Genomic DNA, 121,896 nt, shown 5'->3' with positions numbered 1-121,896 from the left:
ATCTCACCTTTAACTAGTACCACTCTTATGAAGGGGAGGATAATGAGGCTGCCACCATGGGCTTTCCTCTTCTCAGTTATTGCCGTACACCCCGCATAATGCTAAAAGCAGTTGTAAGAACGACCTCCAAACAAATGCAATCTCCATTTAGTTTTTTAGAACCAGGCTTTCCCATATTTCTCTCTCCTTGTCTTTTCAAACAGACACCTGTTCCCTGCACTCTACAGAGAAACCCCAGCCTAGTTGACAAGGTTTGAGTCACCAGTACCTCATGTCCTCATTGGTGCACCGCAACTCAGCAGGATTTTCTGATGCATCTTGAAGAGGAGCCAACTAGAAGAAAACATGAGAACCAGTTAGGAAGCAAATTTTTCATACTGTGTTAGTATGAAAACCCAGTATCTGATGTGGGCAGATTTCCATCTTTTCCCTCTCTCTCTCTCTCTCTCTCTCTCTCCCTCTCTCTCTCTCTCTCTCTCTCTCTCTCTCACACACACACACACACACACACACACAGTACCCTTAATCCCAAGTTGCCACTTGAGCAAAAAAACTTTCATCTTTAGCTGATCCAATGAATGTAAGCTGTTGGGCATGGATTTCTTAAAACCTTCATTTAAGACTAGCAGAGTGCCAGCGCTTCCATATAGCATGTAATCTGAGCAGCCATCCTGGTCCTCGAAGGGCCCAGCTTTCCACAAAGAGGCCAGTAAATGTGGGAGGAGTAAGGCTGAACTGGCAATGCTAAAGGGCAAGTTTGTAAATATGCCTTCAAATGTTATTTCGGATTTCAACCTTCGCATACACCCACTCAAGCTTGGGCTGCTTGGCGTCACAGTGAATTCATGGGATACCCAAAACTGCTTTTTTTCAGAGAAATGTATATTTGGGCTACAAGAGGACAAAAACTAGCAACACATGAAAAACTGATGGAGCAATTTAACTTAATAGTTTGTATTAACTAAATCCAAAAGAAGCTTGAATAACTTAAGTCCTTGAATAATCTAAAATTTTCATTTTACCTATAAAATTAATACAATTTTCCATGAAGTCTTTGAGAAGAAAATATTGTAAATGCTTTCTAAGTTCAAAAGTGTCCAATAGAAAGGAGAAAGGAAAATGTTAATTCCTTAGAAAACATACACTCTTGAAAATCTGCTTTTGGACAACTGCATACTGGATCCATGTTCAGGAAAGCAAAGTAAAAATATCAACTAATCCACTTTGGGTTACTAAGCCTAAAGTTTTTCCAAACAGCAACACACAGCCCTTGCCTTTCTCTCAGTGCCCCACATTCAGTTTAGAGGAAGACCAACATACTCTGCTTGGGGAAAGTTCTTGGCATGCCACACAACCCTCGTTCCAATCTCCCTCTGCGGAAAAGGCATCACCAACTGAAGAGACCCCTGTCATTACCTCACCCTGAAGGACAGGTGGTCTCCTAATCACAGCCTGCTGACCCCCAGGGTTTGGTCTAGTCAATGCCTCAGTTATTTGTGTCCATCAAAGATGAGAAGATATTCAGGAGAAGGCATTTGGGAAATCAGAAGGCATTCAAGATGTGAGACATAGCAGATGACTCAAGACATCGAAATGCCAAGGAAACAAGGCCAGGTATAAACCAGGTCAAAGGAGAGATTTGGTTTTCAGTTACCTAATGAGAAATGACTATGTAAAATGAACTAAAGAGGGAGGATTCTCAAATCACATATACATTATGTTTATCTACCAGGGAGATAAATTGCCATTAAGGCTTAGCAGACACTGATTAACAGCTAAGAGGTGTGCTTACTCAGAAGCAGAAATACACTGAAATGTCCATTCCAGTCTTGTCGAAGCAAAGGTGAAAAATAACTCATTGCTCCTGTTTCTAGAGCTACATCCAAAATCTCGTCCTCAGGGGGCTGGGGAGTATGAATATTCTGGGTTTTAGCAAAAGCCTAATTTATGGATTTTCTTTCTCTCCTTGGATCTACAAAGCTTCGGCTGGCCAGCCTTTAAAGCACAAGAAAACTATACCTTTTATAACATGTTTGTATCAGTTTAAATATGCTCAGGGAAATAACACTAATTTATCATCTTGGCAGGAAAGCTTCTTTGAATTAATATAATACCCAAATTAAATTTTTTAGAAGTAGGGTTTTATCCCTTGTCTATGTTTGAAATAGCTGGGGTCAGGCCAACAATATGCTGCTGGCTAAAGTGACACTCGGTGGGGGGGCCCACTTAGTGAATGCAGAAAACGGTTTTAATTATGCATATTTATATTTAGTTTGCAGCTGTAACTTGGAAAAGTTTTTTCACTTAAATTACTTTAAAATTCTATTGACAATCTTTTTAAAAGCCATCCATGTATTTAACCAGCTCTTTCTCCTCTCCCTGCATGCAGTACGTGAACCATGCAGGCTCCCATCCAATGAATCACCAATTATAAGTTAAGTCATTGTAAATGGTTTTGGAACGGTAACTATGATTACGCTCCATGTACTTCAGTGAAATCTGAGCCTTGACTGTAAAAATCTTCAACCCCCCCAGTCCCTGTGTCACTTTTCTCTTTAACACGCAGCATCATCTAACACACTATATAGTTTACTTTTTTCCTCTTTTTAGTTTTGTCTCCCACCCTTGACTATAAACTTCATGAGGAAAGGATTCTTTGCTTGTTCACTGCTATATCCTATCACCTGGAACAGTGCCGGGAACACAGTAGTTTCTCAATAAGTAACTGAGTAAATGAATGAGTCAGCTGTGCCTGAGTTTTGACATCCTTTCATATAAAACATACACATTTATTTGAGGAATTAAAGGTGTGCCTGGTTTACTACCCACCATGTTCCACTGAGCTGGGAGAGAGGCTTAGACAAGGAGGGTATTGCCCATGTGGGTAAACAAAAATTGATGATCATCACAGAAGAGGAAAGTGACTGACTACACCCGAAGATGAGAGACTGATGATGAACTTTTCCATGGAAACCTTAATGTGAGTTGAATCTTGAAGAAAGAGTATGACAACATTCCATGAACAGGCAGATCCGAGTTAAAACACATCTTACTCTCAGGGGACACTACCAGAAATAGTTGGGGGTTATGTAACTTCTCAAATTTTATTCAATTAACTGCCCCAATACAAGCATGAAATTTGATTAACCCCACCCTTAATTTAATCTCGTAATCCAGTGAACTTTGTGATTCTTTCCCGAACCAATGCCCCTAACACGGTCACCTTCTCTGGTTAATTTGAGCTCTAACAGCACATGCATGTGCACACATATGCACATACAATCAAAAGGTTTTGTCTTAAATTCTTTGAAAATTTTATCAAATAAACAAAAATATCATAAAGGCTTCTCTCTCCAAATCTGAAATTCTGGTTTTTAAAAAAGCTTTTTAAATTACTTTAGTGAAGATGCTCATCTTCCCCAACCTCCTTGGTTTCCAATGTGATAAAATTTCAGTACACTAAAAAGCTACTGCACTGTGTGAACTTTCTAAGAAGAAGAAGCCAGAAAGACAACAGGCAGATTCCCCTCCTCTAATCTGAACTGTCCAGGAAAGACAAAGGTGCTACAGGCAGCCTCAGAATTGACCTCTGCAAACTGGTGGTGAAGCCCAATTTCACTGGTCACAGTAACAGGTCTCAAGTTATGATGAGGAGCTTTGTCCAGTCTATAAAAATCAGAGCCATGGATCATGTGTGCCTTATGCAAGATTTAAGCAAAGTGACCACACTTCACAAGGATGTCTCAAAGGGAATTTCCCAGGTATCCAGAAAGCAACCATTTATTTGCCAAAAATAAGAACAGGGTGTAATGTCCAGACCACTTTTCACTGGCTCAGAGCCTCTCCATAGATATCTGAAGACGAACTTAAGATGTATGCAGGATTGGAAGGACTACACTTCTATCTTTTTTATTGACCATGGGGACTCTGAGAAGCTCTTTTGCCACGTGTCACACAATTTTTAGAACAGAGAGGAAAATATATGAGGTTTAACTCTTATACTTTATAAGAATTAAAACTTCCTTCAGTGTTTGCTTATTGTGGAACTGATTAAATGATGTTATTTACCATGTCCCACCCCAAACCAAACCAACCAACCAAATAAACAAAAAACCTGTGAGGGCTAAGATTTTGGATCAATAATCTAGGACTCTTACAAGTATATATCATCCTAATTAAAAGAATGAAAGAATTGATCCTCACCAAAGATAACACAGACTCCAAAATGGACTGTCTCAGGCAAATCTGCGTTCTGTATAATTTCCTGAAGTCACAGGGAGATTCCCAGGGACCCACTGAGTGGCCAATCAATGCCTATTCCACACCCTCTGAGCTTCCTAAAGAAAGGGTGCAGTAATGCTCCAAATCAACTTGTGTACCCTGGGTCTGGAGACATTTGGACCTAACAGAGAACAATCTTCATGGATCTAATGTCTCTCAAAGGTGTAAGCTGCTCTCTGGTTTTGTTTGTTCTCTTTTGTTTTGTTTATTTAACTCTGTGTATGCACAGCACACGCACACACACACACAAACCTAAAAAGGTTCTCATCTCCTTGCTATTTTCCCCTCAACCCCAGGATGAACTGCTGATGGCTTACATGCAGAGGTGGGTGTTACGGGAGTTATGGTACAAATGTCTGTATGTTTCTTCAAACCACACAGCTTGACTAACACACACCAAGAAGCTGTACAGCACATGATGAGATGCTTTGAGAAGGCCATATAAGTTGGATTATTTCCAGCTACGCTAGTGGATGTAAAAGAGTGAAGTTTCAGGGTAGCCCCATGGAAAGAACCAATTTACTGTTGCCTGAAACCACAGTATGACAGTATGACAGTCTGGTGACAGTATGGTCCACCAGATAGCTCACGCGTACCATCCATTTGACCTGCTGTGTTCACAGAGTTCTCCCATCCAACAAGTCTTTTGCTAGGACTTGAAAAAAAAAGAGGGGGAGAGAAAAAGAAAGGCTCTACTTTCTTGGACATAAACCTGGGGCCAAATGGGCTTGGAGCTGCTTGCCATTTTACCATCTAATGGAACATAAGAATGAAGCCATCACTTAAAAAATGTAGAATTCAAATGTGCAGACCAATTAATGTCTATTGACATTTGTTAAGTCCCTGATTGGTCCTACCCCTACCTCTTTTGGTTAGGAGAGCCAACAAATGAGCTTTCACTTCCCTCACCCTTTCTTTTTTGTTGCTGTTAAAGCCAGATTTAGTTACATTTTCCATCATTGCACAAGAAGCTGATACAGATGGAGAATTACTGAATTGTCAAGATCCATTCCAAAATTAAAGTTCTCAATGTTCTGAGGATAATTACATTATAAATTGGGTGTGGTGTGTTTCATAGCAAAACTGAAATCTGAAAAAAAATAACACAAAACATCAATCAAGTGTGAGAAGAAAAAATTTTAAAGCTTCAGTGTTCCATCATTGAAGTATTTTGTCAGAGAAATGGAGGGATAGATAGGTAGATTGAGGCTTACTTAGAGGTGTTGGTGATGCTGACATTGCTGAGATATTCGTGGCCTGTGGAGAGATGGCTTATGAGATATAAACTCTCCCTGCCTGCACATAACATGGACTGTTGTCTTGAAGTCACTAGAATGGAGGGTATTGTGAATGTCCTCACTCATGTCTAACTCACATGCTTTTCCTTTCTAGATGGTAAGGCATATTCTAAGAGTACCCTCTTTTACCAACAGGTGCTAAGTATCACTCTGGCTGATAAATTGTTTTTAACATTTATAGGTGCCGTGAAATTTAAAACGACACAGAGAAAAATCTGTGGTGGGTGGTGACCTTTCAGGGATGGTGTTGAAATCTGGTTCATGATTAAAGCAGGGTGTGGTTAAGAGGGGCAGGGATGGAAAATTCTCTTTTGGCAACTGGGTAGAGATGTGGGGTTAAACTGTCAAAACAGCCACAAAAATCTGTTGCCAGAAGAGAATAATAAAAACGCTAGCAGCAGCTTTAAGCTGTGCCAGGCACTGTGCTCCGTGCTTTATGCGTGATCTCATTCAATCCCAAAAGCAACGTAGATTTCACATTGCTGTGCACTATTACAGAGGAGGGAGTTAAAGCAGAGAGGTTAAATAATCTGTCTGAAGTGTCACGGAGAGCCAGAGGTGAAGGCTAGGCTTGAAACCAGGTCTGTCCAGTGCCTTGCCTTGTGTTCTCACTATCTCAGTGTTAGCGCATCACTGGTACGGATCCTCTCATCTAGAGCAGACTCATAAACACCTCTCCACTCCCCTCATGCACAGGACTTTCCCCCGCCCCCGACCCCTGAGGCCTCTCAGGTCAAAATCCTTTGTTTGAAAGTCAACATGCATGAAACATTGACTCACAACCATGAAAATGTATTTTATTTTTCTCGGAAATTTCCTTCTTCTCTGTCCCTTAATCTGGACTATCACAACAAAATTTTCTCCCCTGTCTTTATAGTAAAGAAAAAAACCCAATGCTATCTAATTTTTTAAAGCATAAAAATGTCCATATTCACCCTCCCCAGGTGGCTCAGTTGGGTGAACATCGTCCCATACACCAGAAGGTCATGGGTTTAATTTCTGATCGGGGGGCATACTTAGGTTGTGGGTTCAATCCCCAGTCAGGGAATGTACAGAAGGCAACCCATCTATCTCTCTCTCAGTGATGTTTCTCCTTCTCTCTTCTCTCTCTAAAATCAATAAACACATCCTCAGGTTAGGGTTAAAAAAAAAAATCTCAATGTTCTTTCTTAACTCTGTCAAGCAAGGGTTTTCACAGCAGTAAAAATTCTCAAAGCCTCCAAAACTTACAGAAGATAAAAATAGGACCTGTCCTGGTTTGGCCCGCATCTCAGATGGGTTTGAAAATCGCTGGTCTGTTGCTCAAACAGACCAGCGATTGTTGAAGAGGCATAGCTTTCTAGAAGAGACCCACCTCGAAGCTGCTGTGGGATGGGTTAAGTGCAGCTTGACCCTGGCTGAAGAATGACAAATGCACATGTTTGGGAGGGTCTCATAGGATACTCAGGGGTCTATTTTTACCTCTGACAGGAACACAGTCTTACTCTAAGCAAATAATGATTAATATTGAGGTGTCAAGAGAGAAGTGAGCATCTTGGCCAAATGGACTCAATTTCATTAAGATTCGTTTCCTGTTAATTGTTAATTTTTTAAAGCATCTTTAAACACTATGGGGTTTTTTACATTAAAATTTGAGGGCATAGAAGGTTACTATTTCTCAGAATTAAAAATGTATACCTCTTTCAAACATATTGAGTTACTTGTCTTTCCATTCATATATCTTGTCACTTTAGGCCAAGAAGTAAGTATTTTCTCAAAACTAGTAAGTGCTATGAATATAAGACTCTTTGGAAAGAAGCTTCATTCAAACATCCAAATCGCCTACAAGGAAAGTAAGAGGTAGCTTTTAAAAACTTGAACATGAAGGTGGTCAGAGGGAGCTTTGAGGAAGGGAAGCACGGAAGCTGGGGAAAGTAGAACACAGTTTCACTTGGGCCAGTAGAAGCCCCGTGAAGAGAGAAGACAGAGGCCGTGAACAGGGCCCGCAGGCCAGCCAGGTGTCTGGGGAGAGACCATATTTCCGGTGGTTTCCCATCAGGTGGAGAGCATGCAGCCTGCCTCCAAGAACTATGACCAGAGAACATCCCTTCTCCCAGTTGGCCGCCCTCTCTGCTGTCGTGTTGGTAAACAAGAGGACTGAATTTGTCATTCACCTTTGGTCCCATTATGTGAAGCAATAACCACCCAGAGAGCTGTCACTGTGCCCTAAATGGAGGCAGTGAAGACTCTGGCACTGCTGCCACGGTAACCCTCCAGGCAGACAGTGGGGACGCTGTCACTACTGTTAAATAGTGCTGGGCTCTGGGTGGTCACTACTCTCAGGAGTTATTTTCGTGTTTCCTTATAAAGGCTCCATCAAAACTTGTCTTAAAAAATGTGGGATTTAAGAAGAGAAATAGGTAATATTTGTACTTTGATACTTGTATTTTGATATACTCTCACAAAATTCTGTCTTCAGGGGGAAGACATAGCTGGGAGTGTACGGCATAGAGGAGTCACACCCAACCTGAAAATGTTCATAAGTGCAGACAAAATGGAGGGTGAAGGTTTTTAGTTTCATTACTCCATTTGTCTTAAAAATTGAAGGAGGGAGGAAAGGGGACATGCCAGGAAATGACCGGCCTCACAGTGATACCTTATTGTATCCTAAACAGCCTTTCAGACACTGAGAACGAGAGTATTTACCCAGGGCAAACACACAAGTGATTGACCATCTATCTGAAGCGACTCCTCAGCATTCACCCAACAAGCAGGTGTTTCAGTATTCTTTGCTGGTGGATCATTAATTACACCTCAAATAGGATTTTCAAGTGAAAAATCTGGACATCAGTCATGAATTGAGGTCCCCTTTAGGGAAAGGAATGATGAAAAAAAGAAAAATTGTAAGTCCCATCGTATGGCCTTAACCATATGGATGCATGTTCCAGTCCACGCATTTAAGAGAGGAGCAAGAGAAAAATCTGCTCTAGAATTCTGTTCTGTGCATTCTGGAACCTTTCAGGAGCTTTACCTTATCCAGGCTGGGTACAAACAGGCATCAGTTGGTGCACTGAATGGCTCCCCTTCAGTATGGACAGTTCTCGAGGGCTTGCAGAAGGAACCTGAGCAAGAGGGTCTGTGATGTGCAAAGGGGCAGTTAGCTGGGCTGAACCCTTTGCAAATACGTATTTTGCTATGCTGAGTTTCTGATGGACACACGGGGCTATCTGGAGTAGAGAAGAAGTAGGTGGGCCTCCACTTCAAACTCAAAACGAGACCTCTTTCAAACTCCAGAATTATTTGGTTAAGCATGCTAATAATGATTCTGGATTTTGAGATTTGGGTCTGCCAGACCATCACCAACAGCGAGTGAGTGCCCACTGGGTGCTGTGTTCTAGTGAGTTCAGGGTCCCACAGGGATTTACGAAGATGGTCTGGTCCACATCCCCTGAGAGCTCATGGCCCGATAGAAAAAGGACCACTACCTAACTGCTTACAAGAATGCTGAATTAGGGGAGGCTTGCAGCCAAACCGCCAAAACACATTCCCAAAGCTGTGTGATCAGCATGCTTGTTGGCTCTCCTTTCCAGGATCCCTCCCTGCCTGCTTTGTGTCTTACACCAAGCCTCATGTGGCAAATCTCAGGAGCCATGGACTCCAGGACACCGCCCACGGAATGCACTCCTGGAGCGGGGCCCAAAGCCGATGTGTTCTTTACTAGGTCCTTATGGCATCTCCCAGGCTGGTAGAAAAGTCATTGTCACATCACCATGGTTCTGGCCCAGGAAGGTCAAGTGAGTTGCTCTTGGCTCCTCACAGAGCCTAGAAACTAGGGCAGCAGCAGGGATGACTGTTCTTCCTCATCATTTGCAGGTGGCCACAGCCCTGCCAGTGTCAGATGGAATGGCAGAATTTCAGCACTGGGTTTGTTTTTTTTCTTCTTCTTCTTTTTCAGCATCCAATTTGTTTACTGGTTACTTTAGTCAAGTTATCTTGGACTAAGAAAAGTAGAGATGACAGTGACTGTACAAAAAGGAAACTTGTGACTCACAGAATAAGTATCAGAATCTTAAATTTGGGAGGGACACAGCAATCATTTGAACCACCCTCATACCTTCAAGTGAGGCCATCCTTAGACTATTGACTTCCTCCTTCTGTCTGTCTGTCTGTCTATCTATTACCTACCTACCTACACATACATATATCTTTACATACTCTATATGTGTATATCTCTGCACATGTGTATTCCATGGATATACAATGGCAGTACAGTTACACTGCTGGCTCCCAATAAGGCACGCCCCCCATATGCTTTTCATGGCCTTGTGTAGGCCCACCCACATTGATCTGGGGCTCATTGAGACATAATCAAGCATGATACAAACATGCTTCATAAACTTGCACACCAGCGCTTATCATCTCGGAATGTTTGCTGTTGGAGCCCCGAGCCACAGCATAAAGCAGTGCACCCAGCCAGAGAGACCCCGAGAGAGGGAGGTGCCTAGTCAGCTCTAACAGGCATCCCTCTGGAGCGCCTAGCTCTGAGAGAAGGAGCAATCTTCAACAGTTCCGCCCCTGTCCAGCCAAGACTGGTCAACTCACAAAACCATAATAACAACAACAAAATATTATTGTTTTAAGCTGCTAAGTTTGGATAAGTAGTGTGTTACATAGTAATAGATAAAAAACATCCATGTGTGTGTCCGTGTGTATGACATCCAGAGAAATTCCCCCACTTCCCTCTTAAATTTTTGTTTTCATTTTTTAAACTGTCGCATGCTTAGCAAGTAAAACAAAGTGACCTTTACAGTGCACTTTAAGATAATTAACAAATAAACGTACAGCAGGCACCTATGTAACCACTACCCACATTGAGAAACGGAACACTGGCAGCACCCAAACCATCCTGCAGGCTCTCTCCTCACTGCGACCGCACCGTCAGTAACTGCTTCTTGATTTTTGTGCCATTCACTGCTCAGGTTTTCCCTGTACTTCTGCCACTAATGTGTACATTCTTAAAAGTACAGTTTGTTTTACCTGTTTTGAGTTTTCTATGAATGGGGTCATTCTGACTGTATTCTTTTATAACTCACTTCATTTGCTGAACTTGCGTTTGTGATAACCATCCATGTTGGTGTATGTAGCTGTAGTTAATTCCCTTCCACTGCTGCATAGCGCTCCACTAGTGAGCGAACCACAGCTTACCCATTTCTCTCTAAATGGATGTTTGGGTTGTTTCCTCTCTTGATGAGAGGGGCTCTCAAAGCTGACCTTGTCCTATGTACTATAGTGTTCTCATGAAAACATGCCTCCTTCCTACGGGCCACTGAAAAACCCAGATATCGACAAAGCTATTGGCCTGCAGTCCTTGACATGGTGGAGAGGTTACATTCTGAATCTTAGGGATTTCATTTGTAATCCACTAAGAATTAGTGGCTTAAGGTCATAGTAAAAAATTAAAGTATTATTCTTAGGTTGATACTAAGAATAACCATAGGGTCCAAACATGGTATTAAGCAATGTTGAGATTGTTTAAGATAAGAAATCATGGAATAGTGGAGTGACATTCCCGGGTGTACTGAGTGTGACTATGTACTAATGTGTCCAGAGGGGTCTGTGTGGAAAATGTCCTGGTGATCATGTGTGTAGAATCCCTTGGGAGAGCTTGTTAATTGAAATGCAGGCTCCTGAGTCCTACTGCAGGCCCACGGGATTATTGGAGACTTGGATCCTCAGGCTTCTATGCATGGAGTCACTCTGCGAATTTATTATAACGTTCCTAAATCACTCTATGCACATTGACATATGAGAACTGCTCTGAATGTATAAACTTTGGCACATTCAAAGGAAATACTTCTCACTTCACACTTTGAGAGAGCAGTTGCCTTAGGAAACAATGTATTTGTTCCAATGACATTGCTGTTCCACAGCATAAACATTTTCTGTGACTACGCCTTTTGTTGCTCTGGCAGCCTCTAAAACATTCTTTGGTATCTACTCAGTGCTGCAAATCTGCGCTTTTCAAGAGTGGGTTTGAATGTTAGCAAGAGTTACAGCCATTTAAAAGCATGTCTGGTGTATGAGGTAAATGAGCAGGCAGGGTCACTTGGTTTGAGGTCCTAAACAGGGTGTGACTATGAAACAAATTAAACTAGTTTTCCTTGGGTGGCTTCATAAAACATGAAGATGAGTAAGTCTGAAAAAAAGTACACACATTTTCACAATCACTGTATTTCTTTGTAATGAAAATTGTTAAAGCAAATATTCAAAGTGGCCTGTTTCTAGATAGCCCTGAAAATACATTTATGCATTGCTAGTATACCAGGAACGTGCACACAAGGACTTTAATTTAACATGACACCTCAAATTTCATCCGTGTCAGTGACTGTTCAGCACAGATGTTTCCAGATCAAGTTTTAAGAGTATGAAATCAAGAAAGCAGGAAGCCAGACTGGAAGAGGCCCGTGAGAACTGCGTTCTCGATTTTTGAATACTGTCACTTTGCTCTTGTTGCTCAATCACATGTAAGTCCATATCTGAACTGTCTATTTTGTTGTCGTGATTTCTGTTTTAGCCCCAGGTTCTGCCCTAGATTCTGGTTTCTGAGTCTTGCTGCCTCCAGTAAGTTCTGTTACTTGAGCAATACACCACTGGCTCATATTCTCCTAGCACCAAGGAGAGAACAGCAATGGCTGGCCACCAGCAAAGCAGCGTATGTTTCTTAGATTTATGGGTTAAATGCCATTGCAACTTCTAGGACTTTGAGTTATAAACAAGTTCATAAAAACAATCTAAATGCTATAAAAACAATCAAACATTTCAAAACAGTTTTTCCCCAGCTAAATTTTCTTTTAAATTCTTACTGAATGTCAAATTTCCGAAGGCATAGTTTTGTCACCTGTAAGATGTATATAATCATGAGACTTCAGGGGGGTTTTGAAAGAAACGAATGAAATAATTCCAGTGAAAACTTAGTGTGTAGCATGCTAAATGCTCAAAGATGTTAGAGAGTATTACTATTATCATATAAAGCCACCAGCATAGTACTTGGCTTATGTGGTTGAAAAAATGGTAGCTATTGATACTGCCATTTAAAAAATTTACTGATCAAATAGAAAGATAATCAAAAATTTAATTGACTCGGTGACCATATACACCCAGGGTAGATAGCCACAATGCCAAATTCTTAGTTTTCGGGTGCTGCTTAATGTATATGTTATTCTAAATAAACGTTAAAGCAAACAAAATATAACCAGAGACATTGAAATTAAGAACAATGTAACAATAGCCAGAGGGAGTGGGGAGGGGATAGTGGGGAGAGGGGTCTATAGGAGCTACTATAAAGGACACAAGGACAAAATCAAGGGGGAGGGTAGAGGTGAGGTGGGACTGGCTGGGGTGGGGTGGAGGGATGGGGAGAAAATGCATACAATTGTAACTGAATTAAAAAAAAAAAAGCATGGATTCCTATGTTGAGTTGGACTTTCAGGTTGCAATTTGTCCATATGAAAAATTGTCACTAGATGCTGAGATTTGCTAAGACTTTAATCAAGTATTTTCCCATCAAGGGGGAAAAATCAAGGAACAAAACTGAGGCCTTATGCATTTAAGTAAATGTTCGCAAGAGATAAAGAAGGCTTAGCTTATTCACAACTAGTGAAAGTTACCTCAGGTGCAGAAAGATGACCCAGGCATCCTATATTCTTACCCAGACCCGCCTTTTCACTGTAACTTGAAGGTCAAAAATAGTTTAGTAAACTTCTCATTTCTATTTTTTTCCTAAAATGCTATGCCCTACTGTACTTCTTGGCTCTTAGTGGAGCAAGGAAAAAAACTGCCAAAATGTCATGAGATAGGTGGCTCTTGGGGGTGCTTCTTGTCAAGCAGGAAGTACCAGAACCCTTGTAGAACGTCCAACACAAATTTTCTTTTGTAGATCTAGAGGTTTGCATCTGGATACACATCTGCATTTTCTGGGTGCTGGGCCAAACTGAAACGTTCAGTTTATCCATTGCTAATAAACATGTCAGCAGTTTCTTTGCTCTCACATCTGTTGTGAAAAATGTTATCTTTCCTGAAGTGTATTTATTTTGTCTTTAATACCGGCTTTCATGGATTACAAAATAGAGATATGCCTCCACTTAGCAAATTCAAGAGCACATGCGGGAAAGTGCCCCACAAGAGTGATGAGATAAATTAAAGATGTATATTATATCCTGGATCCTGAAAAGGAAATCAATCTAAAGAATAATGACGACTCTCAGGAAGGCCATATCAACGTAAACAACTTGCCTCTGAGTCAAATTCATCTGAAAATCTATTCAAGACGCTCTATGCATCACAGGAATTCAAAAAAAGGTTTTAAAAATCTATCAGTTGTTTCATTATAAAGTCTGTCTTCAGTCAAGCTGATGACTTTCTTTCCCAAGGAAACAAGCCCCACACACTTGCTTCTCATTAAATATTGTCCAGAATACCTGCCCCGCCCACTTTACTGACACTGGGGTTGTTAGAAGACCAAATAAAGCTTTGTTTATTAAGGTGCTTTAGAAAGAAAACTGTAAACTGTCATATAAATGGTAAGTTATGGCCAATATGTCTTCCCTTGTCTATTCTTTTAGTTTATTTCATAGTCAAGTTCATTTTTCAAGGGTCCATTCCATACTCGGCAACCCTATCTCCTTGCCAGCCCTCCCCAATACTCACCCTCTCAAAATGTTTAACCAGTGGGAAAGGTTCTCTCTCTCACACAGGTAAGGATCAGCATATTTGGAAATTCACTAGCATGTAGCTTTCATATTAAGGATCAATGTCTGACAAGATGAATCCTTTGGACAAAATTCTTTAAGAATGTCCTAGGTACAACTCAAGTGTGTGGTCAGTGGGATTAGGGCTGTCAGAGATGAATATGAACGTGTGTCCTTTGCAGACTCTTCCTCTGAGGTTACATATTCCTAATGCCACATACCAACTTCTGAAATCCAAAGCCATCCTCTGCCCAATTGGAAAATGGCCAATTCCTGCTAAACTCAAAGAGGGGGAGGGGCAGAATTCCCCAACTCTGCCATTCTCTCCCTTCAGTGTTGTAAGCGGTGTATTCACACATGAAGTTCTTTGATAAAGGGTTAGGTCAATATTGGGGAAAAAGTGTAACAATGAATGGACAGTGATTAGTTAATAAAAGAAAAAGATGGAAATAGAGAGGATCAAAAAAAAGCCACTTGTCTTGTAAAAGTTTAACAAAATCAACTCACTTTGGGCAATACTTGTGAAGGAAAAAAATAGAAGGCACAAATAAATAATATTAAGAATAGAAAAGGGGACATATCTAGAGAAGCATCTCAGTTTAAAAAGAGAACATCATTAAAACATAAATGCCAACAAATTTGAGGAACTAGTTGAAAGGTACACATTATCAGAAAAATATAACAAAAGTCACTTAGAAGAAATAAAAATTCTGAATAGTATTCTAGTAATAAAGAAATTAAATCCATGGTTAAATTCTTCCTTTAAATAAGGCACCAGGTAAAGACACTTTACAAATAAGTCTATGAAACATTCAAGAAAAAGATCATTTCAATCCCACACAAAACTTTTCAGAGAGATAAAAAGGAAAAATGCCCAACTCATTGCTTGAGGTGAGTTGTATCCAAGCATTCTTGAAGAATTTTGTCAAAAAGATTCATCTTGCCAGATATTGATCCTTAATATAAAAGCTCTAATAATTAAGAAAGTATGTTGGTGCAAGAATAAACACATAGCCCTGTGGAATGAAGTAGAGACCAAAATAAATTCATCTAAATATGGAAACAGAGATGTCGTTGCAGACTAGGAAAGGTCAGACTTTTCAGTAAGATATTGACCTGTTTAGTTATTCATAAGGAAAAAAGAAAGATTTGGTTTCATACTACACACACAATCCATGTAGATTAAGAGAAAAGTTTTATATTTTCAGGAAAAAATAGAACATGTTTATAAATTCAGGAAAAAGAAGGATTGCTTTAAAAAATACAAAATGTGGAAATTATAGGAAAAAAGAAGAATTTGACTAATTTAAAATTAGGACTCAACAACAAAAAAAAAGATCATCAAAAGAAAATACATCCCAGGAGAGGTAAGAGGACAGCTCACGCAGCAGCAGAGGTTATTTATAATACACTACAGACAAACGCTTGAAATCTGGAATATGTGAAGAACTCCTACAAATAAGTCAGAAAAGGACAGACAACCCAATTTTTTAAAGTGGTGAAATACATCAACAGGTATATATCAGAGGAGAAAATAGGGATGGGCCGTAAGCATATTTTTAAGTGATCAATGTCATTAGTACCTAGGGAGATGTATGGGAACACCATAAATGAGAATATTTCACACATGCACATACAAACTAGGAAAAAATGTTGAACAAGTCCAAGTGTTGGTGAGAATGTGGAACAAATGGAAATATAACTTGGTACAACCATCTTAGGAAAGAACTCTACACCATCTAGTTCTGTTGAAGGCTCTCATAGCCTGTGACCTAGCAATTCTTCTCTTAAATCTATATCCTACAGAAACTCTTTAATAGATAAACTAGGAGATAGGCATAAATGTGTTCCGAACAGCAATTTTTTAAAAGCGGTAACTGGAAATCACCCAAATATCAGTCAACCAAAAGTAGAAAGGATGAGTACCTGATGACATGGTTATAAAATGGAATTCCTTACAGCAATGAAAATCGATTAAGCAATGTGTTGATAAGCATTAATTAAAAATAATAGTGAGCCAGAAAAGCAAGTCACAGAGGCTATATACATGATGCCATGTTTGTAAACCTCAACAAAAGCAAAACTGAACATACGTTCAAGGTATGAGCATAAGCGATAAAATTATAAAGAAAAACAATGGAATAACAAACATTTTGAAGTAGGAGGAAGGCAGATGCAATCAGGAGGAGCCTATGGGGGCTTTAATGACATTGACAATATTCTACTGCTTAAGCTTGATGGCGTATACCCTAGTGTTCATGTCGTTACTATTTTTTAAGCCTGCACAAAGTCCATAAATTCAACAGAGGAATGAAGACAGTTACCCGGCAGGTATCATTTTTCATAACCATTTACTTCAAACATCATAAATACAGATAGTTAAAGAGAGAAAAAGCATCAAGAATTGAGGATGTATTAATAGCAAGAGAACCCCATAAACAAGATGACATTCATCTCAGTTCAAGGGAACTTAGTACAGTATCGTGCTCAGAGACTAAATAAACAGAAACATTCCACTCGGAGACCACGGGTGGTGGAGAGGTGACAATCAAAGTGTCACGATTACTTAGACTTCTTGGAGAGCAATTCTGATGCAAAGCCAGGAAGGTATTAGATATGAAGCCAAGACATAAATATCTAAAGAGAGAGCTAAAGAGGACAACTGGACCCAGGAGGTAGAGTGAATGGGCAATGAGTCAGGGTGAAGTAAACAAAGCCTTAATTCCAGGAGAAGCAGACAGGATAAAAGGGAGTTTGGGGGCTCTTCCAGTGGGAAAGCGGCATGGAACGCTGCTGCCCTTTAAGAGTCCACCACAAACATTTCTACTCATAAGGGATCAGATTTTATGTTTATGTGGACCAGGAGTGTATAAAATATGTTCTCAAGATGGCCTTTTATAGGGATGAAGTAAATGGACTAACGAGTGATATGTGAGCTTCCTCCTCCAGAAGGAGTAAGATGATCCTTTGTAAAGTTTTAAAGGACAGCAGAGAGGCACTTGTTAAATGACCAAAGAAGAAAAAAACGCCCGAGTCGCAGTCAGAATGCCTACATTTAATGTTTATTTTCAAACAACTATATAACTGGGTGTGAAGCCTGGTGGAGACACTGAACAGACACGTGACCTTGAGAAGTCACGGCTTTTTTCTGGGCTCAGATTTTCTCATCTGTAAAAGAGAGAGGTGGGCCTCCTCGGCTTTCTTCATTTTCGAAGACTCATAAATTCAGTAATTTCATTCTAATTGAGGTTTCTCTGTTCGGATCATTCTTGAGAAGCTAAAAGAGAAAAATGTTCACCAAGACTTTTACTTCCCCAAATTTTCCGCCCCCTGGTTTGGCTTGGAGGAACCTGCTCTCTGCAGGGGAGCTGTGTTCTGGCGGCTCGCCTGGCAATCACCTTCTCTCTCTGAAGTCCTGTCTACCTCCACACCACCGCTGGGCACTGGGCACTGTGTTTCTAACATATATTTGTAGGACTGGCGCACTGTGGACTGGCCCTTCGTTTAGAGAGCCCCTTGCAAAGTTATGGGTAGTAGAGGCCTTTTGGTTTCAGTAAAGAATGCCTTTAAGTGAGAATACCACTTTTTTTTTTTTTTACTTTTTCAACACATGGAAGTTTTGTTTTTATGGCCTTCAAAAATGAAACAATTTTTTGTCTTAAAAGCAAATATTTCTCCTGCTCTTAAAAGACTAGCATTTGCAAACCAATATATACTGGCAAATAATGTGGGAAATCGACATGCAGAACACTTAGTAATGATTGAATACATAAAGCATTTTTCTTCTGTTCTTATGTGACAGCTGGATGAGTTTCAACTTCCTGCTCACTGCACAGGCTCCACGCTTCCAATTCTGGGATTTTTCCTTTTTTTCCTTCTCCCTGCCTCCCCATCCCCTTCTTGCCTCCTCCTTCCTCTTTGGGAAAACACAAATGGTTTTGATTACATAATAGCTGCAAACTTTATATCTCCCACTTCAGTTCTTACACATCATAAACAGAAGAGTGAACTTCAGACTCCATTAAGGCAAAGGTTGGTCTGGATTGTTGGGAGGCCTTTCACGTTGGTATGGTTAAAAAAAAAAAAAGTTTCTGTAGGAAAAGGGAATGCATTGGGGTTTGGCTAGAAACCATGCTTTGACGACCAAGCGTTCATCCTAAAGAGCAGCAAGAGCCCAGTTCCAGTCAAGGCAAGAGTGAAGGCTGGAGCCCAGGGCCAGCACAGGCCCTGCAGGATTCACGCAGCCCAACAGGAGTTTTAGCACGTGAGCACCAACGCACAGCACCGCGTTAAGCAAGAAGAGTCACAGCCTGCACGAAGACACTGTGCAGTGTGCACGCCCTGATCTGGAGGAGAGAGAACTCCTACAAATGGAGCTCTGCTATTGTCATTGCACTCAGGCAGACCGATTCGAGATGAAAAGAGCAAGGCAGCACTTTCTATTCCACGATGTACAGGTATCTATGGAGCACAAACTACGTAACGAGGTGCTGTTCTTCACTCTTGGGCTACCTCAATGAACCAAACAGACGAGTTTCTCTCCTGGAAGTGAGAGAGGGACTTTTAAGAAGCAATATGCATTAGATTCCACATGCAAGTGATATCGTATGGCATTTGTCTTTCACTGACTGGCTCATTTCACTCAGCATAATATTCTCCAGGTTCATCCATACTGTTACGAAAGGTAAGAGTTCCTTCTTTATGACTGCCATGTAGTATTCCACTGTATAAATGTGCCACAGCACTTTTATCCACTCATTTACTGATGGGCACTTAGGCTGTTTCTAGATCTTGGCTATTGTAAATAACTCAAAATAAACTAACGAACAAAATAAAAATAGAAGCACAGCTACATGGAACAGACTGATAGCTACTGGAGAGATGGGGGTAGAACTGAATCAAAGAAGGTGGGGGGAGTAGCCAAAGAGCATATATGCATGACCCATGGACACAGATGTGATATGGGGGTTGCCTGAGGGTCGGTGAGGGGAGGGGCTGGGTAAAACGGGCAAAGGGAGGAAAAAGCAGGGACAGCTGTAACAGCATAAACAATAAAAGAAAATGTAAAAAAGGAAATATGAAGCAGTGTGAATAGGTGTGTCAGATAGTCTTTTAGAAGATGAGTATTGGGGAACGAGAGAACAGGAGGAACTGTATGGGGATGCTGGCTGGGGTAGAAAGTGGTGATTGTAAATAGCCTGGCCAGTGAGGCTCTGTTTAACAAAAGGACATGTCATCAAAGACCATTTTGAGTCTTGGGAGAAGGAAGCTAGTGATGTTTCCATATTTGAAAAAATAGTATTCTGAGTAATGACCTGTTCTGCCAATTTCCTTGCTAAATTTTTATTCTGTTGGTGTTGTTACTTTTTTCCCTTAACTTGTTTATTTATTTTTTATTGGTTTGTCACCTTTATTTTTTTTATTATTGTTCAATTACTGTTGTCCCCATTTCCCCCCATTCCTCTTCCCTGCCTTACTCACCCCCAAACTTTCACTTTCAATCCTCCCCCCCAACCCTGTTGTCTTTGTCCATGGGTCCTTTATACATATTCCTTGACTTGACCCTTCCCCTTCTTCCTGGTGATGTGACTCTAAATGATTATCTTTATACCTTCTGAGTACATTTAATTCAGTATAATATAATAATTTTATTGAGCCCCTACTATGCAACAGGAAGGGCTTTAGGAGCTGGGGACACATCGCCAAGGAGGCAGGGAGGATCTCTGTGCTCATGTGAGACAGGAAAGGCAAACACACAAGAACAAGATTCCGGATATGGTCAGGGGTTTACAGGCATAAATCAGCCAACAGCAGATGGGTGAAGAGGGGGTCCTCAGATAGTGGACAGGAGAAGGGCTTCCTCAGCACAAAGAACTGAAAAGTGCAAAATCTCTGCAGAGAAGATGCCACTGACCTGTTACGAGAACAGCAGGAAGGCCAGTGTGGCTATGCCAAGAAGAAGAGAGGCAAGAGATGACATCAGAAAAGTAGACACTGTTATTATGGGTTGAACCGTGTCCCCCAGGGGACGCTGCAGTCCTCACCTCCAGTGCATGTGAAAGTGTGATTTGGACATAAGATTTTTTGCAGATGATCGAGTTAGCATGAGGTCGTTAGTATGGGCTCTAAGCCAATATACCTGTGTCTTTACAGAAAGGGGAACTGCGGACGTTGAGACAGACACAAACAGGGAGAACCCCGCCTGAAGATGAAGGCAGTGTTGGGATAATGCCTCTCCAAGCCAGAACACCCACGATCACCAGCAAACCACCAGAAGCGGGGAGAGGGGCATAGACTCTCCCTCCCAGCCATCCACAGTAATCAACCCTGCTGACGTCTTGATTTTAGACTTAAGTCTCCAGAGCCAAGAGGCAATAAATTTCTGTTGGTTCAGACTGGTTGGTTAAGCCGCCAGTCTGCGGTACTTCAGTATAGTTGCCCTAGAAAACTAATACAGGCACAGGCAGATGCCCTAGATACTTAGATTTTAGTCTCATGCACGGAGAAGATTCTGAAAGGCTGTGGGCATGATCTGCCGAACATCTTTAAAAAGGTCATACTGACGTTGCCAAATGGTCATGGCACTACAACCAAGGAGAGCTGGAGGTCTTCCCCCAAAGAAGCTCAATAGAACTTTGCACCATTACAGAAGCAACCATCATAGATAGAATATTTTTCTCAATTTTTGAGTGTTAACATTTAGCATTCTTGATTTTTAAAAACAAGTCTTTGGATCCATTTTTTAAAAAACTACAAACATATATTTTAGGGTAAAAAGAAATCCCTTTTGCAGGAAAAGACGTTTGGAATGTGTGGGTTTGCTTATGTTTCTATGTTGTTTACTAGCAGAAATGTAGGCTGAGTCAAAGCTTTCATTTATTGGCTGAGTAAACTTCATTAAAAAATAAAAACAAGACTTTAATTCACATATTTAAACATGTTTATAAATGCATCTAGATGTATACATATGACATATAAATATAGGTATATATGCCTGTGCATATACATATCCATAAAGAGTATATTATTTTCATACTCAATGCCTTTTCCTGGATACAGTCCTAAATTTTGGATCTATAAACAATGTTAACCATTTAAGTCTTATAAGTAAGCACCAATTTTGATGATCATTGAAATAGATAAACCATCTGCTCTGGACAAAAGTGAGTTCTTAGTTTTGATAAAGACTAGGGGAAAAATACTGTGGTCCTAAGTCAGCTAGTTTCTTAAAATGTTCTGCTAGACTTTTTCTTCTAAAGGTTTGACTACTTTATACATTTTTTGAACAAAACACAGTTTATGGGCAATTCTACAGAACAAATCACCAAGTTTCTACAAGAAATAAATGGCAAGAAAAATAAGAAAGAGAATCAGAAGGAACCCAAAGTTTCAAAGAGCTATAGGAGACATGGCCACTAAAAATGTGTGAACCTTGTTTGAATTTTGATTCAGACAAACCAACTGTAAGAAAAGAAAAAAAAAAGGCTAAACTGTTTTTAAGTCATTTAACTATATTCCAGAAGAAAGCTCAGGAATATTTACAGGAATACAAAAATATCCAGTACCCCTTAACATAAAATTCAAGATGCCTGGCCCCAATCAAAAATTACCCTGCATGTAAAGAAGCAGGAAAATACAATCTATAATGAGGAGAGAAAGCAATCTAATGACATTGACACAGAACTGACACAGATGTTTGAATTAGCAGACAAGGATATAAAAATGGTTATTGTAACTGTATCCCATATGTTCAAAAGTTATGTAGAAACATAAAAGAAATTTTTAAAAATGAATCAAACTTCTTGTGATCAGAACAAAAAAGTCTGAGATGAAAAAAAGTGCATGGGATTAAGAGCAGAGAGGATCTTGCAGAAAGAAAGATAAGTGAACTTGAAAATAAAGCAATAGAAACTACCCAAGATAAAGCACAGTTAGAAAACAGGACATAAAAAATAAATAAAAAGCATCAGTGGGTTGTGGGACACTTTCAATCAGCCTAAAGAGATGTTCAGGAGACAGAAAACGTACTTGAAGAAATAATGGCCATTTTAAAATTTTGATGAAAACTATAAACCCAAAGATCCAAGAAACTCAATTCCAAGCACAAGATATATAAAGAAAACTACACCCACAAATTCCAATCACAATCTTTATGGAAATATTTTAAACTATGAATTCAATATCTTTATTAGATTTGGGGCTATTCAGATTATCTATTTCTTCTTGAGCAACCTTTGGTAGTTTCTGTCTTTCAAGGAATTGGTCTACTTCATTTAAGTTGTTCATCTGGTGAATTCTACCAAGCATTAAAGGAAGAAATGATACCAATTCTGCACAAGCTCTTTCAGAAAACTGAAGAGGAGAGAATACTTCCCAAATTATTATTTGGTGCCAGTGTTACTCAAATACCAAACCAGAAAAAGACCAATTATATATGAGCAAAGATGCAAAAATTCTAAAGAGGTTTTATCCAAGCAAATGAAACACCACACACACACACACACAAAATAAAATATCATTAAGAAGCAGAGCTTGTTCCATGAATGCAAAATGGTTTAACATATAAAATCAATTAGTGTAATTCACCATATTAAACTATTTTAAAAAAACATATGATCATCTCAATAGATGCAGGAAAAGCATTTGACAAAATCCATACCTATTCCTGATCAAAACTCTCAGTAAACTAGTAATAGAAGGGAAATCCCTCAACTTGATGAAGGGCCTCTATGAAAGAACTGTGCCTAACATCATCCTTAGTGGTAAAAGACTAAGTGTTTTACTCCGATGTTTATGAAAAAAAATTCTTGTTCTACCACTCCTATTCATCATTATATTGGAGGTTCTAGCCAGTAAAACATGGTAAGAAACATAAACAAATGGTAGCCAAATTAGAGGAACTGGAATTGCTGGTGGATATGCAAAATTTGGAAATATTTTAGTAGGCAGTTTGGCAGCTTGTTAAAAAGTTAAACATATACCTACCATTGTTCAGCCATTCCACTCATACATACAAGATCAATAAAAAAAATTCTATTTTTATGTACTAGAAACAATTAGAAATTAATATTTTAAAAAATATATCTCATAATAGCATAAGAAAATATAAATTCCTTAGAAATAAAACTGATAAAAGATTTACAAAACCTATATACTAAAAACTATAAAACACTGCTGAGAGAAATGAAACATGATCCAAATGAATGAACAGATTTGGTGTGTTTGTGGGTAGAGATATTCAATATAGGTAAGAGTAAATTCCCCCCAAATTGGTCTATAGATTCAACTGATTCAGAATCCTATCAGACTTCTCTTAAGGAAACTAGCAAGTTAATTGTAAAATTCATATGGAATTGCAAAGAACATAAAATAATCAATATATCTTTAGAAGATAAGAATAGTCTTTAAACCAAAAACATTTTATAGCTAATTAATCATGACAATGTGGTCATGATTGGCATAAGATAGAAACACAGATTAATGGAAAAGAATGGAGTCCAGAAATAGACCCATGCATATATAGACAACTGATTTTCTACAAAGATGCCAAGGCAGATCTGGGGAGAAAAGGTACTATTCAACAATTGGTGCAGAACAATCGGATACCCAAACACAAAGCATGCATGTGGTCCACAGCTTTTACCATATGTACAAACTCAAAAAGAATCATAGATCTAAATGTAAATCCTAAAACCATAGAACTCTGAAGAAAAAAATTTCTGAGATAGGACATCAAAAGCATAATCCATCAAACAAACAAAAAAATTGATAAATTATACTTCATTAGAATGAAATAGTTCTGCTCTTTGAAGGACACTATTAAGAACTTAAAAGGACAAGCCATGGCCTAGGAGAAAATATTTGCAAATCATAAATCTCAGAAAGAACTTGTATCCAGAATCTGTAAAGTACACTTAAAACTCAATAATAAGAAAACAAACAACTCAATAAAAAATTAGCAAAAGATTCAAACACTTCACTAATATACATGTATACATGTATATACATATATACATATGTGCACATATATACATATATGCATGTATATACATATATGCACATATATACGGCAAATAAGCATATGAAAAGATCAACATCCTTAGTTATCAGGGAAATGCAAATGAACACCATATCACTACACATTTTAGAATGACTAAAACTGAACAAATGACCATGCCAAGGATAGGTGAAGACGTGGAGGAACTGGAATTGCTGGTGGATATGCAAAATTTGGGAACATTTTAGTAGACAGTTTGGCCATGTGTTAAAAAGTTAAACACACATCTACCATTATTCAGCCACTCCATTCCTAGGTAGAAATTAAAGTGTATAGAATAGGGCAAAAGGTAGGTTTACAGTTGGGAGTATGTGAAACACAGAGATTATTCTTGTATTATTATTTGTTGTATATTTCCCATAGGAACAACTGTAAACCTACTTTTGCCCCACCCTGAATAGACAGAGAGACTTGTCCGCAAATATGCATAGAAGTTTTATTTGTAATAATCAAAACTAGGAAACAACCCAAATGCCCATCGACAGGCAAATGGACAAACAACGTACGTTATAGCCAGACAATGGAATACTGCTCAGAAATATAAAGGAATGAATTACTGATAAATGCAAGAATGAAAAATGAATCTCAGAATGACTATGCTGAGTGAAAGAAGCCAGATAATAAGAAGAGCATGTGTTGTATAATTCCATTGTTTAAAACTTAAAAAAATCCAAACCAATCTATAGTAATAGGGAAAAAAAACCACTGGGGGAAGGGGAAAAAGGGAGGAGGAAGGACTTCCAAGGGTGAGTGGACATTTTTGTGGCTGATTGATAAGGTTGATTAATGTCAAAACCCATCAAATTTTACACTTTAAATACATGCAATTGATTGATTGTCAATTATATCAGAGTAAAACTATTAACACTATCACCTAATTCTTTCAATTCTGTTACCTGCACTTTTCCCTGTCTCAATTGATCCTTAATTAAACCTTTGTGTCATTTCCTAATTTCTCTCAGAGAATTACTTTTTCTTTGAAATTCTAGAAAAGAATGACCCTAGCTCACAAAGGCCTGAGGAATGTTACCAGTACTCCTTAGCTGTTAAGACTATTTCTATCATTTAGCTTTTATGTTTCATTATTTTCATATCAGGCTAAACAATGAATATAAATCAATCACTATAAAAATTATGGTGGGAATATAACTTTCTAGGAGCATAAGAGTCACCAAATTATACCAACTATGTGCCTGGAAGACGAGAAAGATGCTTTCTACATATTATTTTCACTCACTCATTTATTTTTTCAAAGAAGGGATAATTGTTGAGTCTCTACTATATTCCAAACCCTGTGATGATTATTTGAGTGCCTACTACATAATATTTAGTCTTTAATAAAAATTCTTGCCCTGGCTGGTGTAGCTCAGTGGACTGAGTGCTGGACTGTGAACCAAAGAATTGCTGGTTCGATTCCCAGTCAGGGAACATGTCTGGATTGCAGGCCAGGTCCCCAGTGGGGGGCACTTGAGAGGCAACCACACATTGATGTTTCTCTCCCTTTCTTTCTTCCTCATTTCCCCTCTCTCTAAAAAATTAATAAATTACAAAAATTCTTTCATATAGCTATTTATTATCATCAATTAGCAGATTAGCAAAGTGAGGGTCAGGATGTTAAATACTTGCCCAATTTTACTTATCTAGGACACACAAAAAAATTGGAAAAGTGATTTTTTTCCCTGTACAAATATAAAATTAAAAAATTTCTTCCTACTAGTCATGGACATGTCTTTCTCTGGTTTTGGAGAAATGAGCATGTGCCAATTACATATTCAGGCACACATACACAGTTTTTGAAAGACCTTTGCAATATTCTTTTTAGTTCTGACTCCTCATTCCCAGGTACATTTTCATTCGTGTCATACAGTAGTTTCAAAGTTTTTCTAGCTTCAAACCCTCTCCTGTGAGGTGAGGAGCCCAAGAATATAGAGGAGATTGGTTAGCAAATGTCAATAATGTACTTCAAAGGGGCTGGGATATATGAATTGAAAGTTGTTATTCTTCCTGTAATAGAAGAATTGGTCGAAATGTTAAATTTCCTTTAGTGAAAAGTTTTAATACCTTTCCTTGGTAAAATGGGTGACTGCCAAAGAAATCTAAACAACCAGTGGCTCGGTGGACGGTAAGGGTTTCTGCAATAACACCTGAACAGCAGGGGGTGCAGGTAGTTTTCAAAGTAAAATAGGGTTGAAAGCAAAGGGTCATGCACCTTGCAGTAAGGTGAAACATCAGTTATGCCCCATGGGTTGTTCAAAGAGGCACAGCAGATGTAAAGAAGGGGAAGCTGGAAGGAAGCCACAGAACACATGCCTTCGTTTCATTCATGGAGCACAGAGCAGATGGCCCCTTACTTTGATGAATGATCAGAAGGGAAGCCCATGGATGCATAGAGAATAGGAGCATACAAAAGGCTTTTAGGGACCATGTGTCAAGGAGAGCTCCAGATGGGGTGGTTAGCTCCCTCTTCTCACCCTCAGATCAAAATTCAGCAAGAAATTGTAGCTGGGAAGGAGGGTCAGTAAAGACACAGATGGGAAAATGGTAGATGGTAAGGGATGAACGTCCTCCTCTTCATCAAGCTTCCGGTGCTGGCACACAGATCTAATTCTTCCTGTTCTCTCTGTCCCTGCCATTTCTTTTCTCTGAAAATCCCTGCTTTCTGTACATGCTGAAACTAGCTGTCCTGCAGGACTCTGCTCAAATTCCATCTCTTCAGTTTTCCTAGTCCACAGTAAGTTTTTCTTAATTCCCAAATTACTCAGTTTATATTAGCCATTGTTTCTTTAATTAATCATACATGCAGTATATGATATTGTTTTTTATAAATAAAGAAACATCTGGTTTTAAGTAACTTGAGGTCTAAGGTCATTTTTAAATTCATTAAACTTCTGCCTTGAATACAGCAGATGTTATTATATTCTTTGTGCCAATCAAGGTCATGATGTAGATATCGTTGCATTTGGTATAAAAAAAATCTGATCTTTAGCTCCTGAAATCATGTTGAAATTTGAGAAACACTGCCCTTTGAGAGAAGCCATATGGAGAGCTAGGACTATTTGGAAATTATCACAATATCTATAGCAAGTATATTTCATGTCCAATTGGCAAGGACCCATACAAATAAGAGAGCATCTTTGAATAGGATGCTGAAAACAAAGAGCTCCAAACTGGGGGCCATTGGCAGTTCTTGGCCCTCATATTACTCTTGATGATGTCCTTCTGCTCATTAAGAATTTGGGGGTTGCTAGTGACAGAAATCAACTCTAACTGGCTTGTGTAATAGGAGAATTCCTTCATTCACAAAGCTCTGGAGCAAACTTGAGCAAGTCAGAGAACTGGCCAAATGCCTCAGGGTCTATAACCAGAAATCAAAGCCACAGATTCTCCTGTCTGACAGTTGCCTCTGCTTGGCTTCATTCACCAAGTGCATTCTCTCCACGCATCTGCTAGCAACCCCAGGTACACACCCTCCAGTCCTGGAAACCTCAGAGAACAGACTAGGCCTAGGGAAGGACTAAGACTGACGTTTCTTAGATCATGCACCTTCCCTTCATCCAATCACTGCAACCAATGAGATGTAGACCTGGACTAACCACCTGTTCACCCTGTGGCGAGGGGACAAGGTTTGTTACAGGAGAGGAGAAACAGAAAGCTTATTGTTCCAACAAAAATAGTATCTTTCACAGGCTAGTATGAGTGTGGAGTTTGTTTACCAAAATGTCTTTATCAAAATGCCCTCTTTTGAGCTAGGCTGGGGACATTGTATTGTTCACTTCTAGATGTTCATTTCTATTTTGATGGCTAGCAAATATCCATCCCAAGATTCTGTGAGCTAAGTGAGTCTCTAGGTTGTCTGGGAACCTCTAGAATGCAAGTCTATTAAGGAAGAAGAGGTGATTCTATTAGTGATTCCTGACCACAGTGGTTATCAGGATGGCTCCAGGAAGAAATATATTTCCTTACCTTGAAGCTGCCGAAAGTTCTATAGAACCAACACGCAGGTCCCAGGAAGAGCATTATGGGAACAAGTATCATGGGGGCTTCATTCCTCTCGAACTGTCACGCCAATGTCATGTCTGCTAGAGAAAATGTGAAGGGAAATGAAAAGCGGTCTTACTTCTTTGTTCTCATTCTCTGAAAAAAAATAAATGTTTTTGTCAGCATCACATTAAAAGATAGCCAAAATTCTGGAGAAAGTATAAATTGCTTCAAACATATTAAGATAGTTCTGTTCATAAAATTTATTTTTGCAAAGATTAAAAAACCATGCCAAACTGATTGAAGACCCTTGTTGAGAACATTAAAACATTTATGGTGCAGCACTGTAATTTTGTATCTGAAAAAATAAGCATTTGACCATGTTAGTTTCTAGGCATATACAAATGTCACTGGAGACACAATGAAGAAGTTCTGTTTTGCATTCCGTCGGAGGCTCATTTTCTGCTTTGGAGAAGCACCCTAGCTATACTGTACAGCCCGTCCACTGGCTGTTACTTGGCTTCTTGGATAGGAACCTCCAGCTCGAACTAAAGCATTCCATCTTTAAGCATGCTGTAAGCAAACTCTGTCAGCTGAGATAGTTTCCTCACTGTTAAACACATGTTCAAAGCAAAAAAAAGAAAAAAGAGAAAATGAATTGTTACGGACTCTTATCTCAATGGGTTTCCTAAGAACAGATTACTTTGAGCTTCTGCCTTCCTGCTTTGGGGTCCCCTTTTAGGCTTATCTCCCTGACCCTCTTTATTCTCACAGTAACCCAGAGCTTTCCAAGATTTCTATTTAGAGTTTTCAACTTTGTTAGTTTCTAAGAAAGTTTAAAAGTCTACCCACCACCTGCATCTTTTCCCTCTGGGTCTGTGCATCAGGAGGCAGATGTAGTGTTAAATAACTACCCCATTTATCAAATTATGATCCATCCCTGGGCCTCTCTGGCACTCTAAATCACAGTCTACAATAGGCCACATATAAATGGCCACATTTTTATTCATTAGTCAAGATTAATGAAAGAAATGTCTCATTTAAGAAAAGTAGTCATACCTAACAGCCTCAAGAAGCAGAAGTCATGACTGAATACTAATTATAGAAAGATTGAAAGGGGTTATTATCCTTAGGCATTGATTTTTTTCTTAAATCCCAAAATTCCATGGAGTGTTCTCTAAATTATTCAAAATCCCTTTTAAGGAAGCAAATCTCAAATGAGCTATTTCTGTACTCTTTTCTCATTCCTTCACTGGAAAAAAAAAAACAAAAACATGTATTTTTCTCATTATGTGAATAAAACTCCCTCAGGAGTATATTCTCCCTCCTTTTATTGAAATATACATAAATCATCATGTACAACTTTATCAATATTCTCAAAGTAAACACGCTCCTAGTGGGGAACCAGATCCAAAACAAGAAAGCATCGCAACCCGTAAAAATGTCTTGTGCTTCTTTCCAGTTACCATACTCCCTGCCATGGGGAACAACGCTCTGAGTTCTCACATCATATGTATTTTGGCCTTTTTTGGAAATGTATATCCCTGTCCAATATATACTCTTTGTGTCTTGCTTCTTTCACTCAACATAATGTTGAGATTCACCCATGTTGATTCATGTAACTGTGGTTTGATTAGTGTCGTTGCTACTTAGTACTTCTCACATACATAGAACATAATTTATTTATCCATTCTGTTATTGATGGACATTTGGCTTTCGTTTTCAGTTTTGGCTTGAATAGTTCTATGGTATTTCTTCCTGCATTCCCATGCTTCCATCTAGGATCATTTCTCTTCTGCATGAAGAACTCCCATTAAAATTACTGTTAGTGAAGTTCTGCTGCTGATGAAGAATCTTGGTATTTAAATGTCTTTATTTTACCTGAACTTTGAAAGAATTTTACCAGGTACAGAATTTAAGGTAGGAAACTCTTTTCTTTCAGCTATTTGAATATGATTTCCATTATTTTCCAGCTTCCATCATTTTGATTGTGAAGTTAGTTGCTTTCTTACAGTTTCTTTGAAATCAAAGTCCATTTTTTTCTTGCAGCATGAAGATTTTTCTCCTTCTCTTTGGTTTTCAATGGCTTTATTATGATTTTTCCATGGTGTCATTTTCTTTATATTTTCCTACTTCATATCCATAATACTTCTTGAATTTATGGCTGAATGTTTTTCAGTAGTTTTAAAAAATTATCAGCATTATCTATTCAAATACTGCTTCTGTCTCATTCTCTCTTTCTTCTTCTAGGACCACACTTACAGATTTGTTATTATTTTTTTTGGTCTAATTTTATTTTTTTTAACTTTTTTTATTATCATTCAAGTACAGTTGTCTCCTTTCTCCCCATACCCCACTACTCCCCCCACCTCAGCCATCCCCACTTCCCACCCTTGATCCCACCCCACTTTGGCTTTGTCCATGTGTCCCCTAATTCTTTATATGTCCTATGTCCGATATCCTCTGTACTCTCCTTTGTCTCTATTTTATTCTGGATACTTTTTACTGTCTTATCTTTCAAATCACTAATTATATCTTGGCTATGTCTAATCTGCTCTTAAACCTATCCACTGATTTTTAGAAATTAGTTATCAGAGTTTTTATTTTAAAATTCCAATTCATTTATTTTTACAGATTCCAGTTCTATGCTGATACTTTTCACCTGGTCCTATGTTTTCTTGAAACTATTAACCATAATTTTAAATTTGGAAATACCTCATGGGAAAGGCAGCTCCAAATGCCCGGCTCATATCTTTGTTCTATTATTTTGAAGTTATTGGTGCCTTACACCTCTCCAATGCCATCAAATTTCTTAAAATTTAGAGTTTTAAGTTATAGTTGGAGTGTTAGTCAGATAGAATCTAATCTATCACAGCTGGAAGTGAAAGTTAACACTCCTCTATAGTTTATTGTTTTAATATCTATCTTATCTAGATTGAATTGAGCAGTTTTAATAATATTAACTCATTAACAGTAAGGAATGACAAGATTCAAATTAATACTTAGAAATATACTTAAGGAAAAAAATATTTTAAAAGCAACACTAAACATATGTGAATTCTTATTCAGACTGCTAATGGGCTTTCTTCCCACACCTCACTCTTTTAAGTGATGCGATGATGAACATCTATGGATATATACTTTTGTGTCATGATTTCCTGAGTAAACGTCTAAAAACATAATCTCTTGGTCAAAGTTATAGACATTTTTAAAGCTCTGCCACATTTTTACCCTATTGTCTCTAGAAAGATCTGGCTATTACATGCTCATAATTAGACTTAATTCTATGTGCAAATCTAAAACTTTGTATTTTTTTTAATTTAAGAAGAGATAGGAAAATATTTTTATACTGGAAAATACTTTTCCCTACCCATCCAGCTATAAAATTTTATAAAGGAAATTTTTATTTTATTCTTCACACACAGCAAAAGATCTCTTTGAGCATGATTCAAAATATATTAAATTTCATCCATAAAGACCTTTTATTCCTGGCAACATGTTTGAGTTTATTATATCAAAGAGGGGGTTCCCATGAAATTCATGTTACAATCTTAAATGCTCCAATAATTGCTGGAGTAGAGACCTGGTGAGCAAAGACGAATAACTAGAGAAGTACTCAGAATTTTGAACATAGTGTGACATTTCCAACACATTTGGGGGGCATGACAGTGCTCACGCACCTCCTGTTGCCACCCCCTGGAAAGCTCCACCCGATCGAGTGTTTAATAAGAGTCAGGATGGGGCTTGGATCAGTTCATGTGCAGGGTCTGCACTTTGGAATGACAGGACCAAACACTGTGTGGCTACCCCTTTAAAAACCTACAAGAATTGGGGGTGGCCTAAGGCACCTCAACCAGGGAGGCTGACTTCAAATTACCAGACACGTCTATTATGAAGTGTTGAAAGGAGAAAGAAAAACAAATAATAAAGTTACAAAATAAAGTTTATTTTATCAAAATTAAAACTGCTTCCTTCTCTCCACTTCAGAGCAGCCTTGAGATGGAGCAGTCCGAGGGCTACATTGCTACAATCCCTTAGCAGTTAGTTCCACAGCAGGAGGTGCCTGCTACAGACAAAATTATAGGGTTGGGAATGTTCGCAATTCAGGGACCCGATTGGCGGACTATTCCTCAGGGCTCTTGAATCAAATATTTATACATCCAAATGGGAGCAAAGAAAGGAAAATGGTTCATAAAGAGAGTCCCAGAGCATGTATTATTGAAATAACAGATGGAATATTATATTTTTGAAACATTCTTTCTATAAAGAAGTCTTTTGAAGTGTGTTTTGGTAGGATAAGCTGAGCCAAAAGTGTTGGAGAGAGAGAAAAAAAAAAGGTTTTATTTTCAAATGTTTGGTGTCAGCAGTGTACAAAGTTAGCACTTCCCCCAAAAAGGCACGTCTCAAAGTGCACTGTGGGACAATATGTTTGCAAAGGCTCTACTTTACATAAACATCCCAGGGAAAGTCATTCAGAAAACACTTGCTCATTGCTGCTCAGTTTAGGCCAAGTCTCCCAAACCTTGACCTCTGAAATCTTTGCAGAGGGGGTATGGCCTCTCCCCACTGACTTTTCATGTTTCCTAAACTGATTGAAACCTAAGCTAACACTCAGGGTATTGCCTCACAAAAGCTACTGGCCACCTCCTACATGCTGAGATTTGGGTAACAAGCAGATCGAGACTGTAGATTTTATGCCACATGGGCAATATTGCTGGGTCATCTAGTCCGGGTTTGAAAAATAAAAATGGAAGCATGCAATATAAGACAAAAAGCAGGAAAGCAGGCAGAAGGCCAAATGAAAAATATATCACACTTGCTTTATTTTCCTTTACATGGGAGCCTGAACCCATGACAGGATCAATAGTTCAGAATGATTCTGTTGTTTTTCCAGGCAAAAGACACCATTACTAGGCAATCAGTTAAAGTGCTCCAGAGTCAGTCCAATTTCTCCATCATTTAGCTCTCAGGACCTGGTTCTGCGTCTGCTATACGATGATGTGATTTATTGTATGGCAACTGTCAGTTGCTCTGGCCAAGGAAAGAGAATTCACAGGAACACAATGATTTTGACCTTGTATCCAAACGTGATCTCGATCCATGACGGGGATCTGAATATAATTCCTGGTTGATCTGTTCTTATGAGGAACAGAAGGAAGAGCATCTCGGGAGAAGGGGTAATGCTCATGATGCAATAAAATAAAGGAAGTTCATTCCTGTTGAAGTCCAGGCTGTTGATATTTGTTGATCGGGTGATGTAAGTACGGGTAAGAATTTTAGGGCTTGATTTTTTGTACAGGCCCTGGGAATCAAACAATAGCCTGCTGGCAAAGGGTTAAAAGCCAGTAACCTATGGCTTCTGAAAAATCAGAGTGCGTAACCTGATAGTAATCTCTGCCCAAAAAAGAAAAATGAGAAAAAAAAAAGAGATGGCAACTTATTTCCACCCACCTGTGGGGCCACCTCAGAGCAAAGCAAGAGAATGCTTGAGTAATGGCTCCTTGGGCGACAGCATCTGCTCGGGGAGTTGACTCAGAGAGCCTCAGAAGCTCAGGGCTCCAGCCAGCAGCAGAAAGGACTCTTGGCAGCGCTGCTTCCTGCACCTCTTTTGATCATAGAGCTCAAGCTTGGAAAGGTTTTCACCAGTCTTGTGGTTTCCTGGTCGTGCGTCAGTACATTCTGGCTGAAACACTTCACTTCCTTTGGGCCAGCCCCTCCACCAATGGCTCCCGGCTCCATGGTTCGGTCTCTCCAGCTTTGAACTAGACTCCAAGGACACTGCTGGCTGCAGCAAGAACCTTGAACAGAGGCCCGCAGCTGGGATGCTAGCCCTCCACTCCTTGCAACGGGAATCCTAAGTGGGGAAAAAAAAATAGGTTTAATAGAATCACACCAAAAGTCCACTGAAGCATCGAAGCGTAGAATATTATGTGTGGTTCCCACACAATCTCTCTTAAATGACAGTTGGCAATAGCATCACCAGGGCAACTGGTTAAAATACAGAGGTTCCCAGTCCAGTCTCAGTCCTTCTAAGCCAGAATATCTGAGTGGAGACTGAGAGTCTGTGTTTTTAAGAATAGCTCTCACAATTCTGACATACAGTCACTGTCTAGTATAACATACCCAATTTCATAAATTAGGAAACTCGGGCCTGGAAAAACTGAGGAACTTTGCTAAGGCAACCAACAGGTCCTAACCATGAGATGTTCTTGTGTGCTCTGACCCCATACGTCTCTCCAAACAGGACTCATTCTGCGTACACAGGGCCCCTTTGAAATCCCACTACCCTCAGCTCAGATAGTATTAGAAAAATGTGTAAACTCAGAAGAGCTATCAGAAAAGACAGCACGTTTGCTCATCCATTTTTGACGAGCAGGTTTACATCGCTGGCCCTGAGACACTGGCAGTTTGGATAGCTCCCGTATACGCAAAAAGGAATTCCTTAGACACTTTAGTGAGTGATAATTACATACAGTCATTCCCAGATTTCAGGGTTATTTACACAACAAGGCATCTGACAGGTGATGTGGGAGGAGTGGAGCAGCGTGGTGTAGGAAGGGCTGAGCAGAAGACCAAAGAACTTCCCAATGAAAATGGATGACTGTCCTCTTGAAACCGAAGAGTATTAGAAACATTAAGTCCTATAATGGGTCAGAACCATCCTAAGCTGGAAATCGCACCAGGAATAATATATGCTTTTATCATTCACATGTCTTTACAGACCAGAGTTTACAGTGTGCCAGGAGTCCTAGACTATCTCAGAGAAGTCATAATCCCATATGATTAAGTACCTAGTGGTAAATGAACGGAAGAAATTTTTTACAGAGCGCAAGAATAAAATTGTGGTTGCTAATGCAACTTTTGGAGTCAGATATATATGAATCAAAATCCCGGCTCTACCATGACTAGCTGTGTGGCCTTGAGGAAGTTATTTAACTTCTTTGAGTTTTAATTTCCTCATCTACAAAGTGAAGCCTGACAGGGCTCTTTGGAATATTAAAGCACGGCAGGGAGGAGGGAGTTGGCGAGGGGGTGCTGAAGTTATTGAAGAAAACAAAAGGCAAAGGGAAGATGCAGGTACCAAGGTGATCCAAGGAGAACACACCTAGACTAATAACAGAGCAGCATGCGAAAAATATTTGCATGATAATTAACCCAAAATCTCAAGCTAGTTTTTGTTGCCATTCTGCAGAGTCCTGTGCCCATAGGCAAACTCCACCCAACCCTAGAAGCGTGCACAGATTGTTAAACATAGCTAGAATGCATGCACTGGCTCAGCTTCACGAAATTCAGGATTGATTTTTACCTGTGGGTTTACTCTTGTGCCCAGTGTTTAGTTGTGAAATGAACTAATGCATTGGTGGGATCTAATAAGGGCCCAGAGCCTTGCTATTCCAACACGGGAGGAGGCCAGTGAACATGTGATGAATATATAAGTACCTCTGTGTCTTCTGGGTGATGTCTATACTATGTGCAGTGTGCTGATTCTGTGAGCCATGACAGCCACGGGATGAGGAAAGTTGCCCTGTTATGTTACCAAAATGCCTTCAACTCTGTATTGATACCAATGAAAATGGGGAACAATTGCCTAGAGAGAAGTTCTGATATTAGTGACCCTGTGCCCAGAGTAGAAGGTATTACTGTCTCAAAGATGATATGTCAAGAAAGCCAAAAGTTTGCCCTGAATGTTTTTAAAAATATGGCTACAATGTAATAGAGACATACCGGGTAGGTATTAAAAGTAGAGAGCAACTTAATCAACCATCCTTGTATTAGATTTGAAGTTCAAAGCCATTACATTTTAGAAAGAAAGGAAGGAGGGCTGTAGGGAAGGAAGGAGGGAGGAAGGGAGGAAAGAAGAGAGAAGGAAAGAAGGGGGTAGAGGGGAAGGAAGAAGGAAGAAAAGAAGGGAGGGAAGTAAAATCAACAAAGAGAGCATAGGATCATATTCTTAAACAAAATTGTAAGTAAGCTGAAACCTGAAGTTATTTTCTAGCTTATTTTGTCTTAAAAGACCCTTAGCATAACAAGTCTAGGAAGTGACTATAAAGCGAGTCAAACTGTCACGAAGAACAAGAGCAGCTCCCACTTCCCTGCTCTCTTCAGTGTGCCCAGAGCCTTGGTCGCTGGGAGGGACATGCATGCTGGTGTTATGGGCTCAAGCCTGGGGTCAGAGTGGTGACATTCGCACCTTACTAGTTCTGTGATTTCAAGCAAGCCAGTTATCCAGACAGAGCCTATCATTTTTGCTTTTCTGCAAAAAGGAATTAAGAATACACACCCCGCAGGAGTTCTGTAAAGTTTGATCCAGAATCCCGTACACTCTCAAGGCTCAACAAATGATGACTACCTACCATTTTCATCATCATCACAGTTCATATTACTGAGATGTTGAAATATCTCAGATTTATTATTTTAAAATGTGTTGTATGATTCGGTCTGAAAAATGGAGCTGGGTAATGCATTCATTGCTGGGCCGCCTGGGAGCCATATCGGAACACTCTGGTCCCCTGCAGCAGTAGGGATGGTTATACTTAGCTTTTGTGTAGCCTAATGCTCACAAACAGCATGCAACTTTTGCTATCCTTTGCAATCGACCTTTTGGCTACACAGAATAAATTTTACCTTTTGCTGATGGAGCAATGAGAGCAAAGAAAAATAAAATACTTGGCCTTGGATCATAAGATGAGCCATAATTATCATAATTCCCTAAATCCCAATCCCGGGTTCAGCCAAACAAACTAGGGTTTCCATGAGGTTTAACATTGAGTCAACCCTGGAGACATCTGGGACAATTTTAAAACAATCCAAGTATACTTTGTGTTTCTTATTTTGTACAAAAGAGTGAACCGAAACTGAGGAATGGGGAATGCAAAGCAGTGTCGTGAAGGAAGTAAGGAGTTTTTTAGGTTCTGCTGTAAAAACAAAGTTGATTTGATTCATGAGCTATAGGAAGATTATTCTGCCAACAGAGAACTACAGAGTGAGGTCAGTTTCAGAGAAAAATGATTAACGTAGTCTGTGTGGTTACTAAGGAGGTTGCGTGGAAACCTAAAAATTTTAAATAAAATGAGAAATACTGAGTCAGATTCTGAGAGGTCATCAAATAGAAGAGAAAGAACATATAAGTAGGAATAAAGAACCCTGGCTCTGTCCATCAGTAATTAAACTGCTTTATGGAAATCACATAAATTATTCAAATGAAGATCTCTAATTTACCCCTATAGAATGGTTACCAGGACACAATAAAAGTGTCTATTTAAAGAGTGTTTTAAAAACCTCTTCCACTCAAAAAAAAAAAAAAAAAAAAAAAAAGCCTGTTGAAAATGTAGCCCTAAGTCCCATTCTTTTTACTCACAAATAGATGTTTCTTAACCAGGTATCAGATATTATAAAGGCTTCAAAGACCTGCCAACAAAACATGGATTCCCTTGTAGGAAAATTTAGTAAGAGGGTAGAACATAAAATGATATAATTATATAAAGATAAATCAAAACATAATTTGATAAAATACTAAAAGATTTCTATAAAAGACTGCTATAGAAATTCATTCATGTTGATGAGAAACTGCTGAAAGCTGGCATAGTCAAGGAAAACAAAATAAAAGGAGGTTAAATTTGAGATCAGACGTGAAGGATATAAGTTGTTAAAATGGAAGTGTGGGGTTTTTATACTATGTTAAAGAGTCAGAAATTTACTTTATGGATACGGAGGAGTATCTAAAAATATTTACATAGAAAAAATCTTTAGGAAGACTTATTTTGCGAAGTTAGTTTGGAAGTAAAGTATAATCAAAGAGACTCATAATACATTTGTAATAGTTCAAAAATCAAATACAATGATGGTCATGAGAATTAAAATGAAACAAAATTTGTAAGAGATAATTTGGGAAATTTCTTGAAAAAATCTATAAAATCTGACAATTGATTAGACAGAGAAACTAAAGGTCTGATAAAAATTAGGCAAGCGTGACTGTGGTTTTAAGCCTAAATTTAGAAAAACGTGCTACCATACACTGATCTAGGAAATCAAAAGGAGAATGGTTTGGTAACTTTTGAGGAAAAAAAAATTCAGTATAGTGATTAGGGAGTGGTAACAGCTCTAGAAATTAGTACTGGCAGGTGTGCTCAGAGATGTCACAAAAATCAAGGGTTCACTAGAGAAAATCAGAAACCAGGAACCAAAAAATTGGGGGACATATGTGGCAAATCCCAATTGTCCATAAATATGTTATCTACCTTGCAGATAAGGCAACATTCATGATCACATCAACAGCGGGTCTTCACATGACTTTAGGAAAATAAATAGCAATTTGCTATATATTACTAAAACCCAGGTGCCCTAATGTTGTTCAGCATGTATGTGGGATATGTCAACAGAATACCTTTTGTTATAGTACATTCCAAGAATGATGACTTATTATCCTAATAGCTGATAATGGTCTCCCAAAGATGTCTGTATCCTAATCCTTGGAACCTATGAATATGTTACCCTGTATGGCAAAAGGGACTATGCAGAGGTAATAAATTTAAGAATCTTGAGATGGGGAGATTATCCTGGATTATCGGTTGGTTCCAATATAATCACAAGGTCCTTTTTTGGGTCGGGTTTGGGCTTAGGGGTGGGAAGGAGAATCAGAGTTAGAAATAGATTTGAAGATGTTATGCTTCTGGCTTTGAAGATGGAGAAAGTGGCCATGAGCCAAGGAATGCAGGCAACTTCTAAAAGCTGGGAAGGGCAAAGAAACACATTCTCCCCTAGAGCTTTTAAAAGGAATGCAGGCCTGTCAACACATTGATATTAGCCCAGTCAGACTCTGCTGAACTTCTGAACTGCAAAACTGTAAGACAATGAATTAGTGCCTTTAAAGCCACTAGGTTAGTGGGAACTTGTTACAGAAGCAATAGGAAACTCATACAATAATATTACATATATTTTCTGCATAATACATGCTCATTGTAGAAAATTTAGGAACTATTAAAAGATTTTGTTAATACTAACAAGCAAAATAGAGACAGACTCATAGATAGAGCAGTATGACAGCTAAGAGTGGGGAGGTGGTGAGGTTAGAGGTTGGAGGGATTGACCAAAAAGGAAAAAGGACTCATGGACATGTACAACAGTGTGGTGATTGCGGGTGAAGGGAGGTATAAGGGGATTAAATGGTAATGGAAAAAAATGCAATAATTTTTTTTAAAGTTTAAAAAAATAAAAATTTTATTAAAAGATAAAGAACAAAGTATTTTTCTGACCATGACAGAACACCTGGTACCTGACTTGCCTTCCTGTCATAAACAACTAGAAAACTGGACAAAATATAAGAAATATATGAAGAAAAAAAAAAACCTTTCAAACACAGTAGTATATTCTCTATAAGATGTGAAGAAAATTAGATGATCTCTACAACCCATCAGTTTTCTTCCTGAAAACACTTTTGAGGCTACATTTGAATTCCAATCATCCAGAATGGAGAGACTTTTTTGAAAGCATGGAGTAGAGACTCAAAAAAGACACCTTAGGTGTAGGACTAAACAAACTCTAAAGGAGAGGCAACTTTAGACTGACACTAAGAAAGCATTTGTTTTCTGGTCAAATGGCAATGTAGGTAAACATGGTACTCAAATCCTTCCACAGCCACATCAAAATTACAACTAAACTACAGAACAACCACCACTCAGAACTTCCTGAAAAATAACTGAACAGAAGTCCTATAACTAAGGATATAAAGAAGAAGGCACATCGAAATAGGTGGGAGGGGTGGAGACACAGAATGGGCTGGCCCCACACCCATATGTGGCAGATAAAAATCAGGAGAAATATCTCAGTTACTCAGTTACCCTTGCTCCTACTCAGGAGCAAGGGAGCCCAGCCCAACACCAGAGACCCCAGCCCAGGGTCACAGTGCCTGGAAGAGAAGTCCTCATAACTTCTGGCTATAAAAACCAGCAGGGATTGTGGCTGAGGGAGATGCAGGGCTGTTGAAACCCTAGGTGGTTCCTTATTCAGACTCACTAGCACTGAGTTCTAGTGCTGGGGCAGCAGCTCAAAAGGCACCAGGGACCTAAAGGGAGAAACTGAATTGGCTGGCATCAGAGAAAGCTGGAGGGGCAGCTTTCTCCCAGACAGAAGTGCTAGCAGAGGCCATTGTTCCTTTTCTGAGTCCTCCCGTCACAGAGTCAGCAGATGAGAGTCATATCTGAATTTCCCTCAGCCTAGTTATCACTGTTAGCCCTGCCCTGGTGATTCCCTGAGAACCCTCCTACCCAACTTATCTGCCCAGCCCAAGCTACTTCTAGTGGCTTTTCCTTGCAAATAGCCTGTCTTGGCTTATGCTTCAAATTTCCCTAAAATATCTCAAATAAGCAGGATTTTACTAAAATCTCTCAAACAAGCAGCATCTGGCTTCAGGGTGCCCCATACTTCCCACTAAGGAGCCCCAGGCCCAGCACTAGCAGCAGCCAGCCTCCATTCACAGCTAGGCCTCTCCTGGGTGCCTCCAGCCCACACAAGGAGCAGTCATTGCAAATGACTCTATTTCATGCCATGTGGCCTTGCACAGGGCACAGGTGGTTGCTGACCTTGATCTGCATCTCCTGAAAGGCCCCAGAGCCAGAGCACCTGGTGGACAGCTTCAGACCATGTTGAAGCACCACCCAACCTCCTCCACAAGGGACACACTCTAAGGGTGGTCTCAGCAGGCACCAGAGCCCCACTGAAGTAAGTCCTGTTCTGTGGGGTCGGCCCCTGCAGAGCTGATCCTCCACAGTGTGGTTGCTGCCACTCCTGGAAGCTGATGGGTCCAGGGATTAATCCCTTCTATTGAGGCACCAACAGCAATCAAGTCTCAACTACAACAGGAGGGTGTACACAACCCCCAAAGGGGTTGTACCTGGAGTGCCCAACTTGGGTGATCAGGGAAGCTGCGCCACTGGAGCCTATGGACACCTACTACGTAAGGCCACTCTATCAAGTCTGAGAGAGGTAGCAGCTCTACCTAATACATAGAAACAAACACAGGGAGTCAGTCAAAATGAGGAGACAAGGAAACTAGTCCTAAATTAAAGAAGAGAACAAAACTCCAGAAAAAGAACTAAACAAAATGGAGACAAGCAATCTATCTGATGCAGAGTTCAAAACACTGGTTATAAGGATGCTCAATAAACTTAGGGGAAGAGTAAATTAACTTAATGAGAACAATAAAAAGATAAGAAACATAAAAGTGGGGATAAAAAACATAAAAAAGAACCAGTAAGAAGTGTAGAATACATGAACTGAAATAAAGACTACACTACAGGGAATCAACAGTGGAGTAGGTGAAGTAAAGGATCAAATCTGAGATTTGAAAGGTAAGGAAGCAGAAAACACCCAATCAGAACAGCAAAAAGAAAAAAGAATCCAAAAAATGAAGATAGCCTAAGGAGCCTCTCAGTCAACTCCAAGCACATCAACATTCACATCATGGGGCGCCAGGAGAACAGAGAAAGGGATCAGGAAATTGACAATCTATGTGAAAAACTAATGATGGAAAACTTCCCTAACCTGGTGATGGAAACAGACATACAAGTCCAGGAAGCACAGTCCCAAACAAGATGAACCCAAAGAGACCCACACCAAGACACATCATAATCAAAATACCAAAGGTTAAAGTCAGTGATAATCTTAAAGGCAGCAAGAGAAAAGCAGCTAGTTATCTACAAGGGAGCTCCCATAAGACTATCAGCTGATTTCTCAACAGAAACTTTGCAGGCAAAACTTTGTATGCATTCTTTGATACCATTTTCTCTAATTGTACCACTTATAATCAATTTATCGTGTCATCAGTAATTATTTATAGACATCAAATAGCTTAATGAACCCATCTTTATTATTTTACAAAAATTATCTTAGAGATTAATTTTCAAGTTTTAATTTTTATCAATAATATCCCAACAATATTCTCTGCACTTAAAGTTTTGTCCATATTTGTATCATTTCTTTAGGAAATATTTCTAGAAAAACAGTATTAGGTTAGGTTAAAGGATAGAAAAAGAAGATATTTGTATGTCATTCCTATTTTTCTGGAAATTGCCTTGTAAGAATTCTACTAAAAACTTAGCCACGTTGACAAACCTGGCCTGTGATACATTTTTTTTATTAATTTGCTTCTTAGGAATTGGGGAAGACCTCAAGGAACAGTTAACAAAAAATGGTTGCAAAATGCCCACGAAAGGTCAGTGCTGCTGCTGGCAGAGTCTTTGCTTGCGGAGTCCTATAAGGATTCATCTGTGGACATGAGTGGTAGGGGCTCAAGTGGTGCTGAATTTACCACTGGTTCCTTATGATCACTCCCCTTATTTTTCCAGGTGTCTCTCAGATGTCTCCTTATCAAAGAGCCCTTCCCTAGCCTCCCTTTGTAATTTAAAGATCCTCAGCCTCCCCAAAACAAACATACATACACACATGCCCCAATTACTCCTTATTTCCCTTAGCCTGGTATATATTATTCTTCACTGCACTTATCATAATCTGCCTTCTGCTACACACACTATCTTCACCCCCTGGGAGAAAGTGAGCTCCATGAGAGCAGGGCTTTTGTTTTGTTCACTGTTGTATCCCTATTACCTGGGATACGGCAAGCAGTAGGTGAGTGACTGCCTCCGAGGAGGCCCTCAACTATTTGTTAAATGCAAGCTTGAGTGATTGGGGATTGAGGAACTTTAAGTTCCTGACAGAAAATCCTGGAGGAAAGAAAAAATAATGCAAGGTTGGGTACTGTGTTTGTGAAGAGAAAACCAAACCAAAACAAAGCAAACAACTCTTGGGGAAGAATGAAAATATCTGCTGGGATGGTTAAGTCGTTAGCTCAAAGTTATGTTTAAACTGTTTGCTCTGACTTCCAGCCAGGAAGCGTAGGTAAACACACTGTGTCTCCTTGCACAACCAAAAGGACAACAACAATTGAAAAACAAAAAGCAACCAGAACTGACAGAAAATCGAACTGTATGGAAGTCCAACAACCAAGGAGATAAAGAAGAAACATTCATCCAGACCGGTAGGAGGGGCAGAGACGGGCAGCCCAGACAGAGAGGACTGGTGGCAAGACGGTGGCTGGCGGACCCAGCAAGGTGGTGGATTGTGGAGCTGGGTGGGCAAAGCTGCAGTTGGCCAGCAAGGCAGCAGCTGGTGGACCAGGTGAAAGACCACACAACACAGAGTTCCAGCCGAGGGGAAACAAAGCCTCAAACCTCTGATTGAAAACACCTGTGGAGGCTGAGGTGGCAGTGGGAGAAACTCCCAGCCTCACATGAGAGTTCGTTGGAGAGACCCACAGGGGCCTAGAACGTACATGAACCTACCCACCTGGGGAAGTAGCGGTCCAGTTTGATTGTGGGTAAAGGAGGGAGTGGCTGAAATCCATCAGAGTGGAGCAAGTGCCATTGCTCCTTCTCAGACCCCTCCCCCACATACAGCATCACAGTGCAGCAACCAGCGTTACCCCGCCCTGGTGAACACATAAGGCTCCGCCCATTTATGTAACAGCCTTGCCAAGACCAAAAAAAAAAAAAAAAAAGGCCCAAATGACAGAACACTTCAAAGCTCCAGAAAAAATACAACTAAGCCACGAAGAGATAGCTAACCTATCAGATGCACAGTTCAAAACACTGGTAATCAGGAAGCTCACAGAATTGGTTGAATTTGGTTGCAAATTAGATGAAAAAATGAAGGCTATGCTAAGAGAAACAGAGGAAAATGTACAGGGAACCAATAGTGATGCGAAGGAAACTGGGACTCAGATCAACAGTGTGGACCAGAAGGAAGAAAGAAACATCCAACCAGAAAAGAATGAAGAAACAAGGATTCAAAAAAACGAGGAGAGGCTTAGGAACCTCCAGGACATCTTTAAATGTTCCAACATCCGAATCATAGGGGTGCCAGAAGGAGAAGAGGAAGAACAAAAAATTGAAAACTTATTTGAGCAAATAATGAAGGAGAACTTCCCCAATCTGGCAAAGGAAATAGACTTTCAGGAAGTCCAGGAAGCTCAGAGAGTCCCAAAGAAGCTGGACCCAAGGAGGAACACACCAAGGCACATCATAATTACATTACCCAAGATAAAACAGAAGGAGAGAATCTTAGAAGCAGCAAGAGAAAAGGACACAGTTACTTACAAAGGAGTTCCCATAAGACCGTCAGCTGATTTCTCAAAAGAGACCTTACAGGCAAGAAGGGGCTGGAAAGAAGTATTCCAAGTCATGAAAGGCAAGGACCTACATTCAAGATTGTTCTATCCAGCAAAGCTTTCATTTAGAATGGAAGAGCAGATAAAGTGCTTCTCAGATAAAGTCAAGTTAAAGGAGTTCATCATCACCAAGCCCTTATTACGTGAAATGTTAAAGGGATTTATCTAAGAAAAAGAAGATAAAAAATATGAACAGTAAAAATGACAGCAAACTCACAGTTATTAACAACCATACCAAAAATAAAAACAAAAGCAAACTAAACAAACAACTAGAACAGGAACAGAACCACAGAAATGGAGATCACATGGAGGGTTATCAACAGGGAGTGGGAGGGGGAGAGAGGGAGGAAAGGTGCAGAGAATAAGTAACATAAATGGTAGGTGGAAAATAGACAGGGGGAGGGTAAGAATAGAAGCCAAAGAACTTACATGTATGACCAATGGACATGAACTATAGGAGGGGAATGTGGGAGGGAGGGTGTGTGCAGGATGGAGTGGAGTGGGGGGGGGGGAAATGGGACAAATGCAATAGCATAATGAATAAAATATGTATAAAAATAAATAAATAAATAAATAAACTGTTTGCTCTAAGTTTATGATGAAAACTCAACACCTACCTCCCATTCCCCTATACAACCTTTAGTTAAGTCTACAATGCATGAGTGGATTTGGGGGGAAATGTAAAATGGGTCAGTTGTATAGCAAGTGTGACAAGGAAATTCAGAGTGAAACAGTAAAGCACTGATAAATACATTTAAAAAAAGGTACTTCCTGATTCTTTAGTTCTTAGCCATAAAGTTGGAAACCACTTAGCATTATGAGTACACTATTTGTAACTTACACACATTTAGGTATATTTATTATATTCCTCAAAGTCACACAAAAGACAGTAGAACAGAATAAAAATGTCACTGAAGATAAAGGACTTAAGGTCTTAAAATTCATGAACCATTCAGATAGTAAGTCCATATACTCTTGAAAAACTAAACTCATTATTAATAAAGAGTATTCAACATGATAATATTTTTTATTTAAAGTTTTATATGAAGACAATTTAGTTCCTCCTTTATTCTGACTATGGAAAGCTGAGAACACCATAAAATGAGTATTTCCATGGGAAGGCATTTTCTCATCAGCATAATAATACATTTTACAGATTCCTACAGTATGGTAGTAGTAAAATGCCAGATAATAGCTTATTAATTCAAGATTTCTGTCTGATAAAAATAGTTACCATAGTTCCTTGATTCTAAGATGCCATTGGCTGTCACATGCACCATTAACTTAATAACTATGAACACAAAAATAAACAAACTTACTACATTTTAATTTTGCATATGAGATGCATTCCAACTACAGAAAAGTCAGTTATGGATGTAGTTAATGTTATCATTGAGGAAATACTGTACTTTGAAAATGGAAGATTGAATTCAGCAAGTTCATTGTTTACTGGTTTTGACATCTGTATCAAAACATGGGCTCTTTATAACTCTGTTTTCTGACCCTAAATAGAGACCATTCTCTTCTTCCCTATAAGGTGGAGGAAGGAAAGCAATGGGGAAGGGCAGATCAAATGATCTTTGAAGGATCATTCTAGCTCTAAGACTGTGGTTCTATGTTTCTTGATAATACAGTTATTGAAAGGGAGAAGATTCTAATTTGATTAATTCATGCAAACTCTTGTGTTGGTTTTCATTCTCACCTAAATCTTTACCATCGTTCTTAAAGGATTACTACCTTTGCAAACTCTGACTTTGAGGGGGCCCTTGAAGTTGTTGATTTTAGGAGCTGGTAAGTCATTCTTTCTTCATAAAATCTTCAACGACAAGCTCCAATAGCTAAAGTAGACACAGCTTCCAATGAACAGGACGGCAGCTCCACTTCTAATAAGTTAATCCAATGGTTTTTGTCATGAGCAAAACAAGAAATCATGTTTTTAATCATACTAAAAGGTCTCTGCATTTTGTTAACATCTGGAGTTCAATCACTTCTGTGCTAAAAACCGGGGAATGCTTCAGCAGGGCATAAATCTTGCCCCTCATTGTACATGCGATCCAGATGCTGGAGGAGAATTAACGTTCGTTTGTAACACATCTGGTGGCGGCAGCTTTGAGTACTCTAATAGAAAGAGTGCGGAACTAACGTGGCATTACACCTTTCCTCAGGCCAGGGGTTCTAGACTGAAGGTAAAACCCTGCAGGCGTCCCTTGGGGCTTAGCAATAAACTTCACTAATCAGCTCTGGCATTGTGTTAAGTGCAGGGTGTTTTGAATTTTCCACAGAAATTTCACAGCCCAGTAACTCTACATTCCAACTGTCTGCTTTTGACAACTCTTTAGATTTGCCACCATCTTGAAACACCAAACAAAGGAAAGGCCCAGAGTCACTGTGAGGGTTGGGCTATCCCAAAAGACGGGAGGGGGCAGATCAGGGCCAGTGTAGTACGTGACCGAGAGTGTCCTAATTGTAGAAATAAGAAGTGGCTTGGAATCTGCCATAAAGGCAGTCTGGGGGAGTTGAAAGAGCATTGAGTTTGAACTGGGACATTTGAATTTAAGTCTCACCTCTAGTCTGTGTGCAGAAGCCCAAAATTACCTGGGTTCCAGCTTCCAAATAAGATGATGGCTTCTTCTAAGGAAAGGATGAAGTCCAATTTTTTAGAATAGCATTTTAATTCACTGTGTAATATAGCCTACCTTTTCAACTTTCTTTATCCTGAACATATGTGTGGGCTTCAAACTACCACAAATATATCTCTTTTTAAAAACCCATTGCATACTTTTGTGCTTTGGAGGCTTTGTCCATGCTCTTGCTACTGGTTTTCATGCTTTGCTTCATTTCATTTGCTGACCGAGTATTTCCCACATAGCTCTAAGTCTTCTTCTCCATAAAGCATTGGTGCATGACTCCACAATAGCACTTTCCATAGAACATCATATATTGCTGATTGTTCTTGGTATACATCTCTTTGGCTAGACTGTGATCCTCCTTCATGAGAATCTGTGAGAGAAAAGGTGGTGTCTACTGGAAGCATTCAATAGTCTGAGGGATCCATTTCATGCTGTTGCAGATGGCCTCCAATTCAGTCACAGTCCTATGAGAAAATTATTTGTGATAGCCAAATGATAGGACAAGCAAATGCTACTGGACAATTGGAGGGTTTATATTAGGATGTAAAAGAACACTTAAGTAACTATGAATGTGTTTTATGAGGGCATTGTGCTTTCTTGGGGGTCAGGGTCTGAGGTCAGGGCATAAGATGCTCACGCCATGAGAGTATCTAAACAGATTAGAATCACATCTCCCCATTCACATTGTGCCTGGCTCTTGTACACATAGAGGGAAATTGTGGGTGAAGTCTTCCACCTTATTCAAAGTGTTCTTCTTTATTTTAAGTTGGTACAGATTGTAGGATGGAATTTTTATGAGTTAAATGTGCATATAACATGACTCCATGAATCATATGTTTTGAATTTGATATTTCTAACTATAAACTAGAATGCCAGAAGAAGCTACTCTCCAGTTTAGACTTGAAAATTGCCACACCACCAAATGAATCATATAGAATAAGAGAAATAAGACATGAACACTGAACAATGTTTATAATCTCATAAAAGAAAAAATGTGAACTAAAAAAGTAAGATTGACCAGGGTATTGATGTCTTAAAGAGAACGATCTCTAGCAGTGATAAGATCCTGATAACTTCACTTGGCTTTTGGACAGCATTTATGCTTTTCCTAGTACTTTTATATATTTGTCTTCCCTGCCCACCTGTAAAGTAATGCATAACATCAAGCCTAGGGAAAAAGGAAAAAATCAAAGAATGCCTATATTAATCTAAAAATAGACAGGATTCATCAGTTGTTAAATAGAAAAATTTTCTAAGTAAGCATACAAACGCTTATTGTAGAAATCAGCTTAGATTGAACAAGACATATTTAATGCAGGTTTGGTATATAAATAACTAATAGAAGACATCTTTTTATCTGTTTAAAAGAGAGGATGCGGAGAAAAGGGAACCCTTGTGCACTGTTGGTGGGAATGCAGACTGGTGAGGCCACTGTGGAAAACAATATGGAATTTCCTCAGAAAACTAAAAATGGAACTGCCCTTTGACCCAGTAATTCCGCTGCTGGGATTATACCCTAAGAACACTGAAACACCAATCCAAAAGAATCTGTGCACCCCAATGTTCATAGCAGCACAATTTACAATAGCCAAGTACTGGAAGCAACCGAAGTGCCCATCAGCAAACGAGTGGATCCAAAAACTATGGTATATTTACACAATGGAATTCTACGCAGCAGAGAGAAAGAAGGAGCTTATACCCTTTGCAACAGCATGGATGAAACTGGAGAGCATTATGCTAAGTGAAATAAGCCAGGAAGTGAGGGACAAGTACCATATGATCTCACCTTTAACTGGAACATAAGCAATAGAAGAAAAAAGCAAACACAATATAACCAGAGACATTGAAGTTAAGAACAATCTAACAATAGCCAGGGCGGGGGTGGGGGGTGGGGGCGGGGATAGTGGGAAGAGGGTATTACAGGAACTACTATAAAGGACACATGGACAAAACCAAGGGGGAGGGTGGAGAGGGGGGAGGGAGGTGGGTTCACCTGGGGTGGGGTAGAGGGATGGGGAGAAAAGGCATACAACTGTAACTGCATAACAATAAAAAAAAAAAAAAAAAAAAAAAAAAAGAGATCTGAACACCATCTTCACAGATAAAAAGAATTAACACCATTATAATGTCCATACTACCCAAAGCAACCTATAGAGTCAATGCAATTCCTATCAAGACACCAATGGCATATTTCACAGAACTAGAACAAATACTCCAAAAATTTATATGGAGCCACAAAAGTCAGAAGAATCATGATACCTGATATTAAACTATACTACAAAGCCATAGTAATTCAAACACAGCCAAATGATGGGGCAAGCTGTGTTTGGATTACTATGTGTGTTTTTATGCCAGTACCATTTTATGCCACAGTACTAGCAACAAACACACATACAGATCAATGGAACAGAACAGAGAGCCCAGAAATAAACCCACACCTTTCTAGTCACTTAATATTTGACAAGGGAGGCCAAAACATACAATGGGATAAAGGTAGTCAGTTCAATAAATGGTGTTGGGAATATTGGGCAAATACTTGCAAAAAATGAAAGTAGACCACCTTCTTACAGCACACACAAGAATAAACTCAAAATGGATTAAAGACTTAAATGTTAGACTCAAAACCAAAAAAATCCTAGAACAAAATACAGGCAGTAAAATCTCAGATGTTTCTTATGCCAATATTCTTTCTGATATATCTCCTTGGGCAAGGGAAACAAAAGAAAAAACAAACAAATGGGATGATATTAAACTAAAATGTTTTTGCAAAGCAAAAGAAATCATCAATGTTATATGCGAGATCGAGGGTTCTCGCTCTAGGAACCGAAAGACTCTGACTCTTAAGAGATTTATAGATGGTTTATTGGCCAAACAAAGTTTTTACCTGCGCAGGGGCGAACTCTCCGATGAGAGCCGCGCCAAACGCTCACAGGCTAGCTCTTTTATACAGTGAGAAGCAAGCAAGCAAGTTACAAAAGCGGGAGTTGCTGTTATCTCTGCATAGCTCTGAGCTCTGGAGGAGTTTTGCTCTGGGTTCAGGAGGAACTATCTGTCTGTCTCCTATTGATAAGCTTATTTCGGATGACAACTTGTCTCTCTTCCTTATCCATTCTAGTGACCTTCAAGAGGTTTTCTGCTTAGCAATGCTTATAATTGTCTAGCCCTTTTTCCTAGCTCTCAACAATCAACAAAATAAAAAGGAAACCCACTGAATGGGAGAAACCCACTGAATGGGAGAACATTTTCGCTGATACATCAGATAAGGGGTTAATATCCAAAACTGAAAAAGAACTTATAAAACTCAACATCAAAAAAAATCCTATTTAAAAATGGAAAAAGGACCTGAATAAACACTTCTCCAAAGAGGAGATACAGATGGCCAATAGGCATATGAAAAATGCTCAACATCACTAATCATCAAAGAAGTACAAATTAAACCACAATGAGATTATCACCTCAGATCTGTTAGAATAGCTATCATTAATAAATCAACAAACAAGTGCTGGCGAGGATGTGGAGAAAAGGAATCCTTTATGCACTGTTGGTGGGAATGCAAATTGGTGCCGCCACTGTGGAAAGCAGTATGGAGATACTAAAAAAATTAAAAATGAAACCACCTTCTGACCCAGTGATTCCACTTCTGGGAATTTATCCAAAGAAACCCAAAACACTAACTCAAAAAAATATAAGCACCCCCTATGTTCACTGCAGTGTTATTTACAATTGCCAAGATAAAGAAGCAGCCCAAGTATCCACTGGTAGATGAGTGGATTAAAAAGCTGTGGTACATTTACACAATGGAATACCACTTGACCATAAAAAAGAATGAAACCTTACCTTTGCGACAGCATGGATGGGCCCACAGAGAATTACACTAAGTGAAATAAGCCAGTCAGAGAAAGACAAGTACCAGATGATTTCACTCATATGTAAAATCTAATGAACAAAACGAACTAACAAGCAAAGTACTGACAGACTCATACAGCAGGCTGACTGATGTTGGGGACAAGTCATATTGGTGGGGGTGTGAAGGGTTTGAGCAAAAAATTAAAAAAGAAAGAAAAAATGCACGGACATGGACCACAATGTGTTTGGTGATTGCCAGGGGAGGGGAACTGGAGAGAGGTGGAGGAGGATATAGGAGGAATTAAATAAATAAACACATACATACATACATATATAAATTGGAGGATTTTTTTAAAAAATAAACCATTCATTTCAACTCTTCCAAGACATATATTTTAGGCATAACTCATATAAAACATACAGTTGGGTTTTTTGTTATTATTAAGCATAATTTTTTAAGCAGGTGAGTTGCCCACTTACATTTATGAAAGCCTATCTTTTTTGGTCTTAATTCATGACATGCTGTTTTTTATTTTTTCTATTAAAAAATTTATACTATATGATCTATTTTCTTCCCTTCTTTATTTATATGTTCTTGATTTTAAAATCTCTTAATAAAATGAGAATAATAGTAATATTTTATAATGCAAAGAAGTATACATCTCAATCATCATCTGACTTCATGAGGTACTTCTGCCAACTTTAAAAATTGATAATTCCAATGATATTTAAACTGCTCCAGGGAAAAATTTCTACTAAGGTAATGGATGAGACAAAAATGTTTATTAACACTATTTCCATTTAATCTGTCCTAAAGATATCAGCCAATACAATTCAATAAGAAAATTAAACTAGGGTATAAAAAAGGAAAGAAGGTAACATTATCATCATTTGCAGATGAAATGATTGTATATATGGAAAAAGAACAAGGAAATAATTTTTTTAAGTATTCTATTAATAAGTGAACTCTGTAAGGTGCTTGGGTAAAAAAGTAACATACAATGCCAGTTCTTATACATACAAACATACCAAATTGGATGACCTATAGGAGAAAAGGACCCATTTACAAAAGCAATAACAAGAACAAAACCTAAGAATACACTTAACCAGAAATAAGTAAGATCAATATGAAGAAAAACTTTAAATTGTCTTAAGAATCACAAAATACACACAAATCCACATACATGTACATCACACACATGCACACATACACACTTGCACATAAAGTTACAGAATATGCCTGAAAATGAATATACAAAAACTATTTAAGAACTCAGTGTTACCTCAGTTTATTTATAAATTTGGTATATTTGTTTTAGAGGGTAGGCTAATTGGCTCTAAAGATCATCCAGGAAAAGAAAGCAAGGAAAAATAGCCAGAAAAGTTTTGCAAAACTAAAGCAAGACAAGGAAACTCTTTCTATCAGGTTTTGATTTGTGCTATAAATCTAATCAGAATTAAATTTTGCTACTTGCACATGAATAAACTGGTAAGTCCATGAAAAAGAAAAGAAAATCCAGAAATAGATCTAAATACATAGGGTAATATAGTAAAAATACAGGAAAATTTCAAAATGGCATTGACAGTCTGGATTTTATAATAATTTGTGATATAAAATGTGAGTAAACACCTGAAAAAAATTGGATTCATGTCACTCACCAGAATACATTTTAAGTTAATCAAAATTTTAAGTGTAAAAAATGAAATAAAAAGGTAGAAGAAACCATGAAAACACTATTCTCTCAAGTGAGAAGTTTTTCTTAGTATAAACAAAATCCAGAAGCCCTAAAAAATTTATAAACTTGACTATATAAAAATTTTTTTAATTTATATGTGCCAAGAATCACAATAATTAAAGTCCAACGAATTGAGAGAAAATGTTTGCATAAGAAATGAAAAGCTACCACTAGACATCAGAGAGATGCAAATTAAAACCACAATGAGATACCACCTCACACTGTCAGAATGGCCATCATTAATAAATCAACAAACAAGTGCTGGCAAAGAAGTGGAGAAAAGAGAACCCTAGTGCACTGTTGGTGGGGATGCAACCACTGTGGATAATAGTATGCAATTTCCTCAAAAAACTAAGAATGAAACTGCCTTTTGAACTGGCAATTCCACTGCGGGGATTATACCCTAAGAACCCTGAAACACCAATTCAAAAGAACCTATGCACCCCAATGTTCATAGCAGCATTATTTATAATAGCCAAGTGCTGGAAACAGCCTAAGTGCCCATCAGTAACTGAGCGGATCAAAAAACTGTGGTATAGATTTCCAGTCAAGATGGAGGTGTATGTAGACAAGCTTTGCCTCCTCACGCAACCACAAAAAGAATTACAACTAAATCTCAAACAAATTAATGCTCAGAACTTTAAGAAAATCAAACTGTATGGAAGTCCGGCAATGAAGGATTTAACGAAGCCACAATCATCCAGACGCGTAAGAGGGGCGCAGACAAGAAGAGGCTGGTAGACATGGTGTGGCGAGAAGCGGTGGCGGCGACAAATGGTCACGGGCAGTCCCATTCATGTGCGGCGGATGAAATTCAGGAGGTATGCTTTGGGAATGAGCGACTCCAACCCCAGGCCAGACCACACAGCCCAGGGCTCCAGCACCAGGCAGATATATGCCCATAACTTCTGGCTGTAAAAACTAGTGGGGGTTAGGGCAGCAGAAGAAACTGCTGGATTTTCAGGAAACTTTACTGAAAAGGCCCACACAGTCTTAAAATGTATGCAAACCCACCCACTCTGGAACTCAATACCAGGGCAACAGCTGGAAGGGCATGTCACATACAGGGAGTGGGTGAAGTGACTGGAAACAGGGCAAATGCTAGACAAACCCCTAGAATCCAGGCAGCAGCACAGTCCCCTCTGAGACCTCCCCCCAGCACAGAGTCACAAAGCAGGTTAAGTGGGTTGCCTATTAATTACCTAAGCAGTTATATAGGGCTCCACCCACACAATGTACAGGTGTCTTTTACAGGGAGTCAAAACAGCTCTACCTAATAAACAGAAACAAACACAGGGAGGTTGTCAAGTTGAGGAGACAAAGAAATCTGGTCCAAATGAAAGGACAGAAGAAAACCCCAGAAAAAGGCCCTGGCTGGTGTAGCTCAGTGGATTAAGCACTGGCCTGCAAACCAAAAGGTTGCCAGTTTGATTCCCAGTCAGGGCACATGCCTGCATTGAGGGCCAGGCCCCTGGTGGGGGGCCATGCAAGAAGTAACCACACATTGGTGTTTCTCTTCCTCTCTTTCTCTCTCCCTTCCCCTCTGTCTAAAAATAAATAAAATCATTTTTAAAAAAAAAAAAAAAAAAAAAAAAAAAGAAAACCCCAGAAAAAGAAATACACGAGATGGAGATGAGCAACCTATCAGATGCAGAGTTCAAAACACTGGTGATCAGGATGCTCAAAGAACTCATTGAGTATGGTAACAACATAAAGGAATAAATGAAGGTTACACTAAGTAAAATAAAGAAAAATCTACAGGAAACCAATAGTGAAGGGAAGGAAGCCAGGATTCAAATCAATGATTTGGAACATAGGGAGGAAATAAACATTCAACCAGAACACAAAGAACAAAAAAGAATTTTTTAAAAATGAGGACAGTATAAGAAAACTCTGGGACATCTCCAAACATGCCAACATCCAGATCATAGGGATGCCAGAAGGAGAAGTGAAAGCAAGAAGTTGAAAACTTATTTGAAAAAATAATGAAAGAAAACGTCCCTAATTTGGGTGAAGGAAATAGACATACAAGTCCAGGAAGCACAGAGTCCCAAACAAGTTGGTCCCAAAGTGGCCCCCAGCAAGACACAACATAATTAAAATGCTAAAGGTTAAAGATAAAGACAGAATCTTAAAAGCAGCAAGAGAAAAGCAGAGAGTTACCTACAAAGGAGTTCCCATAAGACTATCAGCTGATGTCTCAAAAGAAACTTTGCAGGCAAGAAGGGCCTGCCAAGAAGTATTCAAAGTGATGAAAAGCAAGGAGCTACAACCTAGATTACTCTACCCAACAAAACTATCATTCAGAATTGAAGAGCAGATAAAGTGTTTCCCAGATAAGGTAAAGCTAAAGGAGTTCATCATCACCAAACCATTATTACATGAAATGTTAAAGGGATTTACTTAAGAAAAAGAAGATCAGAACTATGAACATTAAAAAGGCAACAAATTCAAAAGTATCAACAGCTGAATCTTAAAAAACAAACAAACAAAAACCTAAGCAAACAACCAGAACGGGAAAGTAATCATAGGTACGGAGATCATTCGTAGGGTGAGCAGCTGGGATGGGGAAGGGGGAGAATGAGGGAAAAGGTACAGGAATTAAGAAACATAATTGGTAGGTACAAAATAGATAGGGGGATGTTAAGAAAATGGAGAAGCCAAAGAACTTATATGCACAACACATGGACATGAACTAAGGAGAGGATTGCTGGACGCAAGGGGGTTACTGGGCAAGGGGGGCAAAGAGGGAAAAATTGGGACAACTGTAATAACATAATGAGTAAAATATACTTTAAAAAATTGTGGTACATTTACACAATATAATACTATGCAGTAGAAAGAAAAAAAGAGCTCCTACCCTTCACGACAGCATGGATGGAACTGGAGAATATTATGCTAAGTGAAATAAGCCAGGCAATGAAAGACAAATACCATATGATCTCAACTATAGGAGGAACCTAATGAAAAAAATGAACAAACAAGTAAAATAGAACCAGAAGCATGGAAACACGGAACAGACTGACACCAACCAAAGGGGAGTGGGGAGGGGAATAGGGGTGGGAAGAAGGGGAAGGGACTAGTCAAGGGAGATGTATGAATGACCCATGGACATAGACAACTGGGTGGGGATTGACTGTGGGAGTGCGGGGGGCGGGGGGGGTTGGGTGAAGGAGGGCAAAGGGGGAAAATTGGGACAACTGTAATAGAACACTAATAACATATTTAATTAAAAAATTAATGAAAAGCTAACTTCTCTAATATATAAAGAATTTCTACTAGTCAATTAGGAAAAAATAATCAACAACCCAGTAGCCTAGTAAGCAGAGACTGTAAACAGAGCACAGAAAAGGAACTACAGACAGCTCTTAAATACATAAAAAGATGATCAAGAAATGCTAAAGTACATTAAAATGGCATTTTTAAATCTAGAAGATTGGGGACATTCAGCAAGTGTGGTGACGCTGTACTAGCTGAAGTGCAGGGAAAGCAGCACTGCCGTACACAGACCGCGGCCACTGCAACCAACAAAGCCTGTCTGCAGGGCATTCCGACCACACCCTTTAAGCAGCAATTGCACATTAGGACTATATCCTACAGATTTACTTGCACAGGTGGTGAAACGACATATATACAAGGTTATTCACTGCAACCTTGTTTATTAAAGCAAAATATGGTAACCACCTAAATATCCATCACTAGAGTGCTGCTTATATAAACTGTAGTGCACAGATAGTAAATGCAGATATATGATGATCTCTGATATGATCATAAATGGAAAAAAGGATAGAGAATGTGATGCATAATACATAGACATCTGTGGAAAAATTGGGAGAGATAGAAACATAAAATATGTATCTTAATCCTGGCCACCACAGCTTACATTTCAATGGCATCAGATCAGTTAACCATTCTCCACATCCAACTTCTGTGAGACCACCATGCTTTTGATTACTACTTCTCCTCTGTGTAGAATGTCCTCCGTCCTTACTTTGGCTTGTAAACATTCAACCCATCTTTAGATAGATCCTCATGTAAATTAAACTTTCTTTTCTTTTCTTTCAGCATTACCACCTGGATTTTTTTTTTCTAATAAAAGCTAGTAAAACCTATTAAGTCTACATAATGCTAGGGGGAAAGGGGGGAGGGGGAAAAGGAACAGCTATGAAAAACAGGCTTGTCAGACACTTTCTATATCATTTAACTGTGTAACAAACATGTAACTCAAACAATATTCCAGCTACAGATACTGAAACTAGCTGGAGGAGACTAGAGAACATTCCCAAGGTCCAACATCTAATGACTGGATGCGCAGAGTTTTGGGCTCAGGTGTCCAGGATCCCAAGGATTTCCTTGCTCCTCCATACAGCCTTGTACTTACGGGGCCTCTGCCACTGTTCTTCAGAGCCCAAATCTTTAGGATCATCTAATTCAACACTCTGGATTTACAAACGAGAAGAAGAAAGCTGGGGAGGTTAAGTGCTTTGCAAACTAGTTTGTTAGTGTCACTGGGACTGGATGCAAGGTCTGCAAAAGCATATGCATGCAATTAGGACTAGGGATGTAAGGTCAACTTGGCACTTTGCACTTTTATAGTAGAATTTAGAATTAACAAGATAATTGATAGTCTTTAAAATTAAAATGTTGTCACATACCACAGACTGAAGAGGTTCAGAAATGAAAAGTATAAACATCTGAGAATAGATATTCATCTGTGAACGTTAATGTCCATCCATGACATTTATAAGAATTCTTTAGTGTAATTAATTCTTTGCCAAGCATCTTTCTGTGCTAAACACAAAATGAGTTCTTGACATCTGATACAAAGTCCATGTGCCCGATGATAAAATCCGGAGGTCTCCAGCGTGTATGTGCCTCCTCCCTCCATATCTGGCTCCCATCCCACAGCCCCTACCACTCTGGCTCAGGAAGTAGGCAATTTCCTGCCCTGGCTGAGCCGGATATTAAGACCTCTTTGTTCCTTATCTCTGAGAAATAACACCTCTCTGTAATACTCCAAGTGGCCCACTGACTCGTGGTCATACCTACTACATACAGGACCCTCTGCTGTTCTTTAAATCAGTGTTGAAGGAGGCAGAGTGAGTTGAACACATTCTAATTGTAAGTGTTGTGGGTGGGGTGCTATGTAGCACACTGGGTTATTACGATTGGTAGTTTGTCTGACATGAGGATAAAGGAGATTTTTTAAAGAACTATAAAGCTAGGGGATCGTCCTTTCTGCACCTCCCCTCCCCCCCCAGTCATCTACAAACACACCATTTTCTGTCAATTTTCATCTTTGCAAGCATCCTCTCTCATATGAGACATCTTAAATAGTTTCATTCATATTAGTGCAGGCGAAACTGAAACTCGAGGCTGTGTAACATGAGCAATTTGACTATTCTCGTTGGAGGCAATACATACAGAGATAACAACTGCTGACAACTTCTTGGTACATCCCAATGTATAAAGACACATGACGTATCGATCTGTACGCATAGGCTGTGTTCTCTACTTAACTGATGGTTAGTAACACCATCTGCACATCCACAGCTTGTCCAGTTCCCAGGCTTCTTCCATTTGGTGGAATGTTCTTAATACAATATTCCTATTCAACACTTCAAAGCCCTTTCGAAACATTTCACTTTTCATGTAATGCATGCCCTACATTCCAACTTCTTCTGTTTGGAGGTCTGATACCAGGAAAAGCTAAAAACAGTTCATCATGATAACCAAGCACTGAAAATAAAATTTAGAAGTAATGACGTAGGGAGCATGATTTGCCCTCCTTCTCTAGCAGCATTAAAAGAATCCAAATATTTTAGAGCTAAGGAATCTTAAAGCTTATTTATTCTCACCAGTTCCTTTTATAATTGTGGAAACTCAGCAGGACCATTAACAGCATTTTAAGTAGCGGGACGGAAAAGGTTCCAAGGAAAAGGGAGTTAATTACACAAACAGGCTAACTGGGCCACCAGGAGAAGACCCAGGCTAGATGTGCAGATAGAGAAGAAACAGAACCCAAGATTAAATAAGTAGGGTCGAACAAATTTACAAAGAACCTTGAAATTTCCACCTGTAATTTGTGGATCAATTTTCTACTTTCCTGGAAATTTAGACATTAAGTCATGTAGTTTAGGTTTGGAAAGGAACTCAGGATCTCAGGTTTTATTTCTTTGCTTCATAACACTTACTTGATTTAGTTGTAATTTTTTATGTATTTAATTTAAAAATCTTTGCCATCCACCAGATTATAATTTTTACAGCATCTGGCACAGTTGAATGAACGAGGTCATCTGAATTAACTTCTATGCAGAGATAGCATTATTTTTATAGCTTCCTAAAACAGGTGACTCTAACTAACCATGGTCTCTATGAATATTCTCAGTAATGAGGCCCGGCCATCAGCAAGATATCTCTTGTCCTTGTCAGGCTGCCGTTACTGAGAAGGAGCCAACTTATTTTACTTTATCATTTTTTTAGTATTGAAATTTCATTTTAATAGCGTCTCTGAGTGTTTTTATTTCTAAAAACAGACAAAAATAAAAAGCTGGGTGAATAAATTGTGAACTTTGTAGTCTTAGTCATTTAACCACCTGAACCCTGCTGATATACAGTAGTGACAACCAGTCTAATGCAACTGCAGATGACGAGATTAAAGCAAGTTGGGTAGACGTCTCTCTGCAAAATCCAGAGTAGCCCTGAAAGGGACTCAGCTCTAACTAAAATTGTTTCTCATTTTTTTGTTGTTGTCATTTTAATGTTTTATGGCTTATTTTTTATTGCATTTAAAATTGAAATGCCAGCTTCTTCATCACACAGAAAATTATCCAACACTAATGGGCTAACAGCAAATCAAGCTTGCTGGTATTACAGTATCCAAACAAAACAATAGGGTTTGAGATGTTCAGTAAGTAGTTGATTTGTGATTATTTGCTCAGCTGTTAATAGGTATTGTGAGAATAATGACCTTTCAAAGAAAGCATTGCTACTCCTAACAATGCCCCTCTCACTTAATAGACTTGTAGTTTTTGGCAGCAAACATTAAATTTTAAGTTTCTTCCACCCAACCCAAATCTACGCAGCAGCCAATGGAGCAGAGAGTGACTGCGTGTTCAAGATGAACTGGATAGGACATCCACTTCGTGGCCCATCAGTGATGCTGAGGCTGAGGGTGACGTGTATCAGGGATTTGGGCATGACTCTACTACCAGGTTAAGAAAAATACTGGAAAATGATGGTAGGAAGTGATATTAACAGCATGTGGAAAGAAATCTAATTTGAGAGTGGACCTGATTTCCCTAGCTCTGAACTTGATAAGACTCAACTTCCCAATGCTCCATGGTTTATACAACTGGGTAGTCTTAATGAGGTCATGGAAGATGACGTGGAATCTTTAGAGAGCAAACGTTGCTGCTGCTGAAGAGGATTCAGAGGATTTCTCAGTGCAAAGGGCTTTAATTTGCTCAACGAGCCCTATATCCTTCTTGGAAGGCGCCCCTAGAAACGGGAACCACGGCAGTGCAGTGTTAAAGAAGATGCCCAAAGCACTGGCCTATAAGAAGTGAATTAGGAAGAAAGAGGAAAAGAGACATCCTTAGAAAAACTCAGCTTTGTGTGAATTCACAGAAAGAGGCAGAGGAGTATTAACCCAGGGACAGAAAGCTAAGTAAACTATGCCTCTAAACAGCCTGGTCTTTCTTCCAGGTGGTGGCGTGAACTTTCTTAGGGAAAATAATCTTGGAACTTTGGAACTAGAAGGGATATTAGCGATCATCTACCTCAACCGCATTATCATACAACTGGGGAAACTGAGGTCTCAGAGGTGGTGAATGACCCGAGGCTGCACAGCTAGTAACTGGCCAACCAGTAGCAGAGCTCATCTTTCCGAATCTGGTATACTCTGGGTTAGGATCAGAACACTTTGGGTCTTGAACCTGTTCCCATACCAACTAGCTATTGTATACTGAAGAGACTCTGAAAGCTTTGTGCCCAGTTTTCTCTTCTGCCCTGTTTCATAGACTTATTTGGATAAAGATGTGGCATTAAACATTTAAAAAATAAAGGATTCCTACCAGATGGTATTTCCTAGGTTAGAAATAGGGATTAACTTTGCATCCTTCCCAGGTTCCAGCATAGATATTACGTAAATAACAATGAAACAAAATACTTCCACTTTAATAAACTCAAAAATAACCTCAGATGGTGTACAACAGGAAAGCCATCTGGCAGGGCTACTTCCAAGAAGGCTACATTATGTTTCCAAAGACAATAAACGAACTCTGAGATGAAGCAACGTCCCTCTGCAACACAGCCTTAGACTTCATAAGAACTTAGAGGTATAGAGCTTGTTGGAATAAAATTTTTTATTACATTTCCAAACTTGGGAGCTTGACAGATAATTCTGTAATTACTATGCAACTTATTTCTCTTATTTCCCTATTTTAGTAGGAGAAAACCCTGCTGAAATTAATCTTTCCTACATTAGCAAACTAAATAAATTTTAAATGATATACAAGACCTCAGACATTTAGTTAATAATTCAATGCAACTGACATCTGCTTAAAAATATTATCAGCATTTATGAACCAACTCATTCATTAAGTATTTGTTCAAGTTATAATTCAGTTTAAGGTCAGCATTTGAATTTTCTAAAAATAGAAGTACTCCACTGATACAATCTGACATTGTTTCATTTCCTACCTACTTTTTTTATATAGAATACACATACCAGATATCTGAATTCATAAAATGCTGATCTTTAAAAATTTACCATTTTTATTATTCTCTGTATTTTCTTAAATATCTTTGCTAACAAATTCTTTTATATCTTCTCCAGAGATGTCCATCACTCAGCACAAAGAAAGGCCACCCTCTCTCATTTCAGAAGTGGCTGAATTTCAATGGGTATATTTTGTAAAATTCAACTAGCTTTCTGCCGGTACTGCTAGGAAAAAAAATTGACTCACGTCGGCACACTTGATTTTGCCTCCAGCTCTATAGTGTAGCAATGTTATCGTCATCATCAGGACCTAATTCTACCAAGTGAAATAGCATTGTTGCTAAGGAAATAAGATACCTAACAGAAATTAGGTTGACCCACAAATTTGGTTTCCCTCACTGCTGAAATTTCAGGTAGTATATTTTAACATATGGAGACTTCACTGCCATCAAGACCTTCTTGGGTCCTTAATTCCTTTCGACTAACATCTTTCAATCCGAGGGACATGGTCACCATCCTCACATCTTGACAGCACCACCATGAAAAGTTCTCACAGAAGTTTGATCGTCAAAATGGAGTCATGGGTGGACTTTGCTATCTCAGGACAGAGAGCAATATTTTAATGTCCATTCGTAGCTTCCTGCATTTTTAAGTTTAGGAAAAAGTTATTCCTATTTCATTCACAGAAAAGTTCTACAAGGAAGAAATGGACCCTACAGGACAGAAGAAATCCACATACTTTGGCCTGAGCAAACCGTAAGAGGGACTTGCTTAGTGGTCTTTCTAGCTCAGGGGGATGAGACCACCAGAAGAATGGGAACATCAATATATGATCTGCGTATTGCCCAAGGTGGTATGAGACCTTTCTTTATCCAAAGTCCAGACAAAACAGATGAAGTAGATTGGCTGCAGTAGTTTAGGAAGGACCCACGGGAGGCTTTAAGAAGGGTCACGTACTGCTTTGGACAGCTCTGTGAGGTCACAGTGCAGAAAGTGGGGGCAACACTGCTTCAGTGGGCTGCGTGGGGTTAGGTGGGCTCCGAGTGTGAATGCTTACCACAGTGCCTAGCACCCAGCAAGAGATGAAAAAAAAAAGGCTTAAAAAAGGTTACGAGGACTAAACAGAGAAACAGTGTGCTGTCGTTACCAGTGAGAGGGCGTAGCAAGTCCAGAAATCCCACTGACGTCTTCTGGTTTTCCATGTAAAATGATTATTAGTAACCATTCAAACCAAATTCAGGATTAGAATAAAAAGTAATTTCAAATAATTAGGGACTGTTTGAAAAACTATATGGGTACAGGATATCTAGATACATTCAAACGGTGGAAAAGTTTAACAACTAAACAGGACAAAAAGAGTTGAAAGCACAGTAGCCTTCAGAATAGTACTTGCTAATGATCACCCATAGTTTCAAAACACCCCTTAGGGTTCCTTCCTGTGGCTGGCTGGTAAGTGGAAAATGATACAGTAGCCTCCGCACTGTCCTCTGAAGTCAGTTGGTGCTCATCTTGTGCCAAATCCATTTGTTCAATAGTTTAAAAACTAGGTTATAATTTTGAGGTATTCATAAGCCAAATCCATATTTTTATTCCCAAAGGGGCTAAAAACATGTCCTGTGCTCCAAAAAGTTAGGTTATTTAAAACATTTGAGAAATATCCTATTTCCATTAGGGCAAAATGCTACAATCTTGCTTATCTAGAAGAGGATACTAGAACCAGAGTCTGAATGAAACACGTTCCAGAGTATATTTTTTAATATCTAGAAACAAACAACAAAATATTTTTCAAAAGCTACCAAAAAAAAGTTTGATAAAATCTGGGTTGGAGAAAAAACTCAGAAATACAGAAAACGACTAGAGCAAGTATCCCTCCCACTCTCCTCGACCACCCTGGTCCACCCCTTTAGCAGGCAGGGCATAAAATAATTTCCAGAGAAACATGAGATTTTTCTTTATCAAAGAGGGCCAGAGGTTATAAAAAGGTTGAGAAACACCTTTAGAAACCCACCAGCTGGAGAACTATTTAAACATCGCTAAGGACAACGTATTCTCCCCAAGAGGCATGCTTCAGGAAGGAGATGAATTGAAGCCTTTAATCTCCTCTGTGGTAAGTGGAGCCTGAAAAATCAGATTATAAACATTGGAATAGTAGCGCCCCTGGTTCCATCAAAGATTGTGCTGCAGTGACCGTGTCAGACCTTTGTTATCAGTCCTCGCAGAACAAGACCCTGGGATGAGGACTCACTTCTTTACACAACTGCTTATCCTACATGCATTTGAAAAGGAAAATAAAATAATAAATATTACTATTATAATGGTCAGTTTTGTGGGAACTTAATAAAAGTTACTTTTTAAAACACTGCATTTATTGGGGTAGCATCAGTTAATAACATTGTTTCAGGGTACAATTCTGTAATATTGACACATCATCTATATATTGCATTGTGTGCTCACCACCCAAAGTCTAATCTTTCGTCACCCTTGACCCCCTTATTCCCTTTTCACCCTCCCCCCACCTCCCTTTCCCTCTGATGACCACCATAATCTGTGTCTATTTGTTCATTTGTTGCATTGTTTTATATCCACACATGAGAGAAATCATATGGATCTTGTTTGTCCTTTTCTTTCTGACTTATTTCACTTAGCATGATACTCCCAAGGTCCATCCACATTGTGACAAATGGTAATACTGTATCCTTTCTTATGGCCAAGTAGTATTCCATTGTACAATATATATGCATTACATCTTTATCCAATCATCCATCAAAGCTTGTTTCCATGTCTTGGCTATTGTGAATAATGCTGCAATTAATATAAAGGTACATATACCTTTATGAATAAATGTCTTCAAATCTTTGGGGGAGATACCCAGAAGAGGAATTGCTGGGTCATAAGGTATCTCTATTCTTAATTTTTTGAGGAACATCCGTACTGTCTTCGGTAGTTTCTGTACCAGTTTATGTTCCCACCAGCAGTTTCTCCACGTCATCTCCAACACTTGTCATTTCTTATTAATAATATTTCTTGTATTATTAATAATTCTAAAAGGCATGAGGTGGAATCTCATTGTGGTTTTGATTTGTATTTCCCTAATAGCTAGTAAAGTTGTATTTCCCTAATAGCTAACATCTCTTCATGTATGTTAGCCATCTGTAAGTTTTTGTGAGAAAAGGGTCTCTTCAGGTCCTCTGCTCATTTTATAATTGGATTGGTTTTTGTTGTTGTTGTTGATGAGTTGTATGAGTTCTTTATGTATTTTGGCCATTATCCCCTTATCAGAGGTATTATTTGCAAATATCATCTCCCATTAGGTTGGTCACCTTTTTGTCTTATTGATGGTTTCTTTCACCGTGCAGAAACTTTTTAGTTTGATATAGTCCCATTCATTTATTTTTTATTTTAGTTCCCTTTTGGGGTCAAGTTCACAAAAGCCTCTCTGAAACCAAGGTCCATAAGTTTAGTACCTGTTTTCTTCTATTAGTTTATTGTTTCAGGCCTTATATTTGTCTTTTAATCTATTTGGGGTTAATTTTTATGTATGGTATCAAATAGCAGTCTCATTTCATTCTTTTTGCATGTGGCTGTCCAATTTTCCCAATATGTTACTCTTTTAAAATGACTTTTCATTTAAGTGAGACATGTCCTGATATGCCCATTTTTTTTCTATAAAAGCAAGTGTTTTTGCTTCTACAAAGAATTTAATCACCTTCTGCTACTTCAGCACCTTCCATTTGATGTTTGTTTCTTTGCACTGAGATATCTACTCAGTGTATTTTTAACCCTTTATCTTGCATGTAGCTGTTCATTACAGCTAACTTTTAAATTAAAATATTTTATATACAATAGAAAAATACCACTTCTCTTTGGGCAATAACAACTAGTTCAAGATGACTTGCATAGCTCTGGACAGCTATAGAAATGGCAAGTTCTGGTATCTCATCTGCTGCCAAATTCCTGAATGCTTCAGGATGTATGTTATTAATGACAGTTCTTAATTATGAGTACAAATTTATATTGTCAAAATTATCAGCTGGTCCTTCAGCTTATGTTAATAGAACCACTTCAGTATTTACAGTATAAAGGGAGTGAGCATGCTGGAGACAACTGTGTCGATGCTAGGTTGTGGGTGATTGTTAAGTGGGTTGTGACAAAGACCCAGGGTCTGGTTGGTAATGCAGAGGATGGGCTGGAGGCCAGGTGGACACCAGGAGCTCAGAATCTCAAACTGCAGTGGACGTGTTGGGGAGTAAGTCAGAGAAAAGCCTATGCAGCTCAGTAAACATGTTACATCCCCCCAGGTGAAGGATACTTAAAGACTGTGTTTACCACCATTGATGTAGCCTCACTGTTTAACTGCAGAGGCTGGACTGGCTGACCTGCTGAGCAGAGATACAATGCAGATAAAATTCTGGCAAAACAAAACAGATGAGCTCATCCAGAGGTGGGCTGAAGTGAAGTCATGAAGTCAGTCGTGGAGAACAGAGAGCTTTTGGATCATCTGAGCAGCTGGCTCTGTCTTCCCCTCATGCCCAGATAGGCAACTCCAAACTCTTTGGCTGTATGCAGATATTTCATACCAGTGGACAGTTTGGCACTAGGCAACAACCGCACAAGGTGGACTTAATTCCTGAGATGCTTCATTGGCAGTAGGTCCCCAACATCACAGTCAGAAGAGCTCTTTAAAAACCAACCGTTTAACTCTAGGTAACTTGTGTAAGCGACTGCATTTGTAAAACTCATCACTGGGTAATTTTGTCATCTCACTGCCTTGGCAGGTTCACATAAGCCAATTTTCCAGTGGAGGAAGAAAGGGAATAGACAACAAATATTAGATGCCATTGGTGACTGGATACAGATTAAGGAAGAAATTATGACATGGAGGATTAAATTCCAAGGACCCACTATAGTTAGCTGGTGGAGAAAACAAAATAAGAGTAGTATCTCTTAAAGCTTTAGTCCAAACTCAATTATTTGCTTAGACTAGTGAATTCAGGGAATCGCTCCTGGGCTTAATAATTTTTTGATTTTCCTTAGAACCTAATGAATCATTTTTGACATGTGAGTCTCCATATAATATAAAAGGTACCTGACAATTTGGAAATGAGAGAAACAAATATTCTAATGTTCGATATTCAAATATTGGTTTGTTCTCTATCAATATGGGCTAATGAAGTAGAGTATTTTAAGGATTCTGCTGTCAACTTCTATATCATTGACATGACTTAAGATTAATATTCCATTTTTCAATCCTTATGGTGCCTTGATTTCAAGAATGTAAATTCTACTTAACATTTGAATATCTACTGTATCAAAAACACTGATACTCAAATAAATAAGGAATGTACCTGTCCAAAGAAAATGCATAAAAATGTAAGTTAACCTCAAAAGGAAGTGGAGTTAGTCACCCTGAGGAAAGTTTCTTACTAACAGATACAAAATTGAAAAGTATGAGGCAAAATTTGATTTCAACATTTTTTTTTTTTAGAAAAAAGGTCCATTAACTTTCATCACACTAAAAATTGGTCAAGATCATTGCTTTGCAGTTTGAGTGGTAGATTCTATTTCTAAATGATACCAGATGTCTATTATTTCTAAGATAAAGGAGCTGATAGTCTATTATAACTATACTTTAGAAAAAGAAAATCTCATACAATCCAAAGTAACCTCTAATGATTTTAGTTTGAAAAACTGTTTTTCTTGGAGCACCTGGTCATAAGTCTGCCATTCAGATGGCTCTGGTTTATTGATTAGAAAAGGAGAAAGCCTCAGAAAAAATAAAAAGTAAAAAGAAGTCTTAAAATATTAAAAAGCAACTCAAAATGTGAAAATAAGCAGCAAAATATTTCTTAACATAAACAATTGAAGTAAATTCAAATTCTAAACAAACTTAAGACTAAAAGTTTTTAAATTACTTTTTACTAAAGCCCAACCTCTTAATACACTAACTGGTCCATATTAAGCTAAAAGAGAAACAGACAGATAGATAGATCACGGATACCAAATCACCATCAATTCAAAACCATGAAGTTGCCTTATTCTGCCAGCAGTTCCTGGACAACAGAATACGCCCTCTTAGTAATATGTTTTAAACACTATGGACAATCTGAAACACTAAGTCAATATAATGAAAATGAAGCATGAAAGGAAGTTAATGAAGTAAAGATTGCCTACCTATTTGTAAGCAAGCTAGAATCCATTGTTTGAATATTACATATATTATTTGGGGGTCCCAGCATTGGAAAGGAGAAACTCTCTGTTGAATGTCATAATCCTGTTGCAGACACTTGATAAATCTGTGTTATATGAGCGGAGTCTGAAGAGCCCAGGAACTGGGCACTCTTGGGCCATTTGGTATTAGCATCGCTGCCATGATAAAGCCGGCCGCACTTGTGAGTGTTAACGTCTGCGCTCTGCGATGAATCCCCAGGGAAGAGAGTTCTTAGCAATTTTAAAAACGTGGGACTCATTTTTTCGAGCTGAGTCAGAAGGTGGCAATGACCAGGAGAGCAAAGAGAAGAGCGGAGCAAAGGAGGACTTTGTAAATGAAGTACATACATCACATTCATTGAAACAGAGACCAGCTTATATCCACAACCAGTATCTGACTAGTAAAGGGGGCAGTACTGTGTTCATTCTTATAAACAACTATAGTGGTTCCTACCATATATAAACTAGTCCAGCCTTCTGTGATTTAATAAATGCCGAAACATGGGTCTTTCTTATGTATATATGCATGCTGGGTAAGGAATGGCATGCATAAATCAAAATCTAGTACAAAATTCTACTCATAAATGACAGATTTTCAACAGTCTGACCTTACCCTTCAGTTAATAAAAGTACTTTGTGTTTCAAATATACCTATTCATGACACACACCTCATTTTATCTTGTTTCCATATGGACAGGACTCGCAATGGGGAAAACAACGACAAATCTGTCTCCACTGAAAGTGTTCTACCAACCCTCCCTCCTCTGCAATTCATCTCCTGTTCCCTGTTCCCCAACCAAGTGGCCCCGAGAGAGGGAGCTGCACTCGGATGCCACTGGTGATGACTGCTGTTGGCTTCATCTCCTCACTGGGGCGCATCTGTTTAGCAGCGTGAACAAAGGTCTCTGCAGCCCAGTACCCAGCGCTGTGCTACCTCTGTCCCCAGTATTCATTTCCGAGTGAACGTGAGGACACAATCTTCCATGCCTGTCCTCAGTCCCCTCCCCCGGCTGAGTGTGGGACAGGCATTAAGTGAGGCCTCCTTTGCTTCCCCCACTTGCACACTCTCACAAGCCCCCTTTGTTCCCTGCCCTCCGCCCCATCTACATGCTGCAGCAGCAGCCGCCCAGATGTTCTCTATCAAAGCCTGAGCCATGCCAGCAAACTTTGGCACGCAGGGAAGTGCACTGAGTGCTGGCCCTCCAGAAATACCTTTCCCCCCTCTGATTTCTGCAAATATTTTTAAATGTTAATGGGTTCCACTCACCCACAGCCTAGAGGAAGGTTACAGAACAGGGCTCTGTGTGTCCAGCAAATTAGCAGCCCGAGGATACTGCTTGGCGCCTGGGTTCTGTCCCACCCTCGGGCGTTGGCTGGGGTTCTCCAACCTTGAACTGTGGAGGCCAGTTTGCCAGCACATAGCTTTCTAGTGACAGGGGTTAGATGGGTGGTTGACAGGAAAGTTACTCCAAGCTCCAAAAAGAAAGGGCTCTATCTTGCTCTGATGTTTCTCAGAGCAAAAGAGATCCTTTGAGCATCTCCAAACTAAAATTTTGAAATAGTTTCTCCCTCTTACTCATCCTTTTCCTTCTCATCTTTTTTTTTCTATTTAATATAATTTTTTTCTGGTTCAATACATAGGCACAGAACAATTTTATGTGTGCCCTGGTACTTTGGGTATCATGTCCTTTCTGAAGCACCTCAATGACAGAAAACTGGTACATTAACAGAAGCCTTGGTGCAAATTTTAATGAAGTGGAAATTTGGATCTTTTCTATAGAGGCGGGAAAGTGAGTGTATTTGGAAGGACAAGAGTGACTGGCACACATTAATCACAGGGACAGTTATTCCTCTTACTTACTCTGTGACAGCTATTTTAGGGCCCAGCTGATGAAAGCTGCCCTTGAAGACTGTCTTTAATCCCACCCTCGTCATCTCACCAGTCACTCCGGGCACAAATGGCTTAGATGTTAACATCCAGGTCCTTGTTTCTCCATGGCTATAACCCCCCTTGTTGTTTATGAGGTCACAATGCTAGAGGTAGGCAGCCCACGTGCCTCGCCCCCATCCACGCAGGGAGAGGAGGCCCTGGCTCTCAGGTCTTTGGTACCCTCGCTGCGAGCTTCAGGAAATCACACTGTGATCCACAGACCTCACAATGTGCAGCGACACCACAGCAGTCCTGCCTCAGGTGAAACTCTACTCCACCACTTTCTCGTGAGCAGCAGTGGAGGCTTCCGATGACCCCAGCAAGCCCCGACAGCAAAGAAAATGCAGGGTTACATAACCCAGACAAGTCCTGAGAATCCCGAGAAGCAAAACCACCTACTGACACATCATCCTAGGCACCGAGAAAGGAAACCAAACCTGACCACCTACACCCACAAGATTTTTTCCATTCCACTGTCTTCACTGGCATTTTTTTTTTAACTCTTCCTGGTCTGTTTCTATATGGATGGGGCTGGCAATGTGGAAAATAATGAGAAATCTCTCTCCACTGAAAGTGTTCACTACAGGAATTTCCAAAAGACTCACCAACTCTTCACTGGAAAGCATCCATAGACAGGTGAGTCCTCAGATTCTTTGAATCCCTTGCCTCGAAATCTTCCTCTTAAAAAAACCCAAACTTCCTTTTGCTCTACCAATCCTGGACTATTACACAGTCCTAGTCAAATCCCTACCATGAAAAAGCATATTTAAACGAAGCTTCCAATTCTCAATAAATTCTGACCTTACTACTCCCCCTTCCCTACTCCCAGACTCTGCCGAAGCTTTGGGGGGTGGTACTTACCACCTCAGTAGAGTAAGCGATAAGCTCAGCTGCTAGCAATACTGAGAGAGCCAGCTGTTGACACTCTTTCACTCAACTCCAACCTGAGATGACACTAAGATTTTCAGGTTCTAAATCTGACGCTTAAAACTGGGAAAAGTTGGACAGCTTTTCCAATTCTCTTTTTTCTCTAAAAATTATTTCTATTATTTAAGAAGTTCTGAGATAATTTAAAAACTGAAATTAAGAATTTCCATTATATGTTCATCCTAAAATGAAATGTAAATACTTTTCAGAAGCAAAATTTTACTTAAAAAGCTAAAAATATAAGCAGGGACCATGCCTTCAATCTCCAAATAAGTGATGACTAATTTTGTTAAAACCAAAACACGGCTAAATGTTTCTATCAATGTCAAATCATTTGGACTTTTCAGATGTGAAAAAACCTAGTGTACAGAGCTCTGCTCTTGGCAGTCCCTGCAAGTGTGACTCACCCTGCAAGTGATAAGGCTCCAGCAACAGGTACTATCTGGGTATCAGGCAAAAGAATGTAAACAGACAGCCAAAGCACAGAAGGGACTTCACTAAATACGTGGTATAAATTATTCTCAAACACCAATCCAAGTGCAGTTATAAATGCACTGTGCACAGAAAGGCACAGTGATAAAGAACATGCGTGTCTCCCCAGAGAACATGACAATCATGCACAACACTAAAAACTCTGGAGGAGAGGCGTGCCGGCTCAAAGGAGAGAACTGCAGGTTAGCCACGGCCCTGTGTACACACACCTCTGTAAAGGGGGAATAGCAAGTACAAACCCAACGGAGAGTTTAGGTACAACATTGCTTCTCAGGCTAAGTCAGCAGACTCGAGGAGCCTGCAAAATTTCTTGTCTTTCTTTAAAAAGGGGGTCTGCAAGTTTAAGGACCAGTGCTACACACCCTACATCCTTACTTAAGTCCATATAAAGAAGATATTCTTCTGGTTAAGAAGGGAGTTAAACATAATTGTTCATCTGTTCCACCTCCTAAAAATCAGAAAAAGCATTAAAAGTAAAAATAAATCTACAACAAGCCTGGAATGCTGGAAAGGATAACATCAGTGTTCATGAACAGAAAGAATTTTCTAGATCAGATTGTGGACAGGCAATTAGTGAAGGGCGGGACAACTGAGCCAATCCCCACATGCAGAGCCACTTGCTTCCCTGCTTCCCCTGCAGAAAGCACAAGTGCTGGTCTCCCATAAAGATGAGTGTAACTCAGAGAGGACAGAATGGCTATGGGAGATATCAGTGCCCATCACAAGGCCGAGAGATGTCACCAAAGAAAACAAGGATCTCCTACGCCCAGGCCTGCCCTGGAGCATGTCATACCTCTCCGTTGCACAACCAACAGAGTCAGGGCTTGTGTACTCAGAAGGAACAAGTATTATTACCCAGACTGATGAAATATGTTCCAACAAGCAGGAGAGATCAGCCTTGCCTGAGGGCCTGCAACCTCCTTTGTGACATAAACCCCTCTGGCCATCTAATGAAGAGCCCCTTCTCAGAATAATGTTTTTGAACGTATATATAAAAAATAGGATTTAAAAATGATGCAAATCACGTTGAAATAAAATTCTCAGGATATTGTTTAAATTATCATATGAAACATTTGCTTTTTTATTAACACGAAATGGCAAGATCTAGCAGAATGTCTAGTACTACCCAAATTCTGAAGCGGTGATTACAATCCACACTTACAAATTAATGTGATATGGAAATTATGTGATTTCTATCAGTGACAAAGTCACAGATTCTGCTGATAATATTCCTATAGTTGTTGGCTACATTCATAATTGAAAGAACTGCTAAATTTCATTTTGAGGCCAGTTAAAAACAAATGTGATTTTTCCCATCTAAATGAAGGGACATTGAATTCTATCCAGGGCTCCTTAGTGATCTCTGGCCCTCAAGTGCAGAACCACTGATGCAGACAGACCTTCATCTACAAATATGAATAAGCGACCAAATATCAAACATACGAGAAAGTCAACCACACGTTTTTAAAAAGCACTAAACTCCACAAAAGAAGCAATTCCTGAGGAAAGAAAATTATAGGAAATTGGAAGGAAGAGTAAAATAACTACAATTAGTAACTACAGATAGCTTCAAAAGGAAAAGGTGTTAACTAAAAAAATGCATCAATCAAAACAGGATGCTATGAAAAAGCAGCAGAGATTTTGGGGGGAAATTATCATGATTAATGAAATAGAGGCTGAATTGAAGAATGAATGAGACTCATTCGTCAAAAGGATAGACAGTAAAAGAACCAGAGAAAGGTACTGGCACGTGTGTTTGTATGTACACATTCACACACGTACCTGTGTGTCTATGTACTAAATTCAAAGTGAGATGAATCTAGCCTTATGTCCACCTATCTGCCTACCTATCTCACCATGAACTCTTTCCAGCCTTTCTAGCCTCTTTCCAGCAGGGAAATAGAGTACAATTTTTCTTTTCTTCATATGTGATTTCTATTAACAAAAGGTAAGAGCATAGTTTAGCCACATTACCATTTAATCTCCACTTTATTAATGGAATCAAAAAATTATCTGCCCAGAACTGCCTTAACCTTAAAATGATTGACAAACTGTCTGTTCTTTTGCATATTAATAGCTTCACTATTTCTCTTATTCACATATATTGAGTCTTACATAAATTCAATTACCTACAAGAAAAACTTTAAAGTATTCAAAGTGATTGGCTTACTACGGTAATGAGTAGCCTTCTTAAAAAAAAAAATACTTGGGAAAAAAAGTGAACAAACTCTTGACCAGACTGACTGGGTTAATCCCAATTATGAAGTGTGGCAAATTAGAGAAGTTATGCTTAAACTCTTTGTTCCTCGGTTTCCACATGTGCAAGATGGGAAGGATAAGAAGAAGGTTGTTGTGAGGGGTCAATAAAATAACACATGAAAAACTCTTAGAAGGGACTGCCACAATACATGTTAGCTACAATTGTATTATTAAATAATAATCAATATTTTACCTGGAAGATAACTTTCTCAGACCGTATTAGCATTCCATCATCCAGGTAATGGTTTTGAGGGATCCAGCCCAAAGTTCATTCCGGGCAGAACAAAAATTCTTTATGAACAACAAGTAACACATAAAAAGTGACCATCTCAACGTTTTCTATTTCCATTCAAGTTACTTATCCAATAGCTACCAAAGTTTCTAACTAGTCATTTGTTCAAAATGCTCCCTCTGAAAAGGTGACTAAAATCCTGTTAAAACTTTCCCAGGCAGTCCATGCCCAAAGTAACAACAGTACTAGTCTAGTCCATCCAACCCAGTTAAACCAACTTCTGCAGTTGAACGTAGACCTTCGCAAGGGATGGCTTCCACGTGGCACCTTTGGCAAGTGTAAAAGAGCCCCGCTGCTGTGGCCTGCTGGAGCAGGCTTGTGGCAGTTGGTAGGAGGTGCCTCTACGCATCTCTTCCTCCACATTTCCTATTTACACTGTGTGAATCAACAGATCAAGGCGCTGGTGGCCTTTTTTTTTTCCCTTGGACAGCTTTTCGTTACACATTACCAGCAAATCACTGCCTCTAGTCCAAAAGAACCAGCCTTTGTGACGTCCCAGAGTTAGAGTGACCACATCACACAAAAGAAATATGGTGTAAAAACTAAAAACCAAACAATTGAGTTTCTACCTGCAACATTCATATTTGTGAATCTAGCTGTCCATTCTGGTTTTAAAATTTGAGCATAAATCTTTTCAGATGCAACAGTAACTGATGTGGTAATGAAATGATGATTCCACATATTAAATTAACTTGGAAATAGTGATACATGATGTATGTACTTTTAGAAATTCAGTCTGTTTTATTCAAAACCATTTAAAAACAGAATATTTTATTTTGTTCTGGAAATTTTATAAAGGTGTTTTGCCAAAAGCATTAAATATTTGATTCTACTTGTTAAGATTTGCAGGAACTGCTTTAAATTTATTATAAAAAATAACAGCAACAGCAACACATTTTTCCCTTTCATTAAGGTGGTGAAAAAAAAAGAACTTTAAGAGCTTTTCCATAAAAATGCTCTAAAATATTCCATTAAAATTAAAAGGCAACTGCCATTTCACACGTGGTCAGATTTAACTATTCGGAGTTATTTTAGGTCTATCACTCCCCAAAGACCAAACCACCTGAGAGTCCAGCTGTGTTCAAAGATCTCCAGAACCCAGCCTCCGGGGCCGGATGGGCGGGCACAAGAGCTATTAGAGCAGAGCAGGAAAGGGTAATTCCAAGGTCGGTATTAGTATCCTGCTCTTCCGAATCCTCAGCCCTTTCTGGGTTCCTTCGCGAGTCAATCGTCCTGCAAGGGTCAGGGAGAAGTCCACACTGAGCTAGGAGCCCAGGACAAAAGCCCAATTCCAATACTGATAGCCTGTGACTCCAGCTCAGCAATGGTGAACCGAGAATCTTAATGGCAAGCAATCTTCCAAGGTTGTGAGAAATAATAGCATTTCAGTTAAAATCGTAAGCTCTCATGATTGTATTTTCAAAATGCTACAAATAATATGCATATTCATCATTAAATATTATATCCTTCTGGTATGGTTCTCCTTGCCCATTTTTGTTTTATAGCAGTATTTCTGCTTTTTAAATATGGTTCAAACATTACTTGCCAAAGAGATACATAGTTTTGTGCATGAGTAATTTATTAATGTACTTCTTAGGGTGGTCCATTCTATATATGTTAAATTAGCCCTAGAATCAGATTGTTAAATATTTATTTAAATGTTCCAAATGTCAAGAAATAAGAGTACCCTATATTTTTCAGGGTACCCTATTGACTTTTTTGCTTAAACGTTAACAATCTTTTGCCAGCATCCTTGTTAGGATCGCCCAGAATCCCAACACACTGTGACATCACTTATTTTTTACCTTAGTATCCAATGCTTTTGTCTTTGGAATTTCATTTTTTGAAATAAAAGGGAGTTGTTTAAAAAAAAGGTAAACTAAAAGTTACAAGATAAAAGACCATAGAAACAAATGATACTTAACTAAATTAAAAGACCAAAAACCAAGGAGTGTTAAGGGCTTACTTCCTGAACCACTGTTAGAAATAGGATACTGTGTGGGAGTATTTTGTTTGGTTTCCTTTTTTGTTTAGAGTTAAGGTTAAAGTACAGGACTTAAAATCATACATATTCCGGGTATAATTCTGACTCTTTTATTTACTCATTTTCTTGACCCTTAGTGAGTCACTCAAATTCAAGTGACTTCTAGAATTCATCACATCTCCTTTCAGGTCCATCAAAAAAATGAGGAAAAAAACCCCAATATTTTTATGATCCTACTTATTCAGATATGGTATAAATACTGAAAAAAGAGCAGTGGTAATGTTCAAGCTAGGTCATGGTCTTTCCATGAAATATCCCTGTTAAGAACTTCTCAGTCTCTGCTGGAGAATAATTTCTTATTGTAAAATGTGGTTATAATGTTACTTCAAGTGAAAGATTTCATCAGCTTCACACACCCACTGCCTGCTTGTAGGCCTCTGGCTTTCCTTCCACTTGAATCAAGGAAGGGGCAATTTCCAGCCTCCTCGCCCACACATTTACTGTGCGCTCAGCTCCGTTTGTTGGAAAGCTGCCACCCGTTTATGGGAGCCTAAGGGATACTGGAGAGTTGTCATCTTTCTCCTACTCCCTCCCGCCACACCAAAGACTGCGGCGAGGTTGCTGCACCTGGACACTGCATTCCCTGCAGAGCACCTTGTTACCAAAATTGTGGAAAACTTGGACCTAGTTCAGAGAGGAGCTACTAAAATGATTAAATGACTGAGGGGACCAATTTATAAGGAACTCAGAAATGTTTAGTTAAGTGGTAATTGCCCTAGAAAAAGGTGTGGTGGCTCTGGCATTACGTTTGAATCTGAAGTCGTAACTGGCAGAGAGGCCTCCTTGCAAGCCTCTCTATTCAGTAACACCGTGAAGAGGGAGCAGAATCTCAATCCTACTTGACCCTCCAGTCATTGCGCAGGCTGCTTGGGTGGTATTCACACTCAGTGTAACGACCTCTACAAACACAGAAGGCAGCACTACGGAAACAGAGAGCTCCTTTAAGAAGACTGAAGGATGCTTCAAGGAAAATCTTCTCGGAATCATAAGAAGCCTGAGACGGGAAGGGCCAGTCCCTCCATCCCAGCCAAGCACCTACACACACCCCATCACCAATCTCCGCTAATGGGCGGCCCCATTTCATTGGAGCTGCCAGCTGAACCTGAGTATGCAAGTCTGTCAAAACCACACTGCCGGGAATGTTAATTCCTTTAAGGATGATAGTTCCCACTTGGCCAAAGAGGGAAACCTAAGAATACCTGTAACCGTTAAGTAGGCTGGAAGAGATCATGCCTCATAGCAGCATTTCCCAAAATGCCTTCCAGGTGACGTTACTGTGTGTTACTCACATTTTTAAAAAAGAGGTAAAAGTTGGAATAAATGACGTTAGACTGTGTGTGTGTGTGTGTGTGTGTGTGATTGTTTTTTAACAGTAACATCTCTCAGGACTACTAGTACATCGAAGTCTCCCGGGTCTCACGGCAGTGTGCACACTACTCCCCAAGTTCAAATTGAGCGTGGCACGCTCTATGCCCTGAGCACCGGGCACAGGGTCTCTGCATGCACGGGCATTCGCATCATGCGTTTCAGAAAGCTGCGCTCAGAGAAAGACAGTTAAAGGTAAGAATCAGCCTAGGTGAGAACACAGATCTGAAATCCCCCTTCGCCCCTCTCATCTCCACGCTGATACCCTACTCTTCGGCGACAAGAATCTTTTGGTCCTATACAAATGAAACAAAATGTGGTAACTAGAAGCTACTCAAGCTCAGGTCTGAGGGCCTTCCCCTTGCCTGAGGCTCCCCTGTAACTCTGCATTGATAGCGTTGTAGTCTTTCTTCTTAAGGGGGACCACAAAGTGGCACCGCCTGCACGTCCTGCAAGACCTGCTGCTACCATGTAAGTTAAAAATCACACAGTGGGTTTTGGCCAAATTTATAACCTGTGATTGAAAAAGATGAACTTAAATTACTGACATTATGACAGATTAAAACACCCTTTGGATTACTCTGGGGTCGCCTTTGAGAGACTGGCATTTGTCCTCCTGGGTTGCTAAAAGGTTGATCTAAGTAAGAATTAAATCTAGATTCACTCTTCGTATAGTCTTCATAAGTATGTCGCCTTCTACCATCTCACTTTTTAGAGTTCCTCTTAAGACATTTATCTCTGCTAATATTCTGTTTTCTAAAGAAATAAAATAAAATAAAAGCAACTTACTCAATAGTCGTACCGCTACTCTTCCCCCCTCCATATTTTAAGACTACAGATCGCCACACGGAAACCATCACATTGTAAATATTAGCACAGTTGGAATTCCTTCTGAAGACCATCTGAAAGTTTCTGTGTCAGTTTTTTCCACAAGTAGGGACTGACATCTTTAAACTTGAATCTTCAGTACTGCAATTTGGCGTTCCACTTCAATTCTTTAAAAACTTCATTTATATTGATCTTGTCTTTTGGAATTTCCTGTAGGCTGCCTCAGATAAAATAATTTCCAGCCGAATCTTCATCTTATCTGCTCTCTACTCTGACATTCTGCCTTCAAAATCAAATCTTATTATTTCACCCAAAACAAAAACACTTTATTACAGAATATTAAATCAATAACATTAACAGGCTGACCTTGGTAATTCATTTTACCATGATTGATAAGCCAATGTTTAAGCTTTGACTACTGATTCTCAAAGCTTTGCAAATTTCTTCCAGACTATTCAAAATCTAACAAGGCATTCTAACCACCACACACAGAAATCACTATCCAACCACTGTGTGTCTTAGACCAATTCAATGCTTCACTCTCTCATTTTTCAAATAAGGTTACAGCCAAAATTACAAAACTAGGACTGATGGTAAAGGCCAACCATTTTACCTTCCTCTGCTTCATTCCCATCATCTTCCTGAGCTGGCGAATGTGAAAATACGCGAAGCCCAAAATAGCAGTTGTGCACTGCCAGGTCAGCCCAGTCATTTCCAAGCCAAAGGGGAATTGACAGAAACCCCCTTTACAAGTCTGGTGTTTGTAAATATCCAATGAAATGACTTCATTCGGTCAATTATTTCTGGAGAAAGCTGGCCGAATAACATAGTAATTAAACTGAGGACCGGTGAAAACTGTTAAACAAGAGAGCTATTTTGCTCAGCAGTTCTAGCTAATGCTTTTAATGCATTTTCATTTAAAAAAATGCTTGAAATACTAGTACAATTAAAAGGAATTGCCCCTTCACTGAGAAACATATTTAAAATATTCCAGTGCTGATAGTACACGAAAAAGAAGAAATTCAGTTTTCCAGTATCTTCTTAGAGTCAGAATTTCTTAAGTGTGATGAATTCTGACACAGAAACACAACTGTTTCCAAATATAAGTAGAAAAGACATCCCAAAGCCAAAACATCATGCAGTCAAGACTCCAGTGCCTGCGTGCTAGGTGTTCACTTCACAGTGAATATGCTGTCTGCCGCTTATGTCTGCCCTGCCCAGTCTCCCATTGGCTTCTCCAATAGGCGGCCAACATACCTTGATTCCCTTTCATTCATTCATTCAACAAACGCAGCCACCATATCAGGCATTATTCTAGTTACCTGTAATGCAGCCATAAACAAAAATACTTTCGCATGTATCTCTTCTAGATGCCTATTGGTTATGCACTTGGAGACAGACCAAAGTTCTAAACCAAAGTAACAACCTGGAATCCAAAAGCTGATGGGAAAATCTCTGAATGCTTTCCAAAGTAAAACATAAGCTGTTAAGTTACTTGTATCACTTCATTTTGCAAAGACTCTTGCATACAAAAATAAATGCCATCTTTCCTAGTACCTGATGCCATGGACACAAAGGTTTAAAAAAGGGGAGGGCGATTTTTGGGCTATCTGTTAATAAAGTCAGAGAAGTTGGCAAAAGCCAAGAGCTTAGGAAAACCAAGCCCCAAATTTCCAAGGTAGAGTGAAACTGGGAGAGTTAGTGGCTAAAAACAGCTTCTGTTACATTTCACAAATACTTCTCATTTCTCTTTGTCAGAATACACGATGCTTCACTTACAAGATTCCTCTGGATGAGAAAGCACAATCTTTGGAAAATGCAAGTCACACGGGGTTGTGAGATTAGGGACTGTCAGTCATTCACATTCTGTTCACATGAGCTATAGGAGAATTTAATGAAATGTTTGCCAGTTATTTGTGAAGTGAGGAGTACCGTATTTTTCGGACTATAAGACGCACAACCCCAAATTTGGGAGGAAAATGGGGGTGCGTCTTATTGTCCGAATGTAGCGTACATTTACATTGGTGAAATATTATGTTATTTATGTTATTAAATATCTTACCACATTTTTTGCTTCAAATTTTTTTTTTCCTATTTTCGTCCTCTAAAACCTAGGTGCGTCTTACGGTCCGAAAAATACGGTACTATAGAGTCAGAATAGCGGGGTGGCTAAGATCACAGATTCTGGAGCCACACCGCCTGAGTCGGTCCTGGCTGCATCACTAACAAGCTAGGCAAGTTTGCAAGACTAAAAAGCTGATACCTGAGGTCTGTCCCACATATGGGAGTGAGATTCAGATTTATATTACAAGTCGAAAAAAGTGACCTTAAATCCGGTTTAAAACATCTGAAATGTCCAGAGCTCAGGAAAACCAATCTGTAGAGACAATCTCTCACCCCAAGGCACACAGGACTCTCACAAAGAACATCTTTGAATATAAGCTCCCAATAAAATATTACACATCACTTGAAGAAACCCATTCCCCATGAGGGGGAGCCAACAGAAACAGATTTAGAACCTTGCAAACTACAAAGTGCAATTTTACACAAATGATGTTACCTTGTACTGTGACCTCGCTCAGGCTCTGGTTCTCATTCAGGGCTAACGAAACCTTTAAAATACCCCAATATCCATGTCTATTAAGAGTATTGATAACTCTTGAAATTCACCCCATGAGCTAAACTTTGTAAAATTTAACAGAGGGCATACGTGGCTCATTTTTGTTCGAAAAATTAGATGATTGGAGTCTGTAAGTGGGAACCTAGGTTGGCTATCAGACTGCTCCTACTTTGGAGCTAATCTGCATCTTATTCCGTCTACGTTCAAAAAACTGGATTAGAATCTCCGCCAACCCTTTTGGGTTGCGTTTTAACTGTTAAATGCTGGGGGAAATGAGTCCACGTTTAAGATGAAGGGCTTGGGCACACCTCAATTTCAGAAATCACTTTTAAGTTTAAAAGCTCAAAGTTTGTAAGGGAAATGCCAAACATCCCTCCCCTTCTGACCACCTATCTAAACCTGAAATACTTATTTCAACACTTTCCTTGGTGTGGTATTTTTCAAGCTACTCCTTTTTTTTCCCTTTTTTCAATTTGTTTAAAAATACTGACACACTAATCATAAAATGTAAGCCAAAACAAAAGGTGTTTGCATCTTTTCAACTTCGAAATCTTGCTAAAAATTTTCACTGGGGAAGCCAGAGAGGTTACGTGCCCAGAACCAGAACAACACCGGGAGCAGCTCGCTTAAGCAATGTTTGCCCCTCCCCCAGGACCGGCGTTTTCCATTGCCTTCTCGAACCTTAAGAGGCAGATGACAGACCATGCTTAACAGGGAAGATTTACACATCTCTTAGGAGAGAGGTTAAGGCTGCATATTCGCAAGAATCGTTCACAAAACGTCAAGGTCACAACCCACAATCAACAGAAACCTGGGAGAGGCTAGAGACCCTGTTAAACGTGTCTCTTCGCTTCCCATTAATTAAACGGCTGTCCTCCGAAATGTTCCTTCGTAACTAAACACCTAAACCTGAACGTTCTCTTGAGTCAGCCCACACGGGACTCTCGGAGCAGTTTTGAAGGGAACGTGTACAATAAACGCCAAAGCACACACCTCAGGGCCACCAGGTAGCGGGCTCCGCCCCCGTGCGCTGACTGTGCAGCCCCGAGGCAGTGACGCCCGCCCTCCGCGCCGCCGACTCGAAGCCTCTGCCTAACTGCCTGTTTTTCCCCACCCTACCTCCCATCTCCTGAAGAGATTAACTCAACAATCGCAGGAGATGGGAGACAGAGCAGAGTCAGCTCAGAGGGATGTAATGTCTGCGTGGCCAAGATTTCCTCAGGGAGTTTGTCCGGCACCGCTTTGGGCAGCCTCGGAGGGACCCGGAGCCTGCTGCTAGGAAGAGGGGGCCTTGGGTCCAAAGCTCGGCGCGCTGATTGGTTGATCGGCCGCTGCCGGGGAAGAACCCGGATGTGCCTGGGTAGTCGCGTTGGCAGTCTGGGCTCTGCGGTTTGGGCGTTCTGGGGGTGGTGGCAGCTCGGGCGGATGGCGCAGGCCTGGGCTGGCTTCTCTGAGGAGGAGCTGAGGCGACTAAAGCAGACTAAAGGTAACAGGACATGCAGGACTTGCCCGCGGAGATTGAGTTCTTGGGTCTGTTAGGGCAAGGGGCGGGGCTGCAGCTTTGGAGGGGAAGGGGGCGGGGAAGAGGGAGAGGTGTTTGTGACTCCGAGTGGAGCGGTAAGAGGGGAGACAGGATTGAGGGGCTCCAGGAGGTGGACGCACTTGGAGCCGTGTTGGGAGGGGCCGTTCCGGGGGACTGGGACCTGCTGTTAGAAAAGGGAGTTCAGGGATCCAGTGCAAGGCTTCACTTCTTCCTGTGAAAGGAATGGAGAGGAGGCGAGCCTCTAGCCGGGCCGAGCATTGCATGTAGATCCAGGGTTGAAGGTTGGGGTCAGGGTACAGGAAGAAGGAGGGGCACACGCCCCTTCAGAGCCGTGATGAATGTATGGCCCCAGTGACCGGGAAAGGGGGAGCACAGGGGTCCTCACGCAGAACGTCGGTGCTTTTCGTAGTGCATCTGGAGTCTTGCGTTCGCTTCTGGTTGCCAGATGATTTTGGCAGCTCTTTCTAACCCTTGAGAGTCAGCAAACCAAAGGGGCCTTTGAGAGGTTAGATGTGAAGTAGATAAGTACATGTATACGCACTACTTTGGTATAATCCAAAATCTTGGGTTTCCCTCTCTGGCTTTATAGAGAAATCAATCATCGAATGGACTGTGCTATTTTGTTATCTTTTAATGAAGGAATTAAGTCTGTCGATACTTGGTGAGAAACTCTTGGTGATATAAACTAGGCTTTGCTGGTGGCTGAAATTTCAAGAAAGTCCATTATTTCTTGAATAGATCCCGGTAGTGCACACAACTTCTGTGAGTTTACACTACTCTTGGTACCAAACTTATTATACACTGTACGTTTGGAGAAAATTAAACAAACCCTGTCATAACTTTCTTAGAGTTGGTGAGAAAATTGCATGTTGCTCAGGTAGGGCAGTGCGCTTTTAGCATGGACGTGAGGATACGCTAGGGCTGACGAGTGAAAAAAGAAGTAAATTAGAAACATAGGGCCTGTGTAGATTATATAAGTGGAGAAAATTTTGACTGGCCCAGAGGCCTTTAAAAATTAACATAAAAGTTGTAATGCAGTGTGCAACCAACTGACACTATCTTGCTTGATGTTGCCCAATTCTCTTGTTTTGTGTTTTCAACATCCATTCACTTAGATGTGCAGAGTACAAGTACCTTTGCTTCTTGTCTGACCTGAAGTTAAAGGTATCGGCTTCTGCGTCAGGGCTTCATCCCGCGTTCAAAGAGTCTGTAGTCTGCTAAGGAGACGATCTGAGATACGGTGTGATAGGAGGTGTTCTACGAGAGCGTGCTGCCAAGTGAGCGGAACCCTCACTCTGCGGGGGGTCCGGTGGTGCTTGGGGAGATGTCGCGGAGATTCCGTGTTAGCAGAGGTTGAGTTTGCTGGGGGAAAGAAGACTTCACGTCGAACTCTAAATTAAATACTAGATTGATTATGTAGAAGTACGTTTCTAAATGTCTCTGCTATTTGGGATAGAGAGGGGGCGGGAGGACTTTAATTTCAAAGCCTATCATTTCATAGCCAGATGGAAGAGCATAGACACCCGCTCACTGGTCTGCGATCACCTTGAGGAAGAGAACGCGTCTTAGCATCTTTGTAAACTCATAGCCGAATGCAGTGATTGCCGTACGACTCATCTAGCTCTGCCTCTAAATCTTTTTGTCTCGGAGTCCTCATTGGCAAAACCAAAAGCGTTGGATCTTTACTTTTTAAGGCTCCTTCCAGCTCTTCTCCAGCCGTTAAAATAGAAATCAATGAAAATCAAGTTGGTTACCAACAAAAATAAGGATAATAACTCTAGAGAAACGCCAATGTGTGTTGGTGGAGAACAAGAATGTTATCAACACTCTTCATAGTATTGAAAAGCTGGGAATAAACCAAGTGCTCATTAACAAGGGGGTGGATAAATAAATAGTGGTATAACCACCCAGTGGGTCATTAGACAGCTGGTGGGAATATATGAACTGTAGCCACGTGAATTAACATGTATAACTTTCATAAAAACTATGTATGAAAACAGCAAATTGCAGAAGAATATATAGTCAATAACCTTTTAGAGAAGGTCAAAATGACATAGGCAGGTATGTTTTAAGGATATAGAAAATCTAAGGACTGAAACACAAAATTCAGGGTGGTGGGGAAGTGAGGAGTGGCAAATACATAGGGAATTTCAAAGGTCGTGGTAATTATGAAATCAGGTTAAGCCAAGTTAAGTTGCAGTAACAAATAGCTCTAAAATATCAACTGTTTAAAATAATCAAGATTTGTTTTTCACTCCAGCTTTATGGCTCCATGGGTTGGCAGGTGACTCTGCTCCACATAATCACTCTCCAGGATGCCCTGGTGCTGTCCTGTAGGAGTTCACCATGGCAGGAGGAGGCGGAGATTGAGAATTAAGCATTGGCAATAAAATGCTTTCACCAGGAAATGGCAGGTGTCACTCCTACTTCTAGTTCATTTGGCAAAAGCAGGTCATACGACTTCAGAAGACAGGATATACAATTATCTTGTGTATTTCAAATAAGGAGGTAATGTTCTGTTCTTGAATGGCAGTTATATTTACTATAATCACGTTTTATTTGCTAAACTGTATTGTTACTTCTTTATAATCCATACAGGGTAGATTGTGTGTGTGTATGACATACATATTATTGGACGTTAGACTTATTTCATACTGAAAAATTGGAAATAAAAAAAGCAGTGCAGCTACAGTGCTTTATGTTTTCCAGTTGTTGCTGATACATGAAAAATACAAAAAGCCAAAGAAAAATTGACAAAAGACATGAGTAGACATTTCTTACAAAAGGAGCTACGAAGAGATGCTTATCGCCATCAATAAGCAGAGAATTGCAGATCAAGAGCATAGTGAAAGCCTACTTCACACCCAGTCTGTTTGACAGAAACTAAAAAGTCCTTTATCAGCTGCATCTGTTGCAAATCATTTTCTCCCAGGCTGGCGAGTTATCTTCTCGTTCCCTTGACATTATCTTTTTCAGTGCAGAAGTTTTTAAAGTTAATAAAGTTCAGCTGCCAATTATCTTCTTCATGAATAGTGCCTTTGGTATTGAAAGTCATTGCCATACCCAAGGCCATCTAAGTTTTGTTCTGTATTCTGGAAATTTTGTAGTTCGGGGTTTTGCCTTTAGGTCTGTGATCTCTTTTGAATTAATGCTTGTGAAGGGTGTAAGGTCTTTGTCTGGATTCTTTTTTTTTTTTTTTTTTTTTTTGCATGTGGATATCTAGTTCCATGACCATTATTGAAAAGAATTTGCTGCATTGTATTGCCTTTGCTCCTTTGTCAAAGAGAAGTTGACAGTATTTATGTGAGCCTGTTTCTGGGCGCCCTATTCTGTTTCATTGATCTAGTTGCCTAGTCTTTCACCAATACCTGCTGTCTTGATTATTGTAGCTTTATAGTAAGTATTGAAGTTAAATAGGGTCAGTCTTCCAGCTTTGTTCTCCACTATTGTATTGGCTATTCGGGGTCTTTTGCCTCTTCACATAAACTTGAGAACCAGTTTATCAGTATCCACAATATAATTTGCTGGGATTTTTATTGGGATTTCATTAAATCTATAAACAGAGTTGTGATGAACTGACATCTTGACAATTTTGAGTCTTCCTACCCATGAACATGGAATATCTCCATTTTTTTCAGTTTCTTGACTTAATTAATCAGAGTTTTGTGGTTTTCCTCATATAGCTCATGTACGTATTTTGTTAGATTTATATACAAGTATTTTTTGAGTGCTAATGTAGATGGTATTTGGATTTTTAATTTCAAATTCTACTTATTCATTGCTGGTACACAGAAAAGCAATTGACTTTGGTATATTTATCTTGTATTCTGCCACTTTGCCATTAATGGCTTATTAGCTTTCAGGAGTTTTTTTTTCAGGTGCTTTATTTTTAAGTGGCCTGATTTGTTTATTGCTTGAGAGTTTAAAAATTAGCGTTATAAATCTCACAGTTAGGTGCTGTGAGAATGCAAAATAAAATGGAAGCCGAAGGACAGAATTTGAGAGGCACCGCTAATTCAGCTAGTGAATATAACTGGGAGGTAAACGAGCCCATTGATGTTTTCTTCTGATGGTCTGAGGAAAGATTAGTAGCCGAGAGTAAGTTCCTGTTCCAAGATACAGGAGGCTGCTTTGTGTTTCTGGCTAACATCAACAATAATAACACTTCACTTTAGATCAACAGCTGTCTTTCAAAAATGTTTTCATTACCCATCCCATTCCACCTTTATGCCAACTCCATAAGTGAGGTGGAGCAGGTAATTTTCAACCAGTATGACAGATGAGGAGACCGAGGTATGGAATAATTAATTGACTTGCCCCAGGTTACCAAGCCGAACAAAAGCAACTCTGGAACTGTGACCCCAGAACCTTTAACTCTGCTTTGGAAATTTTAAATAATAAGTTTGCACTGCTTCAAAGGTCAATATAAGTATTATTACTCAGTTTATAATTCTTTTTTAAAAAATTCTCAAGAATTGTTTTATCTCCCTCTATTAAAGCTAGCTTGCACACATTGATTAAAGGCCAACTAGACTTTGGGGAACACAGCCTTGGACTGTTCTGGAAGATAAAAGAGAACAATTTAGGGTAAACTAACATTCCTAGAAACAAGAGACTTCATTCAGTAATATTTTGAGTGTAGCATTTTCCTGTGTATCAGATTGCCTTAAGGTCTGTTAAAATTTAAGAAAGGTAAAGCGCATTTGAAATTTATTTCAGGAGAGTAGACACAACCATAAATCAAATTTAAAATATCAGAGAATTCAATTTGTCTACCTAGCTTGGTCAGATTAGTTGATACTTTTGATAATTATCAAATCAAATAGAAGAAGAATTTTTGCTTTGCATCCTAAGGTGTTCCTCACAGACAAATGGATTTCCTTGAAGATAAATTGAAAGCTAGGACAGTTTTTGTTAAATATTAACAGTATGATTGAAGAACTATTGAAACCCTGCAGGAAGATGGCTATTTTTCCCTGGGCTTTTAAGACAGGGAAGGGGAGAAAACCTTGTAGAATTATCAAAGTTTAATATTAATCCTTTATTTTCTTAGAGAAAGTATAATTATACCACACAGAGGAATTTTCCTTATTTTCTTCTTTATATAGACCTGTCTGAACCACAGCGACATCCCCCTGTGAGGAAAAGTCGACAACAACTTCTGCGAGAAAAAGCCCTTCAGGAGCAGAGCCAAAAACTTGGACTGCAAGGTGGATCAGCCACATTACCTCCAGAGCAACTGCTTTCAGCGCCGCCGCAGAGATTCAAGAATCAGAAACCACAGTTTTCTCCCCTTACTGCTCCTAGTCCTCTTACGCCCACCTCTCCCATTGGCGATGGGAGACCACAGGGTACTGAAAGTCAACCACGGGAACTGGGACTTGCAAATTCCTGTGACGGTCACAGAAGTGCTGAGGTTCTACCTTCAGATAGCAAATCGGAGAAAAAGAAAGTGGAATTGTTAGTAAGTCTATATATCCATGAGATTTTTTTCCATTTTACCTTTTTTTCCCATTGGGCTTAGAAGAAATGTAGTTATAACATTTTCTGTTTTATATTCTAACCTAGAAATGTCATAAATTGTCAGAAATATAGCTACTACCTTATAATATTATTTATATAATATAAATGTATTATAAACAAGGAAGTGTTAGGCATTTTATATATTTAATGTCATTTAGTTCATTGTTTTCACTTTACAGATAAGTTATATTTGGGGCTTAGAATAGCTATTGTATTCCCAAAGCCAATACACAGCTAACACACAGTTGAGTTGGGATTCACAAAAAAGTCTCTCTGAATCCCAAGTCAATGACCTTCACATTCACCAGAAACATTTTTTATATATGTAGTACTCCTTTGCAGATTGATGCATTCTTTACCTTCCAGACTGCATCTCCATCGGCCCAGAAAAGAGTACCTGTAAAGAGACGTGTAGGATGGTCAAAGGAAAGCATGTAGGAAATTGAGGGTACTAATTAAATAATTCACTTGCACCATTAGATTTCTTTTTATTCCTAATTAAATTGTTTGTATTTGAAATCACCTCCAGAATTTAGCCACATCCTTATGAAAATTACCATTCTATGACTTGTAAATTCATATAATCATATTTTTTATTATATGACTTCTGCTTTAATATCTGTTTAATATCTTATTTGTTTCCTATGGGTTTATTGCTTATAGGGAAGGGTTGTATTTGTTTCTGTTTTCCATTTTCCAAGTCTTTCTTTTTACAAGTTTTCTCTAATCTCAGCTGTCTTTTTAATCTCTGATGATCCAGATTCTGTACTATGAGTTTAAAGTACTTCTGCCTCCCTGGGGTTTGTAACCAAGAAATTATTTTGACAGGAGACACAAAGCTACATGACTCACGAGACCAACGCTGAAGAAATGCGTGCATGTAAATGTCTTTAAGTGTAGTTTACCAGCAAAGGCCTGAGACAGGTGGGAGGTGGGTTTGAATTGAGCCGGGCAATTCAGATTGAATGTCATGAGGAAAATTATTCTTAGGTACTTGGGAGAATTTTCACAGAACACATGTAATCTTGGGAACTGTGGAAAAGGAGAAATTCTGAGGCTATCAGAAGGGGAAAGGAAAGCTGTATTCCCAAGAATGCTCAGAGATGACTTCTCACTTCTCTGGAAGAGGGAAAGGATAGGCCAGGGAATAGTAAAGAATTAAGAAAGTGAAGGACTTAAAAACAGAGGGTCCCTGCCTAGCCAGTTCCCAGCAGTAGTGTACCACCAAGCCCTCCAGAGGGGAGACACCCTGGCCAGAATAATGGTGAGAGAGAATCCAGGTGTCCGTGTTGCAGAACGGTTGGGAGAGGGTGCGTGGCGAGCCGGGGCTAAGGCATCTGGTGAGGAGGCGTGTGCAGAAGGAGAGATGAGGAAGGACCAGTGCCGACCAGCACTAAGGTGCAGGCTGTAGGAATAGAGAGAAAAAGATCGTTTTGGAAGAGCTTACGAGGTCTGAGAAAGAGATTTTTCATATAATGGCTGTAAGAAATGACAATAATAGGAACAAATACCTTTATCACTACCTTGTTTAATTTGAGTTGACATCAAGTTGATGAATTTTCAGGACACTTTAATATACTTCTTTCAGAATTTGACAGATTGGAAGACAATTCATGTTTTCAGATCTTTGAAGTTTTTCCTTAGCCTAGCATTCAATTCTTAGTTCATAGTGTTTCGTTGTGTTTAAAAATATTTAAGAGCTGGAAAGAAGTGAGCAAATTGAAAGAAAATGAATGAATTAAAAATTGGTTATTGTCCTAAGGTGTTACATGGTGGAGACTTTCATTATAGAAAACTCTGGAGTCACCTTGTCAGGATGTGGAGTTATGTATATGCTGTACTCACCTACTCCCACAACTACATCAGACTTACAACTAAATTATAGCACAAACCCTTGAGAACTACTTGAAAATTAGTTGAACAGAACTCGTATAACTAAAGATATAAAGAAAAAGAATAGACTGGTAGGAGCGGCAGAGAAGCAGAACAGGCAGGTCCTACACTCATAGAGTAGCGATTCAGGAGAATCCGGGGGGATATCTTGGCTGTGGAGGGGTCCCCACTGAGAGGTGAAGGGTCCCAACCCCACACCAGCTCTCTAGCCCAGGGCAGAAGTGCTGGGACGAGGAGTCCCCACAAGTTCTTGCTGTGAAAATCAGCAGGGATGTACCCAGGTGAGATGGAGGGCTTCTGGAGTCCCAGGCTTTCTTGAGGAGCCTGTGCATGGACTTGTTCTCTCACAGACTCCCCTGCTCTAAGCCTGCAGGGGCAGCAGCTTGAAAAGTGACAGGACATGCAAGGAAGAAGTAAATTGCCAGCGTCAGGTGAGGGCTGGAAGGGCAGGGGCAGCTCTCTCTGAGAACAGCACTGGCAGGTGCCCTTGTTCCTTTGTCAAGCGTGGCACATGGGGGCTCAACTGTCCCCTAACAGAGTACCGTCCACCCATTCTGACGAACCCCTGAGACCTCCCCTCACTGAGCTTACATGCCTGGCCTGTGCAGCTTCCAGCAGCCTTGCCACACTAGCAGCCTGCCTCAGCTCAGACTGGGGGCATTTTTAAAATCTCAAACATCCACAATCAAACGAGCAGAAGCTATCTTTGGCATGCCCTGTACATCCTGCTAAGTGGCCCAAGCCTGACACAAATGAAGGCTGATCTCAATTTGCACTGTAGCTCCCTTCAGAAGACCCCCTGCCTGGCAAAAGCTGCAGCCAGTGTTGACTCAGAACATACTTTCAGTCAAGCAGCCACAAACCCAGCACAAGTGGGTACTGGACTCAGCTCACACCACGGTGTCCACCAACGGGTCCCAAGTCTCCCAAACAAGATGGCCTCATTTTGCAGCATAGCCTCTCTAAGGTACCTCCCAGCTGAGCACATCAACCAACTGCAGATCACTTTGTAGCTTCGAACAGGTGGTCCCAAGCCAGGTACAAATGGAGGCTGACCTTGGCCTAATGGAGCTCCTCCTAAGAGGCTTCAGAACCAACACAACCAGTGACCAACTTCAGACTACACCAGAGCATTACCCAACCAACTCCACAAATGATACACCTGAAGGTTAAACTCAGCTGGCACCACAGCCCAGCTTGCCCTTGTAGCAAGTAAGCCTCACAGTCAGTCCTACTCACTGAAGTGCCAGCAGCAATCGAGGCTCAACTACAGCAGGAGAGCACACACTCCCACATGAAGAGTATCCCTGGAACACCCAGCTCGGATGAACAGGAAGACTGCACCACTGCACCCCACAGGACACCTGCTACATAAGGCTACTTCACCACGACTGGGAGACATAGCAGATCTGCCTACTACGTAGAAACAAACACACACAGGCAAATGAGGAAACAAACGTGTCCAAATGAAGGAGTAGAAGAAAACCTCAGAAAAAGAACTCAACAAAATGAAGACAAGCAGTCTACCAGATACAGAGTTCAAAACACTGGCTATAGGGTGCTCAATGAACTTAAGGGAAGAATAGATTAACTCAGTGAGAATCTCAAGTAAATAGAAACCATAAACAAGAACCAGTCAGAAATGAAGAGTACATTAGAGGGAATCAACAGCAGATTATATGAAGCAGAGGATCAAGGCAGCAATGTGGAAGACAATGTAGCAGAAGACACAATTGGAATAGAAAAAAATATTTTCTTAAATGAAGACAGTTTAAGGGACCTATGGGACTACATAAAATATGTCAATATTCACATCATATGGGTGCCAGAAGGAGAAGAGAGAAAGCAAGGGACTGAGAATCTATTTGAAGAAATAACTGAAAATTTTTCTAACCTAATGAAGGAAATAGACAAGTCCAGGAAGCACAGAGAGTCCCAAACAAGATGAATTCAAAGAGGCCCACAGCAAGACATGTAAGTCCCAAAAGTTAGAGACAAAGAATCACAGCAAGAGAAAAACAGTTGTACCAGGGAACTCCTATAAGACTGTGGGGTGATTTTTCAACAGAAATGTCACAGGCCAGAGGAACTGGCAGGAATATTCAAAGTGATGAGAGTCAAAGACCTACAATAAAGAATGCTCTACCCAGCAGGTCTGTCATTGAGAATCAAAGGAGAGAGAAACAATTTCCCAGACAAGAAAGAGCTAAAGAAATTTACCACCACTAAACCAGTATTACAAGAAATGTCAAAGGGACTTCTTTAAGTTGGGGGGGGGGCGGATCAAAAATAAGTAAGAAAATACAGGAAAGAAAAATTCTCACTGACAAAAGGCAAACATTTGGCAGAAGCAGTGGGTCAACCAACTACAAAGCTAGTACAAAGGGTAAAAGGCAAAAGTAGAAACAGCATGTATAATTATAATTACACATAAACTCAAAAGAATTAGAAAAGAATGACAATAACAGGAGGGGAGTAGAAGTTGTAGTGATTTTAGAATGTCTTCCAACTTTAGCAACCATCAACTTAAACTGTTGTAAACATACTTTGATATATAAGAAGCACGAGGTAACCACAAAGCAAAATATAAGACATACACAAGAAAAGAGGAAGCAGAATACAACTATAGAAAGTCGTCAACATAAAAAACGAGAGCAAGAGAATAAGGAACAGAGAACTACAAAAGCAATCAGAAGGCAAGAAAATGGCAATAACCACATACCTATCAAGAATTACTTTAAATGTAAATAGAATAAATGCTCCAATCTAAGGACATAGGGTGGCTGAATGGATAAGAGAACAAGACCCATACATGTACTGCCTACAATAGACTCACTTCAGATTGAAAGACGTGCACAGACTGGAAGTGAAGGGATGGAAAAAGAACTTTATGCACATGGAAATGAAGAAAACGTGGGGTTACAATAATTATATCAGACAAATGTACTTTAAAACGACATCTGTAACAAGACAAAGGGCATCTCAATGATAAAGGGGTCAATCCAACAAGAGGATATAATTTTCATAAATATACCTACGCACCCAACATAGGGGAACGTAAGTATATAAAGCAAATATTGATGGACATAGAGAGATCAACAGTAATACAGTAATAGTAGGGGACTTTAACATACCACTGGTATCAATGGATATATCATCCAGGCAGAATGTTAACAAGGAAACAGTGGCCTTGAATGATGTCAGATGAGATGGATTTCGTTGATGGTTTTAGGATATTTGATCCAAAAGCAGCAAAATATACTTTTCAAGTGCACATGGAACATTATCCAGGATAGACCACGTGTTGGGCCACAAAACAAGTCTCAATAAATTTAAGATTGAAATACCAAGCATCTTCTCTGATCACAGTGATATGGAACTAGAAATTAATTACAAGAATAAAACTGAAAAACAAATGAAGGCTAAATAACAAGCTACTAAAGAAGCAAGAATAGCCCTGGCTGGTGTGGCTCCATGGATTGAGTGTCAGCCTGTGAACTGAGAGGTTGCCAGTTCCATTCCTGGTTGGGGCACATGCCTGGGTTGCAGGCCATGTCCCCAGTGAGGGGATGTGCTAGAGGCAACCACACATTGATGTTTCTCTCCCTCCTTTCCCCTCTTTCTAAAAGTAAAATAAGATATATATATATTTTTTTTTTTTTTTAAAGCAAGAATATACAATGTAAAAAAGTCTCTTCAATAAATGGTTTTGGGAAAACTGGATAAATATACATATAAATAAAAAAAGAATGAAACTCAATCACTTCCCCACACCATATACAAGAATAAACTCAAAATGGATTAAAGACTGCACTGTAAGACCCCAAACCATAAAACTCCTAGAAGAGAACAGTCAGTAAATTCTTGACTTCACTCTTAGTAATATATCTTTTTGGATATGTCTCCTTGGGCAAGGGAAACAAGAAAAGAAGAGAAAACAAGTGAGACTATATCAAACAAAGTATTTGCACAGCAAAGGAAACCATTAACAAAATAAAAAGTCAACCTACTGAATAAGAGAAGATATTTGCCAGTGGTACATCCAATAAGGGGTTAATATCCAATATGTATCAGTAACTCATACAACTTAATATTTTTTAAAAAATCTGATTATAAAATCGGCAGAGGATCTGAGTAGACATTTCTCCAAAGAGGACATACAGAAGGCCGATGGACATGTGAAAAGATGCTCAACATCACTAATCATCAGGGAAATGCAAATTAGGATGACAATGAAATAACACCTCACACCTGTTAGAATGGCTGTTATCAATAAGACAAGAAATAACAGGTATCGGTAAGGATGTGGAGAAAAGTGAACCGTCGTGCACTGTTGGTGCGATTGTAAATTGGTTCATCCGCTATGGAAGAGTGGAGATTTCTCAGACCAAAGAAGAGAACTACAGTATGACCCAGCGATTCCATTTCCAAGTACTTACCCAAAGAAATCCAAAACTTTCATATGAAAAGACATGTGCACACCTATGTTCATTGCTGCATTATTTATAGTACCCAAGACATGGAAGCAACCTAAGTGTCCGTCGGTAGAATGGATAAAGAAGAGTGGTACATATGTACAGTGAGATATTGCTCATCCATTTGCGACAATGTGGGTGGACCTAGAAGGTATTATGCCAACTGAAATAAGTCAGACAGAAAAACAGATAACCATGTGATTTTGCTTAAATGGGGAGTTGCAAAAACAAATGAACAAACAACAGAAATAAACTCATAGATAACAGGACACGAATTGATGGTTGCCAGATGGGAGGAGGTTTGAGGGAAAGGGTGAAAAAGATGAAAGGATTAAGAAGTACAAATTGGCAGTTATAAAAATAGTCCCAGGAACGTAAAGTACAGCATAGGGGATATTAGTCAATAACACTGTTATAACCACATATGATGTCAGATGGGTACTCAGTTTATCAGGGTGATGACTTTGTAAGTTACATAAATGTCTACTGCTATACACCTGAAGTCGATATAATATTGTAGGCCAACTGTAATTGAAAATCTTGTTAAAATTTTAGAAATAAATGCACATTCAGTCTGGAGAAAAATAAAAAATTTCTGGGCATACAAAGAAGCAGGAAATTGTGATACATAACCAGGAAGAAGGTCATCAAAAGAAACAGATGCACAAACGAGAATTATCAGGCAAAGAATATTTAAGCAGCTATTATAAATATGTTCCATGTGCCCAAGAATGGAGAATATAAAGTGATTTAATGATTATATCATTAAAATTATTTTTAAAAGAACTTTGAAAGGTATAACATGACATTACCTACAGACCTATTTATTTTACTTTCCATTTTGCATATAATACATAATTAACTTACACAAGTTTCTTTGTACTTCTAAAAAATGCCACACTATTCGGGCTTCCAGTTTGTGGGTTCCTAGGTTATATACATATAATGGATTTCAAAGGGCCAGTTTATGTAAGCCTTCTTTACTTCAAATCATACTCTTTGTTTCTATTAGAACAAAATAATGAGCTGCAGATGGGTTCCTTTTAACAGGACTTTAAAAAATATATACATAATCTGGCTGATTAAATTTTATACAGAGGGGACTGAGACTGGTAAGGTGTGGGGTGAGGTTTCAGAAACTCATTTTTATACTTTTTTGCTCCCCAGGCAAGAAAAGTCTCGCTGGGAAGTCCTCCAACAAGAACAACGGCTAATGGAAGAGAAAAATAAACGTAAGAAAGCTCTTTTGGCTAAAGCTATTGCAGAAAGGTGAGGCACCTGAACCAGGAGAGGTTGTTTGCAATGTGGGGTCAGCTCTGTCATGTTTTATATTTTTATTTTCCCATGTCGATTCTAGTAGACTGACATTTTCTTGACAACCATTATTTTTTAGGCTAACTAAACAAATTATGCTTTATAAATTATACTGACATTCTGGTGTTAATTTAGTTAAGGAGGACTTTTTAACCATAGATCGTAACAAATTTATTGACACCGGTACAATTACAACTTAGGTTCAGCATCATTGTTTCCAGTTTTAACTATCTACGCATTCATAAGGGAGCAATAAATAACTATCAGTACCGTGTAAGTAAATTAACAACCAGTACAGGTTTTCATTCTGATATTTAGGGGCCTTTGTCACCTAACATGTAGAAGAGTAAGATTATTCCACATAAGTGACTTATACTCCCCCAAATCTTGTGTTTCCTAAGGACGTTTTTCTTAAATAATTCGCCCTGCCTTCACTGATGGAAGAGTACGTGAGATAAGTTAGCCTCTCATCGATGACTCGGGTCACCGGTGTGCGCTGTGCTGTACTGTGCAGTTCAGTCTCTCCCTCACCTCCCCATGGCAGTGTGTCCAAGATCCCCTTCCTTTTCCTGCATTGTGCTCCTCCTGAACAGCAACATTCCTGTTTGAACCACTTCCTGTCCCTCACCCACTCTTCTGCAGGGGCCCTAGGCGACCAAGCTTAGTCAATGAAGCAGCGATTAACAACACCGAGAACTGAATGCAAGCAAGTATTCAGTGGCATTTTCTTTTTAGATCGCCAGAAAAGTCTGGCAAAACAATTGTCGAATGAAACTGACAGTAGTGTCAGGGAGGGGAAGGAATACCTACCGATGGAGAGACAGGCAGGTAGGTAGAAGAGCATAGTTCAAATACATACTGTATTTCTTTGGCCGATACAGTATGTGTTAGAAAATGATTTTTTTCTCCTGCTGGTTTACCTTGATCTTTCATGAGCTTAGGAAATAATACTACTTACTGAATTTTATGTTTCAAGGGGGAAAAAACCATGATTATTGAAAAGTGATTATTGGAAAGCATGTTAGTAGTCTTCAATTTGGAGGAGGTTCTAGAGGCTTTTACTGGGGATTTGACAAAAAAATTACAGGCCTAGCATGTGTTCTGTATGTGTTTTTCACTTAAGACAGAAAGCACTGATATAAGCTGATTAGATTATTAATAAATGGACAGTGAAATACAGTGCTTGTAGTAAAAGAGTAATACTATTACCTTTTATAGGAAGAAAACAAGGATAAGTGCATAAATAGAGTGGAAATCAGGAGAATGTAAGTTTCAGTGTAGTGGTTTTATGTGGGAGTTTTATTCTCCTTTGAGAATGTGTGTGAAATTTTGAAATGAGTGAAATCATGATTAAAGGTTGGCTTTTGTCTTTGTTTATTCTATTTCTAAGTATGTAATATACTTGGGAGTGATGAAGGGACTGAGATGGTGAGATTGGATGTGCTTTTAAACAAAAAAAGGTGCTTGATTTTGAGCTCCATGAAGAAAAATTTTGAGGATCTGTAATTTTGCCTAAAGAACAGGAATCAAAGGAATAAAAGTTTGGGGAAATGAGTCCTATGGATGTTAAAACCAAGTAGATGTTTTTAGACATAAAGAAATGGTGTTTGATGCAGGCCTCTATTCTGGTGTCCGCTAGGTATCAAACACAGGAAAATGTTGGCTTAGTGAGAAGAATTTAAGACCAGAGATTTGGAAGGTTATGTTCAATGACGTTCCAATGTAAAGAAAATACAGATATATTCTTTTAGAGTCTATTCTTGTCCTTATGGAATGAATACAGACCTGTGAGTGAACTATTTATTATTTTTAAATCTTTTCCCCTCATGTATGAACGTCGTATATACTAATAGAAAACTTGAATAAGGGAAAGAAGTGCAAATGCAGTCTTAGAGATATACCAAAATGTTCCCAGCATTTGATTTCAATTTTTCTTGTTTTTTCTAATTTTAAAAAATTATACAATTCATTCATATTATATATATGGTAGCTTGCTTTTTTTCATTTACACTGTATGGATACATGGTTTTAAAATGTTTTTCTTTTTCCATTCATGTTCCTGCTCTTCCAGGTCGAAAAGAACTCAGGCAGAGACCCTGAAACTGAAGCGGGTCCAGAAGGAGCTGCAGGCTTTGGATGACATGGTGTCAGCGGACATCGGAATCCTCAGGAACCGGATTGACCAGGCCAGTCTGGACTATTCCAACGCTCGGTGAGTTGGGGAAATTGGATTCTGAACAAGCAGTTCAGTTTAATTAACGTTTGTTGCCATCGGGTTCAGCATCTTTTATGTATATTCTCATTGACACCTCATCACAAGCACATCAGGTGCTGTATTTACTCTTATTATGGGAGTAGTAGTCTCCCTTCACGTTGCCCTACCGTTCAGGTTCCCATTAGAGCATCTCTTGCATTATTTATCTGCATTTTGAGTCTTTCCTGCCAATGCATCCGGTATCTAACTTTTGGGACCCTGCAAATACCTGAAAGACTTGCCCCCAAACCACAATTCTAACACCGAGTCTCTGCCCTTTCTGTTAAGAAATTTTGATTGTCTGAGATGCTCCTTAGGGATTAGCCTCGTTCTCATCTCAGTTTTCATTAAAGAAAGATCTAGTTTATTTTTTAAAGTCTGTGAGTATTTTAAAGAAAATACCAATCTGTCTTGAGAGCTTCAAGTTTTTTCTTTTCGATTATATTGTGTAAATAGTTCGCTATCACGTGTTTCCTTGGTTTCAGCCATTGGCATTTTTTAAGAGAAAAAATCATCATGGAGTAGTTTTTAAATGAACTAACACATGTAAAGAATTACATGAACTTTGCAAGCAGATAAAATGGCAAAAAATTAAGTCCAATTTTCAGGGTTTTCAGTCCTTTCAACATTGCTTTAATCATCCTGGTTTGTCTTTTTTCACAAGGGAATGCTGTGTTAATGACTCGGTTTTGCATCTTTCTCTGTAACACTAGAAATCAATCAGAATGCCTCATTAGTCCAGGGTGAACCACAGCATCAGAATGTTTATGTAACAATTTAATAAAGCGGAAATGCTTGATTGTGGTTTTTAATTCACTGTTTATTGTTTAAGAAAGAGGTTTGTGGTGTCCTTGTGATTTTTGTAATTGTTGCTTGACCATATGCTGTTAGACTTAATGGGTTGCCTAAATTAATGCCATCAGTAGCTGATAACTAGAGGTTCCAGATTCCTACTAATAAGGTCATTAAGGAGGTGACCGAGATTTTATTAAGATTAAACTAAGCCTAGATGTTTAGCACATTTTATTCTCTGTAAGTTAAAGTTGCCAGATGAACTTTTTTTTTGCTATTGTAGCCCTTCATATGAATAATTCATACTACTCTGGATACCTCAACAGAAACATCATCTGATTATGTTTTAATTCCATCCTAGAGGAGGCTGGAGATGGATGCCTTTTCATTGAACAATTATATTTTAACAATCTCATAGTTTTAGCCTTCAGAGAACCATGGAGAAGGTGGGGTTACTGGGTAAAGGAGAAAACATCCCATAATATAGAAATACTTGTAATGAAATTTTAGTAAATTCTTATGTAATAAAAAATTTACCATGTAAAATTTTTTATGTCTCAAGCTAAAAATGACAATATCTCATGGTACTGATACTGACGTCGTTGTATGTGAACATCCATGTTGCATGTGTGAGGCTATTTTTTAAAATCTCACAGACTGTTGTGACTAGGACCAGCGTCGTACTTCGTTCAAGCATAAGATTAAATTTTGTAAATTCATGTCTGTGCTTATTGAGAAGTTATAGGTTGGTGATACAACATTCTGGTCTAGATTTCCTCTGATCTCTGGGGTAGTCCATTTCTGTGGGAGATTTCCTTGATTTAAAAAAATATATATAGTCATATAGGCCTGGGACAGTACTGTGTTCACAAGAGGTTCTGGACTTCCCTGGAAAACGGGCTTCCGTACACCAGTGTCGGGGCACACGGCCCGAGGAGACCAGCACTCCAGCGAGCCGGCTCCAGAGCTGCTGCCACTGCTGCTGTTGGCAGCAACTATGACAGTGCGGCCATATGCTGTGCAGACCAGCTTGTAAAACTCAGAGCGGCTGCATGTAGAACATTCCTTTAACCCTCCATATACCGGGAAGAACAATCATCACTGCTCGCCATCCATGTTTAATAGACACTGCCCCCCACACATGCACACAGGTGTGTGCGTACATATTCTAAGTCATTCTATGAGTAATTTACAGAAGTAAGAATAAAAGGGATTGTGGGGAAAACTGTATGGAAAATTGTAATGCGAACATAAGAATCGCAAACTGCTTTGTATCAAGTACTGTTTGACTCCAAAACTTATAAAAAGCTGAAAGAATGTGGCAATACAAGACGGTCCAGATACTTGTAAAATACCGAATGGTTAAGTTCTTCCTATTGAAGTTACTATGAAAATAACATTTTCTTTTTATCCTCTCTTCACTGATTGATTCTTGAGAGAATTCACCGTGGATGTGTTCTTCTGAAGACTGGCGTGCTGAGCTCTCAGTCCCACGACCAGTCGCACTGTGGAATCTGGACAGTGTGTGTCTGCACTGGTGGTGGTTTCCCGGGGCCGCTGTAACAAGTTGCCGCACACGGGGGTCTTAGGACAGCAGAAATTGACTCTCGCATTTCCCTGAAAGCTATGTGTGTTGTTGAGGGTCACTCTTCCTTCTGGGTGCTGGGGTGAGGAAGTGAATGCCTTTGGGGGATCATTTGTTAGCCTACCACATTTATCGTTTGATTATAACTGCAGAATGTTTTCATCTGTCAATTTTCTCTACTTTGCCATTAGGACAGAAAACTAAAAAAATATTAATTCTCAACTGTGTTCAGTGAAAGCTGAGAACAGATTACAAATAGGGGGTTTCCAGTCTTTTATACCTTCTTGAAAGGTGATGTAATACTTTGGACAACACAGTAGGGAAATTAAACAACGATGATTTATTTCATTATATCATCATCCTTTTAGGTCATTTCATCATTCTCCTTTTTCTTATTACTTTAATTTTTTTGCATAAGTGGGAATAATTGGTGAGTAACAAGGAAATACTTCCTAGGGTGTGAAATGGCAAAATGTGTCAAGATACATGAAAAATGTATCTCAATGATCTGATAATGTACCTTAGATTTATAAAAGAATCCAGTGGACTCATGTAGTAATTGCAAATTATGATTAGTTTCAGTCTACTTTTTTAAATATAAGTAAATTTTCTCTTTGTTCTGTGGAAGACTTCTAAGAAAGGATAAAAAAAATCATGGTTTGTTGATTCTTATAAACAGTTATAATTGCTCATAAAAAGAACTGAAAAACTAAAAGTGGATCCATGGAACCTAAAGGCATGCCAGGGGTTAATGATTGAGTTTGGGGGGGGGGGGTTCATTTGTTTTTGTTTTTAATTTCAGAGAAACCCAAACCAAGAGAGTTTCTAGAATCCTGTAAATAACATTCACTAAACCATTCAATGTCCCTTTAAAATAACGAAATAATTCTTTAACTACGTTGCAGTTCCGTTTCTCTTACTGTGCCGTGCGTGATGCGCTCACTATTCTGTTGCAGAGTGTGCCACCGCACGGATTTGCTGCCTCCACCTGACCCCCCGGCCCAGAGTGCCGTTGGTGAAACTAATCACTGTTCTGAACATAAATCACTCTGTACAAGAATATATGTGCATGTTTCTGGCCAGGAGGACTTAAATAAATAAACAAAATGCAGAATCTTCAGCGATTTATCCAGGGTGAAAGATCAATGGAAACCTAGGGACCTATTTGCAAATCTTAATTTCAATTCAACATTCATGAGCCCCATCAGTAAATCTTTTCTACCTGACTTTGACTGGCTGAGGGAGACCACAGACGTGCAGAGAAGGGGGTTGGGGTGGGGGTGGAAGGGGTGTGTATTCATGTCCCTATAGCGGGTGTTGTCAGAGCTCTTTAAGCTTGATGCCAGAACATTCACACACAGGATGTTGTACAGCCCGGAAACACAGGACCCAAACACCCAACAGAGCTCCTTTAGAGCAGTTCTCTTAACCTCGAGGGTAATGGGAAAACGCCTCGTTTTCTCATTCTTAACTTTCTAGATGACAGTGAAAAAAGGAAATACAATAAATGAATGCTGTGTAAGCGTTTTCAAGTATAAACAGCAGATGCTTACATAATTTTAGTTTTAGATACGTGTTTAGCGATACACTGATGGTGCCTTTTGATCCTGGTCCTCTGGAGGGGAAGTTCTGTTTCTTGAGGACCTGCCAGCATTGGGCCAGACACTTGCCCCAGTTACATGATGTAATCCCTTACGCTCCAAGGAAGTGCTACTCTTGTCACCGTCTACAGATAAATGAGCACTCGGTTGAAGAAACTACCTGGGGTCACTACACTGGCGTTTCAGTCGTTGCATGCCTAGGCTCCGACCCCTTCCCCGGGCACCTAGCTGCCTTTGGTCTCAGGATGCTGACCGGAGGCATCTCTGATTAGAATGGAGATAAACTACCAACTCCAGAGAACATTTAATCCGCAGGCTAAACGAGGGCTCACGCTGTGGCCTGGCACCATGAGCTCTGTGAAGAACAGGCCCAGGCAAGCCCGCTAAGGTGAAAAGCGGGTCATTCTAGGCGACACGAGGCAGCCTCACCGCATGTCATCAGCATCAGAGGCCATCCTCGTCCGTGCGCAGACACCGCAGTTTCTGTAGAGCGCTGTGGCCCTCCCTCCATGCTGAGCCCAATGTGGCCACCAGCTGTGGCTCCCCATCAGATCCTCCCTACTCCCTGCTCAGTGTTCCGATCCCAGACCCCAGAGACCACTGTCCTTATCCTTCTCCACCAAAGTTTTCCTTTTCTGACCCACTAATCAAGAGACAGAGATTTCTCAACAACAACAAACCCAATTAAAAATGAGCAGAGGACCTGAATAGACTCCTTAACACGGAAGACATACAGATGGCCAACAGATACAGGAAAAGATGCTCAGTCTGTCTAGTTACAAGGGAAATGCAAATCAAAACCACAATGAGATACCACCTCACACCTGTTAAAAAATAACAGGTGTTGGAAAAGATGTGAAGAAAAGGGAACCCTTGCACGCTCCTGGTGGGAACATAGATTGGTGCAGCCACTACGGAAACCTCCACTCTGGAGTTTTCTCAAAAAATGAACAGAGCTACCTTATGACCCCAGCGATCCCTTTTCTGGGTATCTACCCCCAAATTTTTGAGAACACTTACTGGTAAAGCTGTGTGTCCCCCTGTGGTCATTGCAGCTTTACTCACGATAGTCAAGACATGAAAACAATTTCAGTTGGGTGATTAGATAAAGCAGATATGGTACATATGTAGATGGAATAGTACCCAGTCATAAAGAATATGAAATACTACCATATGCAACAACTTGAATGGGTCTCAAAAGTACGCTAAGTGAAATAAGTCAGACAGAAGGAGAAGAACCATGTGATTTCACTCTATGTGGGGTATAAAACAAAAAGCAACCAACAAGCAAGGGAAACAAGAGCTGTAGACAGAATGCTGTTTACCAGCAGGGAAGAAAGGCAGAGGGAGGCAGAAAGGGGTAATGGGCTCAAATACATGGTGACAAGGAGACTAGACTTCCAGTGGTGAGCATGGGATACGAGTTCACAGCTGTATTGTAAAATGTGGTTATTAACCAATGTCACCCCAGTAAATTTAACTTAAATAACAGATACTGATTTTTCTACTTTCTCCATCTCTTCCTGTTCTACCACTCACAAACTTAACCAGATGTGTGCTGGAGCTAGCTTCTACTGGTTTGTGAGAGCAGATAGGGTGCATCTTTTCCCAGTTCTGCATCCAGTCACATTGGTAGCTTGAAACTGGCCACAGGGGATGGGGGTGAGGGGTATTGACACCACAGAAATTGACAAATTCTGCAAATCAGGGCTCTCCCCCTCCAGAGCTCGCATACCACTGGATTAACCCTCTTAGCCTGCTTTCATTCAAGCACCACCTGTCGTTACATTAGGAGTGTCCAAGGGTGGATGTGGTGTGGAAGTTTCAGCAACAGCCTAGTTTGTCTTAATGTGTAGATAAGAGTTCATAAAGCCTTAATAACCATGTCTTCATTATACATTGTTTCTAAATTCTGGAGTTTAATTGTTGCTTCTCGGCTTTCCTTTCTGCAATGGAGAACTAATGGACCCTCTTTGTACCTGTCCCTACAGGAAGCGGTTTGACAGGGTGGAAGCAGAGTATGTTACAGCCAAGCTCGACCTACAGCGCAAGACTGATATTAAAGAGCAGCTCACCGAGCACCTTTGTACAATCATACAGCAAAACGAGCTCCGCAAGGCCAAGAAGTTGGAGGAGCTGATGCAGCAGCTGGATGTCCAAGTTGATGAGGAGTCTTTGGAGCTTGACGTGGAGGTGGAGAGATTGCTGCACGAACAGGAGGCAGAAGCAGGGACACAGAAAGTCCATGGAGAGAGGCCATTTCAGCCTTCTGGGGAGAGAGGGGCATTAGGATCAGCTCAGAACAAAAAGCATCAGGCACCAGCTGCTTCCCTGAAGGTAGACGGACAGTGTGAAAATGCCAACAGCACCCCCCTGCGCACTCCAGACCACCCAAGTCAGGAAGCGAAAACGACTGTAAACGACTACTCAGCGGCTCCAAGCACGTGAAGTGCCAGTGTCTGTTGCTCTCAACTGATGTTGTACTCAGTGAACTTTCTGTTGTGGGCTATGCTGCGACCTCTGGTGAAGTCCTCTTTAAAACAATATTAATTTTTGAATCTGTGATTAGTTTTATGATAACATGTTTGGCCATTCCAAAGTCTCAAATGATGGTCATTCTATACATAGAGGTATAGTTCACCCTAATGTTGGTCCATTTCCCTTAGTGTACCCTTATTTTAGGTAAAACCAAGTGACTTAAAAGGGTAGAAGAAAAACTACATGGCCGTGAGTGTTTTTAGACCAGGTAAATAAAGAAAAGTAAAATGAAAAATGATAACACCTCATCAAAATCATTTAACTTCTGGGAGAAGTGCTGAGACTAAGAATCCTATTTTATGCCATCAGTAAAGAGACATAAAAATTAAACATGAAAAGGAGAATAAGAAACAAAAAAGTAGTAGTATTTGGATCTTACTAGATTATCATCCCTTTGGATTGTACTAGAATGGCAAACACAACTTCACAATTACTGGACAACTTCAGCCAACATTACTTTTGGATTCAATTTGCCTTTTAAGTGGCTTTAGTTTACAACCTGAATTTTTATTAATTGACACACACAAACATACATGCAAAAATGTCATATGTGTAATTTTACTATTAACATTGTCTCTTTAATGCACATTGGTTAGATTAGACAGTGAAAGCATCTTTACGGTGAAGCTGAAAATTATAAAATTGTGCTACATTTTATTATGAAAAAGATTAACACATTTTCTTTCTAATATTTCCTGCAAATATGTATTTTATATGTCATATATAAATTATCCTGTCATAAAGCATTTAAATGGTTAAAATGCTGGTTTTCTTACTACTTTATCAGTAGTTTATTAATTATCATCACTAATACTTGACCACGACACTGTGCCATATGTGAATGTGTAAATAAGTAATTTTGTCACAAAATCTGTGACTATCACATTGAATTCTGACTCATTAGAAATTCCAAACAGTAAAGCCATGCCTTTTAAGTCTTAAAAAGAAATAAAAGAGGATAAAGACAAATACAATATTGTATTCATAGTAATGTCTGAAAAAGACTTTTTAAATGAGTTTGAGGATATTATTTTCTAGTAATGTGGATGAGCTCTGTATTTTTATATTATGTCACTTGACCTGGAAATACAACTTTACATTACTGACTTCTCCAAACAAAGGCATTTATATAGGTAGTGCTGTTTTTATTTATGAGTGACATTCATAAAAACTGAAAGCTTCATTGTTCAGTACGCTGCTATTTTTTCTAAGGAATAAACAAGTCTGATGCACTCATAATGTGGTGTCTCATTTACCTTTCAAAAAAAATTCCACAGCTTAGTATGTATTCCTTTTTTTTTAAGTGTGCATTCTTGGGCAGTGTGTGGCAGTAATGCATCCTGAATCTCCATGTGGTAGATACAGTCGTCTACTTTTGTGTGAACCTCTGCTAGGGAAAATTCATCACTAAGCGAGATTCTGTAACAGTGGCCAAACACAGACAGGTACAATCGAATAGTCAGTGTAAGACTTTGAAGAAGTTATCAGCCCTGGTTGGCGTAGCTCATTGGATTGAGCGTGGGCTACAAACCAAAGGGTTGCCAGTTCGATTCCCAGTCAGGGCACATGCCTGGGTTGCGGGCCAGGTCCCCAGTGGGGGCCAGGTAAGATGAAACCACACATTGATATTTGTCTCTCTCTTCCTTCCCCTCTCTAAAAATAAATAAAATCTTTTTTAAAAAAAGTTACCACATAAGGTGTATGGGGAAGTGAGAACCGGGACATTTAAGTGACATGGATGGAACCTCGCAGATCATCTGATGTAACTGTCTTATTTTCCACATGAGGAATTTGAGCCAGAGATTCCACTTACGTGACGTCGGCTGACCAGCTCACTTTAAAGGGATAGTAAAGTTGTAGTTCTAAACTTTTTTTTTAATTAAAGCAAATCTCAGCTGCTATTTTTCCCCTTCCCCTTCTTTCTACCATTATTCCCCTCCCACCTCTGTTCCACGTTTCCATGCCTGAGGTTCTATTTTGTTCACTAGTTTATTTTGTTCATTAGATTCCTCTTATAGATGGTATTTGTCTTTCACCAACTGACTTATTTCACTTAGCATAATGTTCTCCAGTTCCAGCCACGCTGTCGCAATATTTCCTTTTGCTGCGTAATACTCCATTGTATAAATGTACCACAGTTCTTTGATCCACTCAGTTACTGATGGGCACTTGGGCTGTTTCTAGCACTTGGCTATTGGAAATAGCACTGCTATGAACATAGGGGTGCATAGGTTCTTTTAAATTGGTGCTTTGGGATTGTTAGGGTATATTCCCAGCAGTGGGATCACTGGTTCAAAAGGCAGTTCCATTTTTAGTTTTTCAAGGAAATTCCGTAACTTTTCCACAGTGGCTGCACCGCTCTGCATTCCCACCAACAGTGCATAAGGGTTCATCATCACAAAGAAAAGGGAACCAACTGTATGGGAAAACACATTTGCCAATCATACATCGGACAAGGGTTTGATCTCCAAAATATATAAAGAACTCATAGGACTCATCACCAAGAAGACAAACCACCCAATTAAAAAATGGGCAAAGGATCTGAACAGACACTTCTGCAAGGAGGACAGACAGAGGGCCTACAGACATATGAAAGGATGCTCAGCATCACTAGCCATCAGAGAGATGCAAATTAAAACCACAATGAGATATCACCTCACACCTGTCAGAATGGCCATCATTAATAAATCAACAAACAACAAGTGCCATTCTAAACCCTTGATGTATCTCTTCCCTCTTGAAAATGTTACTGTAGAACCCATTCAGGGATCATGTTGTGCATGTGAAATGCTTTCACATTGGTCTGTCCATGGGCCATTGAAACCATTATTCTGGAAAACTTACCTTGCTTGGCTTAACCAGGGTGGCATCCGAGGGCTCAGATGATGATATAAGTGACAGAGCTCTATTGCATCAGTTTTGTGCAAGGCAGCTGTAGCCCACGTGTGAGAGGAGCACGAGCAAGTGAAGGAGACGGGGGGCTCCGTGGTATGAGGACCATATGCACCGGCTCTCCAGGATAGCCCTGATGGCTTTTAAAATCATAAAATACATTCAAAAGACTTTTGATATATGGATTCACAAATCCACAGTAATTGTTAGTTTCTGCGAAGGAAATTATTGGTTCAGAACTGCTGCCATGAGTTTCCTGGGCCACTTTGCAGAGCTCTCCTTACAGTTAAGCTCTCGTGCTCTTCCCGTTCTCAGGGAGGTGGATGGTGAGGTCGGCCAGGCTCCTGATGTGTTCTGTCATTGAGGAGTTAACTACCTTGTGTCTTCTCACCTGCTCTGCGTAAAAGATGGTCTTTACCAAATTGTAGTGATTTTTACTCGGGATTTCTAAAAAGCATACTCTGAAGAATCAACTGCATTCCCGAATTTAAGACTTCTTCTTGGACTCTCTACTCCTTTCTTTAAATTAGAGCCATTTTTATCAGTGTCAGAGAAGCAGAATTTCTTAAAACATGGTTTGCGTTGCATTTAAAATAAAGAGTTTTTCTCGAATTTTTCACTTCTGCATAATTCTGCTGACTGAATTATAGCAATTGCAGGTAGTAAATCTTTGTACTCACTAAGAGCACAGCTGGTTTCCAAGTCAGATGATAAAAATCTGACTGGAATTCCTAGAACCAATTTCATTGCTGGATTGGCATTTGAATTATAGAGTAAAAACTCAGCTGTAAACCTCTTGCTCTTTGTTTGGATTTGGCAACACAGTATTCTCAAGGAGCTTTATCTCAGTATTCAGCAACTTCCTCTTCTGAAGCATTGGCACAAAACGGACTCCAGTTATTCTGACCCAGGCCATTCCTGGTGACCTTTATAAATGATGTTTTGGGTTTTGTATTTCTAAGGAGCCAAGTCAGCATTTCAAAAGGCCCTGATAGATATAACTCAGTCTGCCAGACAAGACCTGGGGCCACTCTGGACCGGGGTAATTATACCCCTTCACAACATAGATCTACCCCAGGCCTGACTTGAACTACTCTCTGGAGGGATGAAGCAGGACACTGATTTCCAGTCTGCCTCCACCTTAATGTCAGGCCACTTTTGCAAGCTCCTAATCCCAAACAGCTGTCTTAAAAATGCAACATCATCCCTATGCAATCGCTCAAACAACTGGATACAGCTACATACGTGGGCAGAGCTGTATAAGAGCTGTGTATGATCTGTGCCTTTTGTCTCTAAGAAGCATCTAGTCTACTTGAAGGACTAAGATTGACACTCATGAAGCAAATGTCTTATTAATGAGAAGACAGAATAAATGGTAGGAACGCTGAAGATGGGTGCATCCCCTGGAAGTCCCCAAATTTTCTAACACTTTTAATTTTAAATACTCTGTCCAGTTGGTTTGAAATCTAAGACTCTACCTAGGACCTGCTGTGTCTTCCAGCTCGCCGTTAGCACCGGGGAACAACGCACACAACCAAAACAACAACAAAACCTCTGTTAGACAATACGTCTGGATTTTGAGTTTAAAAAAAAAAAAAAATGTAGTCACCAGAGCAAGAGTAAACTGGAAAACGGGGAAGTTTTTGCATGTCACTGATTTAAAACAGGAGATTTATCCATGGAAAAAAAAAAGCAAACAAACTTCAAGTATTGGGAAAATTAACTTTAAGCACATGCCTTTCTGACAAAGGATTGATAATATCTTCTTAGGTGCAGCGCAGCGTAATTATAAGGGCTCACTGCGGTGACTCAAGGCGCTGCTGAACCAAGGGGCGATAATTACCACCCAAGCCATAACAAGATGGAAATGGAACAGACGGGTGTGAACTCAAGGATACCTCAACGTGGATGCATGTTCAAAGTCACACATGAGAGAGGTCTTGCCAAGCCAAATGGCTCTAGGAGCCTAAAATACAGCCATAATTAAGCAATAAGACATGACAGGGAGCACATTTCTCGGTGATTATAGCATGCCTCGGGGATAAGTCACTAGGCCAAAGGTTCACGTGAGGAGTGAAATAACCCCGCGATGTATAGTATCACGCTGCTAGAGGGAGGAGGAGGCGGAGAGGAGGGATGGCAGTTAGCAGAGTCATTTCGTAAGCTATTCTTTCAGTTGTCCGGTAGCACTGCTTTGTGTATATACCATATTTTTCGGACCATAAGACGCACCTAGGTTTTAGAGGAAGAAAATAGGAAAAAAAAAATTTTGAAGCAAAACATGTGGTAAAATATTTAATAACATAAATAACATAATATTTCACCAATGTAAATGTAAGCTACATTCGAACTATAAGACGCACCCCCATTTTCCTCCCAAATTTGGGGGCGGGGAGTGCGTCTTACAGTCCGGAAAGTACGGTAACCGTACATGCTGCCATTAGCTGTGCCCGGCCTCTGGAAGCTCTGTATCTGCACCAGAGCCTTCAGTTAAGTTAAAACCCCGCGGAACTGCCGGTCTCCTCATTTGCTTAGCCCAGCGAGAACCAGGCGGTAAGGACACTCGCAAACTTGAAAGTGCATAGCCCTGTAAATGGAACTGCGGTCTGGGAGAGTTATAACTGCAGTCGCTTACACCTGGCTTTTACAACTGCGAAGTTGTTGAATCGACCACATTGAGTCATTTTCAGTAGTTTAGCTCATTTTTCTCCTGTGCACTTGCCTCAGAAACCACCAGTAGACATGGCTCTGTGTCCCTTAGGTCCAGAAACATCCGCAGCCTTCTGGTCTGAGCTTTCCCTTCGCAACCACGGAGCTGGTGGCAGGGAGCACTCTACAGGTAGTGACCAGCTGCACCCCATGCTGTGTGGGAGGCGGGCCTTGCCCCGGGATGACAGGTGAGAGTCCCAGTAGCTATAAGGTGGGGTGAAAATCTCCAAACTCTGGGAGATGCCGAAGCCCTGCGGATAGAGGCAGCTGTCCTATTGCCAGAGTCCTCTCCGTGTTTCTGTGACTCTTGCCATTTTAGAAGTGAGCTAAAAATCTTCGGAACCAAACTCAGACGGCAGGTTGTTTCTGGTCCTTCACGCCTCCCGGGCACAGGCCCAGGCTGGACATCGCTCTGGACAAATTTCTGGGCAAACAATGGTTTTATCTTAGACAGCCCAGCCCCTCTTTTGGGTGATCAGCACTCACTCTTCAAATCTGCTCTTAAGAAAAGATCTGAAGACAGTTGCTCTAGACTGAAAGTTTGTGTCCTTCCCAAATTCATACGCTGAAACCCACCCTATGGGATGGTGCGAGGAGGTGGGTGGGGCCTTTGGCAAGTGTTCAGGTCATGAGGGTAGAGCCCTCGTGAATGAGATTTGTGCTCTTATAAGAGACCTTACAAAGCTCCCCTGTCCCTTCTACCACGTGAGGGCACAGGGCAGACAGTCCTCTGCCAGCATCGTGAACTTGAACTTTCCAGCCTCCAGAACTGTGAGAAATAAATTTCTGTTTTCCTACAAGTCACCCAGTCTTCAGTGTTCTGTAACAGCGGTCCCATTAGACCAAGACCACAGCTCCTTACATCTTGGGGAAACTTCAAGGCAGCAGGTCACTTCTCCCTGGTGTGCCTACATTTTCACATAATGGACTGTTTTAAAGTGATCTACTTCACTTTACCCCCTAGCTAAAAGGAATTCCAAGCATCAGAGAGCAGGTGTGAGGAGGGGTTGAGAAGTTGAAATGGTGCCCGACTACATGAGCTGACAAGGGAGTCTCTGCAGGCTTGCCCTCACCCACGCCTCCATTTGAGAAAGATGACCCCAGCCTGTCCCCCCACCCCCACCCTGGCTGCCCATCACTAGTGGAACATGTTGTTAGGGAAATGAGACCAAGTCGCCATTCTAGACACGCACACCACTTATTTAGGGTTGCACAGGAAACCCTTCTGTAATTCCGTGTCATAGACCAGAGAGCATGTGTGTTTGCTGCTGATTCTGTGGGTCAGTCAGCTGGTCTAAGGCTCCGCTGGAAGCCCTGCTGATCTCGCTGGGGATCTCTCGGTACTGTGCTGGGTTTCCTGGGGCTGGGCCATCTGAGACAGCCCCACCCACACCCTGGCAGTTGGTGATGCCTGTCACCTGGGGCTTTGTCTCCATTTTGACTGTCAACCTCCAGAGGGCTAGCTTGAATTTCTACTCATGGAGGTGTCAGGATTCTGCGATGGCGGACAGGAAAGCTGCAAGGCTTCTTGAGACCCAGGCTCAGCAGTCACTCATCAGTCACTTCTACCGCGTCCCACCGCTCAAAGCAGGTCACGAGACCAGCCCAGATTCAAGTGGTGGCGAAATGGACACTACATCTTGTGAGAAGGAGCGCCAGAAGTCACACTGTAATGGGACACTTATGTAGGAATGAGAGGAATGGTCATGCCATCTTTGCAAACGATTTACCAGTCTGTGCCCTCCTTGCTACAATAATTCACATCCATCCCACATGAAAAATGCACTCACCTGCTCCCTCCAAAATCTCACCGTGGTTTTGAGTCCAGGACCTCATCACCTGATCAAGTCCAGATGTGAGCGAGGCTCCTCAGCCTCTCCAACGTGGCTCCTCTCAATAACTGTGAACAGAAACGAAAGGTTACCTGTGCTCACCACACCTCAACACAGAGTGGTGAGACAGCACAGACTGCTTCAGCAGACGCCCCCTTTTAAACACGAGGAGCACAAGGCAAACCCAAGGTATCCTGAGAACTGGCCCAGGCTGCGTTGGCGGGTCTCCCTCCTCGGGGCACAGAGTGTCACTGGGGCCAAGTTCTGCTCTCTGGGATGCCCTAGTTCACTGTTCCCCGCTATTCTTGGCTCCACACTTTGCAATATCTTTCCTTTTCCCTAAGAAACAACCTGTGTTGCAACTGAGTAGCTCTCTGCATCTGCTTCCCGACCACAGCAATGTGAAGGTCCACAGGCCTCTTTTCTTTTTGGAAAGTCTCAGTCTCTCTTAGTTTGGACTGGTGGTGCTTTTGTCAACCTCGTAGGTTTTCTTTCAATCCTAGTGGGATTCACTCAGAAGTACAAAGTCACGTTGCAATTTTTTTTTTGTATGAAAACCACTTGACTTTGTATATGTCAGGGAGCTATGACCCAGTGTCCCTCCTATGGACTGAACTGTTGACCCCTGCCAAAAATATGCCAAAACAGGTTACAACCCTAAGCTCCAATGTGACTGTATTTGGAGACATAGGGCTTATAAGCAGGTAACTAAAGTTAAATGAGGTCATAAGGGTAGGCCCCTGATTCAATAGGATTAGTGTTCTCATAAGAGACAATACAGATCTCTCCCCCGCCTTTGCTCTCCCTGTCTCCCCTCCATATGAGGACACAGCAAGAATATGGCCATCTACAAGCCAGGAAGAGAACTCTCACCAGAAATCAAATCAGCTGGAACACTGACCTTGGTTTTCCAAGTAAATTTCTGTTGTCTCAGCTCTCTAGCCTGTGGCATTTTATTACGCAGTCTGAGCTGACTAATACACATTCTGGTAACAAGCAGTGGGATGCTACTATAACCAATCTATCCCAGCAGCTCCAGAAGTCTTGACTCATTCAAGCATCGGAAGTCTCAACTCCAAAGTCTCATCGAAATATCAGCTAAATAAGGTATAGTCTTACCTGAAGCTATATACCTGAAAAGCATGAATTTCACTCTGTATAAATCATGCCTCAACAAACAAGGCTTTGAGAAAAAAATACTGACTTAAAACAACTATTTTATTTTCTTATCATTCTGTGGGTCAGCAATTCAGACTCAGACCAGATGCACTATTCTTCTGCTATTCTATACACAGAATCAAAAGCAAATAAAATGGTTGTTATTTTAAGGATTAAGTTTGGGGGTGCTTTCTGGGCAGCCATGGACAATCAATACGGCAGAGTGGATGGGATCAGGAGCCCCTGCATGCTCCGTAAGGCAAGGTCATTCAAGCTGGCCATCAGGGAGGCGGACCGCCCTCAGAGAGATCAGCAGAAGCTCCATCCCATCTAAGGGTGCCTATGCTGTGTCTAAGTGACGCCTAGCCCACTTAATCAGGCCTTCCACCTGGGGACGACTTCAGAGATTTCCTAGAATTTCAGGTCAAGCTGCTCTGCCTTTCCAGAATTGCCCTTCCATGCCTCAGGGTCTAGTTCTTGGTCGTTAACTCTCCGGGTTGGCACCCTCTAAGCTGTATATGGCACCACTGGTCGGTCCATGGTATTCAATTCACGCAGATTACATCTGCAGCATCCCTTGGACCAGACTGTGGAACTCCTCCAGGTCTGGCTCCCTCTTGGCCACTTCTGTACCTCTCTCAGGGCCCCCAGGGATATCAGGCTCAGCTCCCTCACCACTGCAGGACCACAGAGAGAAGGCAACGCGTACTCTTTTTACAGTAGATGCGCCAGGCAGCTTCTCTGGCACAATGCTGGGTAGCGGGGGTCTCTCTGAGGGTTGCCACCTTTTGGCTTCTAACCTGGAAATAAGACACAGTTCTCCTTGTTCTCAGGATATGAAAGACCCACACTCATGCTAGCATTCAGCCGGCAGAGAGGGCAGAAGTCGAGTGCAAGAGCCCCTTTCAGCGACTCACCAGCATCTAGCCCTCTTGCTTTGCTTTAGAGTAGTCTCTTGTCTCCCAGCCAGGGGAATTTTTATTTTACGTGGGCAGGAAAAAAATTGGCTCAAATTGATCAAATATTCTTCCAAACCTTTTTTGTCTGAAGCCTGAAGCTCAGCTTTTTAAACTCAAAAGCCAAGAATTTGTCTCTTTTGTTCTCTGGTTCTGCTGTGACAGCCCTCCCTGGAGGCAGGGAATGACTCATGGTCTAGCTGCCCAGATGGGGGAGGGTCAGGGGTAACAGGAAATCACGGGGAAAAACACATTTGTTAATACATCAAAATATTATCCTGCTACACTAGGATTTCTGTCCTCTTTCTTATTCCTTGTTCAATGGAGACCAACCGGCCCTCTCCTTTCTTACAAAGCCTTCTGCATTCGATAGGGTTCCTTGGGATGTAGGAAAGAGAAATCAACTCATTCTCCGCCACCCTCTCCCTGGAAGTGAAATGCAGGTGCAGGGAGGAGTAGGAGGCACTGGAGGCTGAGACGGAAATCTAACGGTGCTTGAAGAAGGCACCCAAGACCCGAATGTGCCCCAGAACCATGCTTTCTCTGGCTCCTGCTCTTCTCCACCTGTTGGCCACGTTCACTCTGTGACTTTCTCTGGCTCCTCTGTAGGTGGGGCCTAAATATGAACTCCTCCTGCTACCTGCTGAGACTGCAGTCACTTGCTGGGACATCTGAATTCTCATGGAAGGGCTCCTGATCCCACAAGCGTGATCCATGACCAGGTGACTGCAGCTGAGGGAAGGACAGAATCCCATTTTGCAAAAAGCTGCCACATGCCCACCATCAATGGAGGGGAGGAAAATTCTCGGGAAAGTAAAGGTTAGGCAGATAACCCCAAGATGTCTAATTACCTGCTCCCCGGGTGCAAGTGATTTCGCCCTTATTAAACTATCTGTACATATCAAGTCTCCTTTATCATGCTTCATATTTTATAGCTTTTTATGGGTGTGTGTCTCGCTTCTAATCGACCACCAGCAGTGTGTGGCCCAGAACTCAGTTTCCTTCTGCACAAAGGCCGACGCGGTGGTGTGCTGCACACAAGACAGGAAGGACCACGTGAATCCATGAATGGGAACAGAGGACTTACTTGGATCAATAATCGCAGACACTCCATGGAGACTACAAGGGGAGAAATAGAAGGCATTTATCTGCTAGGTATGATTTGGAAACAATATCCAGACACTCTCTATCATGGGCCACACTTCTTCAGGCCGGGAAAGAGTTAAGCCATTTTGCACCGTGTTCACCGGCTCCTGACGTGAACTAAAGCACTACGATTTTGGCTTTTCCATTTTAGCTGACATAGTTTAAGTTGATGAGTATTTTGATTTGTGCCAGTCTCGGGCAGTTTTAAATGCTAGATCCCTGCAGGAGTCAAGAAGTCCAGTCATAATCATAACAATATGCTTGTCAGTCAAAAGCACCGGAAGATTGCTTAGGTGCAAAGAAAGCATTTTCCCCTGAAAGGGAACAAGGCAATTGAAATCACCTACTTTTCAAGGCATTGAAGTCAAAACTGTTACCACCTTCCTGGTGTGAAAATCCAGGTCTTGGGCACCCCTTGGTCAGACTCCACTATGTCCTCAGGCTATGCAGCCAAAGCACAAGTCACAGTCTAACGTTCAGAAGAAATTAGACTAAAGGGAAAGCGGGGAGACCAAGGTTGATTTCCGCATCATTATGCGCAGGTCACCATTTCGGCAAGGAATGTATAATGAATTCCCCTCCATCTCTGCAGTCCAAGCGCCTTGGGATTGGCTTGCCGAGCCACCTGAACTCTGTGCAATTACGCAAGATCTGGGCAGAAGAAAGTGATTTGATTTGATTTTTTCCTGGACAGACCAGGCAAATACTATTTGATAGAACTGACCTCAAGGTTATACCAGAGGAACTGTTTGCATTACAGAGGCAAAATTTACAAATTCGCATAGCGTTGGGTTCATTAGTAAAAAGGAGAAAGCCAGAAACCAGTGTGGGAGAAAGAAAAGGAAGAAAAGGGAAAAAGGAACAGCCGGGGGAAAAACGCATTTCCAAATTGGAGGCAGCCCAGAGTTATTCATCGCTGGATATGCTGATGTCAGGACCTTCTTTTTTCAATGTTAGTGTGACCTTAACAATTCCAGCTGCTCCACAAATTTGCTCAGCCACGTCGCCCCACCAGAAGACAATTGGAAAACTAATCAGGGATGCCCCTTCTCATTTCATTGCATCCACAGCAGCTCTTCCATGGGAATGAACTGGTTAAATACAAAGTTACTATAATAGAAAGAACACCTTTCACCCCTGAAGAATTCCATATACCCCATGCTGATATCAAAGAGTCTCCTCATGGGAAAGAGCAATGTGGAAAGCAGAGGGGAACAAAAATCTGGAGCTCGGAGTCCACTGGGAGCTTCAGACTAATATGAAACAATGACTTCATGCAGTAGATAAATTTCTCACATTCTTCCACCAGTTTTATTAGCTAAATGCTCATGTATCTATTCCGTTGTATGAACACCAAGCCTGCCCAAAGAAGAGTCTGAGTGGGTATTAAAATACACATATCCAGGGGGAAACTGCATCAAATGCTAGCCCTTTTGTCTCCCGGTCTGCCAGTGTTGGTCATTCAACTGAAAACATGTTCGTGCTTATCCTCTGTTGTCACTGAAAAGGAAAAGATGACTTTGAAGGTAAAAAATCCTCAGCAATAATAGAGCAGGAGGACATTTACTGTCCTGTCTCCATCCCATCTTCTGCTCTCTCTACTGTCCCAGGTTGCCCCACAAAGTCTGGCTTTCCAGGCACAACACAGTGTGTCCCAGACCCATCCCTTGGGCTCTGTCTCCTGCTTCTCTTCTAAGAGAATCCTTCTGTGCCCTGAAGCCATTTCTATTCATTGTCTCACAGGACCGGACACAGGTATGCCTCCGCCTCCTTGAGCGCCGTCTTCCCTCCCTTCTTTGGTCTGAGCTCTGTCGCACTACCCCTCAGACCAGATGCCTCCACCACACTTTTGGGGGCTGCTCCGGCCTTTGCCAGGTCTCTCATCTGGATTCCTCTTAACTGGCACTCAGCCCAGAGGGCCGCACCCTCTCATAGCTCCCCGGAGTTCATTAGTCCCCAAGGCCATGTGGGAGGGCAGGAAGGAGATAGGCATTGGAATCAGATAGGCTTGTTTGGAACCAGATAGGCTGTGATAATTGAACCTCTCCGTGGTTGCATTTTCTCATGTGTAAACTGGGAATCATGAGGTCCGGCTTACACAGTTCCTGGGAACATCAAATAAAGTCATAGAACAAAGTGCCTCATCCCCTACACCATAGAGGAAGTTGGAGCCTTGTCTCATTGGTTCCCTGCTTTATCTGTGGCACCTAGAAGAGTTCCTAATACAGAGTATGTGTTCAATCAGTGCTTATTAAATGAATTAATGAATATTCACTGTACTATTTTTTCCCTCCTAGCCTATGATTTTTGCAGGGCAGGGTTTATGCACGTTTTCTCTCTGTATACTCAGTGTGAGGATCTTTGATGAGTGTTTTATCATGAGTCCTTGGTCTCCGTATGATTAGATAGCTGTCAACGGCCCCTAAAGATCCATTTACCATGGCAGTGAGCCCTCTTGTCCATGAACTTCAATGCTGTTCCCCACTGATGAAAGTGGTAGCAGAGTAAAAATAATAATAATCCTGGGAAATAAATGAGAGAGCTAGAAGAAGGCATTTGAGAAATATTTATCATTTTTAAACTTTTTCTACACATTCAACATACTGAGAAATACACCATAAAACTCAAAAATAAAGTATAAGCCAACAATAATAAGGTATGAAGAAGGAAAGAAGGAAGTAAGAGAAGGAGGGGGGAGGGAAGGATGGAGGAAGGAAAGAAAGAAGGAAGAGAAAAAGGAAGGGAGGGAGGGAGGGAGGGTGAGTAGAAGCGAGGGAGGGAAGAAGACAGAGGGAGAGAGGAAAAAAAGAAGAAAAACAGAAGGGAAAAAAAAGCCGTGAACATGTTGCTGTTGCCTCCAGGCTGCGTGTCGTACGTTTGTTCCCAGGCCTCTCGTGATCCTTCTGGGAACAGCCTCAGAGGACTTCTGAAATCCCGAAAGGATGGTGGAATTTGAAGCCCAGAAATGTCACATCAGAGACCATGCCAAGCCAGCACACATCAGCCTCTTCTCTGCGTGTCTTTCAGGAGAAGAAACTAGATCTCGGGTCCTACAAGATCCCTTCTTGATTTTAACTCAGGCACTGGCTTCTCCATGACTTTTTAAATCAGCGTGGACTGTGGCATCACACCCCGAGAGACAGCGTGGAGCAGTCAGGGCAGGTTCTCCGCTGGTGTAATGGGAACCACGTGCGCCATTACGGATTTCTAATGCCCCGCCGAGGTGGGTGCACGTTTCTTTGAAGAAAAGGAAGCCATTTTCAACCACATTTCTCCTGATTTATGCCTGAGCCATGGAAGGTCCAGACAGGTTGGAAAAGATTTGGTAACCAGAGAAGTGACAGGGGGTGAGAAAGTATACTTTGTAAAAGCCTGCAAACTTGACTCTCACTTTAAATTCTTGCCTTGGGCAATGTGTGTATTTCAGAGCTTAAATCATGTTAGTAGTTTAAGTCAGATTGAGGGTGAAAGACTACACAGCTCTATGAATTAGGACTGGATTGTTTGGTAAAAACATTTTCCAAGTTGGCCCAACATAAATCAGCCCTAACAAGGCACCTGTGATTACAAGCAGGCAAGCAGGTCTAATGCCTTTTACTACATACCCACCCATTCTTATTTCACTTCTATGCGCAGTTTTTTTCCAACTAGAAAAGCAGGAAGCAATGAGGATTTTTAGAAACGTGCTGCACCCAGCCCCAAAAGAAGAGTCCAGAATGAGACAAGTCCGGAGCACAGGGCACCGATGACCACATGGGTCTTAGCAAGGACACCAGGAACAGGCAGAACCTGACAGTGGACACACGGTGCTTCTCGTCAGGCAGCGGGGAACTGAAGTCCTAGATTTAAGGATAAACGTTCAAGAGCTGGGCATCCGCTGTCACCTGGCAGGTGGCATTGCACACTTCCACCCCAGCGGCCTCCAGGACAGCACCCGTGCGCCTTATCTGCCCTCTCTGACTCTCTGACCGACAGGTCTTCTGGCTCAGGAGAGTCCAACCGCCCATCTTGCCAGGTGACTCTGTGTATCCACAGAAAGTCTCCACAGTTGTCTTCTTATTAACCCTTGAGTTTCGGCTTTAGTATATTTCTTTATGATGGTATTATTCTTTAGTGTTTTCGTGATAAATGGTCTCACCTTAAAAATCACTGCTGTATTTCCACTAGCAAATGCTGTTCTCTAACTCCCATCAGAAACAGAACAACGATGCTGGAAAAAAAGTCACCAAGGTCGTTTTGCCCTTCTGCAGACCTTGTCAACAAAACCGGTCAAGTAGGCTTGAAACTTTTTGCCCACCAAATTCAGCTGTTTGGGAAAAAGCTCTGTGTGTGGCCGTTTCTAGTCTTATCTATTTTTAAAATTCGATTTAAATGGTGGGGCCTGATGTTCTCTGCCATTTGTAAACAGTTTTATGAATAAAACCTTCTTTTATTGTGTGTCACTCACCACAGGTGACTCCCTTTTTCAGCTGACTTATGCTGTTTTAATATTCCCTATCAACTCCTGCTCAAGTCAGCTACTGAGTTCGAAGATCTGTTGGAAGACAAGTATTCTTTCTGTGAGCATCACGTGAGCAGTCACAAAAGCGTTGCTAGTTGATTGAAATTTCTCGGGTTCTCCTGGGTCTCGTCACAGTCAGAAGGTAGACTATGGCCTCATCTCCAGGAAGTTAACTTAGTCTGCATGATACATTTTATACAGTGCATCAAAGCTTCCCTTTATTTTAGTATATACATGACAAAGTCCAATTCGTCAGACTCTTGAGCCAAAATCCTCCACAAGTATCTGTTCATCTGAAATGATCACAATTTGAAACCAAGCTTACATGAACGAGGTATTCCAATGCTGTGTCTAGCAGCAAGACGGCCTTCTGTTGTTGCGTCTGCTGCAATAGGTATGATTAGTTTTAAAATGAAGAGGAAAGGATCAGAAAGATCCAGAAGCCCATCCAAGACCGTGTAGTTCTGGTGCAGGGGACTTAGGATTTAAACTGATGTCTATCTGATTCTAATGCCCTAGCATGTCCTAAATAGAGTGTTGCCTGAATAATAATAACACTTCATAGCCAGCCATAAAGAACTCCAGAGTCCTCCAGTACACGTTTCATTGGGTCTTCCTATCAACAGTTACAATTGACAAAGCAATTATTATTATTTGAAACCTCACTCTCCTGATTCCTACCACAGTGCTTCTTTTCCAAGCGTGTCCTACTGCTTGGTACCACCTCTGGCTGGTTCCCTGCTTCTCTGTGGGGTTCTCTGTTAGCCCCCAGCAGGTGACGAAGATGGGGACGATCACATCGATGATGAAGAAGGTAATGCCCTACCACATGCACACAAAAGCCCTGCATGCTTTTTCTATGAAAATTTATGATTGCTCCCATCACGTGGTCATGCATGTGGCCTCTTTTTTGCCTAATAAATAGGGATACACTCTTCCAGATAAAGGAACAAAAAGAAAGAAATTCTAGGTCTCAAAATTATGTGCTTCATCTGCCTAGGGTGTAGCCTAAGAGTAAAGCCTGTTTAGATTTTTCAGGATAGGAGATGGTGTTAAGAGATCCGACCCACCAGAGCCATCGCCTTTGGTAAATTTCATTCTTGCTCATACATTGCTTGAATATCTACCATATGTCAAGCAGTATAATCCTGGAGACACAGCAGGGAAAATCAATAGAATCTGATCCCTGGGTTGAATAAAAAACACTGTATTGACAGGTGGGGAGGGGATGAGAGAGGAGACAGACAGTAAATGAACAGCATGCACAGCGCGTATTTGTGACTTCTGTGTATGCACAGTAATGGACACACAAATGTGCCACAACTGAACACCAGTTAGAATAAAGCAGCAGTCATCAATCTACTGACAATTAAAGTAATACTCATCTCTCTACTTAAAGAAAGTGTTAGGGGGAAAGCAAACCTTGAGATTCCAAAGTAGGGATTTGACGAGCGTAGCTGGTATGGACTTTTGAGCTATTTTGACGAGTTTGGGTGGAATAGGTTTATGATTGCAATGATATTATACAGATGCTTTTGCTATACAACTGAACAGGCCCCTTCGTTGTCCCTGGATTTAAGAACTGTGACACAGGTAATCTAAGAGTTAAAGGAAGAAGTTGCTGGTTCTGCCCTTGGTCTTACCTAACTGTTGTATTATTTGCTCTTTCCTGTAGTCACTTTAAAAAAAATTACTAATAAATTCTCAAGCACCATTTGAGTGTATCTGGGAGCTTTCACCATAAACAGAGGGCTCAGAATAAGGAGCCTAATGCCTAGAACATGTCTTTTCAAGTGTCAAATTCTCTCCCACACTTCACTCAGTTATTGTCCGAGAAGAATTTAGCTTTGAGTATATAACTTGACATCCCAGTCCTAAACCCTGACATTGTGGCGTTGAATGGTCACTTCTAAAGGAAACGGAGCATCTCGTGGATTGACTAAGAGGCTTAGGACGCAGGCAGTAGAGCCGGCCATGGCGCATCCCATCAGTCGGCAGGCCTCGCGGCTGTCACTCCACCCCGCAAACACAGCACTGTGGCTGGCCAGTGCACAATGCTGTTAGTCATTGTGCCTCAGCGATTGCATTGTAACAGCTGGCTTTGGTCCAGCGCGTGTTTCAGAACCTTTAACCTTCCCTCCATTCCCCCCTTTTCCCAAATTTCCAAATCTAATACCTCTGAGAGGGACCTCCCAAGTTCTTCTGAGCAAGTTCTCTGGAACCTGCATGTACCCCCACCCCACTTGCTCCTCCCCTGTTGCCCTCTAGGGGTTTTCCTGTGCAAATTCTTCATTATAACCACTATGGCTGGGCTGCTTCTCCCCACGGGTTGCTCAGGGCCACTCTGTGCCCTCATTGTCCTGCAGAATTGCTGCCCTGAGGAGCAGAGAGAACCCCTCTGCCCCTTGCCCTCCTCGTAGATGCGTATTTGGGCCACCTCTGCACTTGGGATTCTGATGGAGGTCTGGCTGGCATTCCCAGCTCCTCAGAGAGATCAGTCCTTGTACCCTCTTTTCCTAAGATTTGGACAGCAGTCCATGAGGGCTGTTGAGAAGACTCTTTTCTCAGGAGACTTCTTGTGTCCTCCTGTCTTAGCTCAGGCCTCTTGGGAGACAGATCCCGAGGCAAGGGTTGACTGCTGATGCTTTATTCAGGAGGTCAGAGAGAGTGAGGAGGAGGGAAATGAGTGCAAGAAGGAAGGAGCAGCAGCCCTACAGCACTGACCAG

At 40.3% G+C, this 121,896-nt stretch overlaps 1 protein-coding gene and 1 long non-coding RNA gene across 3 annotated transcripts; one reads left to right on the top strand and one right to left on the bottom strand.

Annotated features, from left to right (window-relative positions):
- Window positions 1-268: 268 nt before the first annotated feature.
- LOC123478397 (uncharacterized) lies at window positions 269-81,504 on the bottom strand. The gene is made up of 4 exons (XR_006653602.2): window positions 81,451-81,504; window positions 33,792-34,194; window positions 28,326-28,438; window positions 269-333 (listed from the first exon to the last, which is right to left on the bottom strand). It is a non-coding gene; the product is annotated as an uncharacterized lncRNA (long non-coding RNA).
- A 363-nt stretch (window positions 81,505-81,867) lies between these two features.
- On the top strand, window positions 81,868-105,207 carry GORAB (golgin, RAB6 interacting). 2 transcript variants are annotated; one of them, XM_024553558.4, is made up of 5 exons: window positions 81,868-81,943; window positions 87,109-87,460; window positions 95,059-95,160; window positions 97,277-97,417; window positions 103,429-105,207. In XM_024553558.4, the coding sequence occupies exons 1-5, from the start codon at window positions 81,883-81,885 to the stop codon at window positions 103,883-103,885; spliced, it is 1,113 nt and encodes a 370-aa protein (XP_024409326.3). In that variant the 5' UTR covers window positions 81,868-81,882; the 3' UTR covers window positions 103,886-105,207. The 2 variants fall into 2 exon arrangements, with proteins under 2 accessions (XP_024409326.3, XP_024409318.2); XM_024553550.3 differs by lacking the exon at window positions 81,868-81,943 and having other exon boundaries at window positions 87,331-87,464.
- The last annotated feature ends 16,689 nt before the right edge of the window (window positions 105,208-121,896 follow it).

The sequence above is a fragment of the Desmodus rotundus genome, chromosome 12 (genome assembly GCF_022682495.2).
Source record: "Desmodus rotundus isolate HL8 chromosome 12, HLdesRot8A.1, whole genome shotgun sequence".
NCBI classification, from domain to species: domain Eukaryota; kingdom Metazoa; phylum Chordata; class Mammalia; order Chiroptera; family Phyllostomidae; genus Desmodus; species Desmodus rotundus.
Note: the sequence above shows the minus strand (reverse complement) of the source record. Positions and strands in the feature narration are given on the sequence as shown.

What these genes read in the sequence shown, in the direction of transcription:
- GORAB (XM_024553558.4), top strand. Translation starts at nt 81,883, where the DNA reads ATGGCGCAGGCCTGGGCTGGCTTCTCTGAGGAGGAGCTGAGGCGACTA. An exon ending in GAGAAAAAGAAAGTGGAATT is followed by an intron (nt 87,461 to 95,058) that starts GTTAGTAAGTCT and finishes TTTGCTCCCCAG; the next exon opens with GCAAGAAAAGTCTCGCTGGG. An exon ending in CTGGACTATTCCAACGCTCG is followed by an intron (nt 97,418 to 103,428) that starts GTGAGTTGGGGA and finishes CTGTCCCTACAG; the next exon opens with GAAGCGGTTTGACAGGGTGG.